We start from the raw sequence: 144,179 nt of genomic DNA on the forward strand, positions 1-144,179 counted from the left end.
GGATACAGATGGGAGTGCTTCACGCACCTGTTGGTGAATAGAACGCAAAGAATTAGTGAGTTCATTTAAATAGTCCATCAAAACAGGATGTTCTAGTTCTCAATACTTGCGAGGTCGAGGGACCCCCCAGACATTTGCTGGCCTTCCCATCACTATCTCATGGGGTGACAACCCTGATCTAGAATGAGGCGTCATCCTGACAGACATTAAAGCCAGGGGCAACGCGTCCGGCCACTGTATACCGCGTTCTGCGCATAATTTTGACATCTTCAATTTAAGTGTGCCATTATATTTTTCCACTAGTCCTGCTGACTGGGGGTGGTTAGCTGCATGAAACTTCTGTCGGAGGCCCGACCCTTCACACACCCTTTTCATCACCTGCCCTACAAAATGACTCCCATTATCTGACCAGACACACATTGGGACCCCAAACCGTGGGAAGAACTCCTTCAGAAGTACCATTGCGGTGGTAAGGGCAGTATTATCTTTAGTAGGGTAGGCTTCTACCCACTTACTAAACATACATACCACAACTAAGACATATTTCAAGTTGTTACACCTTTCCATCTCAATATAATCCATTTGTAGTACTTCAAAGGGATACATTGGTGGTGAAAAATGCCCAGCAGGGACTGAGGCACCCTTCCCTATGTTATGTTGTAAACAAATCATGCAGGATTGGACCAGTTGGTCAGCTACTCTTCTGATATTTTTGTTAGACCAAACCGGATCAAGCAAATCACAGATACTTTTTGCACTAACGTGTGCAGGACCATGGGCCATAGTCACTACTGGCAGAACAAATGCATCGGGTAACATCCAACTTTCCCACTGTGACAGATCTGTCCAGCACAGCGTATTTTCATCTAACTGGGCCTTCCCTTCTTCCCATTCCTTTTTCTCCTGTTCAGTTGCCTCATCCTGTATCTTCCTGACACTCTCTACCGTGTTCCCAAATATTTCATGGGACGAACCTTCTCTGTACTATCTACCACATACATGTGTCCTGTCTTTGCATACGCTGTATCTTTTGCTGTCTGATCAGCTAGGGCGTTGCCCCGTCCAGTTTCATCTGTCACCTTTTTGTGTGCACTACACTTCATGATAGCCATTGTTTTGGGCAATGCCAGGGCAGAAAGTAAGTTAGTTATAAGGGTCCCATGTTGAATACGTGTCCCATGTGAGGTGAGGAATCCTCGTTCTGCTCACAAGCGACCAAAATTGTGTGCTACGCCAAATGCATACTGACTGTCCGTGTAAACATTCACATTAAGTCCTTTACTTAACTCACAGGCTCGTGTTAGAGCTATTAATTCTGCGGCCTGAGCAGAGTTGTGTGGTATTCTAGCTGTTTCAACTACAGTGGTAGCTGTTGTAACTGCATAGGCTGCAGAGGTAGTGCCATCTGGTATCTTGATGCATGAGCCATCTACGTATAATATGCCATCAGGGTCTTTCAGTGGAGTGTCCTGTAAGTCCACTCTCCCTTTCGTTTCATCCTCCGTCCGGAGAATGCAGTCATGTATGTCATCATAGGAATCTTCCGTTTTTTCAGTAATTGGCAATAAAGTGGCAGGATTGAGCGTGTTGCACCTTTTTAATGTTATATGACTAGCTAAAAGTGTAAGTTCATAAGTAGATAATCGTGCATTAGGAAGATGCTGTGTTTTTGTTTTGTTTAATAGTGCGTCAACAGTGTGTGGGACCAACAGGGTGAGGGGTGAATCCATGACTATCCCGGCCGACTGGTGCACTGTGACCGCTGCAGCGGCTACTGCCCGTAGACAGCTCGGGAGTGCACGGGCCACTGGATCCAGTAGGGCCGAAAAATAAGCACAGGGGCGTTGTTTGCCGCCATGCTCTTGGGTTAACACTGATAGTGAACATCCATTTCTCTCGCTCACATATAACTGAAAATCTTTACGATAATCAGGCGTACCCAGTACAGGTGCTGTGCAGAGTGTATTTTTCAATTCATCAAAACCAAACTGAAAATCGTCATTCCATTAAATTTTTTCAGGACAATCTTTGTGGGGTGAGATGCAAAAACGGTTTTATCAAAAGAGAATAATTAGGAATCCATTGACGACAGAAGGAGGTAATACCTATAAAGGCCCTAACCTCTCTCTGTGTCCTTGGAACCGGTATGTCTCGTATAGCTTGTATTCTCTCAGCCGTTGACGTACGTCCCTCCTTAGACAGGAGGTGTCCTAGGTATATAACCTCCTGTCTATAATATTGCAATTTGGAGAGGGAGACCTTATGGTGATGGTGTGCAAGATGTTTCAATAAGGCTACAGTATCTGTTTTACAATTTTGTTTTGAAGTGGATGCTATTAAAAGGTCATCCACATATTGAACCAGCGTCGAGGAGCAAGGAAAAACAAGGGTATCCAATTGGCCCTTGAGGGCCTGGCTAAAAATGCTAGGCGATTCAGTATAGCCTTGTGGAGCGCGACAGAACCGGAAACTGCGACCACCCAGTGAAAACCCAAAGATGTGTCTGCTATCTGGATGAATAGGAATGCTAAAGAATGCATTCTTAAGATCGATAACAGAGAACCAAGTAGCAGAGGCAGGTATCATTGTTAATAATGTCGTAATGTCAGGAACAACAGGGAACTGGGGTATTACAATCTTATTGACCGCCCGTAAATCAATAACAAATCGGAGTCCTGGAGACGCTGTTCCATAATTTTTTATGAACAGGAAGGACAGGACTGTTACAATCATTACCACGTGTTTCTTTAATGACACCCAAATCAATCAACTGGGTCACAATATTTTTGAGTTATTGTTCAATGTGTTGGGATAATTTGTATTGGGGAAGACAAGGTAATTTGGCATTGGCTTTCAGGCGTATGACATACGGTGGTATGTCCAGACATCCAACATCGTCTTTATGTGTGGCCTATAAAATGTCTGGCAAATCTTGAAGTTCGGGTGGTTTTGACAAAAATTGTGACGGGGAAATATTGGGACCTAAAGTGACATGCACTCCATCCGGAGAGCAATAAATGGTGGCGTACAATTTCTTTAATAGGTCCAAACCCAATAAATTCTCACTACAGGCCGAAGTAAGAATGAGAGGGGAGCTAATAGTGTAAGGACCTATAGCAACATGCAGCGGCTGGGAGAGGGGGTTAGCCACCGGAACACCAGAAAAACCCATAGAGACATTAATATTGCCAGACAGAGGGACCCCTTGGACCTCTTCCCGTTTAACAGAACTTTTGGTGGCCCCAGTGTCTACCAAAAAATCATGTGAAGTACCGTCTAATTGTACCTCAACGTGAGGGCCATTCTGCCTAACAGGAATAGAAACTGGTCCCACCCCCCTCTGTCGAAGGCTGTCCTAGTCAAAGGAGGACCCCTAACCTTCATACGCATCATAGTCATCATTAAAATATTGACGCTGGGATGAAGCATCAAAATAATTTGGGCGGGGGGTACTGTGGGACCGTGAAGGGGCCTGCTGGCGGGGTCTATCTGCAGGACCAGACCTACTGCGTGGTCTGTTGTCCTGTTGCGGTGGGGGCATGGGGCGGCCGGTGGAGTTGTCCTTATTGGGGCAGTCATTCTTCCAGTGGCCCTCCTGCTTGTAATAGGCGCACTGATTGTAGGAGAGGGAAGAACGGGGAGGGCGTTGGGACTGCCTTCTGTCATTGGGAGGTCCTTGTGACCTTGATCTGGACTGCTGTTGACGGGGCTGAGGGTAGGCCTGCTGAAATAACACCTTCGTTTTCAACTCCTTCATTTTTTTCTCGTTCTTTTCTTGTTCTTCTATCTCCCTGTTCTCATAATATTGGGCCATTGTCAGTATTCCAGTGGCAGTAGAGACCGGCCACGTGCTTTCACACAATTACAATTTTCCCTTTATGTCTGGCAATAAATTGTCCACGAATTTGTCAACAAAGAGTCTTATCCCCCCTTCAGTAGTCATGTCTTGGCCGCTGTAATCAGAAAAGACACCCTCAAACCTTGTATAAAAGTCCGAACCCTCGTCCTTTTTCTGTTTACAGGCGGCCAATTTATCCCAATTTATCCTGTGTGGTGCAAGTATGGTCTTCATTAAATCCAAAATACGCAGTGGGAGAGCCAATATAAGTGGGTCTGGTTTCGCTCCCCCAACCCTGTCCCTTTCTGCTGCTTGCAATTGGTCCCACGTGCCCCCTAGTTCAGCATGGTCGTGCCTCCGTACTTTTGACCATACTTCCTGCGGGACTATTGCTGCCATTAACATGTCAATATCGGACAACGTCATAGTACAGGATTCAAGAATTTGTTGCAGTTCTTTACAATATCCTGCAGGATTCTTACGGGGGTCAGGTAAGGCGGCTTTTAGGGTATATGTTTCAGATCTTTTCCTTGGGGTGTGTACCCACATTTGTTGAACATGCCCTGCGGTAATAACTTGGCCAGCGGCATCCATCACCGGCTCTCGCCAAACCGGCGGAACCTCTCTCATGGGAAACATGGATGCCTTTACAGAAGGACTACACATCCATAGGCGGTCCCTATATGCGAGGAGAGTAACAACATAATCATGTAGACCAGAACCAAAAGGTAGTCCAGTAGAGGCGCATTTTCGGAGGTCCACCAATCCCGCGGGAGCTGAGGAACCATCATCCTCATATTCTTGTATTATAATGTTGCACATAAGGGTAGCTGCATGTAACTGAACTAAACTATCCCATTGTTTCATAGTGTGGACAATGTCCCTGACCCCATATTCATTGCAATTAGTCATCCACCTCCGAGTCATTTCTCCAATGACATCTTCCTCTTGTAAATTAGAGAACAAGTGTCCGCGGAGGGTGCGCTTTCGCGGGGTCATGGGACGGGGGTATGTGTGGTGTCCGGACAGGAGTCAGACTTGTGGGCCAAACGGGGGCCAGTCAAGGGGTGGGTACAGTTGGGTGGGGTGTATCCTCTATAGGCCTGGTGACAGGAGGGGTGGTGGTGGGTGGCGGAGCACTCGCCTGAGATCCAACCGGGGGTGGCACAATAGTGTCACCTGGTGCAGGTTGAGGATGTAGTGTAGGATATATAGGTGGAGTATATAACTGGGGTTTATCTAACATATCGTTTAAAAGGGGGACTTCCTCTTGTGGCTTATCCACTTCTGTCCTGGAAGGGTAACACTTATCAGTTTGTAAGTGAAGCCTTCGGTCATGTTCTAAACTTTTCTGTTGATGTTCAGCTACGTCAGAGTCATATACCTTTTCAGTCACCATCCTGGTCTTATGTCTCTGTAATTCTTTCTCTGCCTTCCTACGTCTTTGGTCTGCTTCTTTCTGCCAAGTCCGTAGTGAGCCAAACATCCCTGGTCTACTTTTTGTCACAAATAAATGTTCCTGTAAATAGTCTAACTTATCTTTATCAAACATCCAGTGAGTAGGCCATTGCAAATCAATCAATCAATCAATCAATCATGGTATTTATAAAGCGCGCTATGTACCCGTCAGGGTTTCGAGGCGCTGAGGGGGGGGGGGGGGCGCTGCTGGATTAGCGGTCGAAGAGCCAGGTCTTGAGGAGCCTTCTGAATGTGAGGAGGTCCTGGGTCTGGCGAAGAGATGTGGGGAGAGAGTTCCAGGTCTTGGCGGCGAGGAAGGAGAAGGATCTGCCGCCGGATGTCTTGCGCTGGATTCGGGGTACGATGGCGAGGGCGAGGTTGGCGGATCGGAGTTGACGTGTTGGCGTGTAGAAGTTGAGTCTGGTGTTGAGGTAGGAGGGTCCGGTGTTGTGAAGTGCCTTGTGAGCGTGGGTCAGGAGTTTGAAGGTTATCCTCTTGTCTACCGGGAGTCAGTGGAGTTCCTTTAGGTGAGGGGAGATGTGACTTCGGCGAGGTATGTTGAGGATCAGTCGGGCGGAGGCATTTTGGATACGTTGGAGGCATTTGATGTCTTTGGTTGGTATGCCTGTGTAGAGTGCGTTGCCGTAGTCAAGTCTGCTGCTGACGAGGGCCTGGGTCACCGTCTTTCTGGTTTCTGTTGGAATCCACTTGAAGATTCTGCGGAGCATTCGAAGGGTGTTGAAACAGGAGGAGGAGACGGCGCTGACCTGTTTGGACATGGTGAGGGCGGAGTCCAGGATGAAGCCGAGGTTTCTTGCGTGGCTGGCAGGGGTGGGTGGGAGTCCGAGGACGGAGGGCCACCATGAGTCGTTCCAGGCCGAGGGAGTGCGTCCGAGGATGAGGACTTCCGTCTTGTCGGAGTTGAGTTTCAGGCGGCTGTTGTTCATCCAATCGGCGATGGATTTTAGTCCCTCGTGGAGGTTTGTTTTGGCGGTGAGCGGGTCTTTGGTCAGGGAGAGGACGAGCTGGGTATCGTCGGCGTAGGAGATGATGCTGAGGTGGTGTTGGCGGGCCAGTTGAGCGAGGGGGGCCATGTAGACGTTGAACAACGTGGGACTGAGGGAGGATCCTTGGGGGACGCCGCAGATGAGGTTGGTGGCTTTGGAGCGGAAAGGGGAGAGACGGACTCTCTGCGTTCTGTCGGAGAGGAAGGATGAGATCCAGTGGAGGGCTTTATCTTGGATGCCGGCTTCTTGGAGGCGGGTCAGTAGGGTGCGGTGGCAGACGGTGTCAAAAGCGGCTGATAGGTCGAGGAGGATGAGGGCTGAGGTTTCGCCGTTGTCCATTTGATGTCTGATGTCATCTGTGGCGGCGAGGAGGGCAGTCTCAGTGCTGTGGTTTCGTCTGAATCCGGATTGTGAGGGGTCCAGGATGGAATTGTCTTCGAGGAAGTGGGTGAGCTGAGTGTTGACGATCTTCTCGATGACTTTCGCTGGAAAAGGGAGGAGAGAGATCGGACGGATGTTTTTGAGGTCGTTGGGGTCAGCCTTGGGTTTTTTGAGGAGGGGTTGGATTTCTGCGTGTTTCCAGCTGTCCGGGAAGGTGGCAGAAGTGAGGGATAGGTTGATGATCTTGCGGAGTTCGGGGGCGATGGTGGCGTTGGCTGAGTTGAAAACATGGTGGGGGCAGGGGTCCGTGGGGGAGCCTGAGTGGATGGTGTTCATGGTTGCTATGGTTTCTGCCTCGTCCACGTGGGTCCAGGCGGTGAGGCGGCAGTCGCGGGAGGAGACGTCAGGGGTGAGGTCTGGCGGTGGACCGGTGATGAAGCTGTTGTGGATGGTGGTGATTTTCTGGTGGAAGAAGGTGGAGAGATCGTCGCAGAGTTTCTGGGAGGGCGGGATGTCGTTGGAGTTGGCTTTCGGATTGGAGAGTTCCTTCACGATGCCGAAGAGTTCTTTGCAGTCGTGGGCGTTGTTGTTGATGCGTTCGGTGAAGTGGGCGCGCTTGGCGGTGCGGATCCGTTGGTGGTGTTCGCGGTTGGCGTTTTTGAGGGCGGCGAGGTTGTCGGGTGTGCGTTCTTGGATCCATTTCTTTTTGAGCTTCTGGCAGTTGCTTTTGGAGGTGGTGAGATCGTCTGTGAACCAGGCTGGTTTTTTCTTTCCTTGGATGGTGGTGGGTTTCTTGAGAGGGGCAAGGGTGTTGGCGCAGTCGAGGATCCATTGATGGAGGTTGATGGCGGCTGTGCTCGGGTCGATTGCGTCGGGTGGAGGGTTGTTGCTGAGGGTGCTGGTCAGTTGTTCTTGGGTGACTTTGCCCCAGCGGCGGTGGGGAGGTAGCTGGATGCGGTGTTGCTCTGTGGTTTTCTTATAGGTGAAATGGACACAGTGATGGTCAGTCCAGTGGAGTTCGGAGGTGTGGTTGAAGGAAATGTGGTTGCTAGAGGTGAAGAGGGGGTCAAGGGTGTGACCGGCGATGTGGGTAGGTGTGTTGACTAGCTGTCGGAGACCGAGGTTGAGGAGGTTGGAGGTCAGTGACGCGGTGTTGACGTCGTTGGCATTTTCCAGATGGTAGTTCAGATCTCCCAGGAGGATGTAATCCGGGGAAGCGAGGGCGTGGGTGCTTGCAAGGTCGGCGATGGTGTCGTTGAAGGGGGCTCTTGGTCCTGGTGGGCGGTAAATGAGGGTTCCTCTGAGGGTCGTGTTGGGGTCCGTGTGGATCTGGAAGTGGAGGTGTTCTGCTGTCCTGAGGGTGTCGTCCGAGTGGGTGTGGATTTTGAGGGTAGCTTTGTGAGCGATGGCTATTCCGCCGCCGATTCCGTTGGTTCGATCTCTTCTGGTGATTTTGTAGCCGTCCGGTATGGCGATGGCGATGTCCGGAGACGAGGAGTCGTTCCACCAGGTTTCGGTCAGGAAAGCCACGTCAGGAGCAGTGGTGTCGAGCAAATCCCAGAGCTCGATGGCGTGTTTTCGTGCGGAGCTGGTGTTGATGAGGATGCAGTTCAGGTGGTTGGGGTTGGATGTTTTCGTAGTTGGAATGGTCGTTCTGGTGCAGGAGAAGTTGCAGGTACGGCAGGAAAAAGGTCCTTTCGTGTGCTTCGGGGATGCCCGGTAGCATTCAGTGGAGGGGCCGGGGTTGAAGGCGCGGAGTTCGTTGATCGAGTAGCGGATGCGGGGGGCGCGAGGGCCAGGGAGTGTGGCGCTGGGCGCGGTCCAGGCGCGGACGGGCGCAGACGGGCTTGCCTCTGGCGCGCCTCCGGCGCGCCAGCGGCGCGCCCGCTGCGCGGACGCGCAGCGCCAGCCATTAAGAAGGGAGGTGGGAGGGAGGAGCAGCTGGGAGGCGGGAGGCGGGAGGCGGGAGGGAGCGGCAAATGGGGGCGCGAGGGGGGCGGGGCCGCAGGGAGGCAGCGGCAGGGAACGAGGAGCGCACAAGGGGCAGAAACACTGAAAAACGAGCAAAATACGAGCAGATACAATAAGAAAAATCACACAAACAGAAAAACAGTATGGCACAATTTACGATCGTGGAGACGGCAATCAGGGGGGCACAAAGGGGGCAGAAGCGCCGGCGGCGAGGTGCTGAAAAAGCGAGAAAACTGAAAAAACACTTACGGGACGGCGGAAGCGGCACACGGGTCAAGCGAAGCTAGTCAGAGCCCACTAGACCCCAGGGATGAGGCGCAGGAGGATGCCTGCGGGTGGAGGAGGGCCTCGAACACGCAAACAGCAGCGTGGTCAGGGGACAGAGGCAGGAGGCAGCAGGTTGGTGCTGCGGTCGTGGGGGGCGAGCTCAGGACCTGAAACAGGTCAGAGGTCGCTCACTCGCGACGCGCAGCGCCAGCCATTAAGAAGGGAGGGGGGAGGGAGGAGCAGCTGGGAGGCGGGAGGCGGGAGGGAGCGGCAAATGGGGGCGCGAGGGGGGCGGGGCCGCAGGGAGGCAGCGGCAGGGAACGAGGAGCGCACAAGGGGCAGAAACACTGAAAAACGAGCAAAATACGAGCAGATACAATAAGAAAAATCACACAAACAGAAAAACAGTATGGCACAATTTACGATCGGGGAGACGGCAATCAGGGGGGCACAAAGGGGGCAGAAGCGCCGGCGGCGAGGCGCTGAAAAAGCGAGAAAACTGAAAAAACACTTACGGGACGGCGGAAGCGGCACACGGGTCAAGCGAAGCTAGTCAGAGCCCACTAGACCCCAGGGATGAGGCGCAGGAGGATGCCTGCGGGTGGAGGAGGGCCTCGAACACGCAAACAGCAGCGTGGTCAGGGGACAGAGGCAGGAGGCAGCAGGTTGGTGCTGCGGTCGTGGGGGGCGAGCTCAGGACCTGAAACAGGTCAGAGGTCGCTCACTCGCGACGCGCAGCGCCAGCCATTAAGAAGGGAGGGGGGAGGGAGGAGCAGCTGGGAGGCGGGAGGCGGGAGGGAGCGGCAAATGGGGGCGCGAGGGGGGCGGGGCCGCAGGGAGGCAGCGGCAGGGAACGAGGAGCGCACAAGGGGCAGAAACACTGAAAAACGAGCAAAATACGAGCAGATACAATAAGAAAAATCACACAAACAGAAAAACAGTATGGCACAATTTACGATCGGGGAGACGGCAATCAGGGGGGCACAAAGGGGGCAGAAGCGCCGGCGGCGAGGCGCTGAAAAAGCGAGAAAACTGAAAAAACACTTACGGGACGGCGGAAGCGGCACACGGGTCAAGCGAAGCTAGTCAGAGCCCACTAGACCCCAGGGATGAGGCGCAGGAGGATGCCTGCGGGTGGAGGAGGGCCTCGAACACGCAAACAGCAGCGTGGTCAGGGGACAGAGGCAGGAGGCAGCAGGTTGGTGCTGCGGTCGTGGGGGGCGAGCTCAGGACCTGAAACAGGTCAGAGGTCGCTCACTCGCGACGCGCAGCGCCAGCCATTAAGAAGGGAGGGGGGAGGGAGGAGCAGCTGGGAGGCGGGAGGCGGGAGGGAGCGGCAAATGGGGGCGCGAGGGGGGCGGGCCGCAGCGAGGCAGCGGCAGGGAACGAGGAGCGCACAAGGGGCAGAAACACTGAAAAACGAGCAAAATACGAGCAGATACAATAAGAAAAATCACACAAACAGAAAAACAGTATGGCACAATTTACGATCGGGGAGACGGCAATCAGGGGGGCACAAAGGGGGCAGAAGCGCCGGCGGCGAGGCGCTGAAAAAGCGAGAAAACTGAAAAAACACTTACGGGACGGCGGAAGCGGCACACGGGTCAAGCGAAGCTAGTCAGAGCCCACTAGACCCCAGGGATGAGGCGCAGGAGGATGCCTGCGGGTGGAGGAGGGCCTCGAACACGCAAACAGCAGCGTGGTCAGGGGACAGAGGCAGGAGGCAGCAGGTTGGTGCTGCGGTCGTGGGGGGCGAGCTCAGGACCTGAAACAGGTCAGAGGTCGCTCACTCGCGACGCGCAGCGCCAGCCATTAAGAAGGGAGGGGGGAGGGAGGAGCAGCTGGGAGGCGGGAGGCGCGAGGGAGCGGCAAATGGGGGCGCGAGGGGGGCGGGGCCGCAGGGAGGCAGCGGCAGGGAACGAGGAGCGCACAAGGGGCAGAAACACTGAAAAACGAGCAAAATACGAGCAGATACAATAAGAAAAATCACACAAACAGAAAAACAGTATGGCACAATTTACGATCGGGGAGACGGCAATCAGGGGGGCACAAAGGGGGCAGAAGCGCCGGCGGCGAGGCGCTGAAAAAGCGAGAAAACTGAAAAAACACTTACGGGACGGCGGAAGCGGCACACGGGTCAAGCGAAGCTAGTCAGAGCCCACTAGACCCCAGGGATGAGGCGCAGGAGGATGCCTGCGGGTGGAGGAGGGCCTCGAACACGCAAACAGCAGCGTGGTCAGGGGACAGAGGCAGGAGGCAGCAGGTTGGTGCTGCGGTCGTGGGGGGCGAGCTCAGGACCTGAAACAGATCAGAGGTCGCTCACTCGCGACGCGCAGCGCCAGCCATTAAGAAGGGAGGGGGGAGGGAGGAGCAGCTGGGAGGCGGGAGGCGGGAGGGAGCGGCAAATGGTGGCGCGAGGGGGGCGGGGCCGCAGGGAGGCAGCGGCAGGGAACGAGGAGCGCACAAGGGGCAGAAACACTGAAAAACGAGCAAAATACGAGCAGATACAATAAGAAAAATCACACAAACAGAAAAACAGTATGGCACAATTTACGATCGGGGAGACGGCAATCAGGGGGGCACAAAGGGGGCAGAAGCGCCGGCGGCGAGGCGCTGAAAAAGCGAGAAAACTGAAAAAACACTTACGGGACGGCGGAAGCGGCACACGGGTCAAGCGAAGCTAGTCAGAGCCCACTAGACCCCAGGGATGAGGCGCAGGAGGATGCCTGCGGGTGGAGGAGGGCCTCGAACTACCTTTGGTTCTTTTTCTCCATATATCAGACCAAATAATCATGCCTATGCCATATTTAACATATATATCATGATTCGGAGTCCCGGCCGGAGGAGCGGGGCATGTTTCCTCCAGGCGGGAGTCCGTACTGCAAAGACAACAACATAATTTCCTGAAGCAACTGAACGCTGGGATTTTTTTAGTATTAAAATTTTAAAAATACTTACATCAGTGGTTTAAATACACCAAATAAATGGCAAATATGCCTTTTGCTTCCTATATATTTAAATGACAACTAGGGTCAGTCTTACCACTGACGTCGATCTTTGCAAAGAGCGATAGAAATGGTACAATACTCACAGACCGATTTTAGACAGGAATCTTTCAACTCCCGTCCTTACCTGACACTTCTGTTATGGTCCGACAGTTGGGGACTCCAGTAGTTCACAGAAAACAGAGACCCGAATTCAGACAGCGCCAGGAGAAGTCGAGCCGGCTGGAAGACACACAGTGGAGATCCGCAGATCCACGACAGAGAACGGAGCTCAGAATCTGGTGTGGGGCGCCTCCTTTGGAAGTCCAATCGTGAGTCCTCCATCACCGGGCCGGTCCCATGGATGCCTGACTCGGGTCCCTGTTCCTGCGCCAACTGAGGAACCAGGAAAGATTAGACCCCCACCCGGGGTCTCCTTCCCAGCGGTGGAGGGACACCCTTGCCCTCAGGGTCCGTTTAGCAGAGAGTACACAAATCAGGCGGAGTCACAAACTGGAGGAATAAAGAGAAGTTTATTACATGGATTATAGCTCGAGCTAATACAGAGTCCCAGGACAGTCAAGTGACTATCCTACGGAGGCTGCCCCTTCACTCCGGGGCACCCAACCTTATATACACACAAAACTGCTTAGTCAGAGGACAACTCTACCCCTGGCGTATTCAAGGTCCTCTGCGGCCTTCAGAATATTTCAGGGATACACGTGTGGTGGGAGAAGGTACAGATGCAGCTGGCAGGAGGTGGCAACGACCTGTACGAACCTGTTCTGGCAGTTACTGATTAAGCACGACAATTCTGCAAACTTAATGTTCAGTTGCAATAAAAACTGGAGACACAGATAGGGAAGGAAAGTACTTCGCAGCATCTGCTGTTTATCCCAGCTTTAAGCCTGCTCGACCTCCAAAATCTGTAACTTTGCTTATATACATAAATACAAAAAAAGTCCTCCGGGGAGAGTTGATCATCGATTTATAAAAGACACCCTTAGTGGCTTTCATGTTTATGCATTATCGTGGTATTTCTAGGATGTGGCCCAATGTGCCTTTTTATTGTGAATCCAGTATTGATTATCACTCCTGATTACTAATAATAATGCAACTGTAAAAGAAGCACGGTCAGCATATTGTGTCATGATGATTGTTGAGTTGGTGGTTCTGCTGTTATCCCTAGTATCCCTGTACCAGGTATGTACCATGGAGGTATTGATCCTTATGTTGCCTCTCACCTTGACATTACGTCTTTGTGCCACATTCTCATCTTACTACAGGTCCTTGGTGACGAAAGAGGTCCTTGGTGATGAAAGAGGTCCTTGGTGACGAAGTATGACAGATGGGCTCAGCTGCTGCCAGAGTGTGAGAGGGCGGTTTCTCAGCGCTATACCTCTTACGTGTGCCCGGTGGATGGTTGCCCTGCTGTTGTAAAGGTGCTGTCTCAGAGTAGTGTGTCCACCACGTGCTAACTGTCTCTATCCTCCCCCTTCTCAAGCTTGGATGTAATCATAGCCATACTTTTAGATACAGTGTGATGGTTCTGTAGCTCTGACAAAGTCACTTGGGTTAGTTACACCTGTTCATTATTGGTATTCTCAGACTTCTTAATGTGTATTGGCATTTTTTAGTTGATCAATGAAAGTGATCTTTCGTTAAGTTATGTAGCCTCCACACAGAGGCTGTTGCACTGGTACTCTTTACCCTCTGCTCCCTTGACCCGTTCCTGAGTCACGACCTCATAGAGCATGAAACTCATTGAGTTTAGCCCCAAGTGGGTCATATTTGCTAAATGACTCGCATCCCGAGTAAGACCTCTATACACCTGTATCAGATGGCACAGAGTGCATGCTTAAAATTGACAGTATAGGAGGGGACTTAGGCCCTCATCACAACTTTGGTGGTCTTTTCCAAAGACCACCGGTGCCCAAACACCGCCAGGGGTGATGGTCTTAGGACCACCCTAATATGACTGGTCTCTGAAGTCCACCCGAAATTGGGCGGAATTCCGAGACCATCGTGCTGGCAGTCAGCGGCGCAGAGCCACGCCAAAAAGAGACTGCACACCATGTTACAACCTGTAATACAGTGTAGCGCTGTCCAGATGGCGAGGCGCAACCAGCGGTGGAAGCCCCAGGTCCCGTCCCCTCCCAGACAACCTCCTCGACGGATGAGGTAAGTGGATCGTCCGACAGGGAAGGGTGTGTGTACGTGTCTGCGTTTGTGAGTGCGTGTGTGAATTTCGTGAATGCGGGGGAGTGTTTGTGGGTGTGTGTCTGCATGTGTGAGTGATTGTGGATGTGGTTGAGGGTGAGTGAGTGTTTGTGGATGGGGTGGGAGGTGAGTGAGTGCTTGTGGATGGGGTGGGGCTGAGTGAGTGAGTGTGGATGGGGAGGGGAGTGAGTGTTTTTGGAGGGGGGAGAGTGAGTGTTTGTGGATGGGAAGAGGGTGAGTGCCTGTATGCCAGTGTGAGCGATTAAGTGTGATTGAGCGGATTGAAGGGGTGGGTGCGTGTCTGCATGTATGAGTGATTGTGGATGGGGTTGAGGGTGAGTGAGTGTTTGTGGATGGGGAGGGGGGTGAGTGAGTGTTTGTGGACAGTGGAGGGGGGTGAGTGAGTGTTTGTGGATGGGAAGAGGGTGAATCCCTGTATGGGGGTGTGAGTGATTAAGTGCTATTGAGCGGATGGAAGGGGTGCATGCGTGTGCATGTATATGTAAGTGGACAGGGATGGGGGTGAGTGTTTGTGTAAGTGGATGGGGAGAGGGTGTGTGTTTGTGTGAGTGGACGGGGAGGGGGGTGCGTGCTTTTGTGAGTGAACGGGGAGAGCAGGTAAGTGCGTATATGCGGTGCAGGGGGAGTGAATGTATGTTTGCGGTGCAGGGGTGAGTGAATGTATGTATGCGGCGCAGGGGGAGGGGAGTGCGAATGTATGTATGTGCTGGGGGAGGGGGCTATGAATGTATGTATGCGATGCAAGGGGTAGAGGGGTGTGAATGTATGTATGGGCTGGGAGAGGGTGGTGTGAATGTATGTATGCGCTGGGGGAGGGAGTTGGGAGGAGTGAATGCGTGCATGAGTGCGGTGTTTGTGTATGTATGTTAATGTGAACGGGGATGTATGACGCGAGTACGTGGGTGAGTGGGGGGTGTTTGTGTGTGGGAGTATGTGAGTGCATGTGTGTGGGTTTGCGGATGTGTGTGCGAGTGTATCCTGGTGACAGGAATGCTTATTCCTGTCGCCAGGGTGCAAGACCGCCAGCTTTTTCTGGCGGTGCGACTGGCAGATAAAATGCTGGCGTTCTCCAGCCTCGTGATACCACTAGCGGTATCAAGCCTTCTGCCGGGCTGGAGGTGCTCACCTCTATCAGCCTAAGCTGCTAGAACACTACTAATCTACTAATAAGGGATAACTGGACCTGGCATAAGGTGTAAGTACCATCAGGTACCCACTATAAGCCAGGCCAGCCTCCTATATTGGTGGTGCAGTGGTGGGATAAGTACTTGTAACTGCTTTACCACTTTGTCATTGGTGATTTTCATAAGAAAAACATATTCCAAATACTTAAAGATATACACAGTTAACCTAAACAGTTCTTAAAAGTTTTGAAACATTTCTCTTTCCTTTAAAAGTTTCTCAAACTTTTTTCTCTCTATCTTAAAACTCTTTCTTACAACTATGTCTGCAGTAGAGCTCACTCCCACAGTTGTTCAGGCAACCTATGGTAGTTTAAACTTTAAATGTTTGAGGGGTCTCTGCAAAGAAAGAGGTTTAAGCATTGGTAAGAACCCTACCAAAGATCTTCTTCTTAGCCTTCTCCTAGAAAGTGACCAGAACCAGTCTGGCCCATCCCAGGACCAGAAGGTAGAGGAGGGGGTACCCAGCAAGAATGAGGGGAGGGCCCTGAGGACTCTGGGGAGGGTATTTCCAAAGACCTTTCACTTAACAGGCCATCTAGTGAAGCTGGTAGTGGGAGGGGGTCACACAGCAGTAGGACACCTTTCAATCCTAAAGGCCAGGTTACTAGGGTTCAGGTAGTCAGAGAAAGGTCCACTTCTGCACATTCCACATTAACTCTGTACCAGAAACTTCCCAAACCTCCCACCCTGAGGATAACACCCTTGACAGGGAACTCAGAAAGCTGAGGTTGGAAGAGGCCAGACTGAGACTAAAGCAGCAACAGTTGGCCTTAGACAGGAAATCCATAGATGTAGAGAGAGAAAGTCAGAAGTTGGGGTTAGTTCCCCATGGTGGCAGCAACAGCAGCAATCTTGATAGTCATCCTGTTAGAGAAACAGATTCAAGAAACCTGCATAAGATTGTCCCCCTTACAAGGAGGGGGATGACATTAACAAGTGATTTTCTGCACTTGAGAGGGTCTGTATGGTACAGTTGGTCCCTCAAAGGCAGTGGGCTGCTATATTGTGGCTATCTTTCACTGGCAAAGGTAGGGACAGACTCCTTACTGTCAGGGAGAGTGATGCCTACAATTGCAAAGTTTTGAAGGATGCACTCTTAGATGGATTTGGCTTAACAACTGAACAATACAGGATAAAGTTCAGAGATACCTCTCAAGACTGGACAGACTTTGTAGACTGCTCAGTGAAGGCCTTGGAGGGATGGTTACATGGCAGTAAGGTGACTGACTATGAAAGCCTGTATAATCTAATTTTGAGAAAGCATATCTTGAATAATTGTGTGTCAGACTTGTTGCATCAGTACGTGGTGGACTCAGATCTGACCTCCCTCCAAGAATTGGGAAATAAGGCAGACAAATGGGTCAGAACAAGAGTGAGCAGAAAAGCTCATACAGGGGGTGAAAAGGATGGCAAGAAGAAGGATGGTAAGTCTCATGACAAGGGTGGGGACAAAGACAAAAATAATTTTGAGTCTTCATCAGGCCCACAAAAATCCTCTGGGGGAGGTGGGTCCAAATCCTCTTCTCACAATCAAAAGAAGCCATGGTGTTATTTATGTAAAAGTAAAGGCCATTGGGCAAGTGATCCCACTTGTCCAAAGAAAAACACCAAGGCTCCCACCACCACAACCCCAACTGCATCCACTAGTGCCCCTAGTAATAGCAGTGGTGGTAGGAAGAACACTACAAATAGCCAGACAAAGGGTGTAGCTGGGCTCACCATTGGTAATGTAGTGGGGGTTGGTCTAGTTAGGGAGACCACAGAGGCTGTTTTAGTCTCTGGTGGTGGTATTGATTTTGCCACCTTAGTTGCTTGTCCCCTTAATATGGGTAAGCACAAGCAACTTCCCCTAATAAATGGTGTTGAGGTTGAGGCCAACAGGGACACAGGAGCCAGTGCCACCATGGTAATAGAGAAACAGGTTTCCCCTGAATAATACCTACTTGGTCAGCAGTACCAAGTGACTGATGCTCATAACAACACACTTAGCCACCCCTTGGCTGTTGTGAATCTCAACTGGGGGGCGGTTACTGGCCCAAAGAAAGTTGTGGTAGCCACTGATTTACCTGTAGACTGCTTACTATGAAATGATTTGGAAACATTAGCTTGGGCTGAAGTGGAGTTGGAGGCTCATGCAGCAATGCTGGGCATTCCAGGGCATATCCTTGCTCTCACAAGGGCTCAGGCCCAGAAGCAAGGAGGACAGGGAAACTTGGATCCTGGAAAAAATGGACCAAGTGCTCCCAAAAGCTAGGGGTAGAAAGGGTAAATCCTTGCCCACTATCCCTCCCTCTCCAGAAGATTCCCCTTTTGAGGAAGAGGAATCCTCTCCCTGTGCAGAACCTACACCAGAGGAGCTGGCAGCTGTCACTGCTGAGCGTTTGGGTGCAGCGGGCCTGCTAGGGAAGAGCTGAGTGTGGCACAGCAGACCTGTCCCACACTAGAGGGTCTAAGACAGCAAGCTGTCAAACAGCAAAATGGGGATGTCACTGATACCCACAAAGTCTATTGGGAAGACAACCTTCTCTATACTGAGGCAAGGGACCCTAAACCTGGAGCTGCCAGGAGACAGGTCATCCCTTTGCAGTACAGAGAGTTTCTTCTGACTTTGGCTCATGACATTCCTTTGGCTGGGCATTTGGGCCAAAGTAAAACATGGGACAGATTTGTTCCATTGTTTCACTGACCTCATATGTCAGAGGACACCAAGGAGTTCTGTCGCTCCTATGTGACCTGCCAAGCCAGTGGCAAGACTTGTGGCACACCTAAGGCCCTCTTAATTCCACTTCCAGTGGTTGGGGTGCCCTTTGAGAGGGTAGGGGTTGACATTGTTGGCCCCCTTGACCCGCCAACAGCTTCACGGAACAGATTCATCCTAGTGGTGGTGGACCTTGCCACTAGGTATCCTGAAGCTATACCCTTAAGGACCACTACAGCTCCTGCAGTGGCAAAAGCCCTCCTGGGAATCTTTTCCAGCGTGAGTTTCCCTAAGGAAATGGTGTCAGACAGAGGTAGTAACTTCATGTCTGCATATCTCAAAGCAATGTGGAAAGAGTGTGGTGTTACCTACAAGTTCACCACTCCTTATCATCCACAGACAAATGGATTGGTTGAGCGATTTAATAAAACTTTCAAAGGCATGATCATGGGACTCCCTGAAAAACTCAGGAGGAGATGGGATGACCTGTTGCCATGCCTTCTTTTTGCTTTTACGGAGGTACCCCAAAAAGTAGTGGGCTTCAGCCCCTTTGAACTCCTCTTTCGACACACTGTAAGAGGTCCCCTTGCTCTTGTGAAGGAGGGTTGGGAACAGCCTTTAAAAGCTCCCAAACAAGACATTGTGGACTCTGTGCTTGGCCTCAGATCAAGGATGGCTGAGTACATGAAAAAGGCCACTAAAAATCTTCAGGCCAGCCAAGAGCTCCAAAAGCAATGGCATGACAAGAAGGCTGTCCTGACACAGTACCAACCAGGACAGAAGGTGTGGGTATTGGAGCCTGTGGCACCAAGAGCACTCCAGGACAAATGGAGTGGACCCCCATCTCATTGTGGAGAAGAAAGGTGAGGTCACCTATTTGGTGGACCTGGGCACTGCCAGAAGCCCCCTTAGGGTGCTTCATGTCAATCGCCTTAAACCTTACTATGACAGGGCTGACTTAACCCTGCTCATGGCCACAGATGAGGGGCAGGAGGAAGACAGTGACCCTCTTCTCCACCACTGAAGCTGATGGCTTAGTGGAGGGAGTTGTATTAGCAGATTGCCTTTCTGCTGAGCAGAAGGACAACTGCATAAATCTCCTTGGACAACTCTCTGACATCTTCTCACTAGTTCCAGGCACAACTACCTGGTGTGAGCACACAATTGACACTGGAGACAGTTTACCTGTCAAAAGTCAAATTTATAGACAGCCTGACCATGCCAGAGACTGTATTAAACAAGAGGTACAGAAAATGTTGGACCTTGGAGTGAAACTTCAGCTTCACCTGTACTCTGGGTCTACTCTCATCCTGACGAGCGTGGCCCCTGGAACACAGGTGGTGGACCCAGGTGACCCAGACTGTCCAGTGGTCCAACTGTCCGAATTTGGAGGAGGTAAGTCCTTGCCTCCCTTCCCCAGACAGTAATCCTGTGCATTGCGTAATCTGCAGCTACAAGGGCTTCTGTGCACATTTCAAAGAAATCCTGCATGCACAGCCGAGCCTAGGTCCCCAGCACTCCGTCCTGCGATGCACAGCTCCCTGAGTTGATCTCCGGTGTCGTGGGACCTCTCTTTGCAGTGTTGAGACGACCGGCGTGTTCAGTCTTCTTGAACCCGTGTTCAAGGACTTCTGCGGGTGCTTCCTTCCTGACCGAGGACTCTCTACGTTGCTGAGGGCTCCCTCTGTCTCCTCTCCCAAGCGGCGACATCCTGGTCCTTCCTGGGCCCGGGCAGCACCTTTTTTCTCCAACCGTGACACTTGCAGCTAGCAAGGCTTGTTTGTGGTATTTTGCCAAGGAAACAACTCTGCATCCTCCAGCACGCCGTGGGACAACGTCTGCACAAAGGAGAACTTCCTACCTCCTTTCATTGTTGCAAAACTTGCAGCTTCTTCCAACCAGAGGCAGCCATTTTGCACCTTCATCCAGGGTTTAGTGGGCTCCTGCCCCCCGGCCAATTTAGCGACACTTGGACTTGGTCCCCTTCCTTTGCAGGTCTTCAGGTCCAGGAATCCGTCGTCAGTGCTTTGCAGTCTGTTGTGGTCCTTGCAAAATCCTTTATCACGACTTTAGTGTGTTTCTGGGGAAATAGTAGTACTTTACTCCTACTTTCCAGGGTCTTGGGGTGGGGTCTCCTTTACACCCTTAGTTTTTTCTTACACTCCCAGTGACCCTCTACACACTACAGTAGCTTAGGGGTCCATTCGTGGTTCGCATTCCACTTTCTTAGTATATGGTTTGTGTTGCCCCTAGGCCTATTGTATCCTATTGTATTCTACAGTGTTTGCACTATTTTCTGACTGTTTTACTTACCTGATTTGGTTAGTTGTGTATATTTTGTGTATGATACTTACCTCCAAAGAGAGTATATCCTCTGAGCCTAAGGCTGCGAGCACAAGGTCAATCATCAAAGTTCAGGAGGTTTGTCGAGCACATGGCAACATAATAAAGATAAACAGATGCCTAGCAGCTATGGTGTATGATTAAGTTTATGTACATTTTCTCAATCCCTCCTTTTGCCATTGTGAGGCAAGCTTGAACGTCATTCAGTGTCTATGTTAATGGACATAAGGTCTTTTATCTCCTGCTCAAGGGACAGCATAGCCGTGTGTTGAGGAGGGCGAACAGGCCAGGGGGCAAGGGATGCCATACAGCAACCGCACAAAGCAGGTAGGCACTGTACACAAAGACAACAGGTGAGGAATACAACAGCGAGCACAAAAAGGAATATTAGTATCTTCCAGCCCCATTGGGAAATCAAGCCCCAAAACCAGTCGGTCAAGGACCATGTGCCTTCGTCTTGGTGTATTGTGGACGCTATCGTATGCAACCTTTGAATGGCTCTATACACTGTAGGGGCATTGTCCGGTATATAAACGCAGCAGCTCGATCCGATCAAAGTACAAACTCCACCACGGTCCGCCAAGATGATGTCAAGAACCATTCTGTTTTGAAGAGTAACAAGGCGGTCAGCAGCGAGCTCTGCAGTGATGTTACTCAGAGCTCCTGCTGTTTCATTTATTGTTGCTTCCACGACTCGTGTGAGATGTCTGACATCCCTACTGTTCATCATAGGGCCCCAAAATGGAAGGACTCCTTTAAAGTAGTCCTATGCTGCTTGTGCTGAGGTATCTTCTGCAGATATTACCCCTCTCCGAGTCCTGTGGTGTTGAGGGCCAGCTGTGTAAGTTGGTGGTGGTAACCAAGCAATGTAACAGTTGCCGGTCCAGGTGGGTACCAAGGAGGTGTAGGCATTATTACCACAAACAAAATACGAGTTTCGTGATGGTATCATGGTAGGCCAATCAGTTCCATTCAATATTAGTGTAGCATTACAGTTACTGGCACCTACACTTCTATTACCACTTTTTTTAAAACAAAGTGGAGCCTTGACCTGTGTTACAAGAAAACTTTGGTCAATCTGGGGTGTGGTATTAAAAGATAAAAAATATATGTCAGTAGACCTATTTCGTCGGTCAGCATATTCTGACTTTTCTTCCTTTGTTCCATAAACTCTCGTTCCAGTGGGCCAGCATAACCGTTATAGGTGGGTGACCAATAGTCCAGAATTAGTAGCATCCATTGAGGTAGCCCAAATGGCTGATAGTTCATACCAGGCGCTGCAGGAGCCATCAAAAGAAAAAGGGAATGAAATATATGGCAACCCTTTTTGCACAGAACTTGGTAGCCAGCCACATATCCAACAATTTGTTCTATTTACAGCCAGCTGATGTTGATGTAACATAGATATGAAGGTATTGTTTTCATATTCCTTAGGTCGTCCTTCCTCATGGGGTGGTAAGGAAACATGGCTGTGTTCTGAAGGCGGTGGCGTAGTTGGTGAGACCTCTGAATCAGAATCATGTATTACCCACCCAATGCAGGACAGAAGTACCAAAAATAGTATTGTTATGGTGAGACAAGCAATACGTGGACCTAAAAGTCTTTTTAAATTAAATTACTTATTTTCTTCTTTTTCCTCTTGTCTTCTTGTATAACACCCATTTCTCTTTATTGCTTGTCCCACTAGCAGTTCAGTGCGACCTAAGTGCTGCCCGTGACTGGTGGTTGCTTCACTGTAGGGTGATACCAGCAGTCCTATTGACACACTCTGGTCCGCCCCGACAGTCAAAATCACGGCCCTGCAGCTATCGTCAGACTTAGTACAGGGGACAAGCAATCAGTTCATTGTTCATTTTCTTATTTTCGTGGGCGGAAATCGTATCTTGTTGACTGTGGTATGGTATGGTCAGGAAACAATTGTTCAGTGTGACATAAATTTGAGGGAACCTCCTGCAGCACACTGCCGTTCTGTTTTTTATCACTCCGCGTAGTGTTGCTGAAATGGTCCTCAGTCGTCGGGTGGTCACCACTTTTTATTTCATCAGAGGGTACGAGTAGGGGTACTTTCTTACAGTGGGATGCATGTATCCAATTCTTAGCTCCCTCGACTTTAACTGCTGTTCGAGTAGCAAGAAGGACCTGTCGCCGACCTTTCCATCGAGGTTTGATACTCTTTTTCCACTGGAAATTCTTTGTGAGAACCCAGTCGCCAGGTAGTATCTTGTGACCTGGATCAGTGGATACAGATGGGAGTGCTTCACGCACCTGTTGGTGAATAGAACGCAAAGAATTAGTGAGTTCATTTAAATAGTCCATCAAAACAGGATGTTCTAGTTCTGAGTACTTGTGAGGTCGAGGGACCCCCAGACATTTGCTGGCCTTCCCATCACTATCTCATGGGGTGACAACCCTGATATAGAGTGAGGCGTCATCCTGACAGACATTAAAGCCAGGGGCAATGCGCCCGGCCACCATATACCGCGTTCCGCACATATCTTTGACATCTTCAATTTAAGTGTGCCATTATATTTTTCAACTAGTCCTGCTGACTGGGGGTGGTTAGATGCATGAAACTTCTGGTGGAGGCCCAACCCTTCACACACCCTTTTCATCACCTGCCCTACAAAATGACTCCCATTATCTGACCAGACACACCTTGGGACCCCAAACCGTGGGAAGAACTCCTTCAGAAGTACCTTTGCAGTAGTAAGGGCAGTATTATCTTTAGTAGGGTAAGCTTCTACCCACTTACTAAACATACAGACCACAACTAGGACATATTTCAAGTTGTTACACCTTTCCATCTCAATATAATACATTTGTAGTACTTCAAAGGGATACGTTGGTGGTGAAAAATGCCCAGCGGGGACTGAGGCACCCTTCCCTATGTTATATTGTAAACAAATCATGCAGGATTGAACCAGTTGGTCAGCTACTCTTCTGATATTTTTATTAGACCAAACCGGATCAAGCAAATCACAGATGCTTTTCGCACTAACGTGTGCAGGACCATGGGCCATAGTCACTACTGGCAGCACAAATGCATCGGGTAACATCCGTCTTTCCCTCTGTGACAAATCTGTCCAGCACAGCGTATTTTCATCTAACTTGGCCTTCCCTTCTTCCCATTCCTTTTTCTCCTGTTCAGTTGCCTCATCCTGTATCTTCCTGACACTCTCTAACATGTTCCCAAATATTTCATGGGGACGAACCTTCTCTGTACTATCTACCACATACATGTGTCCTGTCTTTGCATACGCTGTATCTTTTGCTGTCTGATCGGCTAGGGCATTGCCCCGTCCAGTTTCATCTGTCACCTTTTTGTGTGCACTACACTTCATGATAGCCATTGTTTTGGGCAATGCCAGGGCAGAAAGTAAGTTAGTTATAAGGGTCCCATGTTGAATACGTGTCCCATGGGAGGAATCCTCGTTCTGCCCACAAGCGACCAAAATTGTGTGCTACGCCAAATGCATACTGACTGTCCGTGTAAACATTCACATTAAGGGGGTCATTCTGACCCTGGCGGCCGGTGACCGCCAGGGTCACCGACCACGGGAGCACCGCCAACAGGCTGGCGGTGCTCCCAAGGGCATTCTGACCGCGGCGGTTCAGCCGCGGCCAGAAAGGGTAAACCGGCGGTCTCCCGCCGGTTTACCACTGCCCTACAGAATCCTCCATGGCGGCGGAGCGCGCTCCGCCGCCATGGGGATTCTGACACCCCCTACCGCCATCCTGTTCCTGGCGGGTCTCCCGCCAGGAACAGGATGGCAGTAGGGGGTGCCGCGGGGCCCCTGGGGGCCCCTGCAGTGCCCATGCCCATGGCATGGGCACTGCAGGGGCCCCCGTAAGAGGGCCCCACATAGTATTTCAGTGTCTGCAATGCAGACACTGAAATACGCGACGGGTGCAAACTGCACCCGTCGCACATACCCACTCCGCCGGCTCCATTCGGAGCCGGCTTCCTCGTGGGGAGGGGTTTCCCGCTGGGCTGGCGGGCGGCCTCCTGGCGGTCGCCCGCCAGCCCAGCGGGAAAGCCTAATTGGCCTACGCGGTCTTTCGACCGCGGAGCGGCCATATGGCGGTTCCCGCCAGGCGGGCGGCGACCGCCGCCCGCCGGCCTCGGAATCAGGCCCTAAGTCCTTTACTTAACTCACAGGCTCGTGTTAGAGCTATTAATTATGCGGCCTGAGCAGAGTTGTGTGGTATTCTAGCTGTTTCAACTACAGTGGTAGCTGTTGTAACTGCATAGGCTGCAGAGGTAGTGCCATCGGGTAGCTTGATGCATGAGCCATCTACGTATAATATGCCATCAGGGTCTTTCAGTGGAGTGTCCTGTAAGTCCACTCTCCCTTTTGTTTCATCCTCCGTCCGGAGAATGCAGTCATGTATGTCATCATAGGAATCTTCTGTTTTTTCAGTAATTGGCAACAAAGTGGCAGGATTGAGCGTGTTGCACCTTTTTAATGTTATATGACTAGCTAAAAGTGTCAGTTCATAAGTAGTTAATCGTGCATTAGTAAGATGCTGTGTTTTTGTTTTGTTTAATAGTGCGTCAACAGTGTGTGGGACCAACAGGGTGAGGGGTGAATCCATGACTATCCCGGCCGACTGGCGCACTGCGACCGCTGCAGCGGCTACTGCCCGTAGACAGCTCGGGAGTGCAAGGGCCACTGGATCCAGTAGGGCCAAAAAATAAGCACAGGGGCGTTGTTTGCCACCATGCTCTTGAGTTAACACTTATAGTGAACATCCATTTCTCTCGCTCACATATAACTGAAGATCTTTACGATAATCAGGTGTACCCAGTACAGGTGCTGTACAGAGTGTATTTTTCAATTCATCAAAACCAAACTGAAAATCGTCATTCCATTCAATTTTTTCAGGACAATCTTTGTGGGTGAGATGCAAAAACGGTTTTATCAAAAGAGAATAATTAGGAATCCATTGACGACAGAAGGAGGTAATACCTATAAAGGCCCTAACCTCTCTCTGTGTCCTTGGAACCGGTATGTCTCGTATAGCTTGTATTCTCTCAGCCGTTAACGTACGTCCCTCCTTAGACAGGAGGTGTCCTAGGTATATAAACTCCTGTCTACAATATTGCAATTTGGAGAGGGAGACCCTATGGTGATGGTGTGCAAGATGTTTCAATAAGGCTACAGTATTTGTTTTACAATTTTGTTCTGAAGTGGATGCTATTAAAAGGTTATCCACATATTGAACCAGCGTCGAGGAGCAAGGAAAAACAAGGGTATCCAATTGGCCCTTGAGGGCCTGGATAAAAATGCTAGGCGATTCAGTAAATCCTTGTGGAGCGTGACAGAACCGGAAACTGCGACCACCCAGTGAAAGCCCAAAGATGTGTCTGCTTTCTGGATGAATGGGAATGCTAAAGAATGCATTTTTAAGATTGATAACAGAGAACCAAGTAGCGGAGGCAGGTATCATTGTTAATAATGTCATAATGTCAGGAACAACAGGGAACTGGGGTATTACAATCTTATTGACCGCCCGTAAATCAATAACAAATCGGAGTCCTGGAGACGCAGTGCCATCAGATAATTTTTTATGACCAGGAAGGACAGGACTGTTACAATCATTACCACGCGTTTCTTTAATGACACCCAAATCAATCAACTGGGTCACAATATTTTTGAGTTGTTGTTCAATGTGTTGGGATAATTTGTATTGGGGAAGACGAGGTAATTTGGCATTGGCTTTCAAGCGTATGACATACGGTGGTATGTCCAGACATCCAACATCATCCTTATGTGTGGCCCATAAAATGTCTGGCAAATCTTGAAGTTCGGGTGGAAGTGGTTTTGACAACAATTGTGACGGGGAAATATTGGGACCTAAAGTGACATGCACTCCATCCGGAGAGCAATAAATGGTGGCGTACAATTTCTTTAATAGGTCCAAACCCAATAAATTCTCACTACAGGCCGAAGTAAGAATGAGAGGGGAGCTAATAGTGTAAGGACCTATAGCAACATGCAGCGGCTGGGAGACGGGGTTAGCCACCGGAACACCAGAAAAACCCATAGAGACATTAATATTGCAGACAGAGGGACCCCTTGGACCTCTTCCCGTTTAACAGAACTTTTGGTGGCCCCAGTATCTACCACATTCATGTGAAGTACCGTCTAATTGTACCTCGACGTGAGGGCCATTCTGCCTAACAGGAATAGAAACTGGTCCCACCGCCCTCTGTCGAAGGCTGTCCTAGTCAAAGGAGGACCCCTGACCTTCATACGCATCATAGTCGTCATTAAAATATTGACGCTGGGATGAAGCATCAAAATAATTCGGGCGGGGGGTACTGTGGGACCGTGAAGGGGCCTGCTGGCGGGGTCTGTCTGCAGGACCAGACCTACAGCGTGGTCTGTTGTCCTGTTGCGGTGGGGGCATGGGGCGGCCTGTGGAGTTGTCCTTATTGGGGCAGTCATTCTTCCAGTGGCCCTCCTGCTTGCAATAGGCACACTATTGTAGGAGAGGGAAGAACGGGGAGGGCGTTGGGACTGCCTTCTGTCATTGGGAGGTCCTTGTGACCTTGATCTGGACTGCTGTTGACGGGGCTGAGGGTAGGCCTGCTGAAATAACACCTTCGTTTTCAACTCCTTCGTTTTTTTCTTGTTCTTTTCTTGTTCTTCTATCTCCCTGTTCTCATAATATTGGGCCATTGTCAGTATTCCAGTGGCAGTAGAGACTGGCCACGTACTTTCACACAATTTCAATTTTCCCTTTATGTCTGGTAATAAATTGTCCACGAATTTGTCAACAAAGAGTCTTATCCCCCCTTCAGTAGTCATGTCTTGGCCGCTGTAATCAGAAAAGACACCCTCAAACCTTTTATAAAAGTCTGAAACACCCTCAACCTTTTTCTGTTTACAGGCAGCCAATTTATCCCAATTTATCCTGTGTGGTGCAAGTATGGTCTTCATTAAATCCAAAATACGCAGTGGGAGAGCCAATATAAGTGGGTCTGGTTTCGCTCCCCCAACCCTGTCCCTTTCTGCTGCTTGCAATTGGTCCCACGTGCCCCCTAGTTCAGCATGGTCGTGCCTCTGTACTTTTGACCATACTTCCTGCGGGACTACTGCTGCCATTAACATGTCAATATCGGACAACGTCATAGTACAGGATTCAAGAATTTGTTGCAGTTCTTTATAATATCCTGCAGGATTCTTACGGAGGTCAGGTAAGGCGGCTTTTAGGGTATATGTTTCAGATCTTTTCCATGGGGTGTGTACCCACATTTGTTGAAAATGCCCTGCGGTAATAACTTGGCCAGCGTTATCCATCACCGGCTCTCGCCAAACCGGCAGAACCTCTCTCATGGGAAACATGGATGCCTTTACAGAAGGGCTACATGTCCACAGGCGGTCCCTATATACGAGAAGAGTAACAACATAATCATGTAGACCAGAACCAAACGGCAGTCCAGTAGAGGTGCGTTTTCGGAGGTCCACCAGTCCCGCGGGAGCTGAGGAACCATCATCCTCATATTCTTGTATTATAATGTTGCACATAAGGGTAGCTGCATGTAACTGAACTAAACTATCCCATTGTTTCATAGTGTGGACAATGTCCCTGACCCGATAGTCATTCCAATTAGTCATCCACCTCCGTGTCATTTCTTCAATGACATCTTCCTCTTGTGAATTAGAGAACAAGTGTCCGCGGAGGGTGCGCTTTCGCGGGGTCATGGGACGGGGGGTATGTGTGGTGTCTAAACAGGAGTCAGGGGTGGGCCAAACGGGGGTCAGTCGAGGGGTGGGTACAGTCGGGCGGGGTGTATCCTCTATAGGTCTGGTGACAGGAGGGGTGGTGGTGGGTGGTGGAGCACTCGCCTGAGGTCCAACCGGGGGTGGCACAATAGGGTCACCTGGTGCAGGTTGAGGATGTAGTGTAGGATATATTGGTGGAGTATATAACGGGGGTTTAACTAACATATCGTTTAAAAGGGGGTCTTCCTCTTGTGGCTTATCCACTACTGTCCTGGAAGGGTAACACTTATCAGTTTGTAAGTGAAGCCTTCTGTCATGTTCTAAAATTTTCTGTTGATGTTCAGCTACGTCAGAGTCATATACCTTTTCAGTCACTGTCCTGGTCTCATGTCTCTGTAATTCTTTCTCTGCCTTCCTACGTCTTTGGTCTGCTTCTGTCTGCCAAGTCCGTAGTGAATCAAACATCCATGGTCTACTTTTTGTCACAAACAAACGTTCCTGTAAGTAGTCTAATTTATCTTTATCAAATGTCCCGTGAATAGGCCATTGTAAATCAGAACTACCTTTGGTTCTTTTTCTCCATATATCAGACCAGATAATCGGACCTACGCAATATTTAACATATATATCATGATTCGGAGTCCCGGCCGGAGGAGCGGGGCATGTTTCCTCCAGGCGGGAGTCCGTACTGCAAAGACAACAACACAATTTCCTAAAACAACTGAACTGTGGCATTCTTTCAGTATTTTTTTTAAAAACAAATTCTTACACCAGTGGTTTGAATACACCAACTGAGTGGCAAATATGCCCTCTGCTTCCTATATACTTAAATGACAAATTAGATCAGTCTTACCACTGACGTCGACCTTTGCAAAGAGCGATAGAAACCGTACAATACTCACAGACCTATTTTTAGACAGGAATCTTTCAACTCCGTCCTTAGCTGACACTTCTGTTATAGTTCACGGAAAACAGAGACCCGAATTCAGACAGCGCCAGGAGAAGTCGAGCTGGCTGGAAGACACACAGTGGAGATCCGCAGGTCCACGACAGAGAACGAAGCTCAGAATCTGGTGTGGGGCGCCTCCCTTGGAAGTCCAATCGTGAGTCCTCCGTCACCTGGTCGGTCCCCTGGATGCCTGACTCGGGTCCCTGTTCGGGCGCCAACTGAGGAACCAGGAAAGATAGAATCCCCACCCGGGGTCTCCTTCCCAGCGGTGGAGGGACACCCTAGTCCTCAGGGTCCGTTTAGCAGAGAGTACACAAATCAAGCGGAGTCACCAACTGGAGGAATAAAGAGAAGTTTATTACATGGATTATAGCTCGAGCTAATACAGAGTCCCAAGACAGTCAAGTGACTATCCTACGGAGGCTGCCCCTTCACTCCGGGGCACCCAACCTTATATACACACAAAACTGCTTAGTCAGAGGACAACTCCACCCCTAGCGTATTCAAGGTCCTCTGCGGCCTTCAGAATATTTCAGGGATACACGTGTCGTGGGAGAAAGTACAGATGCAGCTGGCAGGAGGTGGCAACGACCTGTACGAACCTGTTCTGGCAGTTACTGATTAAGCACAAAAATTCTCGGAACTACGGTTAGAACAAGTAAATTACAGCGATAAGCAGATTGCAGCCCACGGCTGCGAGCACAAGATCAATCATCAAAGTTCAGGAGGTTTGTTAAGCACATGGCAACATAATAAAGATAAACAGATGCCTAGCAGCGATGGTGTATCATTAAGTTTATGTACATTTTCTCAAGTTGGTACTAAGATTAGGAAAATCTCCACTAGCCGGTATTTTTTCCTCTTAGTGTATATTTACAAAAGCACACATAAGAATAAAATACTTTTAGAGTGTGGTCCAGAGCCGCTTTAAGGGTCAGTGGCTGATAAAGTACAGTAAACAAGGGCAGAAAAGCAGTGTTAAAATGAATGCTGACGATTTTACACAAAGTCCTGTTTATCATGTCTGGGGCTTTGTAGAATCTTAAAACGTAATTCTGTGGGAGAGGTGGCACCCTGCTGCATAGCTGCCAAGTTTTCAGATTGTTTATGTGTGACATTTCCATGGTTTCGGTGCACCTATGAGTGACATTGAAATACCAAATGTGTGATACTTAGAGTGACACCTTCCCATGAGTAAAACCAAGCAAGGAAGAGTGTGGAAAGAGATAAATATCAGAAATGGCACACTTAAGCAACGAGGAACTCTAAAAAGATCTAGAAACTGTTCAAAAACACCTACAATGGAAGGTCACTAACAGACTTTCCTTTAATGTTCCAGTTAGTACAAAAATTAGCAAAATTGCCTAAAGCCAGTATTTTTTCTGTAGCTGTACATACTTGTAACAGTAATTATAAGAAGAAGGCACTTTAAGATGTATTCTAGAGCCGATGTAACCATCCATGACTGATCGTTAAAGTTAACAAAGACAAAAAGGCATGTTAAAATAAATACAGATGGGTTTATGTAAAATACTATTTAAGTTTCATGTCCAGGCCTTTGCAGAATCCTGAAACATGAACGTATCACCAGTATTTGTTCCAGGGAATGTTGGCAACCCTAATCTTTGCCCACAGTACAGCACACTAGATAGTCATGCAGCACACTGTTGGACCATGGCTCCGACTACTACTACAGCGATAGCATACCAACATGGAACCCAGTTCAGGATTACTCCAAAAGAGCTCATTACATAACTGGTTTGCAAAAAAACCGCCTACCAACAGGAACAGTACTATATGCTCATCAAATGACGATCAACCACAAGTGCTGGCATACAGACTTACTCGCGAGCGGTGTTCTCGATGGTAGTGCTCACTGCTGGTGGTGTAACAATGTCCAGCTGGCTGCCCAGATGACAGACCTTCACCTCCCTGGAGCAGAGCCGCATCGCTGCCTGAATTGCAATGCGCTGAGTCTTGCAGGCTGCTTTGGTTAGCCCACTTCACAGGTGCTCGCCTGGGACACAAGTGTGTATGTCCTACTCCCTCCCAACACAGGTGGAAAGCAGAGATGAAAATGATTATTTTTATTCTGCCTCAGACCCCTACTTGAGTGTCGGCAATCTGCCTGGAAATGGGACCTTCTGAAGAAGGCAGACCAGGCCCTGTCAGGACTTTACAAAACGCAGTCCTACCACCGTCAGTGCCAGTAAGCGCAACCTCGTCCAATGGCCGCGCATGGTCAGATGAGGTAAATAAAACAAAACTGCCACTCACACTGCCTGTCTCATCCGTCAGCCACTGAGGCCCTGCATGTCTCAGTGGGGCAGGCACCTTACTGCAACTGGCAAAGCAACGACAGGTGCCGCCCCTAGATTTAGGCGAGGGTAAGGCCCAGATTGTTGTTACTTTTCCTCCACAAGCTCCTGCACTTCCCAGAGACCATGTGGTACGCTCACTGTTCGGAGTGGAGGCTCGGTTTCACCTGCCTTGCAAGTGGGTTGTAATTATTTTCCTTGGCCCACTGCACTTTGCATAAATGAATTTTATTTAGTGAAAATTATTAAATTAAGATTGATGCTGCAATTTCTGTGAGAACAGAGCACGCAGCTGGGTAGCACACTGCGTTCACTCCTTTAAATGCATTACAACCTTCTTGGGGTGGTCCCTGTGCGCTATAATGCGTGACTAATCTAGTTTAGTGCGGTTATGCGGACACAATATTAAAATGCATTAGTCTAACACCTGATGCGTGGTACTTGGCAGGGCTGGACTTGCCCACATTTAAGGCAGTGCTGATAGGCTTAGGCCATCCAGTTAGTGTATCCATTCAATAGTATAGAAATGCACACTCGTCAAGCTGCTTGATTTTTAAGCCCAAAACGGATTTGTGTTACTTTTCATCTTTCCTACCTATAAAAGCCCTCCTTAATTCAAGCTCATGAGGAAAATAAATTCCTATTATTATCCCAAACGTTGGCATGCACGGACACTTTTACGAAATTAGGTCTCACCGAAAGAAAAAAACGATACAGGAACAGGCACATACAGGGAATATAATTCATGATTATACACACATATACTGCCTGCATACAGCATTAATTTCATGTATTTGTGAGACACAGCACATTGTGGTGTGTGAGTGAGCTATGTTAAGGCTTGGCTGTGGGTCAACATCTACACCTGAGCATGACTTGAATGGCACATACTATCAAGTGTAGTAAATGCATAGCTCAAGGCACACTGGGGTGAGAAACTATGTTCTGCGCATTCTCCAAGGAAGAGAAACGGAAGTTTACCTTCTGCGCATGCTTCAAGTTACAGCCACTAACTGACATCGGAAGGTAAGGCTCTGCGCATGCTCAACAGTATAGTCTCAGCAAGAGTATCACCAGAGAAGCTGTACGCATGCTCCGAAGTACTTTAAACGAAGCTATGCGCATGCACCGCAGGAGAGTCGCGCTATGGAATGGTGTTTCTGCGCACGCTCTGACCCCCAGTCACTGCCCGTCCCGGTAGCGGGATGGGTTTCCGGGTGAGAGGTCGCTTTCGCTTCCCCGGTTCTTTGTGCAGAGCCGGCCGACGGTCCCCGGCTCCGGCTGTGCGGGGTGTGTCCTTGGGGCCCTCAGGTCAGTGGGGACTCGCAGACCCCCTTGCGATCTAGGGCCCTGGGCGGCGGCCTTGATGTGTCCGCGCTTAGATCTTGTTTTTTGGCAGTGTTACATAGCACTCGAGCCGGAGGCATTGGAGAGCTTTACATGAGCTCCACTTACATTACACAAGGGAGTGGGTGCTGTAAGGTGTGATGGACCCAGGTGTGGGGGGTTCTGTAGGGTGGAGGGCGGTGTAAGGTGTGATGGACCCAGGTGTGGGGGGTTCTGTAGTGTGGAGGGCGGTGTAAGGTGTGGGGGGTTCTGTAGTTTGGAGGGCGGTGTAAGGTGTGGGGGGTTCTGTAGGGTGGAGGGCGTTGTAAGGTGTGATGGACCAGGTGTGTGGAGTTCTGTAGGGTGGAGGGCGTTGTAAGGTGTGATGGACCCAGGCGTGTGGGGTTCTGTAGTGTGGAGGGCGGTGTAAGGTGTGATGGACCCAGGCGTGTGGGGTTCTGTAGTGTGGAGGGCGTTGTAGGGTGTGATGGACCCAGGTGTGTGGAGTTCTGTAGGGTGGAGGGCGTTGTAAGGTGTGATGGACCCAGGCGTGTGGGGTTCTGTAGTGTGGAGGGCGGTGTAAGGTGTGATGGACCCAGGCGTGTGGGGTTCTGTAGTGTGGAGGGCGTTGTAGGGTGTGATGGACCCAGGTGTGTGGAGTTCTGTAGGGTGGAGGGCGGTGTAAGGTGTGATGGACCAGGCGTGTGGGGTTCTGTAGGGTGGAGGGCGGTGTAAGATGTGATGGACCCAGGTGTGTGGAGTTCTGTAGGGTGGAGGGCGTTGTAAGGTGTGATGGACCCAGGCGTGTGGGGTTCTGTAGTGTGGAGGGCGTTGTAGGGTGTGATGGACCCAGGTGTGTGGGGTTCTGTAGTGTGGAGGGCGGTGTAATGTGTGATGGACCCAGGTGTGTGGAGTTCTGTAGGGTGGAGGGCGTTGTAAGGTGTGATGGACCCAGGTGTGGGGGGTTCTGTAGGGTGGAGGGCGGTGTAAGGTGTGATGGACCCAGGTGTGGGGGGTTCTGTAGGGTGGAGGGCGGTGTAAGGTGTGATGGACCCAGGTGTGTGGGGTTCTGATAGGCTTAGGCCATCCAGTTAGTGTATCCATTCAATAGTATAGAAATGCACACTCGTCAAGCTGCTTGATTTTTAAGCCCAAAACGGATTTGTGTTACTTTTCATCTTTCCTACCTATAAAAGCCCTCCTTAATTCAAGCTCATGAGGAAAATAAATTCCTATTATTATCCCAAACGTTGGCATGCACGGACACTTTTACGAAATTAGGTCTCACCGAAAGAAAAAAACGATACAGGAACAGGCACATACAGGGAATATAATTCATGATTATACACACATATACTGCCTGCATACAGCATTAATTTCATGTATTTGTGAGACACAGCACATTGTGGTGTGTGAGTGAGCTATGTTAAGGCTTGGCTGTGGGTCAACATCTACACCTGAGCATGACTTGAATGGCACATACTATCAAGTGTAGTAAATGCATAGCTCAAGGCACACTGGGGTGAGAAACTATGTTCTGCGCATTCTCCAAGGAAGGGCGGTGTAAGGTGTGATGGACCCAGGTGTGTGGAGTTCTGTAGGGTGGAGGGCGTTGTAAGGTGTGATGGACCCAGGCGTGTGGGGTTCTGTAGTGTGGAGGGCGGTGTAAGGTGTGATGGACCCAGGTGTGTGGAGTTCTGTAGGGTGGAGGGCGTTGTAAGGTGTGATGGACCCAGGTGTGTGGGGTTCTGTAGTGTGGAGGGCGGTGTAAGGTGTGATGGACCCAGGTGTGTGGAGTTCTGTAGGGTGGAGGGCGGTGTAAGGTGTGATGGACCCAGGTGTGGGGGGTTCTGTAGTGTGGAGGGCGGTGTAAGGTGTGATGGACCCAGGTGTTTGGAGTTCTGTAGGGTGGAGGGCGTTGTAAGGTGTGATGGACCCAGGCGTGTGGGGTTCTGTAGTGTGGAGGGCGGTGTAAGGTGTGATGGACCCAGGTGTGTGGAGTTCTGTAGGGTGGAGGGCGTTGTAAGGTGTGATGGACCCAGGTGTGTGGGGTTCTGTAGGGTGGAGGGCGGTGTAAGGTGTGATGGACCCAGGTGTGGGGGGGTCTGTAGGGTGGAGGGCGGTGTAAGGTGTGATGGACCCAGGTGTGGGGGGTTCTGTAGGGTGGAGGGCGGTGTAAGGTGTGATGGACCCAGGTGTGTGGGGTTCTGTAGGGTGGAGGGCGGTGTAAGGTGTGATGGACCAGGCGTGTGGGGTTCTGTAGGGTGGAGGGCGGTGTAAGGTGTGATGGACCAGGCGTGTGGGGTTCTGTAGGGTGGAGGGCGGTGTAAGATGTGATGGACCCAGGTGTGTGGGGTTCTGTAGTGTGGAGGGCGGTGTAAGGTGTGGGGGGTTCTGTAGGGTGGAGGGCGTTGTAAGGTGTGATGGACCCAGGTGTGTGGGGTTCTGTAGGGTGGAGGGCGGTGTAAGGTGTGATGGACCCAGGCGTGTGGGGTTCTGTAGTGTGGAGGGCGGTGTAAGGTGTGATGGACCAGGCGTGTGGGGTTCTGTAGGGTGGAGGGTGGTGTAAGGTGTGATGGACCCAGGTGTGTGGGGTTCTGTAGTGTGGAGGGCGGTGTAAGGTGTGTGGGGTTCTGTAGGGTGGAGGGCGGTGTAAGGTGTGATGGACCCAGGTGTGGGGGGTTCTGTAGGGTGGAGGGCGGTGTAAGGTGTGATGGACCCAGGTGTGGGGGGTTCTGTAGGGTGGAGGGCGGTGTAAGGTGTGATGGACCCAGGTGTGTGGGGTTCTGTAGGGTGGAGGGCGGTGTAAGGTGTGATGGACCAGGTGTGTGGAGTTCTGTAGGGTGGAGGGCGTTGTAAGGTGTGATGGACCCAGGTGTGTGTGGTTCTGTAGTGTGGAGGGCGGTGTAAGGTGTGTGGGGTTCTGTAGGGTGGAGGGCGGTGTAAGGTGTGATAGACCCAGGTGTGGGGGGTTCTGTAGGGTGGAGGGCGGTGTAAGGTGTGATGGACCCAGGTGTGGGGGGTTCTGTAGGGTGGAGGGCGGTGTAAGGTGTGATGGACCCAGGTGTGGGGGGTTCTGTAGGGTGGAGGGCGGTGTAAGGTGTGATGGACCCAGGTGTGTGGGGTTCTGTAGGGTGGAGGGCGGTGTAAGGTGTGATGGACCAGGTGTGTGGAGTTCTGTAGGGTGGAGGGCGTTGTAAGGTGTGATGGACCCAGGTGTGGGGGGTTCTGTAGGGTGGAGGGCGGTGTAAGGTGTGATGGACCCAGGTGTGGGGGGTTCTGTAGGGTGGAGGGCGGTGTAAGGTGTGATGGACCCAGGTGTGGGGGGTTCTCTAGGGTGGAGGGCGGTGTAAGGTTTGATGGACCCAGGTGTGTGGGGTTCTGTAGGGTGGAGGGCGGTGTAAGGTGTGATGGACCAGGTGTGTGGGGTTCTGTAGGGTGGAGGGCGGTGTAAGGTGTGATGGACCAGATGTGTGGGGTTCTGTTGGGTGGAGGGCGGTGTAAGGTGTGATGGACCCAGGTGTGTGGGGTTCTGTAGGGTGGGGGGCGGTGTAAGGTGTGATGGACCCAGGTGTGTGGGGTTCTGTAGGGTGGAGTGCGGTGTAAGGTGTGATGGACCCAGGTGTGTGGGGTTCTGTAGGGTGGAGTGCGGTGTAAGGTGTGATGGACCCAGGTGTGTGGGGTTCTGTAGGGTGGGGGGCGGTGTAAGGTGTGATGGACCAGGTGTGTGGGGTTCTGTAGTGTGGAGGGCGGTGTAAGATGTGATGGACCAGGTGTGTGGGGTTCTGTAGTGTGGAGGGCCGTGTAAGGTGTGGGGGGTTCTGTAGGGTGGAGGGCGTTGTAAGGTGTGATGGACCCAGGTGTGTGGGGTTCTGTAGGGTGGAGGGTGGTGTAAGGTGTGATGGACCCAGGTGCGTGAAGTTTGTGGAGTTCTCTAGTGTGGAGGGTGATGTAAAGTGTGATGGACCCAGGTGTGTGGGGCTCTGTAGGGTGGAGGGCGGTGTAAGGTGCGTGGGGTCTGTAGAGTGGAGGGTGGTGTAAGGTGTGATGGACCGAAGTGTGTGGGGTTCTGGAGGGCGGTGTAAGGTGTGTGGGGTTCTGTAGGGTGGAGGGCGCAGTGTAGGGTGTGATGGACCCAGGTGTGGGGGGTTTGTGGGGTTTTGTAGGGTGGAGGGCCAAATCATTCATTGTTATTATTGCCTAATCTACTTAGGAACCCCATTATTAAGACTGTCATGGTTACACATTACAGTCTGATGCAGGGCCAGTTTAAATCATTGCACAGAAATTCCAGTGACCTTATTAACACTGCAAAGTTCTTAATTACAGCTTTCACCTTTAGGCACTTTGCCAGGTTTTTTCCGCTCATACCTGTTGACCTTCTGTAATAGTTGTAATGTGAGTATTGTTTGCTATGAAGGTACTTTTTATAGATTTAGTGAGCCTTCCTCATACTATTTCTAACCTCCAGTGACTGCCTTAACTGCTAAAGTTTCTCCACCTCCTTGCTGAGCCCTTTTTGGCTATTTGGGGTACTTAGCATTTCCGATCTATAACTTTTTTCCACGTAAGGTATCATTGGCAAATTTGTGTCCTTTTTTGCCAAAATCAGGGGGATTCTAAGATAGCCATGGTTTGTAGATTCTCCTAGAGGGGACTGAAAAAACAGCCAAAATATAGCTACCTTTTGGGGTTTTTTGAAAAACAATGGGAAAATAATGCTGCACAAAAAAACCCTAAAATGTTTGGAATTTCTCTGAGGCTGCCCATTTTTTTTCTTAATTTTTGTGCTTTCAACCAACTTGCTGTTTGTGATAGAAACAGGTATGAAACCCATGGGTGATCCTGGAAGGCTGTAGATTGCTGAAAAGTAGACAGAATTCTGAATTCAACAATGGGTCTTCTGTGTAGAACCGTCTGTTTGTTTCTGAAGAAAGTAACTGTTGAAATAAAATGAAAAAATAAAAATGAGGAGGAAATAACAGCCATTTGTTACAAAAGTTTCACCTATAACTTTGTCATGATGGCAGAGTTACAAAAAGTATCTACCGTTGTATCCACTAGACCTTTTTGGTTGCAGCAATTTATCAGGTTTGTAGGTTCCCCAAGGACCCGAGGTACGCATAGCCAGCAACTGAGCTGCACCATACAAAGGATTTTCATTGTATACAGACTTTACAGCAATTCATATGGTTAAATATAAATCGTGAAAAATTAGTATGAAGGAAACCTATGTGCCTATGAAGCTATGTACATCAGATACTGAGTTTAGGGGCAGTGTTTTTTTTGTACATCTCTGAATTTGTGAATACCCATACTAGCATGTGAGTCAGAACATTTTGCAAAAGTCTTCCTTCTTACACATTGGCTTACATTTGCAAGGAACAAATGCAGAGAAATCCAATTCTGTGTTCCCCAATGTCTTCTGTTAAAACTAGCACCCTTCTTGTGTGGCTGCCCTAGTGTCTGAGACACAATACTACCCAAAACGTGACCTGGAGACATCTTATTTCACCCAGCAGCATCCATGCGTAGGGAAACCTGAATCACCCTTGTGGGTCACTCCCAGGTGCCTTCTTAAGCACTCTGGTACTGACCCAGAGGTTTGCCTCCTTTGCACACTTCCTGGAGTCAGTAAGCTTGCCGTCAACCAGGTGTTGGCGGAGCTCTGTTAAACAAGTAATGAGCATGTGCTCTCTCAGAATCAGATTGCACAGCCCATTTTGATCATTAACTTTACTGCACTCAGCACCTTGCTTGTATAATCTATGAAGTCCACCCAAGACTGGTTTGGGAGTTTGTGGCTGTCACTGAACCTAAGACAGTTCCTTTTTTAAGAGTCAGTCCACATTTTGTAAGCAAAATGGCATTCATGGGAGCATACTGCACCTGGTCCCCCCCTCCCCCCCACCTCTAGTGGTAGAAGGATAGCCCTCCTCAGTATGGTCATGTTGATCCCCATTCCTCCTCTGGGACCTGTGCATTCTGAGTGCTATTTCATATGGAGAAAATCATTTATGTATGTCTTCTCCCACCACGTAACCGGGCACCAGATCTTAAGGTATGCGGACTCTTGCCTCTCCAGTAGGCACTGGAGGTTTGTTGCCACAAATACTGCTGGGCTCTGCGACTTTCAGACTTACTTCCTGAGCCTGTAGCACATTACTTTCCGCCAAGGCCCTTTCAGTCTTCTCCTTTGCTAAGGCTCTTTCTGCCTCAGCATTTTCTTTTGCCAGGGCTCTTCCTAACTAAGCTATATTTGCAGCACTCTACTCCTTAGCTGCCTCCAGTTTTAATATAGCCAGCTTTAGCTGGAATGTCCTATCAGCTTTTCTGTCCTCCAGCTTCTCTAGGGATAGATCATTGAAAGACACAATGCTCCCTGTCCTGGCATTGAGATCCTCCTCTGCAGGGTGCTGCAGCACATTACCTGTGCCCAGGAACGCTTTGTGCTCCTCCATAGCCTTCTTCTCCTCCTGATGTGATGCTTTGGTTTGCAACTAGCAGGCCTCTCCCCTAAGACTCTGAGAGCCTTCTGGAGCTCCTTGTTCTTGGAGCTTCTTGTGGCTGGAGCCCTCTTTCTTTGCAGAGTCCCCTGAGCTCAGCTGCAGTGTACCTCTCCAGATTGCTGAGCTCAAATTCAGTGCTTGCAGGAAGGGTTACAGGCACAAGCAGTCAGGTAGAATAGGTGTACATTTGAAAATGAAAAATAGTGCTTAAAAAAATCAAAGGCCAAAGACAGTGGCAAAGTCAAAAGTTAAGGCCGACTGGCGTGGAGTGCAGTTTGGCTACAGGGGGTAGATTGGGCACAATCTGTGCTTACTTTCAGACTTTGAAACATTTATGAAGAATGTTCCTGAGAAGGTAAAGTTCAGCTGGGCATGGCAGCCAGCAGTATCCTAGGAGATGTTATTGTATGGGAGCCCTAGGACGGGATCGCAGTGAAGATTTCCACCTTCAAACTTTAGCACTTTTTTGGAAGTTGAACATCTCCAGCGGGACAAAGCTGCAAGCTGTAGCTGATGATGGCTCCATGAGTCCAGATAACTTAGCTGACGGTGTCGCACTGAATAGGATTTTCTGCTGTGGAGAATAACATAGCGGGAGCTTGCGCGGAGTCAGGCTAACTGCTTGAAGGTAAGTTCCGGTCTTTTGTCAGTTCTCAGTCCACTTTTTGAATAAATAGTTTCTACATCCCAACTTTTAGGATTAGTCAGGAGCATCACCTTCAGCGCCACCACCAAAGGTCTAGGACTGGAGGGCCACCATTTGGGGTGGGTGGTGAGGGGGCAGGACTCAGGGTTCAAGGCCTGTAGAGCTTGTTATGTGCCAGTAGCTCACGCAGGAGGCCAGCCAGCTTGTGATTGGAGTCACTCTGATAATCCTTGGTTCAAGCAACAATACAGGCCTCAACCATGAAGGCGATCCTCTGGGGTACAAGGCGGGCCTTAAGTGCAAGAGCAGTCCTCTGGTAGCTGCAGGGCAGTCTTTATGGGGTCCAAGGCAGTCAGTGTACTGAAGAATGGTCCTGAGGGTCCAATATTTATACATGGTGCCAGCCTTTGAAATGGAGGACATTTCTAGGCCACCCCCACATGGGTCGCCTTCCTTTCCCTGCCAAGGCTCCAAGAAGTCTAGGGTGACAAAAGACTGGTGTTAGATGTCTGTGTGTGCTAGAGGCAGCCCCTTTTGAAATGCAAGTGTGGCAGGGAGCAGCTTGCCCCCCTACCCCCCCAATACTGCCAGGATGGTCCATCCTGCCCACATACAAGACTTATTGTCTCACTGTCTGGGGGAAGTACACAAAGCCTAACAGCAAGGCCATGTGATCCAGGACTCTGGCAGGAGGCACCTAACATTGCACAGCTGCAGTGCATACCCGTCTGCCCTCCAGCACCAGCATTATTTTCTGGCAGAACGACTTGTAGCAGCGCATCGCTCACAGCCCATGGGCATCAGTTGTAGAAGCCTGCCACAAGTGAGGTGCGCAGTCTGCTCTGAGCCCTGTGGGCAGGGGGAGAGGTACAGAGATCCTAGCCCCATTCTTCTTCCTAGAGTGTTTCTAAACCAAAGTGGCCACTCTCCATGCGATTCTTACGGCAAACCCGATGTCGGTGGCAATGTAGCTACTGGAAGGGAACGCCCTTCTCTCAAATAGACAAGGAATGTGAAGACCTGGAGGTCCAGATCCAGAAATACTCAGAACTGTGCCTGTGCATCTAGAAGTGGCATTTTCAGAATTGTGATTTAAAGTCCAACTTTACCATTAAAGAGTAATTCGATTTATAAGTAATTTCAGACCAAACATGACATTTCTACCTGGCTCCAATGAAAAATTTGCAGTTATTTAATGTAATAAGGTAACCCAAAATGGGAGACAGTAGTGAAAAACAAATTTAAGAGTTGTTCACTACTAGGACATGTAAAACTTAAAAATACATGTTCCAATTTTATATACAGTGCACTAGGCCATACAGGCTGTTTTGGGCCTACCTTAGTGGTAACTTGTATGTATTAAAAAGGATGGTTTAGGCCTGGCGAAAGGTTTATTTTGCCAGGTCAAATGGCAGGCCTTATACATGTTATAAAGGGCTACTTTAATGGGTGGCACAAGCAATGGTGCAGGCCCACTAGTAACATTTACTTCACAAGCCCTGTGTACAGGTAGTACCTTATCCTATGTTGTGGTGGATGACATAGGTAGCCCTTAGAATCTACAGGTCCCAGAGGAGTACTGGGGGCCAAGCTTGTGGAAACACATGTCCACAGTGGAAAGAGACACCCTTCTGACATCAGATGTGGAGTATCAGATGAAATTCACTCCCATGAAGTCAGTTTTACCCACCAAGTTTGGGCTGACCCCTGAGAACCATGGCATCAGGGACAACCGTAAACTTCTAAACCATGCTTAGGTGGATTTATTAGACTACTCCAGCAAGGCACTGAATGGTTGGGTGAGTGGAAGCAAAGTGAGTGATTTTAGTGGGCTACTCAATCCGATTTTGAGAGGGCACATGCTCATTATTTGCTTTACAGAGTTGTGCCAACATATTGTTGACAGCAGGCTAATGTACCCCAGGGAGCTTGCAAGGGAGGTGGACCTCGGGTCAGCCCTGGGTGCCCAATAAGGTATTTAGATGGGATCACTCAAAGGGTGGACAGTGTCCCTAATACAACAAACGGGGAGAGAAACGAGAAAATACTAAAAGTAAGAAGTTCTGCAGAGGTCCTAAAATAGTTCACAAGGTAGAGGTAACCAGTACCAATCTAATTAGAAGAAAAAAGTGTTCTTGTACAAGAAGATGAGGAGGTTTGTACTACAAGTATGGGTAAATGAAGGAAGATGCCACTGCCTTGATGGCACAGCCATCCACAGGTGGCCAGACACCAGGACTGGCCAGTTTACGTTTGGGTAGGAGGTGGTCCCAGTTAGGACAGGAGAGAGTAGAGGTTACCTTACTGTCCCTAAGTGATAAAACAGTGGTACCCAATGCTCAAATACATACCAATACTTCTAAGTACTTTCAGGAGTCACCATCAGTCGGCAGAGGGTCGAGGCTCTCAGGAACACAGGAGCCAGCATGACTACTGCCAGGTGTCATCTGATGTTCTCAGAGCAAGTAACACCCAATCCAATCCACCTGGTTGTAGTAGCAGACAACTGTGAGAGTGTCTCCCTGTGGCTCTGGTTCCTTTGTGTAAAGTGGGAGATCTCAGGTTCTCTAAAAGTGACTGTGAGTCCTGCTATGCCTGTCAGACAATGATCTGGAAGTCACTGCCTGGATAGAAGTGGAGCTGAGGTGACAACTCGAGATGTTAGGGTTGCCTGAGTGGATCTTCATGACACCATAGACCATGGCTGCCCAAGAGTGGAGACAAGGAGGCCTGAAACCTGGAAAAATGTCCTAGGCAGCTGAAAAAAATATAGACAGGACAAGGGGTGTGGGAAGTCATCCCCTGAAAGGTACATGTTCTAGGAGGAAGCTGAACTTGAGGTTTCCTCCCTGGAACCAACTGAGGAGGACATTGCCACCCTGTGATACCTACCTGAGCTTGCTGGAGGGCAAGTTAAGGGTAGGCCGACCATGGATTAATTCTGAAAAGCACAGAAAGAGTGCCCAGCTTTAGAGGGCTTCAGACGGCAAGCTGAGGCTAAGGCAGCTGGTGATACGTCTGGAGATGACCCGATCTCTTGGAAGAATGTCCTCCTCTATTTTGGTGCAATGGCTGGGTCCTGAAGTGGATTTTTCCCCCGAGTGGGATTCTCCAAGCAAGTGGTGTCTTACAAGGGCACCAACTTCATGTTTGCATACATGAAGTCCATCTGGGATGTGTGGGGTAATGTTAGAGATTGGGTCTCTAGTTGGCAGAGGTAGGGACCCCAATCTTAGTCAGGGTAGGTCACAACACAATCCAAATTATCCTGTGCCCACCCTCTGGTAGCTTGGCGTGGAGCCGACAGGCTTAATTTAGAAGGCAATGTGTAAAGTAATTGTGCAATAACTCACGGTATCACAGTGAAAACACCACAGAAATACATTACACCAGTTTTGAAAAGTAGATAATCTTTATCTGAATAAAATAAGGTCAATAGACATTTCTGGAGCGGGTGCAGCACCAGTTCCTTGCGCCGACCGGGGAGGTGAGGCGTTGGTTCCATACTGTGAGGCAGGAGAGGCAAGACGTCAGTTCTGTCCGGTTGCGGGGAAGCTGATGTGGCGTTGATGGCGAGGTGTCAGATCCTTGTGACCCGCCGGCGCCGATGAATCTAGTCGGTCAAGTCATGATGTGTTGACTTTGCAGTGTCGCGATCAGTTGTGTACTGTACCACTTGATCATCTCTGGTTTTAAATTGTAAGGGATTTTAATATCTGTACAATAAACATTTTTCACTCACTCATTTACAGTGTCATGATCACACTGCTGGACTACAGCAGCGTCGCAACGACATCGGACTTACGTTGCAGGCAGTGGTCGTTGCGTTCAGCGAGGACCACGGAGTAGGCACAGGCAGCAGTGCGTCGTCGGTTCTGGAGTCGGGCAACTAGCAAGAAGCTAGTAGATGAAGTCTTTTTGGCCCTGAGACTTCAGAACAGGAGGAAAGCCCAATCAAAGCCCTTGGAGACCACTTGTGGAGGAAGGCAGGGTCCTTCCAGCAGAGTCAAGGGTCAGAAGGCAGTAGGGCAACAAGCAGGGCAGCAGTCACTCCAGCAAAGCAGTCCAGATGAGTCCTTTGGGCAGCCAGACAGTCCCTCTGACAGAGTCCAGGAGTAGGTCCAGAAGTGTCTGATTTGGTGGGGTCACTGACCAGTATACTTACCCAAAAATACCTTTAAAGTCGAGGAAATTTAAGAGTGGTTTTGAAGTGCACGAGGTCCCCCTTTAACCCAGTCCTGTCTGCCAGGATCCCTATGAGGGTTTATCAGTCCTTCGTGAGGGGTCAGGAAACTGTCCTTTGAAGTGTAAGTGAGACCCCCTCCACCCTTCCTGCCCAGGAAGACCCATTCAATATGCAGATGAATGTAGATTTGGCTGAGTGTCCTGTGTTTCTAGCTGTCTGGGTGGAATGCACAAGGAGAGCTGTCACCCAGCACATACGTGGATTGAAGGCAGGCTGTAAGGCACAAAAAGTAGTACGTGCAGAGAAATGCCCACTTTCTAAAAGTGGCATTTCTAAAATAGTAATATTAAATCCAACTTCACCAGTAAGCAGGGTTTTCTATTACCATTCTGGCCACATTAAACATGACAGGGCTACTCCTTTCAGATCAGAGTCTACCACTTAAAAGTATATAAGGGCAGTTCTATTGCTGCCTATGAGAGGAGCAGGCCTCACAGCAGATAAAAACAACATATAAAACATATAAGTACATGTTCTGTCTTTTACTTACATAGCATCCTACCCTATGGGTTACCTAGGGCCTATCTTAGGGGTGACGTATATGTAGAAAAATGGGTGTTTAAGGCTTGGCAAGTACTTTGAATGCAATGTCGAAGTGGCAGTGAAACTGCATACACAGACCTAGCAATGGCAGGCCTGAGGCATGGTTAAGGGGCTACTTATGTGGGTGGCACAACCAGTGCTGCAGGCCCAGTAGTAGCATTTAATTTACAGTCCCTGGGCACTTCTAGTGCACTGCACTAGGAGCTTACAGGTAAATTAAATAAATATGCCTTTTGGATAGGAGCCGATGTTACCATGTTTAGGGGAGAGAACATATGCTCTTTAGCACTGGTCAGCAGTGGTAATGAGCACAGAGTCCTAAAACCAGCAAAAACAGAGTCCGAAAAATGGAGGTAGGCAGGCAAAAAGTTTGGGATGACCACCCTAAGACTGTCAGGTTTAACAGGTAACCTACAGGTCCTCTACACCCTATCACCCCCAGACAAATGGTCTTGTTGAGATATTCAACAAGACCCTCAAAGGCATGGTTTTGGGCCTGCTTGAACTCATGAGGAAGTCGGATGTCTTCTCACTAAGCCTGTTGTTTGCCTACAGGGAGGCGCCACAGAAAGGAGTGGGGTCTAACCCCTTTGAGCTCTTTTGTGGCCACCCTTTTAGGAGACCTCTGTCTCTCTGTTAAAGAAGGGGTTGGAGCAAGGCCCCCGAAAGACACCCCCACCCCCCTCAAGCATGTGGTCAGCTACAAGCTGGCTCTTAGGAACCAGATGCAAAAGTTCTGGAAGAAAGCTTCTGAGAACTTAGAGGCTAGCCAGGAAGTAATGAAACTCTGGTACAACCAAAAGGCCATCCTGGTAGAGTTTCAGCCTGTGCAGAATGTGTAGGTACTGGAGCCTGTCAGTCCCAGGACCGCAAAGACAGTTGGTCAGGGCCTTCTGAGATGAAGGAGAAAAAGGAGGAGGTCATCTGCCTGGTGGAACCCAAGACCCCCAGGGACCTCTCAAGGGTAGCCCATGCAAGTCACCTCAAGCCACACTATGAGAGATCTGAAGTCCCTATACAGATGACAGATGATGGGATGGAAGAGGAGAGTGAATCTTCCCCTGACATCCTATCCTCAGAGGAGAAAGCTGGGTCGTTGCAGGGTGTCATCCTTTCCCCCACCCTTAACCCAGAGCAGCAAAGAGACTGTTGCCAGTTGTTGAGTCATTTTGCCTTTTTGTTTTCCCTCATCCCTGGGCTTACACACTTGCGTACCCATGACTTTGATGCTGGAGGCCGTATACCTGTGAAAAATACAATTTACTGATTGTCTTACAAGGTGTGGTGTAGCTTTTAAGGAGTAGGGGATTTAGAGTTTGCCAGAGGGGGTTACTCCATCACAGATGTGACGGATATCCCATCCGCCGTATTACGGTCCTGTTTTAGCTTATGGATATTGTAATACGGCAGACAGGATATCTGTCACGTTTGTGACGGAGTAACCCGTTTTCTAAAGTCTAAATCAGGCCCTAAGTCTCCAAAATGCCTGAATCGGGAGATTGAGCTCTCCAGTAGTCTCTTATCCAGTGGTGCTGGTATCCAAAGCTGCCCCACCAGGCACCACCACAGAACTTAGGTTCTTTGTGGATTAGAGGGGCTCAACTAAGTCACCAAGAATGATGCTCACCCGATTAATTGAGGCCTCCCAGAAATCTGTTGACACCATCAAGGAGGCCATTTGCACAGCACCGGTGCTCATGTCCCCTACACTTCTCCCATAAATTCATTGTGAAGACAGATGCTTCAGAGCATGGCATAGAGGCTGTACTGTCCTTGTTTAATGAGGAGGACCTACACCAACTGGTAGCCTCGAAAAATCATAAAATTTTTACTAGACCTGTAGGTCGAGTAACTTGAATAATCTACTCGACCTAACTGTAATGTACTTGACCCGTAAACGCGTCTCATTGTGTGATCCTAGACAAATATTTTATTTTATAGAGTCACCTTTGTCTTCATTCTCAGGAGTGCACCTACAAATATGTGGTTCAGCATTTCTGCTTTAAAAAAAAAACCTCTTTTGTTTGATTAAATAGACTAAATAAATGTTTGCTCTTTGTATAATAATAATCTATCCCACATATAGGGTATACATGATCCATGACATGTACCTTAGTTTACTACAAGCATTGCCATCTGGGTAGGAGTGTTTCTCAATATATGTTTTAAATACTTCCTTTTAAAAAATATATTACTAAAGCACGATGTGGCAGCACACTGTCATTTACAGTATTTTTTCAAGAAATGTCCAAAAACCTTCCCACTAACTTGCAGCTTTATTGATTAAAACTATATAGTGTATTAACAATCTGTAGATAGTACGGTTTGGTGTATTCTCTGGGATTACGATTAACTGGTCTAAATCTGTGGCAATGCCTCTTTCTGTGGGAACGCCGCGATTTTCTTCCAGATACCCTATTGGGTGGGCTGATGGACTGGTGCGATACCAGGGCATTTGGCTAAGTGGAGAGGTAGAGACACTATGGTCTGCTAACTATGGAAGAGCAATGATGTGGCTGGAGGACAGGGTGGAGGCCTAGCGTTCGTTGATGCTCTCCTTCACGGGACGTATTGCGATTGCTAAAATGATGGTGCTTCTTAAATTTTTATACCTGTTTGTGAATTTACCTCTTATTCTCACGTCTAGTTTTTTGCAGAGACTCCGCTCTGCGTTTATACGGTTGGCCTGGGCGGGCGGAAAGCCCAGAATCTCTTGCGACAAGTTGACACTCCCCTTTGACTTGGGTGGTCAGGGATGTGGAATTTAATAAACTATCTACTTGTCCATGGGGCAGGTTACTTCTTAAATCTACTTGTCCTGTAAAACAACCTACTTGTCCCTTTGGTGCCATGTAGTGTGGCAACAAATTATGGCAGCAATCTCATTATGTAAGAGCTAAATAGCCTCTCTAATCATGTCTGGGCTTCTACTATAGTAGGGCTTACATACTCGCAATTTCAATCCCTACTATAGCAATTGCCTTATTTTGACACCTTTCCACAGATCTACATACTGGGGCTGGAGGAAGCAGTGAGCAATAGTTTCAGGGCTGGAATGCCTTTGAGTCTGCAAACCTACTAACTTGCGTGTTTTAAGGATTTTCACCAGCTCGTCTCTAATCTTTTCCCATAATGAGAAAGGGCAGAAGTAGAAGTTCTTCCAGGGTTGGGGGAAAAAAAAAAGAGGTTGGAGGGAAAGTGAACTTGTAAACGCTCAGTAGATTTTCACATGAACAATCTACACATGCATATTAGTTTGTGCTAAAATACAGTTCACAAATATTTTCTAGGAGTATGATTTCCTGGTCTACTTCTGTAAGTTCTTGTGAATTCATGAAAGCCACTAATTCAAAGACATATACCATCGGTGTACTTTAGTGACTTTCTTTAAGAACCAGGGGCCAGATGTATGAAGAAACCACTTTCCGAATCTCTATTAGCGAATTTTTAAGAAAACGCTATTTCTGATTTGCAAAATGATATGTATCATATTTGCGATTCGGTAATAGTGATTTCTTTAAAATTGCAAATGCTATTACCGAATCGCAAATAGCGATTCTGAGCCCATTCGTGCCCGTAGGCCCATAACTGCAAATTTTTAGCATTTCCCAAATTGCTAATTCCTAACTGGAATTCGCAATTTAGGAAATGCAAAACCCCAGGGTGCTGGGGGCCTAAGGCCCCCTCTGCTGCACCCCAAAAAATATTTGAGGACATGTAAGGTTACATGTCAATTTGGTTACCACCAAGTTTTACTTGGTGGTAATTGCGATTCCTTAATGCCCAATTCGCATTAAGGAAAAGCTTGATACATGTGCTTAAGAAATCGCAAATAAGGATTCCTTATTTGCGATTTCTTATTTAGAGAATTGCAATTTGCGATTCTCTAAATGGCCTCTCAATTTTAAGGAATCGCAATTTTACTGATTCCTCAAAATTGCATAGCAAATGCCTTTCATACATAAGGAAAGGCATTTTTGCATTCGCAGACGGCCATTCGCACCGTTTGCGAATGCAAATTCGCTTGATACATCTGGCCCTTTGTCCCTAATTGTGTCTGGCGTTAACGAAGACATTTTGGCCTAGATTCAAGAAAAGTGGCGCTTCACACTAACGCCACCATGTGCGCGCCGTATTTAAGATACGGCACACCATGGCAGTATTAGGTACAATAGCGACAAACTTTTTGTGGCGCTTTGCTCCACTAGCATCAAAAATTCTGACGCTAGTGCAAGGAGGCCCATTGATTCCAATGGGTGCATCCTTTTAACGCCTGCTTTTAGCAGGTGTTAACAATGATGCCAAAAATGGTGCAATTAAATCTTTTAGATTTCATTGCACAATTTGTGCGAGCCTCCTTGTTCCGGAATGCTCCTTTTGCATACATTATGCATGGCGCATGGATAATGTGACGTAAGGGTCGCAAAGTCACTTTGTAGATATGGTGCGGCGTTTTTGGCAATCTAATGCCACATTAGCGTCAGAAAAACAACGCTAATGTGGCATTAAATGGCACATGGCCATCCTTAAATTTGGGCCTTTGTTTTTATTAAACTTCTATTTCTCTCTCTATTGGCTGGATTTACTGTGAGTGATTGCATTCTTCTCTGAGCACATTGGCACACAAAGTAGTTTTGTTCAGTGCCAGGAACCACTGTGGCAATCTGACGTAACGAAACTGGAGGGGGGCCCCTCCTGCATAGAAGATGGAGGGCCCCTACCTCTAGACTCACTCAGGGCAGGTGCTGTGCTGAAGGGAGCCCCCTGGAGGGTGGCTGCGGGGCCTTTGTTACACCACTGGTGGCAATGTGTGCTTTTTGAGACCAAAAACGTTTTTTTTTTACAGTGTTTGTTATAAATGTAAGGGCCTGGTAGCTCCCACAACAATAAAGTGTTACACAAGCCATGTCAAAACAAGACACGCATTGACAAAACCAAAAGACTCACCAGAAAATGTCGATCGGTTGGCTTTGCCAGTGCTCGTTTATTTTTTATACTTATTATAATCTTGTTGAAAATAGTTACACTGACTTTCCATTACGAATATTTTTGGGAAATACTAGCCTGCATCAACACATTTTACTAAATGACGCTTCAAAGAAATAGCACCTGAAATTAGTAGCAACATTTTTTTTTCCTACTTGCATTTTTTTCTGAACATTGAATTTTGAAAGCAAAGAATCATCATTCTTGCTTACAAGCTGCTGCAAACATTTAATCAGAGAGCATGCTGGGAGCATTATAGTTAGCCTCATATTATTAAACTTTTCAAACAAGTGTTTACATTTTTTTAATTTTTTTTATACTGGAACCACTGTCAGTAGTACAGTGTGACTTAAAAAAGTTTACCTACAATGCTCTACCTAATAATGAAGGCTTTTAAATAATGAACCATAAATACAAGTTCGAACAGCATTAGCTTTTGGACACACACATTACCTCAACTGCAGACAATTCCATTCTCTGCAAACTGGCAGACTAAGGGTTTGTGCTGCAGGGGGTTGGGCCTACTTGTCCCAAGAACAAAATAAACATAAAAACTTGTTGCCCTTGACCCCAAACGATATGTCCTGGGCGTCTGGCGATAGGAATTCCATATCCCTGGGTGGTCTTGCTGCTCTGGACTCCAAGCTTTACTATCACTGTGCGCAGGCTCAGTGTGCACATTTCTGGATACGCCCTATCTGATATTTACCGCATCTTGCGCCTGAGAGTGATGCGGTGTGGCCGGACAGTTTGTCACGGATGATCGGGAACCTTTCATGCCCTATGCCGCGTAGTGTGGATACCGTGGCCTGTACGACTCGGGCCTGGGCTGCTTTGCTGCGCCAGGCTGGTGTGCGTGATCCTTATGCCCCTTTGATGCCGATACCTGATGTTGCAGACGAGCAGATGCAGTGGGGCGCCCAACTGCGTAAATTCCTCAGTGAATCGAATTTAACTCTCCTGGGAGACTGGTTCGTGGAGGGGTGGTTTATCTTGTCGGAGACAGAGCTGGGGGATGGAAAGGACTCTGCGTTGCATTGGTTATATGTGCTGCGCATTGGCGCGATGCTATGTGCCCGCTTCCCGGGCCTTCCTGAGGCCCTGTTGGTGTGTCAGGCGCTGGAGTTGCTGTATTGTGCACAATTCCCTTCGCAGGCTCATTACTAAGTTGTGTAATTGCTTGCAGAGTGAGAGGCAAGGAGTGGTGTTGACTGCTAAGGTGCAGTGGGAAGTGGACATTGGTGAAGATATTTCTGATGAGATGTGGAGGAAATGTTGCACCCATATGCGGGTGCTCTCCCCCAGTTATAGACTACGTCTTTTTCATTTCAAATTCTTGCACCGCTTGTACCATACCCCTGCGGTTTGCGTGACATGGGACTGCGTGTCGACTCTTGTTGTAAACGATGCAGTGGTTCTGACGCAGATTTTATTTACCTTGCGTGGAGTTGTGCAGCGGTGTGTGCTTACTGGAATGAGGTGATGCATATGATAGAAGTGATAACTGGCCTGGTTCTGCCCTAATCCCCTAAGCTTGCGCTGCTTGGATATGTGGACGAGATACCATTTGTCCATAGGAAGCTGGTGGGCCTCCTGCTGCTGTTGGCGAAACGTAGAGTTGCAATGTGCTGGGGGCGTGGGAGATCCCTGCGAGGATCTGAGTGGTTGTGAGATGCTGCTTTTGCCAAGAACAACTAGTGCTTTACTGGGAGTTGATGCCTGAGGGATCCCGACCTTGGGATATCTGGGCCCCATTACACCTCTTCTTGGAGACCAACCTGTGAGATTGTAGATGGGGAACTGTACCCTGCAGCGTGAATTGTGAGTAGAACCCTACATTTGCTCTCCGTGAGCTTTGATTGATTTGCTGGAATGGATGCTGCTCTGCTTCTCTGTCTCTTCTTGTCCCACCTTTTTTCTCTTCTCTCTGAGTATAGGTATGTTATACAGCCCTACAGATGTTTTTTGAGTCTTACTTTCTGTCTCTTTGATTGCCGCTACCTCTGCACGCCTACCGTGGGCGACACCAGACATTTTTGACAGGCTCAATGGGTTAAGTGTTCACGAGATTGATATATGGTGGTGCAGATTTCTGTGAATGTTATCTGTTAATCTGATCAGCATCTATAAGGCACAGTCTTCATTCATTTTATGTGATGGGCTGTTTCTGTTGTTGTTAAACTCAATAAAAAGAATAATAATACAAAATGATATGTGAAAATTGGGTTTCAGAAAACATGTTTATCATTGCATATCACCAAGTAAAGTGTTTTCATTTGTTTTCATCCTATTAAATTATTTTTTCATCACACAGAATTACAAAAAATAGGCATTTACAGCTACTCGCATATATTTTGAAATATTTATACAGTTGACTTAGTTATTTAAATTTTGTGTGTTAGGAAAAACCTGACTACCTACATCCTTTCATTTCACACTTTTTTACAGCAGGTCAGACAGTTCACCTTACAGAATCCCAGAACTCTGCAGTCAGAAGGAAAAAAGACAAACCGACTTTGACCTCTGCCTCGGACCACAGAGAAAATGTGACAAGAACAAGATTTAAAGATGCCCTTATTGCTTCTTCACTTTCTGACTGTTGTTCTTTGTCAACTCACCAGAAGAGGCGAGTAGGACCTAAAAGTAGCTCGACCTGTACTTTCCAGGGAACATAAGTGGAGTGCTACTGAGCGAAAGGCTTTTGCTGTAGTCTGGGCACCAATGACGCTGAGACCATACCTGTTTGGGACTCCCTTACGGATTCACACAGACCACAGGCCCCTCAGATGGCTCATGCTGATGAGGGGTGACAATCCCAAATTGTTGAAGTGGTCCTTCTCCCAACAGGAAATGGATTTTAAGGTGGAACACCGCCCTACAGCTGACTATGCCAGTGCTGATGGTCTTTCCAGGTTCTTTCGCCTTAGTGATGAGAACTCCCATGAGGGGGTGTAGTTCTCCCATCTTTCAGCTGGGGGTAGGCGAAAACGTGACAGGATTGGTGTGGCTTTCCGACACATTTTGTCTTCACCCCTCCTGTTTTGCTGAATTTGTGTTAGTTGGCTTCGGGACTCTGCACACTTTACCACTACTAACCAGTGCTAAAGTGCTTGCACTCACTCCTAAGCATGGTAAAACTAGCTTTCACCCAATTGGCACACAGTATATGGTACTACCAATATCTAGGGCTTGTAAATTAAATGCTACCAGTGGGCCTACAACACTCATTGTGCCACCCACTTAAGTAGCCCTTCAAAACATGTCTCAGGTCTGCGATTGCAGCCTATGTGCATTTTTAAACTCCATTTCAACCTGGCTAAATGAACCTCTTTCCAGGCCTAAACATTCCTTTTTAATACATGTCAAACCCTATGTTGGGCCCTAAATAGCCCATTGGGCAGCGTACAGTGCATAAAAAAAAGTTGGCCAGGTACCTTAAGGTGTATATTTTCTGGTAATAAACACCCCTAAATTCGCTTTTCAGTACTGTAAGCCCTACCTTTCCCGTAGGAAAACATAGGGCTGTCTTATTACATTTAATAAGTGATAACTTTTGATTGGGAACGCGTAAGGATGCCATAATTACACTTGAATTTAATTATAATTTAAAACCCTCTTTTGTGGTAAAGTCAGACTTTAAGTCATAAATCTGAAAATGACACTTTTACAAAGCTGCCATTTTCTTGTCCTAGACATTGGGTGCCTGTATGCTGGGTCACATGACTAGAAGTAGTTGGCTTTTGTGTATTCTTCACCGACTTTGATACAAATAGAGACTAGGTGTTGTCACGATAGTCCATCTTGTCAGATTGGTAGGAGCAAAGCTGTCACCTACCACACTTGCACTTCAAAGGGACTATCTCATCATACTCAAAAAGGGCTTCACACTAATCTATTGTCACCGCAGCCCCCTTGGAGCCACGGCATGTAAAGGGAGGTCAATCCAGAAGCAGATTGAATTGGGAGGGAGCAGTCCAGAAGTTTCTGCCACATTTAAATATCGGACCTTCAGACCAACTCTTCAGTACCCTCCTGGATCTGTGGATACTACAGAAGGACCTCCTGGCTGTCAGAAGACTGTCCTGCTTGAGGGCTTCCCTGCTGTCTGAGAAGGAAGACTGAACCTGCTCCATTCATTCCAGGCTACCTGAGTAACTCCAAGGGTCAAGTTGACTGACCTATGTTCTGAGCTGCAGGGACACAACAGGCTCCTGACCAGCGGCTTGATTGGAACTATTGCAGCATGACCCATCCTGACACAACTCCTCACATTGGGAGCACCCGACTGGTGGCTTTCTCAGAAGCGATGCAGCACAACACATCTCAACGCAAATCCTTGCATCTCCAGCACCCAACTGGTGGCTTAATTGGAACAGATGCAGTGACCCCTCTTCGATGTCAGACTACACATCGCAGTTCCAGGAGGTTTGTGCTAGAAGTATGGGCAAATGGAGGGAAATGCCTCGAGGGCACAGCCATCCATAGCAGCTCCTGATTGATGGCTCCACCAGCACCGGCCCAGCAAGATGCATCTTGAAGCATGTATCCGCAGCGCAGCACCGGACCTGTGACTGCATCGAACCGATGCAGCTCAATGCATCTGGACACCAGCATCGCAGCTCCTGACCAGCGTGTCCGACAGCACCAACTCAGTGCAATGCATCTAAATGAGTACTGTGTATTGTAGCTTCTTTGGTATTTCCCCATAAATACTTTCACCATTGGGGACTAATAAGCATAGTAGAATGCATTATTTTTTTGGGGTGCCATATTAGCCTCATCTAGGTTTGAATCATCATCTCATTTCAGGTTCCCTTGATGACGCCAGAAGTCCTTGTGCAGAATTAATAGTGAAGGCCAGTGCACACATGTTGAATGCAAACATGCATTAGTTCTAAGTACTCGCTTCATCGGAGATTAACTGGACTGGCCCTAAAGCCTTTTTCTCCACACTAGGTACTCAAAAGTTCCATTAAAGTGTCAGAAGAAATGTTTCACTAAAATGATATATTCCAATGTGCACAGAAAACTGCTCTGATCCACTATAAAATGCAATAAATATATTGTGACTTTTATGTGTGTCTGCGGTGCCTAAAAGATGAGTTGCTTATTATTAAACACACTCATAGCTCACTTTGTAAAAAATAAATAAAAAATAAAAATAAAACACTTAACTGACACTAGTTTGTTCTGTAATTTGACATTAAGCAAAAGGTGTGTCTAAATGTGTGCATGGTAATTACGAATTCTTCAGTTGAACGATAATTAACATCGGTCACTTACCTGACACACATGTTTGTGTCTCACGCTTACCTAGAGCACTGTCGGCATTCTATGCGTCATCCTTAATGAGGCATGTTCCAGACTTACTGGGCCTTTGCAATGCGCACCGAAGGCTCAGGCTATGATCTCAGTGTTAGTCAACATTCCCTGGAGATTAGTGTTCTAGGTTAGTTTTAAAATTCTACAGATATGAGAGCTCTTTGTGGCTTGTGTCATGAGTTGTTTGCAATTTCACCCAAACAAACTTCCTCCCTTGATTTGTTATGTACACGTTTAACTAAAGGCTCAATTATGTATAGTGCGTTGTTGCTGGACCACACGGATAAGGCAAAAACTCAAATAATATGCTACTGTTTTTGCAAACAATTGTGCAAATCGTTTCCAGGTCTTGCTTGTGGATCACTCGTTGCCAAAATTTGTAGCGTCAATATAAATTCTCAGGAGTGAACTTGTACTTGAAGGTTTATACCTCACAACCAGGGTGTCATCCTCATAACCATCTGACCTCTAAGATTCCATAGATAATACCTAGAGTCTACATTCTTGAAGGAGACAACTTAAGGTGGAACATAAAGCAAAGCTGAGTGACCTATGGGTTGCTGAGCTAACCATAAAGGGTGAATTTCTGTGATGCAGAAATCTTAGAGTTAAATTAATGGGCAGTAGGTTTATTCAGACAGATGTAGTAATGTGATCCTTTTCAGTTTACTTTTACATTGTATATGAATCATTCTAATGTTCTTAAGTTTCCAGATGACAACAGCATATTAATCGAAATGTTTCTAAACTCCGTACACATTCTTGGTGTTGTTACACAATATTTGTGTTCCAAATGTTCTTTAGTCAAGCCATGAATTAAAAGCTTTTGTCCCAAATCTTATTTAATCTTTTGTTTTCTTTCTTTAAAATTGCTGTCTTGATTTAAGCAAGAGAAGGTCAAATAGTATTTAACAAGATATCTGTTGAAATGCCTATAGGCTTTGATCTTTTAGTTTGCTAAATAAAACCTATCTTCTTGCTCTGATTGATTTTTAGGAGTTTTCAACAAGAACACAGACATCAGATTCCACAAAGATACTGGGCCTGAGTGTGACAACTGGAGTTTCCTGAGTGTCATTGAAATCCACTTGTGTTCAGGTAACTGTTAACTTAGCAAATCAAGAAGTTTCGCAAAATTGCAGCACACTTGACTACCTGGATAAAAATTTTAAAGCTAAGTATATAATTGTAACCATGCCAAGTAGCCACCAAATTTCGCTGGTGTTGTTGAATCCATTGAGATCTCCTTTCATTCTACAACCAATGGAAACCCAAGGTGGAGAAGAGACTCAATCATGGTGTTTGGGTCTGGGCCTGCAAGGAACGTTATGCAATATAAAGCAGGGAATGGAACTGTGGCAGCATCACCTAGTCTGGATAAGGGATGCTTGACATCGGTGTGCTAACAATGCAGGTTCCAGGATGATTACATGCTGTTTGCATGTATCAGCATACTAAGTTTTACATTTTGGCCATGCAAGTGCTTCTTCACTTCAACCTACAAATCTCTGTCAGTGTTAGATTTTTTGTAACTTTTTTCCATGAGGATTGGCCAAGCAGTGAATACAAGGGGGTGTAAAAAATTATGTTACTTGAATTAATTTCTAAAGTCAGACTTTTGTTAGCCAAGATAATTGCTGTATTGAACTGCCTGCTGGCAGTCAACCCATGCAATATCAATCGGGTACAAATCAATAAGGGCAATCAGTAAGTAGCAACACATCAATCAATCAATCAGGGATTTGTAAAGCGCACTACTCACCCGGTGGGTCTCAAGGTGCTGGGGTGGGAGCTACTGGTCGAAAAGCCAAGTCTTGAGGTGTTTCCTGAAAGATGAAAGGTCCTTGGTCAGGCGGAGGTGGAGTGGTAGGGAGTTCCAGGTCTTTGCGGCAAGGTGGGAGAATGATCTTCCTCCGGCAGTCGTGCAGCAGATGCGAGGAATGTAGGCGAGGGCGTGGTTGGCGGAGCGAAGGTTGCGGGTGGGGGTGTGAAAGGTGAGTGTGTCGTTGAGGTATGTGGGACCTGTGTTGTGGAGGGCCTTGGGTGTGTGGATGAGGATTTTGAAGGTGATCTTCTTTGAAACTGGTAGCCAATGTAGGTCTCTGAGGTGGGGTGAGATGTGGTCGCAACGTGGGATGTCCAGAATGAGGCGGGTGGAAGCGTTCTGGATTCTTTACAGTTTTGTTTGGAGTTTGTTTATTATTCCTGCATATAGGGTGTTTCCTTAATACAATCGGCTACTGACCAAGGCGTGGGTGACGGTTTTCCTAGTTCCGATGGGAATCCATTTGAAGATTCTGCGGAGCCTTGCTCTGCCATTCTTGGTATCTCTGTTTGTTGTGACTGTGCCCTCCCACTGTTTCTGATTTTATCCCTCCTGTAGCCTCTTACCTTCTGTTGCTCTTTTGTGCATTATTTCTTGTACTTTCAGCTTTTCCCACTGTTTCCACCTCGCCGGGCCATCTAGACCCTTGTGCGATTCCCCCTGCTCTGTTTACTCCCCGCCCCTCCCGCCCCCATTCACTCTTCCGTTCCCGTCCGCATCCCAGCTGCCCCTCCCTCCCACCTCCCCCTCTTAATGGCGGTCGCTGTGCGGCCGCGCTGCTGGCGCGCCGGAGGCGCACCAGAGGCAAGCCCGTCTGCGCCCGGACCGCGCCCAGCGCCAGTCCCCCTGGCCCTGCCAGCCAAAAGCCCCCCAGACTACACTACCACCCCCACTCTCTCCTCTCCCTCAACCCCGGAGTCCACCCCAACTGCTTCCAAACCACCCTCACACATACACAAGGACCCTTCTCCTGCCGCACCTGCCTATTCTCCTGCTCCACCCCCAACGCACCCCACCCCAACACCAAACACTACAGCCCCCACACAACAACCCCTGCACCTACCAACACACCCCACAACCTACACAAGCCCCACGCCAAGGCCACCTCCACTTTCAACAACACCACAAACATCCATGCAAACACTATCACACACCACAACAACCACACCACCCGCAACCACCTCTACTGCCTACTACTGAACACCCGGTCCCTACACAAACATGCCATAGAACTCTGGGACCTCATCACATCACACTCACCCGACATCGTCTTCCTCACTGAAACATGGACAAACCCCACATCCGAGCCAGACATAGCCATAGCCACCCCGGAAGGCTACAAACTCCAACGCAGAGACCGCCCCAACAAACCAGGAGGCGGCATCGCCATCCTTCACAGAGACACCCTCAAGGTCACCACCAACACTCTCGACACCCTCAACAACGCAGAACACATGCACTTCCTCATCCACGTCAACAACAACACCACCACCCTCAGAGGGACACTCATATACAGACCCCCGGGACCACGCCCCCCATTCTGTGACACCATTGCGGACACCATCAGCACACACGCTCTCACCTCCACAGACTACATACTCCTCGGCAACTTCAACTTCCACCTAGAAAACCCTCACGATCACAACTCCTCTTCCCTCCTAGACAACCTTTCAAACAACTGGTCACAGCCCCCACCCACTCAGCCGGACACACACTTGACGCAATTTTCACCTCAAGCCAACACGTCACCTACACCCACACCACCAAACTCCAATGGACGGATCACCAATGCGTCCACTTCTCCTACAACAAACCCCCCAAACACCACCACCATCACACCACCCCCTACCGCATGTGGGACAAGATCCCCACGGAGCGCCTAATCTACCAACTGACACAAACCCCCCCCCCCCCCAACATAACCGACCCCAACACCGCCGCTCACAACCTCAACGAATGGATCACCACCTGTGCCGACAATCTCGCGCCCCTCAGAAAAAACATCACCACCAGCAATATCAAGAACGCACCATGGTTCACCACTGAACTCCACGAATCCAAACGCAAATGCCGCAAAGCAGAGAAAATCTGGAGACAAGAACCCACCACCACTAACTTAACCACCCTCTAAACCATCACACGCATCCACCACCAACTCATACGCACCGCCAAAAGAGCACACTACAAGGAACGCATTGACAACAACTCCCATAGTAGCAAGGAACTCTTTACCATCATCAAGGAGCTCTCCAAACCCAAGGCCAGCAACCTAGACCCCACGCACACACAAACCCTCTGCGACTCCCTCTCAGATCCCTTCCACCGCAAAATACTAGACATATACAACAGCTTCACACCACACACAACACGCACCCCCCAAACACAAACCCACCACACACACCCCACAACCTACCCACCACCTGGGCCCCCACCACCGATGAAGAAACTGAAACCACTATGAACTCCATTCACTCTGGTAACCCTTCCGACCCATGCCCCCACCGTATATACAACAGAGCCAGCCCCGCCATCGCCCCCATACTCCGAGCCACAATCAACAGCTCTTTCGAAACTGCCACCTTCCCAGACCTTTGGAAACACGCGGAAGTCACGGCGCTCCTAAAAAAAAAAAACTAAAAAAAAAAAAGCCGACCCAGACGACCTCTCCAACTACCGCCCCATCTCCCTCCTCCCATTCCCAGCCAAGGTTACGGAAAAAATAGTCAACTCCCGCCTATCCCACTTCCTCGAGACAAACAACACACTCGACCCTTCCCAATCTGGGTTCCGCAAGAACCACAGCACAGAAACCACTCTCATAGCATGCACCGACGAAATCAGATCCAGACTCGACATGGGCGAAACCATAGCACTCATACTTCTGGATCTCTCCGCAGCCTTTGACACCGTCTGCCACCACACACTCAGCACACGCCTTCACGATGCAGGGATAAGACACAAAGCCCTGGATTGGCTCACCTCCTTCCTCACCAACAGAACCCAAAAAGTCCAAATCCCCCCCCCTCCAATCTCCCGCCACCAAAATCACCTGCGGAGTCCCCCAAGGCTCCTCCCTCAGTCCCACACTATTTAACATCTACATGACCCCACTAGCCAACATCATCAAACCCCACGGAATCACCATCCTCTCATACACTGATACCACTCAACTCATCCTCTCCCTCACCCGCAACCCCAACACCGCCAAATCCAACCTCCACAATGCACTCCTCGACACCGCCACATGGATGCCAGCCAACCACCTAAAACTCAACTCCAACAAAACCGAAATAATCCTCTTTGGCCCACACAAAAACACTTCGGACCCCTCATGGTGGCCCACCACGCTAGGCCCCGCACCCACCCCCGCCCCCGCCAACCACGCACGCAACCTCGGCATCATCCTGGACTCCTCCCTCTCGATGACCCAACAAATCAACGCCCTCACCTCCTGATGCTTCAACACACTCCGTATACTGAAAAAAACATTCAAGTGGATCCCCACAGAGACCAGAAAGACAGTCACTCACGCACTCATCAGCAGCAGACTTGAAACGCCCTCTACGCTGGCACCACACTAAAACTCAAGCGCAAACTACAGCGTAGCCATAACTCAGCGGCACAACTCATCCTCGACCTCCCCCGACACAAACACATCTCACCACACCTCAAATCCCTCCACTGGCTCCCCATAGACAAAAGGATCACCTTTAAGATCCTCATCCAACACCGGCCCTGCCTACCTTAACGAAAGAGTGACCTTCCACACGCCACCTTCGCTCAGCCGACCTCTCTCTCGCCTCTGTCCCCCGCATCAAACACACCACCACCGGAGGCAGATCCTTCTCCTACCTTGCCCCCAAAGCCTGGAACACCCTCCCCAAGACCCAAAACCTACTACTTTTCAGGAAGAGTCTCAAGACCTGGCTTTTCGAACAGTGATCCACCCAGCCCATACCCCTCTCCCACCCCCCAGCGCCTTGAGACCCTCACAGGTGAGTAGCGCGCTTTATAAATCTCTTTGATTGATTGATTGTTGTAGCAGGAAGAGGAGATGGCATTTACCTGCTGAGTCATGCTGAGTGTCGAATCCAAGATGAAGCCCAAGTTGCGTGCGCGTGGGTGGTGGGTGAGGGTGCAGATCCTAGGGAGGTTGGCCACCAGGAGTCGTTCCAGGCTGAGGGTTTGGTGCCGAAGATGAGTAGTTCTGTCTTGTCTGTTTTCAGCCTGAGGTGCCTTGATTCCATCCAGCTGGCTATGGCGTGGAGTCCGTTGTGGAGGTTGTCCTTTGCAGTGGTGGGATTTTTGTGAGGGAGATGATGAGCTGAGTGTCGTCGGCTTAGGAGATTATGTTGATGTGGTGTGTTCGTGCAATGTTGCCGAGGGGGGCCATGTATACGTTGAAAAGTGTGGGCCTGAGTGAAGATCCTTGAGGGACGCCACAGGTGATATTGGAGGCTTTTGATAGGAAAGGCGGGAGGTGAACTCTTTGAGTCCTGTCCGTGAGAAATGACGAGATCCAGTCCAGGGCTTTGTCGCGGATTCCAGCGTTGTGGAGGCGTGTGCGAAGAGTGTGATGGCATACCGTGTCAAAAGCTGCAGATAGATCTAGGAGGTCCACACGTAGCTGATACTGTATGACTTTGATAAAACGCTAGCACAAGCACGTTTATTGGCAATGATGGCTAATCCGTAGCATAACAGTTACATTTATATCTGTAGTGCAGTGCCACGACAACAGCAGCATAAGAAAGAAAGCCTTGAATCACCCACAATGCAGTAAATCAAAATCACAATTATTTTGTAAATCAAGATAGAGCAGGAGAATCTGGCCCTTCTCCCCTGATAACTTAACTTAGTAGCTGTCTCTCTCTCTTGGAATGGTACAACAGGGGTACCGACTCTAGATGCGACAGCAGATCTTCATGACTTTGCCTGTGAGCTTTACCTTGGCATCTGCACCCCTCCTTTTTATACACTAAAAGCTACACGTTCCTTTCCCATACTAGTGGTTCTCATGATGTTACTAGTGTTTTTGTTAACAGAGGATCCTCTCGAGGCACATGCCTCAGCTTGGTAGATAGTTGCATCTCCTAGAATGGCAAAAATAAGTGTCACAAGATCATCTGCTATCTCAGCATGGTACATGAGTTTACTGCATGCTTTTTCACTCATCAACCCTTTTACGTTACGAGTTCTTCTGTACATTATTCTCTATATCATGTACACTCCACCCCGTTTAAAACCGAATCATTTGATTTTATTCACAGGCAGATTACTATGGAGTACAATAAACATTGCATTACATGTTTTCTGTCTAACATACTACTGTCTGGTGAATACATATAGTTTCCATATTTATAATACATGTATGCATGGCTTGTTTGCATTCTATCCTATATCTAGCTACAGAGTAATTGCCCGAGTTGCTAGCTGTGCGCTTCTCGGCTACATAATACATGAACGCAGGCGGTATGGAACCTTGAGCCTCCAATGCCCACTTCTGCATGGTGGCCACCACCATATGCCCTGGCAGAATGATCTCCTCTTTGTAGCACTCATGCTGCTTACAGTGATACGTTAAAGATGGAAAAAACAAAACAAAATATAGAACTTTCATGCCATGTTCATGATATATTTCAGCACCTGCACCCTTGCGGGCATTTCTTTTGGCTCTACTAGTCCAAACGTATGGCAGATTTGTTGTCGCATCACCTTGCAAGTCATCACTTTGACCACCATCCATTTGTGTCCAGGTACCGGCACACTGCAGAGTGAAACCACCCTTTCATTATCTAGGATGTTGGGTGCTCGCAATGCACAAGAGACATGGAGATCATAAGTGATGTTCTCATAAGCACTTGTCTGTACCCATATGGCTCCCACGGTTGCAAACATCAGGGTGAGCTACAACTATATCTGTAGCATAGATTCCCCAACACCCCCTTTCACAATCGCAGAGTGAGTCTCGTTGAAAGTATAAATTCAGGCACATTACAATTTTTCAGTAGCACAGCTTATGTACTTCCTAATTTAGGGCCTTATTATGACTCCAGCGGACGGAAAAGCCCGTCGGTCTAAGTCTCGATGGGTAGGTTTCCGCCAGTGTGGCACCCTCCCTGTCAGGCCCATTATGAGTTTTCCCACTGGGCCATCGGGAAACAGCCTACATCATTGTCTCTAGCTCGTAATAGAGCAAAGCAGACGGTGAACATTGAGATGGGGCTGGCCAGGGGGGCCCTGCACTGCCCATGCCAAGCTCCAGCTCTTTCCTCTATTTGTGGGTTTTGTGCTTTCTCACAGATCATCTGTGCAACTCTGTAATGTGTTTTAAATGATACACAGTATCTCCCTAATTTAGTAGTACCACTTTGACTTCCCCTCTGTAATCTGGATAAGTCATTCCTTCCAAGACTGATATTCCTTTGATGACTAAGCTAGACCTTCGGACAATCCTGCCATGTGTTCCCACTGACACTTTCACATTTACTCCCAAGGGTATCACCTTTGTCTGCCATGTTTCAGTTTCAACTTTTCTGAGTGCAAATGGGTCTAATCCTAAAATGCCAGGACTGGCTTGTAATGGAAGTCTGGCTCGGTGGTTTGTTTTCCAAATAATCATGGTCTAGGCTCAGCGTCCCATCTAGTCATTGGAATAAATGGAGTCTGTTGCCCTACTGGCCTATTGTTTAAACCAAACAATGCCCTGTTTAGGTTGTTACTCCATCCTTTCAAGTTCTGATGTGCTGATAACTTCCTCAACTGCCCCTTCAGCAAACTATTACATCTCTCAATAATTCCTACTACTTGTGGGTAATAACTTATGTGTAACTCCCATCAAGCCCCATATTTCTGAGTCCAAACCAGTACAGCTTTCCCTGAAAAATGTGTACTTCTGTCTGTCTGGATTTCTTAAGGCCTCACATAGTGTCTGATTAGATAATCTAGCCCCTGCAAAGTAGATTTTTGGTCGGCGGCAGACTTACAGGGCAAGCCCAGCAGGAGGCCATAATAAGTGTCCATCATAGTCAATACACAGCTGTTTCCTGCTTCCTGTGACAGGGGTCCAATATGTGGCAGCTGCAGATCCTCTTTTAAAATGGCCGCTTGGTCTCTTGTGCGAGGGCATTTGTCTGATCTGGTTACACATAGGGCACTCCTTCACTGCTTTTTGCACTTGCTCCTTGGAGTCGAGGATTTGTCGTTGTGCCCATGCATTACTGCCATTCTCTCTCAGATGCCCTAAATTGTGTGAGCCCAGCTTGCTAGAGCCACTTCACGTCTCCATTGATTACTACCGGTGGAACTTTGGTCATTTGAACCACTTCATTGTTCAACAGAGATGGAAGGGAGGTGTCTGAGGTAGTGGGCATCAACATGATTTGACACTCTTGCCCTTCCTTCCACATCTCTTCCTACAGCTGCTCACCACCCCAGATAGAGGTGCTTTTGATTTTCCACACATCTCTGTGCCAGGTCGGTGCCCAGCTCACAAGTCCTTGATAAGTGCCATAACTGTCGGTTTATATGAAAGTTTTCTCCAACCAGAGCTTGCTCAACATCTCACTTTGAGTGTAATTCCTCACTGAGCGGGTATTCTGCACTTGGCCCCCCCCCCCCCCCCAGCCCATTTCTTTTGATTTGTTTTGCACCAGTGGGTAAGCATCCAGAGCCTCTTCACTTTCACCTATATCCCCTCCTAATTCTGCCAGACATACCCCAACCTCATCATCCCAGTCCCACTCATCACTGTCACAGACTGACCTATTCCATGTACTGAGATTCCAATCCTACCGTACTAATACCCTTGTGTGCCCCGCTGAGGGTGCCCTGGGCTAATGTGGTGCACCTTGCCTCCATCTTATCTCCTCGGGCTACTGGATTTTCATAATAATTATTATTATTATAATTTTTTATAATAAGCTGTCTCTCCTGCAAGGCAGCTACCTCATACAGCAACTTCCTTATCTCATGAATTAAGTTTTGCTTGTGCACCGTGCGCAACGCAGACAGGAAAAGACAATCCACTTGCCCAGCTGAATTCTGCTCCAGCTCCCACCCTTTTAGCTTCATCCCCTCTGTAGCATCTTCCACTAAAAAAGAAGTCACTTTTTTTTTTCACCACTTTCCCTAAAACCGGCGCCATCTACCTTTTTAGGCTTCAGACAACGAGTCTGTCGACAAACACCCAGTAATTGATCTGGTCACTGCCCCCTCTGACCTTCTCCATCTGCTTCATCTCTTTTGCATCCTCACAGAGGCATTATTGATTTGTACTCCACCTCTGGTATTAATTGCGTTGGGCTCGCTGCTGGCAACAAACCCTAGCATACCATTCAGGTACGTATCAGTAAGGACATTCAGCAAGGAGCAGCACATGTAGCTGGTACAAAATGACTTCAATAATATACTAGCACAAGCACATATCTTGGCAATGATGGCTAACACTAGCAGAACAGTTACATGTACAGGCCTCGAAAAATCATAAAGATGTTACCAGACTTGCATGTCTAGTGACTTAAATAATCTACTCGACCCAACTGTAATGTTCTTGACCCATAAACTGGTTTCAGATGATGTAATCCTAGGCAAATATTTTAATTCACTGAGCCACCATTTTCTTCATTATCAAATACGATGGCACCTTTAAATATGTTACTGCAACATGTCGGCTGTACAAAAAAACTTGTATTTAATAAAATAAATGTTTGCTCCATATAAAATACAAATCTAGCTGCATATAGGATACACATGACCCCTGACTTGACTCTTAGTCAGGGCCACTGGGATTATGCAATTGTGCGTCTGCGGCGATTTTCACATAATTATAATTTTGCCACATAATCCATCATCTGCTGAATAATCTGCAGATTTTAACAGAAAGAAATGTGTTTCTAGTTCAAACGGTTCAAAAGTTACTAAATATGTGATGACATGTTGCAGCGCAGTGAAAGGCCCTTTGGTAAGCTGGACTGGTCATCGTTCTGTTGCTTATTGCTATATTTGGTTGTTGTTAAATTGGTACTAATGAGGTGCTCCCAATGCCCAGAGAGAGTTAGCAAGTTTAAAAATGACAAAATAATGAAGTAATATTATTGCAAGATGTGCTGCATTATGCCGCACTATTTGAGTTTCCTTGCCACATAATTTACTCAACCCAGATGCATAATGTTAACCTCTTCTACTGCATAATTGGCCCTGCTCTTAGTTCTTTAACAGCATTGTCATTGGGTGGGGCAAGAATGTTTCTCTAATGATGGTTCAAACCTAGCACTTTTAATAAATATGTAACTAAAACATGAAGTCGTAGTGTACTGTCATTTCCTTTCAGCACACTTCGGGCCTGATTACAACTTCGGAGGAGGTGTTAATCCGTCCCAAAAGTGACGGTAAAGTGACGGATATACCACCAGCTGTATTACGAGTCCATTATATCCTATGGAACTCGTAATACGGCTAGTGGTATATCCGTCACATTTGGGACGGATTAACACCTTCTCCAAAGTTGTAATCAGGCCCTTAATGTTGAAATAGCCACAAACTTTCCAAGTGACATGCGGTTTGACTGATAAAACTATTCAGTGTACAAACAGTAATGTTTGGAAAATGAGTTTCTGCAAACATGTCATTTGGACGTCACCAAGTAAAGTGTTCTGACTTGGTTTGCTCCTATTTAAATCTTTGCGTCACACTTCTGAATTACAAAAAAGTACATTTTGTAATTTTGGATATATTTTGAAATATTTGTACTATTTATTTAGAAGCTATTTCAATTTTGTTAGAAAAAAACTGACACCTTACACCCCTTTGTTTCACAATAATTGTCGCAGCTCACTTTACAAAATCATCTAACTGTAGTAAGAGGAAAACAAGTAAACACCGGTTGTTGCAGGACAAGCTAAGCATTTAGTAAAAAGATAAATTGACATTTGACCTCTGTCCTTGAACAGACAGCAATTGGCCCTGGCTTAATAGCAACAAGGGGCGAAACACGTGTTGGCTGTAACATCTTTGAACATTGGAAGCCGCTTTGTTCTTTAAATCAAAAGACTCTGTTAATCGGAGTATTACATCACTGAACATTGTAACCTACAGCCTACAATTAAAAACTGCTGAACTGGACTCTTATTTTGTATTGCACATTTAATGCTACAAACTAGAAGAAACTTTTTTGTGGGAGCTTACCATCTTTTCACATAGTGTGTAGAGGGCCCTGGGAGTGTGAGAAAACCCCAAAGTTGTGTAAAGTACCCCATCTCAGAGCCCAGGAAAGTAGAAGTAAAGTACTGCAAGTTTCCTCAGGACACACTACAAGTCGTGATATGAGTTATTGCAAGAACCAAGCAACAAATGGTGGATTCCTGGAACTGAAGACCTGTGAAGAGAGGATACCAAGTCCAGAAGTCGCAGAAGATTCCAGGAAGGACAGGAGCCCCTGCCAACCTAGAAGATGGTGCAAAAGAGGATTCTCCGGTTAGAAGAAGTCTGCAGAAGAGCACCAAAGAAGATGGCTGCGGGTTCCTGCGTTGTGCAGGAAATGTCCCACGTCGAGATGTTGGATGCAGGCTGTTTGCGTCGCTGGATTCGTCCAAGTTTGCGGTTTGCGTCAAAATGGCTCTGCCTGGACCCTGGAGGGACCTGGGGGCTTCAAATCAGACTGAGGAGGCAAAGGGGGCTCCCAACACTGGAGAGAGCCCACAGATGACCAGGCAGCACCCACGGGACGCCCAGGACACGGGGACAAAGAGGATGCAATATGCGGTTGGTACAGCACAACAAAAGAAGGTCCCACGCCGCCTGAGAACAAATCAGCGAGTTGTGCGTCGCAGGATGGAGTGCTGAGGACCTGGGCTACACTGTGCACGAAGGATTCTTGGATCCTTCGCCTCTTTATATAAAAAAGGAAAGTGTATGGTTTGTTTGACCAGAAATGAAACTTTCATAGTCATGAACTCAGTCAACAAAACTGTCAGACAGGGAAGCTCTCGTATTTTAGGAACTAACACCTAGTACTGTGATTAAATTATGCATTGTCTAGCTCAGAAATTCAGGAGGATTAAATATGCCCACACGTGTGCGGGCCAAGGCACAAGGCATAAATAAGTATGGTAATAGGTGTCCTATGAAGAAGGGTGTGCCAGTAACAAACACAAGTGCTTAAGTTCTAGCACACCAGAATCTAGATTTTTTTTTTTTTTTTTTAAAGCTACTCAAAAAATACTCTGAGGAGAATGAAGGCATGCCACCCCAAATACCTGACAGGTGAAAGCTGGGTCACTTTAGGAGCCCAGATCGCTAGACTCTGCAGTGAGTTTTTACAGGGCATTTAAAGGTGTCTGAGAAACCTAAACTAAGAGTAGATTTTCGAATGTAGTTGATGTAAGCTTGTCATTTATAAGCAGTTAATGTTACATGTAAAGTGGTCTATTACTAGCTAGTGAACAGGTGATGTACAGTAACATTAAATTAATATACCCTGCATTTGATGGCCAATGTACGTCTCTGAAAAGAAAAACATTTCTATTCACCTTATGAGGTGGAGAATACCAGTTTGGGTGTGTAGTGCCAACTTCCACCTAACCTGGGGTTGCTTCCAGAGCACGTTGGAGATTCACTTCTGCACTTGGAAGGGGAAATGCAAGTGGGAGGAGGACGGGGCTAGCTGCGAAGTGAGAACATCATCTGTTTCACTGTCAATCTCTACAAAATTCCATTTTAAATCATTGTAAATCATGTTATAAATGTCTGTGCTCATGTATGTTAATATTAGGGCAAGGTTTCTTGTTTTAGCAAACGTTCATGCAATTCTCTGCATCATGGAGTTAGTCAAGATTTTGGTTTAAGCATTAGTGTTTCCTTTAAAATCTTTTAATTATGTTTGCTGTTAACATATACACTGGTGAAGATGTTCCAACGGGGAATCCTCTCATACTTAAGAAGTGCAGCACAGAATATTGAGATGCTGATGTCTGTCACGATTGTTTGCCAGCCAGTGTGATGATCTGTAGCTGCTTTAATAAAAAATAATAATATAGCACTACATCCAACGTGATGCCCTGAGTGTTATCTCAGGTCTCGTAACTACAGTGGCAACAGACCGGCTCAGTCTCAACCCAAGCAACCTGTCCAAACCTTCCTCATATCTTGTGCTCACCTGTCCACCTTCTGCCGTGCCTGCATTTGAAGGTATGTCATCTTGGGAAGGAGAGAAATGTAAAGTGAAAATTGAAGTAGATACGTAAAAGGCCACTGGTATTTGCCCTGCTGCTCTATCTGCACCTGCTTCAGTTGACTCGCGGTCCCTGAGAGTGCCCCCAGTCTTCAGACTCCAATCCCTACAATCAGGAACTCGTATTGTCGGTGCATGAAGGAATTTAAAATATTTGTGGGAGTGTTCAAGACTGAAAGTGAAAAAGTTCTCTCTTTCTGCTCAGGTACCCTGTTAGCCCCAAATTAGATGCCTCATCTTTGAATTTGAAGAGCGTGGGAGGGATTCTTTTGACAAACTAAAATAAAGCCTAGTGCAGGCCTCGGAAAAAATCATTAAAATGTTACTAGACCTGCAGGTTGAGTAGCTTGAATAATCTACTTGACCTAACTGTAATGTTCTTGACTTGGAAACGGGACTCAAATTGTGTGATCCTAGGCAAATATAGTATTTTACAGTTGCCTTTTTCTTCATTCTCACATATGAGTGCACCTTCAAATATGTGAGTTCAGCATTTCTGCTTTAAAAAAAATCCTCTTTTGTCTGATTAAATACACTAAACGTTTTCTCCATGTATAATAAATCTAGCCCATAATATAGGGTACACAAGATCCACGCATGACTTGCATCTTAGTTTACTAATAGCTTTGCCATCAGGCAGGAGTGTTTCTCAGTTTGTGTAAACACTCACTTTTAATAAATACATTACTAAAACATGATGTGGTAGCACACTGTCATTTACAGACAGTAAATTTCCAAGACATGTCCAAAAACCTTCCCACTAACCTCCAGCTTTACTTATAAACCTTATAGTGTATTAACAATTATCTGTAAAAATTGGGTTTCAGAAAACATTTATTATTGGCACATCACCAAGTAAATTGTTGTGACTTTTTTCATCCTCTTAAAATATTTTTTTCAGCACACAGAAGTACACAAAGTGGTCTTTCACAGCTACTGAAATATATTTTGAAATGTTTGTAAAGTTAACTTAGTTATATAAATGTGTGTTAGGAAAATCCTCATACCAACAGCCTTTCATTTCACATAGGTTAGACAGTTCACCTTACAAAATCCTGGAACTCTGTAGTCACAAGGAAAAGTATTTGCATTGCAAGAAGCATACTGACTTTTGACCTCTGGCTCTGAAGACCGAGCAAATGTGACAAGAATAAGAGTTAAAGGCATCTTAATTTCTAATTCAGTTTCTGACTGAACAAACAGCAGTTCTTTGTCTACTCTCCAAAAATAGCTCGACCTGATAAAATAAAACTCGCTATAGCGAATGGTCTAGTAGTTTTTTCGAGCCCTCTAATGTCATATTTTCTATTAAAAGAAAATGCCGAACACTTGAGGTACATAATGTATTCCACCGTACAAAAGTCTGTCACACATCTAAAAGAACTTGTTCATTACTGTAATTTCTGAAACTTCAGCTGCGAAAAAGCCTTTCATTCTCAAACTGTTGTGGTTGTGAATCTATTCTTGCACTCAAAACTACTGCAACATTCTGGCAAGGTGCAAGACGTACTATGTATGGCAAGCACTACACACAGATAAATATGAAGATTAAAGCCAACAAGTCTGTAAAAATGTTGCCATGTAATTGATAAATCATTGAATAAAATCAAAGACCAGCGTCTCAAAGAAATTGAATCTAGAAGTACTTGCTACCCATGCTGTCACTTCCTCTTCAGTAAGGCACCTGCTGTGCTGCCTAAAGCATGTGTCATTTTTGTGGGACATATTTCAGAATTCACATTTTAAAATAAAATGGAAACCCTCTTCAATGAAAACTGAATCATCCCTCGGACAAACTCAAACACACACCTTAGTTTATGCACCATTGAGTCAGGGAAGTAGCTGCCTCCCTCAGTTTGTTTTCTGAATCATTATCACCTACAAGAGAGCTATCAAAAACAGCCAATGTTTTCTTGGGGGAAACATCTTCCTCGCTGATTATGAATACTGTTTAAACTGGTCTTGAACATCTGTATGGAAAGAGCACAAGTTATTTTTCTTGTGGACACAGGCCCCTCGGTGCACTGCCTTTGCCTCTCTGCTTAAGAAACATTTGACACCTGCGATCTTTACATATTTGCATATGGCTCTACAATGACAGTCACATCCTTACCTTGAACATGCGTACATACAGGCAGAGAAAATGTGGCTTTTTTTTTTTAAGGCATGTGAACTTTTTTACTTTGTCTAAGGCACTCACCATTATCAAAACCATCACGAATTGGTAACAATTTTCAGAAATCCAAAGGCAAAAAAACTCACAAGAATTGAAAGGTGAGGTCTCTTAGCTGCACAACTATCTATTTAGAATAATCCATCAACTGGGCAAAAACAGACCATCGGCTGTCTTTGTGTTGAGATTTCCACTTGCTTCTTGTGAGACTAAATCTTCTGTTGCAGAAGAATGTATTTGCTACATTATCAATTAAACATACTTGTGTGCTTCGAGTGAAAGAACTATCATAATATTTGACATAGTATAAACTAGATCTGGAATGTGCACATATGCTCGCCATGGCCTTTAGGCATGTACAGAATGAAATGGCAAAGCTTTGTACCAGGTTCATCCTCTGAGGGACGTGTGTTCATATTTCACTTCCAACAAAGTAAGGCCTGGCTTGGTAGGGCCACAAATGTGTGGTTGCTCCTACGCGCCTGTTATTTAGGCCTGGTTTCCTTCACTCAATGACCTTGTAGAAAAATGTAATGGAGGAATCATGCCTTCTTTTGTAACTGTCTTAATGTGGCTTGTCCCAGTCCTTAACTGAACTTCTGTTCACTTCAGGCGGACACCCTCTGTTCAGTCAGACTGGTGACAAGTTTGACACAGTCATTCTTCTAATTGTCATGCCTATTCCGCATCTGAAGGCACAGAAGTTTTAATTTCAACTGACATCATTGCGCAAGGGTGGCGCCTGTATACAGGTCTGCAGCGCCACTGCTGGAGGCCGCGCGAGGCCCCTGTGGAGTGCAGGTGTGACACCTACAGGCACCAGGGCGCCTGTATACAGGTCTGCAGCGCCACTTCTGGAGGCCGCGCGAGGCCCCTGTGGAGTGCAGGTGTGACACCTACAGGCACCAGGGCGCCTGTATACAGGTCTGCAGCGCCACTTCTGGAGGCCCCTGTGGAGTCTAGGTGTGACACCTGCAGGCACCAGGGGCAATCACTATGGAACAAAATTCCAGATTTAAGGCCTGATTTAGATGTCAGCAGACAGAATACTCTGTCACAAATGTGATGGATATCCCATCCACTGTATTAAAATCCCCATAGGATATACTGAGATCATAATATGGCGGGTGAGATATCCGTCACATTTGTGACAGAGTATTCAATCCGCCGACATCTAAATCAGGCTCTTAGTCTGGCACCTTGAGAAACTCAAAAGGTAAGACATCTGTGGTTAAATAGAGTACCCTCAGAAACAGCTTTACCAACAATAAATAACTTGTTTATCTTGAAAAATATTGAAATGCATATCTCTGGGGAGGTCAAACCCTTTAGTTCTAACAATAAATCTAGCTCGCTTCACCCTGACTTGCCTTGACTACCACCTTCCAGTTCCAGTTCAGTTCCATGCTTCTAAGTGGGGAAAACGTGTCCTCATAGGAGAGTCTTGCTGAAGGTTTTGTATCCTGATCATTGTTGTAGTTGAGAATACTTTTGGCATAGACTTTATGCAACACAAAAGGATGATGGACTGAGTGCTGAACAATGCAAACACTCATACCCAGGCACAGATCTGGGTTTAATCCATTGTTCTTTTGCTCACCATGCCACCCCAGTTTGGGCCCAGCCATATGCAAATCAGTCTTGACCCTGTTCCTCATGGGAACAGTCCAGCCCGAACTGCCAGGCCAGATCCTCTCTGGACCGGAAACAAGCATCTTAGGACCGGTTTCAGGGTATCGCCCTTCATCAGCCAGGCTAGCTTGAATCCAGTGGCACAGTGAGCACGGGACCCACGTCTGGGCATACCCTTCCCACTTAGGGCAACTTTAGCAACACAAAAGGATGATGGACGAAGACTCTATGCATACATGTTATCACCTTGGGTAAAGAGGCGATCATCAAAAATGTCTGTCTGGTTAAAAATTGGGGCAAATGTTTAGGAAGTCTAGTGTCTAGGTTGGAACTGTAAAACTTTTGTCATTTCACACACCATGTCCCATAGAATAATATTATGAGCCATGATGTGCCATATGATCCAAAGAAAAAAGACTGAGGGTTTTGTATTGCTAGAGTTCACATGTACAGATAAACAGCTGTTTCCAGAGCTGCTCTGTGTGGGCTTGAGGGAAAACACATCCAACTCCGATGTGATACATTCCCTAAAGGCACAGTACTCGGAGGTCATAGTTTTTGCTTTTGAGTTTACATTTATTTACTGGGGCAGGTATTTTTCTTTTTTCAGAAGCATTTTCTGTCTACTTTATCTTTTTCTTTTATTAGTGACTTTGTAATCCCTGCCTACACAAGCCTCAGTTAATATGTAGAGATGAGGAACTAAATATCTCAGCGCTTTGTGTAAGCAGTACCATCCCTACAATTGTACTTAACATTCTACTACAAATAAACATGGGGTCACCAACCGTTTCCATTATGAGAGATACTTTTGATCAATGAAAATTAATCTGGACTAGTAGCAGATTTTACCAATGACCACATCCCTTAACGACAAAGTAGTAACCACACAAACATTTCAGATGGACATACTAGCATGAATGTCCTAAAAGAGAAATTAAACATTTTTCTATCAAATACCTCTTCTGTTTTGGGCAAACAAACTTATTTTTCCATATTTCTTTTCTGTAAAAAAAAAAAAATTGTCGGAAAAATACCAGTTTTCATTTTTAGTAAATATATGTTCCCCAGACATCAGCTTGTCATTTTCATCGCACACAAACCCATATAAGTGCTTCCCTAGGAGAGAATCTTCTTAAAATGTCCAGGCTTTACCATTGCATGTCATGTATGCTCATCATAACACCAAGGATGGCTACCATATGTTAATAATGCTCACTATTGCATCAGAGGCACCACTGTGGCTGGACACCATAACAGCAAGGTTGGGAAGCTCACAACTGTCAGTCATGACCATTATTGTGCCAGGGTGGTCACCTGTGCTTTCCTCATAGCGTGTAACCTTCTTCTGTCACAGCACACTCAATACAAGATCTTAAATGGAACCAATCGGAGGAGTGTTCTGATTGCCACCTCCGTCGGGGGCAGCAGCATCGCTTCCCACTCAGTATCCTCCATATCTCCCAGGTCCTCCACCCATTTACTTCACAATCTAATTAAAGTATTGGGCATGTTATTATATGTGGTCTTGTATATCAGTGAAATTGCATCTCTCCCTAGCTCCTCAGTTAGTAACCGCCCTTCTAACGGGCACATTTTGGGATACCCTCCTCTGAGAGACCCTCTGCCCTCCACGCGTGCCATATCCTTGCGTAATGTAAGAATTGATTGGCATTGAAGGCAAACTCGTGCTGAAGAGAGGCAAAGGGCATGATATCACTGCCCTCCAACAAGTTTCCAATCTTAGAAATCCCAGTGCGATCCCCGGCTTCAAATCCAGTAGTTTCCGTATCTCTGGGAACCATTGTTGCCCCACCTCCCCACACACACTGGGCATTCTCCCGCAGGGGTCTGCAGTGCCAACCCAGGATTTTCGTGGCTTTTCGCCAAGCAGATAAGCTCATCTATGTCCTGGGAGGAGCTGCCTCTCTCCTCCATATAGATAGTGTAAACAGGAATCCCCTCCATCTCTCCATTTCTTCACACCATGCCCTCACCACTTCCCCCAAGGTTTCGAGCAAAGCAAAGATCTGTCCTATGTATCACAGGGATGTGGAATTCCTATCGCCCGGGACATCTTGTTTGGGGTCAAGGGCAACAAGTTTTTATGTTTACTTTGTCCTTGGGACAAGTAGGCCCAACCCCCTGCAGCACAAACCCTTTGGCTGCCTGTTTACAGAGAGTGGAACTCTCTGCAGTTGAGGTAATGTGTTTCCAAAAGATAATGCTGTTCGAACTTGTATTTATGGTTCATTATTTGAAAGCCTTCATTATTAGGGTGCGTGCTGTAAATAAATGTTTTAAGGTCACACTTCACTACTGACGTTGGTTCCAGTACAAAAAAAAAAAAAACGTGTACACACGTTTGAAAAGTTTAGGCTAAGAGGCTAAGTATAATGCTCCCAGAATGCTCTCTGATTATATGCAAATGAAGTGTCATTTAGTAAAATGTGTTGATGCATGCTAGTATTTCCCAAAAATATTTCTAATGGAAAATCAGTGTAACCATTTTCAACACGATTATGGGAAGCATGAAAATAAACAAACACTGACAAAGCCAACTGATCTGACATTTTTATAAGTCTTTTAGTTTCATCAATGCGTGTCTTGTTTTGACATGGCTTTTGTAACACTTTATTGTTGTGGGAGCTACCAGGCCCTCAACATTGTAACAAACATTGGCAAAACCCCCCCCAAAAGTTTTTGAACTCTTAAAGCACACGTTGCCACCAGCGGCATAACAAAGGCCCCGCAGCCGCCCTCCAGGAGGCCCCTTCAGCACAGCACCTGCCCTGAGTGAGTCTGGAGAGGGGGCTCCTCCATGTTCTTTGCAAAGGGGCACCCTCCAGTTTCGTTACGTCACTGATTGCCACTTTAGTTCCTGACACTGAACAAAACTACTTTGTGTGGCAATATGCTCCTTGTGGAAGAGCAGAATGCAATCACTCACAGTAAAGCCAGCCGAAAGAGAGAGAAATAGAAGTTTAATAAAAACAAAATGTCTTTGTTAACACCAGACCTAATTAGGGACCAAGACCCACATGTAGGTAGCTTTTTGCATGTCGCAAACAGCGACTTTCGCTGTTTGCGATGTGCAAAAAGCACATTGTGATGCACAAACCCAGTTTTGCGATTCAGTAACCTGGTTACCGAATCACAAAACGGGTTTGCGACTCGCAATTAGTAAGGGGTGTTCCCTTCCTAATTGCAACTCGCAGTGCAATGTAGGATTGTTTTGTGACCGCGAACGCGGGCGCAAACCAATCGCAGTTTGCACCCATTTCAAATGGGTGCTAACACTTTCGCAAAAGGGAAGGGATCCCCATGGGACCCCTTCCCCCATTGTGAATGTCACTGTAAACATTTTTTCAGAGCAGGCAGTGGTCCTGCGGACCACTGCCTGCTCTGAAAAAATTAAACGAAAACGTTTCATTTTTCCTTTTTGTTATGCATCTCGTTTTCCTTTAAGGAAAACGGGCTGCATTACAAAAAAAACAAAACAAACGGCTTTATTGAAAAGCAGTCACAGACATGGTGGTCTGCTGTCTCCAGCAGGCCACCATTCACGAGGGGGTCGCAAATTGCGACCCACCTCATGATTATTCATGATGTGGGCATTTGCGAAGCCCTTGCGAATCACAGATGGTGTCCAGGACACCATCCTACATTCGGATTTGCGACTCACAATTTGCAGGTCACAAATCTGAACCTACCTACTTGTGGCCCCAAATTCTTAAAGAAAGTCACAAAAGTGCACCCATGGTATATGTCGTACCCCTATAAAATATTTGTGAACTGTATTTTAGCATGGGTAAATACGATGTGTAGATTTGCTCATGTGAAAATCTATTGAGCATTTGCAAGTTCATTTTCCCTCCAGCCACTTTCTTCCCAACCCTGGAAGAAGTTCTAATTCTGCCATTGTCAGGAGTAAATGTCCAACCTTTCTTATTATGGGAAAATATTAGAGAGAAGCTGGTAAAAATCTTTAAAACATGCAGGTTAGTAGGTTTGCAGACTCAAAGGCATTCCTGCCCTGGAACTATTGCTTACTGCTTCCTCCAGCCCCAGTATGCAGATCTGCAGAAAGGTGGCAAAATAAGGAAATTGCTACAGTAGGGATTGAAACTCCAAGTATTCAAGCCCTACTATGGTAGTAGCCCTGGCATAATCAGAGAGGCTATTAATTGCTGCCATAATTTGTCGCCACACTACATGGCACCAAAGGGACAAGTAGATCTTTTTACAGGACAAGTAGATTTGAGAAGCAACCTGTCCCCTGGACAAGTAGATATTTTAATAAATTCCACACCCCTGGTATCATAAATATACCCAGATATTTAAAGCCCTCTTGTGTAAGCTGTAGGTGTCGGGGTATAATGGGCATATATGTCTCCTCAGTGGAGTATAGAGAACTCATTTATCCCAGTTAATTTAATAACAAGAATGCTCCGGTATTCCCCAAACAATTGAAAGATAAGGGGGAGGGAAGTTGATGGTTCTGTAACGTACAGGAGTATGTCATCTGCATAAAGTGAAATCCTCCCCCTCTATTTTAAAGCTACGTATTCCGGGATGGGATTGAACCATGCACGAAAGCGACTCTGGTAAGGGCAAAGAGGAGAAGGGATAGGAGACACTCTGCTTTGTACCTCTTCCAGTAGGAAAATTGCAGTAAAGGATGCTGGTAACCCTGACTGTTGCCACTGGGGCCTGGTACAGCAGTTTCATGCACCCTCTGTACCGGGGACCAAACCCAAACTTCACCAGAGTGTGTTCTAAAAAGGGTCAATGCACAGCATCAAACGCATTTTTGGCATCAAGCACCAGAAGGATGTGTGGGTACGAGCGTTTTCTTGCCTCATTCAACCTATTATGCGTTTGCTGTAAATTATAGCACTCGGACCTGCCTGGCATAAAGCCAGACTGGTCCCTATGTATCAGGGGTGTAAAAACCCACTGTAGCCTATTGGCTAGTATTGTAGCCAAGATCTTAACTTCAACATTTAGGAGCAAGATTGGGCGATGGGAGGCACGCTGCTCTTTTGGCCTACCGTCCTTGTGAATTACAACTATGCTGGCCCTTCTTAGGCCAGGTGGGAGAGCATCCTGTTGTCCAGCTTCCAAGAACGTATTCAAAAGATGAGGACCCAGCACACCAATAAAGTGCTTAAAGAGTTCCGTGGGAAGCCTGTTGGGTCCCGGGGCTTTATTGGAGTTCAACTTCCCTGTAGTGGCCTGAAGCTCTGCTTCTAGTTCATCGCAAGCCTCTGTATCTAACACCTGTGACCACTGCTCCAAGATACCTCTCAATAAGGGAGGCCTCCCACAGCAGTCAGGCCCTATAGAAGTCCTCATAATAGAGAGCAAAGGCCCACACTATAGCCTCATCGGTGTCACCTTGATATCCTTGTCCCACTATTCTGTGCACCCTTCTGGCCTCCACTTCTCTCCTGCCTAGCCACACCAGGGGCTTCCTGACTTTGTCCCCAGTGCCATGTAATCTACCTTGGGTAGCCAGCAGTTGGTTCTTTGCCCCTTCCTTCGCCAGCTCTCTGTATTCTGCCCTCCATAATTCCAACTTCCTAAGGGTGGGGTGGGGCAGGCTCTTGCCCCAGGGTACTCTCTAATTCTAGGAGCTGACTCTAAAGACTTTCCAGGGCCCCCCATTTCTCTCCTCTTTTTCCTGGTGATTACAATTGTCCCGGAGTATTGTCTTATACACCTCCCAGATCACCACTTTAGACGCGACGGAGCCTTCTTTTTCTTTAAAAATACATTGTGGAGTCCACCTGGATCCCAGTGGCTACCTCTCGGCACCACAGGTCCCAAGCATTAAGTTTTGCCCTCTGCCCCCCCCATTAGGCGTATGCAGTGTTTATATAACAAATCGTGCAAAGTTCTAAGAACAGGCCTGACATGATATGTCTTCAAAACGGGGGCTGTCTCCGTAACTCCGTAACGCGACCTTCCATGGTGTTCATGCTCCTCTCCGTCACAGGCTTTTCTTCTTGGACCTCAGCCTGCCCTTTAGTTAGGCCCCTTCTACCTTCCTGCCCCCACACCCTGATAACCTAGAATGCACCTCCAGCCACACTCGGGTATCTTCTGGGGTTTTAAAGAAGAACTTTTTCCCCTAGAATGGGACCTTCAGTTTAGCAGGAAATAGGAGCATATACTGCAGCTGGAGGCTCCGCAGTTTAGCGTTCACTAAGTCAAAGGTATGCTGTTGTTTCTGGACCTCATGAGTATAGTCCGGGGAAATGACAATCTCAGAGTTTTTGTGGTACACTTTTCCTATTCTGCGCATTTCAGCAAGAATTGTGTCCCGATCCTGAAAATTCATGAAGTGTGTTATCACTGGTCTTGGGGGACCCCTGGTGGAGATCTGTTCCCCAATGCTTGATGTGCCCGTTCAAGTGATGAAATGGGAGGATAGTTTATCAGGGGCATGATGAGTCGCAGCCAATCTAAAAGTTGGCGCATGTTCGGGTCTTCGGCTCCTCATGGAACCCCACAGACCTCAAGTTGTCCCACTGGGTGCATTTCTCAGCCTCCTCCAGCTGCCACACCACAACCTTGATGGCGGTTCGGGCCTCTGTCATCTCCTTGCATGGGTTATGTACTGAATTTTCCAGTTCTGAGATCCGTGTTTCGGCCAAAGTGACACACTCTGCCACATTACAGAGATCCTGTCGCAGACGGGAGACCTTCGATCATACCTCATCTACTCTTCCCTTTAGGGCCTGTATGGAAAACTGCATTGCCAGGAGAATGATTATATTGTAGACGGGTGAACTTCCGCCTGGGGTACCACAACCTTTGTGTAGCGGTCCATTTTTACCTGACGAGGGGGCTTGGGGTCCTTATCTTTAGCAATTGTGCCACCATTCCTGTGTAGTGTGGTCAGTTTTATGTATCCTTTGCGCATTAGCTTCAGGCTTTAGACCTTTGTGCACTTTGCCCTGGATGTATTTTATTCCTTTGCTCGCAGCTTAGAGCCTCTGTGCACTTTGTCTAAATGCTTTTTATTTGGCTTCATACTGTTATTTTTCAAATAACCAGTTCTACGGTCTTGTTTTATTTTTTTATATCACACTGTTTAGCCTACTTCAGCACTGGAGTTCTCAATAACACATTCCTGTTCACTCTTAGCTTCAGTCAAGGATACAGTCTGGTACATTGCCGATAGACGTGGTAGGAATTTAGTCTTTGGCGTTCTTGCGTAGGAACATTTTGTGATCACGCTGACATGTTAGTTATAAAAACACTTCCTTGTCCCAATACATGCAAGAGGGAGATTCTGACCAGGGAACCACAACTAGACGCTGACTGCCTCGTTGCAGATGCTGAACCAGATCACAGGCCTTTGCTCAGGTATGAGGGTTGATGTCTTCCCAGGGAATCTGAAAGGCAAGTTAGAAGCTTAACATGCTGTGCTCGAAATAGAACTAGCTGAGAGAGAGTAGAAATTGTTAACACCATGATAGCGTTATTCTTATGTTTCACTCTCCTCGTGACTATTTCAATCCTACTGTGTTGTATGGTTCTGGTTATTGCGGCTCACGCCTTAATATCTAAAATGCAGTCGTTTTATTAAAACAATATATAAAACTTAAACTGCCTTTGTCATTTGTATATGAGATCATACTGTAAATGAGAGAGCTGGTTTGGATCTGAGTGACCACGACTTCCCTGAGAAGTTCCAAAGATGTCATGTGCTCGGCTGCCCAACCATCTCTTCCCCTTGGGAGAGATGAGGCACTGCTAGTTAGCCGGAGCAAAACCTGATTTAGGGTGACAGAGGTCCTTCCAAGTGGGTCAGACTCAGTCCCCCACACCGTGAACGATCCTGCTACCTAGAAATCCAGTAGTCTCATTTAGGATAATGAGAGCCCACGCGACACCTGCAGTCCTCTGTATGTTTCGGCTCAACTCAGGCCTCCAGATTGTGGGACAGTGTCCTAGGCAGCATCTCAATGGTGCCAAAAACTCCAGCCGGCCATCTATGGTGTCTCTTAGGGCCTGAGCGAGAGGGGAATCAGGCCTGCAGACCCCACTGTATGTCACCCCACCAGCCCGGCTGCAGTAAGTATCAGGGATACCCACACAAGCAGAGGGAGAGTGGGTGCCAGGCCTGGCCACGGAACCCAAGGCTGTGTGGGTACTTCCCGTTCACTGTATGTTTCTAGCAGTGGGTAGGGAATCACAGGGGCTGCCACCTCAGGCTACATAGGCCGGATAGTGGCTACCTCCTGAAGAGGGGCCTGACCTGGGGGCCACCAGTCTGTTCACTAGTCGAAGGCCCTTCATCTCACAGTAGACTATCAAGAGCCGAGTTCCTGCTCATAGCCTTAGGGTCGTCCCTTCAGCTGCCTGTGCTCCATGAGGTTCTTCTTCCATTTCAATGGAACATCACAGTCTAAGTCCCCACTGAGCTTACCACGGTGAGGTCTTTCTTGCCCCTAAGCCAGGAAAAGTGGAGGGTGTAGCCACACTATCTCCGGGGCGAATTATCTCCTCTGGCGCGAATCTGCCGGCGAACCAGAGAGGTGATTTTGAGCGTAGTCTGAGCAATTGTTTCGGGGCTTGGACCTCTGCTCACCCCCAGGCCTTCAATTTCAGGGCCCCTCTGGGTGGATGCCCACTCCTTTCGTTGCCACCAGCCCAGCCAACACGCACAGTGCTGGCTGCCGGCCTCATCTCCTCAGGGACGACTCAGGCTGTAGCTCTCTGGTCTGTGGTGGCCGGGACCACAGTGCGTCTGTCTCCAGCTGCACTGCAGTCTCTCCTCGTAGTTTAGACCCTTAGCAAACACCCTCTAACCCCCTCCACCCAGGTATACCGACTGCCCGGCCGCCGCAGACCGTGCCCCCACAGGCCTGATGTGAGTCATTGCCCTGCTGTGGAGTGGCAGTGCCACAGTGCGGGTATCACGGGCAGTCTCCCCACATCGCTTCAGTCACTGCATGCAGGGGGTTCGGAAATTGAATTCAGGGCACTGCCCGTGGCTTTAGCAAAGATGTGTCAGGATATAGTAGGGTTTGGTCCCACCCTCTCCGTATTTGTTTTTATCTTCTTCAGTAGCCCTAACTACTCCTCTAGAGACCCAGCATCTGTCCAGCTGTTAAATTTCTCAAGTCAACTGGCCTATTTGACTAAAGCTTGCTTATTTGCATCTCTACCTTTCCATTTTAAAAACTTCTTCACAGCTAATCATTTAAACAGTAAAAATGTACACCTTCAAAACCAACTCCAGTGTATTTACATGAGCACTTCCAGTTCTTCGGAAATCTCCGTCATCTTCCCTGTCATCAACCAGTACCCTCCATTCACTGATAACAGCATGCAAATCCACCAGTACACTCAACAACACAGTAATATACCTGAACTTCTCCACTGCTGAAGACTTGCAGCAACTCAAACGCTCCACACTTAACCAGTACCTGCTGTCCAGCATTTATCTGTAGCTTACTCCCACTAAAACCGAATTCCTGCTATTTGACAATACAACAGGCAGCAAACACTCCAAATTTGTTTCAACGCATGTACCTGGAGATTTTAGAATCTTAACTGATACTCATTGCTAAGTCAGTCAGTCTGATTCATCCTAGACATTGACCACTCCCTCAAGAAACACACTGCAAAAATAACAAGGTTGTCATCAACCATTGCCACTTCAAATATCACTAAAACTCTGCTGATAGACTTTGTAGGAAAAAAAAGCAACAACAACAAAATCACCATACTGAGTTCTCACTATAGATTAAAAATTGTGTGCATTGCAGGCTGGGTGTAGCTTTAGTATAATGGCAACTACCATTATTGACTTGTATAAAAGACTTCAGTACATTGACGTGGCAGGAGATGCTATAAGCTGTAAAATATCACCTTTGTGGCATTTTAACTTTCTGTTAAAAATGCTCTCCAGGCACCTGCTTCACTTCCCTGTGCATGTTGAAAGCATTAATTGAATGCTGTTTTAAAATAGTTTTCTAAGTATGGTCTTAAAGGCATCAGTGACACTAGATTTGGTCTTGTCTTTTTAGCATGTCCGCAAAGACATATGTTGCAGTCAGTATCTAGTCAGCGCCATTATTGTGTTTTGAAAAGTTCATGGACCTACTGGCCCCTTTGGAAATTGCAAAGTACATGGAAACCAATGTCTGGGTGGGGGAACTGCAGATAGTGACAAATTTCCAATTGCCCAGTAATTCCCTATTTCTCAGGGAATTTTCAGGGTTCAATTTGAGTTCACATTAATGCCACCCACCCCACAGCTGACGGACCCCTTGTATCATTAATTCTGAGGATGTATACTCAATATCTCCCATCCCAGAGCACTTTTTATTAGGCTCCAAGTAAGTGTGTTGCCACTGATAGTTGCTAGTCCTCCCTGAGATTACTGCTTTTTTAGGTGTTGCCAGACAGCACATGTGGTGTCTCTGCGAGACATTTTGTTTACATTCAGTGGACTTAGCGCCCACCCAAAGCTTAACATTGATTAGGTTTAGCGTTGCTCTTATTTGCTTCGCTCCTGTTTGCCATGGCATGCGTGCATCATGTCCTTATTTTGTTTGGCCTTCACCTGCAGCATGGAACAAGTACTTGTGTCCTTCCACTGCTTCCCGTTTTTGGGACTACTTATTTTTTTATCTTCAAACACTCCATATGAGTGCTTATGTTTTCAGTCGTCTTTCGTATTCCCGTCCATGTAGCTTCCATTCCCTCCCACTCGCCCCTTCTTCCATGTTGCTGCTTTTCCCTCCAGCCTCATGCCAAACAATGTAAGCAAATGAGCTCTTCTGTGACCGCAATAGGTCTGTCGTTGTGGCCCAGAATCCTCATATATTCTTGTACTGTAAAGTGTAACTGTGATTCTATGTGCCTTCCAAATGAAGAAGGCTGCAACATAATTTCCTATTCCTTTTATGCTGTGTTCTTCTACTTTGTCCAAAGTGCAGTGCTCACCAGTGCAGTGCCTCTGTGAAACATTGACAAAACCCACGAGTGGCTTCTTTTCAGAGATGACCGACGCAGCACTACTCTGCACAACTTTCCACCACTGCACTCCATGACAGTCCATTCTACTCTTCCCCACTCAACTCCACTGCATGCCACTCCACTGTGCGCCACTCAATGCCACGCCACTCCACCTAGTGCCATTCTGCACCACTTTACCCCACTCCACAGTCCACTTTATTCTATGCCACTATTCTGTGTACCAGTTCACCCTACTCTAAGCCACTGAGCTCCACTCTGCTGTACTTCACTCTAAACTACGCAACTCTAGTTCACTCTATGGCACTCTACTCCACACCACTCTACGTCATTCCATTCTGCGTCACTTTACTCAGCTGCTCTCTGTTCTGCTCTAATCTACTCCAATCCACGCCTTTCTACCCCACTGCAATATACTCAACTCTGCTCTACTTTACTCTACGCCACTCCACACCACTCTACATTACTCTGCGCCACTCTGTTTTGTCACTACATTTTACTCTGCCACTCCACTCTATCGCCACTCCACTGTTTCACTTCACTCTATACCACTTCACTATATGCTAGTTCACTCTACGCACCTCTACTCTACGCCACTCTACTCTATCCTACTCTACCCCCTCTTCTCTACTCGACTCCTCTCTGTGCTACTCCACTCTACTTTACCCCACTTTTCTGTAAAACATGGCTTAAAGGCATTGGCATAGCCACACGCTCTTGCACAGGCAAAGCCTGTTGGCTTTGCCAATGGTTGTTTTAGCAGTTTTTTTGGCTGGCTTGTGAAGAGAGTGCACATCATCCCCAGATAAGCAGTTCTCGCAACAGACTGCTTCTTAGCTCCAGGTCTTTCAAACAGAGCTATACCTATTTCAAATTTTCTCACTCTGCTTTTAGCATAATAAATGTTCTTAACATGAATCAGCTACGTTAATTGGAAGTGTAATTCATGATGATCCATTTTTAAAACATTTCTTAAAGCAATCTGCATCATATCATTTGCATTTTTGTTCAAAGTATTTCAGATGGTATATGGTTTGCTACAGTTTGTGCTTATTATTAGTTTGTAAGACAGGATGTCCCTTTCCACACTGCTTCAGAGTTTCTGTACCTGGGGCACTTGCTGCATTCTCTGTCAAATACTGGCAGTCTTTGATCATATGATGTAAGGCATGTTCCACTCCAATCCAAGCAGATGAGGATAAATGAGCCCTTCCTATGGTAATTATCCTGACTCCAGTATTCATCCATTACAGGCACATAGGCCAGTGATGAACATTACACTTTAACACTGCTGACATTCTTTTGGGGTCCAAACCTTTGGGCTGCATTATGTTGATGCGTAATTTGAGCAATCCTTATAATAATATTTAATACATGCATATCTTGAATTATGGTATACAAGGCAGTTCTGGAACCTTTTGTGGAAGTAGCACACACATATAATTAGCATCAAAACCATGTTTTAGACAGGCATTTCTAACAGTAACTTTGTTCAGCTCCACCGCAGAACTCCCTCAAAGTCCCTCTTCTCTCGTCAGGCATGTCAGCTTTTTTTTTTTTATCCATGTACCCACAATGATTTTCAAAGGTGGCTTGTGTTTTTTTCGTTTTGTCATCTCTGTCTCTTTCTCAAGATTATTTTAAGTAAGCCTGATTGAGCAAAGATGAACGGACTGTCTACCCCCCTGTTTAAAACAAAGTTTGGCCCACAAATAACCTACAATATTGCAGCAGCTATATCAATGTTCAGATGCCAATCTTCAAGTTCGTTAGTGCAAGTAGATTATCCAGTACAAAGTGAATGTGACATGGATCCTTCCTCTAATGCCTATGTGACGTGGTCATCAAACTGCTTAATTCTTATGCCTGATGCTACTTTACTTTTTATATTTCAGATTTTGTGAGTCTAAGTTTGTCGCAGAACCACCTTAGCCTTCTTCATGGTCTCCTTCCATTGATTCTCCAAAACCTATTCAGTTACTCCAATCTGGCTGCAAGAGAGGGAAGCAGTAGAAGACTCTCATAACTCCACTTTGTGAATTGGATACTTTTACTCATGGTATCTATTACAACATCTGCATTGGAAGCCTTCTCTGTTCTGCCCCCAGTGGCGAACCTTCTCAGTGCACTGAGAAGCTGCTTTGTAGTTGAGTCATAAAGTGGTAAGGTACTGGCATACTCAAATGTTTAATTGATTGTCCAGTCTCAGTGGGGGCCTAGTAGAGTTTGAATGAATGCAGCATTTATAGAGCGCACTGTCACAAGATCATCCTGGTACTGTTGTGTATACCAACGTGAAGACTGTGCTTGGTACAACGAGGGAAGGGCCTGGGGCTTCAGGCTCTTTTTAAAGTTGACTTCATTGTCTATAAATCAAAAGTGCCCTGGAAGTTGATTTCAGGCTTTAGCGCCTAAGGCTGTGATGGACCTGCCACCCTGGAGTTTGATTCTGAAATTTGGGATTTTTAGAGACTTGGCATGGGAGGATCTTAGCGTACTCTGTATCCTATGGCAGGATAATCAGGCAGTGAGCTATTTAGGATCAGCTGAATTGAAGGCTGTAAGACAAGGGTCTTAAGTAGGACCCTTTTGTGGATTGGTAGCCAGTGCAGTTTCTAAGTGATTCAGATACTGTTTGGGGAGTTTGAGCACCAACCTCCCCATGCTGTATCGTCTGTAGTTTGTGAAGCAGCTGCTTTGAGCTTCCAGCATAAAGACTGTTACAATAGTCAAGTCTGGAAGTGATTAAGGCAAAAGCAGCTGTTTTTCTGGCAGCTAGCGGAAGATAATGGAAGATTTTTTAAGAGATTGAAATGCCTGTGGTTTTAAGGGATGGAAGCGGTGGGGTTGATGAAGTGTCTTGATTAAACTGAGATGGAGGAGGCACGGTGACAACGCCACAGTTGTTTCCTTAAGCGTCACTTATTGTACAACAGACACTTTTTCGTTTGTGGTTCTTCAGCATGTTGCTTTGTAATACTAGAAGGGTTCCGGTACTGCTTCCCTTGCCTGTTAATTAATCTCAGATCTTTTTTCCTCCTGAAAATCCATTAAATGCTTGTCCTGGTTGACAGCCTTATAGGCATTCATTTAGATGTGTTTGTCCTATGGGAAAAGAGTATGGGGAGAGGGAGGTATGGGATACCATAATGAGGAGGGCATGTACTCGGTTAAAGACCCTGGAAAGCTCAGCAGCATTCTAGCACACTCTGTAGTCTCATCCCTTGTTGACACAGACTCTCATTGGTGGGTGGATTATATTTGCCTGTCTTCCATACCCTTGGCCCCACAATTCTTCTTAAAGAGGATTCTAGATATGCCAGTTTGGAGACTACCCCCTCTCTCCTAGGTCACACCATTTAACACCGATGGTGGAAAACAGTTCTCTAAATTGAAGGGAAACACAGAGAGAGAAAAAAACTTGCAGCATGCCTGACGACAAAACATTTTTCACCTCAGTTCGCTGCAGTCTTGCTTTACCTACTTTCATTCCTTATTGATCTGCAGCCTCCCAGTAAACAATCTGTGACATCATGCTGAAAAGTAGTAGCTGCCTGGCACTGGATGGTAGTCACCTCAGGTTTCTGAACCAGAATTGCCTGTGGTTGCTTTCAGAAAGTAGCTGGCTCCTTTTCTCTCCGCTTTCCCTGGTCTTAACTTTTGCTGTGGGTCAGCAGGCAACAAAGCGGGGGAGACCAGCCTCTTGGTCCACAGCCTCATACTGGGCTGGTTTTGTGTCCCCACAGGAAGGGTGTGGATGGGGTAGTCTGGACCACGGCTCTTCTTGACATCAAGTTCTGAGGGGAACTGACCACACCACTAAGCAGTCTTATTCCTTCCTCTATCTAAATTTAAGTTGACTCTTCCCAGATGGGTGGCCTATGTTTTTGGCCTGATGAAGGGATCAATGGTATCTTCCTTTCTCTGTTTATCCATGTCGTGTTTGTAGTGAATGCCTTCTTTGATTTGATATCTATGACAATCTGTTGCCCTGAAATGCATAAAGACATTAATGTCATGTTACCAATGTGTTCTCAGTACATTTAAACTGTCTTACAGGTGTTCTTTAGCTCAGCTTTACAAATGTAATCAGTTTGTTTTGCTTCAATTGTGACAATCTAGATATCTTTGTTTACTCTTATGAATATATAATTTTTGGGTTATTTTCCAATCTAACAGGTGACTGACCTACAGAAAGAAATTAAAGTGTTTTTCCAGAGCAGCTTGTTTCCATGCAGCACAGAGTCAGATTAGACTGTAACAGGAAAATGATATTTAAGAAATGAGGCGTCAAGCTGTGGAACTAGATCTGTCAATGGTACTGATGCAAGAAGACGTCTAAATTAAAGACTCTTATCCTATATATAGCACATAACTCGTCCTAAAAAACAGGAAACATGTATCTTCTCAAAAGGGCAACATTATACCGGTTAACATTACTTTCAGTCAACGGACAGGTTGTGTAAAAGAGACCACACAAATGAACAAAGTTTGACAATACCTATAAAGAAAACTCACTCTTTGGAAATTTCTCATTAGACTATTGGCATTACCTCAGAGAAATCCACACCAATTTGATGAATTTGAAAAGACCTTCACTTAAAAGACACAAAGCCAAAAAAGTCGTACAAGTGACAGTACCCTACAAGTTAGTTAAAGATACTGGAGAAGCACACATGCCAGAAACAAAGTGAGCAATACAATTTTACAAAGTTACATTACAGTTAAATATATGTTACAACATACAAAGGTGCATATAATGAAAAGAGTTAAGAAGTATATTGAATGTGACAAGGCTTTCGTGACTACGGGAAATTTACTAAATCAAAAAAACAATATTGGTGAAAAATCGTATACATGTATTGAATGTGGCAAGGCTTTCAAATCAAAATGCTATCTAATGAAACATTACGGAATCCATAGCATAGTAAAGCCATATCAATGTAGTGAATGTGACAAGGCTTTCAGATCAAGAGGAGATTTGTTGAAACACCATAGAACCCACACTGGTGAAAAACCATATAAATGTACAGAATGTGATAATGCTTTCTCCAGAAAAGATGCACTAACACATCATGTGAGAACACACTCTAATGAAAAACCATACAAATGCACAGAATGTGATAAAGCTTACTATTTGAAGAAAAAGCTAAGAGAACACCAGAGAATTCACACTGGTGAAAAACCATATCAGTGCAGCGAATGTGACAATGCTTATAGAAAAAAGGAAAAACTCACTTTTCATTTGAGAATCCATACTAATGAAAAACCATATAAATGTAGTGAATGTGACAAGGTTTTCAGAATAAAATTTGAGCTAAAACGACATCAGAGAATCCACTCTGGTGAAAGACCATACAAGTGTACTGAATGTGGGAAGGATTTCAGATTAAATGTGCAGCTGTTGGTTCATTTAAGAACCCACACTGGAGAAAAGCCATTTCAGTGCACTGAATGCGACCTGTCTTTCAGTGAGAAGAGCAGGCTAATCTTACACCAAAAAAATCACACTGGAGAAAAACCATATATATGTCCTGAATGTGACAAAGCTTTCAAATCAAAGAGATTACTATTGTCTCATTCCCGAACTCACAGTAGAGAAAGACCATTTGAATGTACTGAATGTTGCAAGACTTTCAAAACAAATGGGGGGCTTAAGATGCATCACACAAGTCACACTGGAGAAAAGCCCTTCAAATGCACTGAATGTGACAAGTTGTTCAGTTTAAAGCGCTTGCTGATCATACACAATAGGAACCATACTGGTGAAAAACCATATATATGTTGTGACTGTGACAAGGCTTTCAAATCCAGTGGAGTGCTAAAGAACCATCTCAGAACACACACAAGGAACACTGAAGAAAAGACATATGAATGTCCTGAATCTGTCGGGGCTTTCACATCAAGTAGATGGTTAAAGCATCATCACAGAATACACAACGGAGAAGCGACAGGCTTTCAGATTAATGAAAATGTTAATATGAAACCAGAGAATTCACACTGATGATAAACCTTAAACAAGCCCAAAATGTGAAAAGGGGTTTGAGCCAAAAGAACAGTGAATGCTTCATCAAGGGACCTGGTGAAAAGCCATATGAATGCACTCCAGGCGACAGGCATTAAAATTATATTTCATTGGACACCAAATCATCCACAGATAATATTGTAATTGCATTTATATAGTTCTTTTAGCCCTGATGAAGCAATATAAAGAGTCCATTCGGGGGAACATCCAAGTCAATGTCCGGAGCGTCACCAGGCTTTTATAATACAGTCTAACTGTACATTGGAGAATCCACTCTGGTAATGTTTCCCCATAGGTCTCAGGCAGACTCTCTCCTGGGTTTACACTTAGCATTGAAGTTGATTATTGGAATCTTATACCTAGTTCACCACAATTGAAGAAATCAGACTGTACTTGAAGACGAAAATGTTTTTTAAAAGGAAATTGGGGACATAAATATGGTGTTTGACATGGCTTCATGTACTCATTTACGCTTTTGGGAAAAGACAAATGTACTCAGTGTGGCAAGGCTTATAAAACAAAAATATTGCTACTGCTCCATCGGAGAGCCCAACCTGATGAGAACTCTCTGAAATGACTGAATATGACAGTAGAAGGAAAGTGGTAAGAAACAATATAAACAAACAGATTGTGACACGGTTTGGTTTCAAGAACAAAGGTAACACAAGGAAACCAATGCCAACATAAGAGAACTCACCCCAGTGACAAACAGTATAAGTGCCCTTAAATGCACTTAATAATGAGAAGACCTATATGCCAATAGCCTTTCATCCATCCTCGCCAGGCACCCTCCCGCTCCTTGGCAGCCATGACTTTTAATGAATAGATATCGTCTGCTTTAGATAGCATCACACCAATGAAGCCTCCTTCCCAATTCCCCAACAAGCCTTCCGCCCCTTTTTACTTGGAAGAGCTGAGAACAGCCAAGCGTAACTGTAAAGCCTGTGGACAGATCTGTTGATCCTCATGCAGCACTGACTTCATATCTGGTTATGGGCAGCCATCAAAAGGTGTCAACACCAAATCTGTATCACTCTTGCACAATATTGCTCCTCATGCAGAGAAAATGTGAAACATACTGCTAGAGAACTACAGGGAGTGCAGAATTATTAGGCAAGTTGTATTTTTGAGGATTAATTTTATTATTGAACAACAACCATGTTCTCAATGAACCCAAAAAACTCATTAATATCAAAACTGAATATTTTTGGAAGTAGTTTTTAGTTTGTTTTTTCAGTTTTAGCTATGTTAGGGGGATATCTGTGTGTGCAGGTGACTATCACTGTGCATAATTATTAGGCAACTTAACAAAAAAAAATATATACCCATTTCAATTATTTTTCATTACCAGTGAAACCAATATAACATCTCAACATTCACAAATATACATTTCTGACATTCAAAAACAAAACAAAAACAAATCAGTGACCAATATAGCCACCTTTCTTTGCAAGGACACTCAAAAGCCTGCCATCCATGGATTCTGTCAGTGTTTTGATCTGTTCACCCATCAACATTGCGTGCAGCAGCAACCACAGCCTCCCAGACACTGTTCAGAGAGGTGTACTGTTTTCCCTCCTTGTAAATCTCACATTTGATGATGGACCACAGGTTCTCAATGGGGTTCAGATCAGGTGAACAAGGAGGCCATGTCATTAGATTTTCTTCTTTTATACCCTTTCTTGCCAGCCACGCTGTGGAGTACTTGGACGCGTGTGATGGAGCATTGTCCTGCATGAAAATCATGTTTTTCTTGAAGGATGCAGACTTCTTCCTGTACCACTGCTTGAAGAAGGTGTCTTCCAGGAACTGGCAGTAGGACTGGGAGTTGAGCTTGACTCCATCCTCAACCCGAAAAGGCCCCACAAGCTAATCTTTGATGATACCAGCTCAAACCAGTACTCCACCTCCACCTTGCTGGCGTCTGAGTCGGACTGGAGCTCTCTGCCCTTTACCAATCCAGCCACGGGCCCATCCATCTGGCCCATCAAGACTCACTCTCATTTCATCAGTCCAGAAAACCTTAGAAAAATCAGTCTTGAGATATTTCTTGGCCCAGTCTTGACGTTTCAGCTTGTGTGTCTTGTTCAGTGGTGGTCGTCTTTCAGCCTTTCTTACCTTGGCCATGTCTCTGAGTATTGCACACCTTGTGCTTTTGGGCACTCCAGTGATGTTGCAGCTCTGAAATATGGCCAAACTGGTGGCAAGTAGCATCGTGGCAGCTGCACGCTTGACTTTTCTCAGTTCATGGGCAGTTATTTTGCGCCTTGGTTTTTCCACACGCTTCTTGCGACCCTGTTGACTATTTTGAATGAAACGCTTGATTGTTCGATGATCACGCTCCAGAAGCTTTGCAATTTTAAGAGTGCTGCATCCCTCTGCAAGATATCTCACTATTTTTGACTTTTCGGAGCCTGTCAAGTCCTTCTTTTGACCCATTTTGCCAAAGGAAAGGAAGTTGCCTAATAATTATGCACACCTGATATAGGGTGTTGATGTCATTAGACCACACCCCTTCTCATTACAGAGATGCACATCACCTAATATGCTTAATTGGTAGTAGGCTTTCGAGCCTATACAGCTTGGAGCAAGACAACATGCATAAAGAGGATGATGTGGTCAAAATACTCATTTGCCTAATAATTCTGCACTCCCTGTATTGTCTACTGATAAAACAGTCTTGCTCTCTAGTTGTCTGTAATAACACAATTATCCCCTCCTAAGAGTTTTCCGCCAACCTCTCAACTTCCAAATTTGAAAATATTTCCAAAGTCCAAGCTGGGTTTGAAGGTCAACCTGCTATAGGATCGATTGATATTTTAAATCTTGCATCTTCTTCAAATGCTGGTTCCTCATCATCTAATCTCATCTTTATCCTTGGATGACCAAAACCTTGCTATTTGCCATTAAATATGTCTCACCAATCAATCCTGGACCCCCTAATGTTCTAAAAACAATTCCCAACTTGTCGTGGTCAGTCATTTCAGAACTCTGCAACCTTTCCCTTACTTCTTCTGTTATTCCTCTCTCTGTAAACATGCCATAGTAGCCCCCCGCCCCCCAACCCCTAACCCCCATCCCCCACAGACGACCACAGTGGACTTAGTCATTGTGCTGCCCCCAACCCAGTTTACTCCTCCCCTTTAAATAGAACATCTTGGAGAAAGAGGTTAATAGGCAGCTCTCTTCACATATCAAAACTATCCCTACGGGATGCTACACAATCTGTGTTCACCCTGCCTTTCAGCATGAAAGCTGCCTTGATTGCCATTGCAGATTAGTATCATTCTCGATAAGGGATGCTCTGCTGCCTGGGTGCCTTTAGACTACTCTCCTTGAGCACAGCATCTCATAGCATTCTGATCAGGTGCTTGTTTGACTGCATTATCTACATAAAGGCTCTATAAACACCGACCACCTTTACTTTGGATCGATCTGTTTCATTAGCCTAATTTCAATCATCTTCTAAACCTATGCTATGTGGGGTCCCTCTAGGCTCCTCACTTAGCCTACTTTTTTTTTTTTTTAACCGTCAGTTTTTAATTGGCGACTGCGTACAGATAGACATCCCATATACTGACAATGTACAAGATAACCAGACAAGGAAAGGATTACAGTATTGCGCTTTGTCAGTGTTGCTATGCCTTTCATATTGGTATGCACACCTATATAACGTAGAATCAACACCGATATTGGATGGTGTCATAGGTTTAACTGTAACCTAAACAGCGAAATAAGTTCCTCATCCAATCATGATGAGAGAATAACAGTTGTAAACTATAACGTCTGTCTTCTCACAGAATGGCTAAATGTGACAGCACGTCGGGCCAACAAAAGAGGCAAATCAAGCAGCTCGGACCGCAGTCTATTTGCCTTAGGGCTTTTAAATAGGCCCTGCAAGCATGACTCAGGGGTATTGAAGCCGGGCGTTCAAATGGCAGTTGTTAGCGTATATGCCACACGCTTCCATTAGTGATTGAGCCCTAAACAAGACCATAGAATGTGATAAAAGCTGGCATTTGGGGACAGACAACTGGGGCAATTTGCAGGACTGTCTGGGAAGATCCTACCCATTCTTGCCAGGGTACAGTATGCTGTGTAAGACATAAAACTATCAGTGGGGACAGGGAATAGCATGACACTTTATGAGAGTATTGTACCATATTTTGCCATTCCTTATCATTAAATGATCTGCTAACATCAGTCTCCCACTGGCCATGGAGCATTGACCGCTCTGTGCCAGTTGGCTGCATCTGAGCATGATACAACTATCGGGCGAGCTTATGGTCCAGTTCAAAACATGCATAGCTTGTAAAAGCTTGTGCGTAGGTGGTTCATGTGAGGCCGTCTGTCAGTGGGGATGCAACGCCAACTTTTTAGACAAACTCTTTTTATTGTGTATATCAGTAGTTCCCCACCTTTTAACTTCGGTGGACCCCCACTTTATCATTACAGGAACCCAGGGACCCTCACTGAATCATTATTGGAATCCAGGGACCCCCCCCCCCCCGCACCTCCCCCCTCCCCCTCACACTGAGTCATTACTGGAAGCCTGGGACTCTGGCCTAAACACTGTTGATGATTTGAAATGCAAAACATTACGCAAAAAATACAGAAACAAGCATTTGTCAGTCACATACACAAGTGATAACACATTGTATGTAATTTGCAAATAAATATAAATAAAAAATATTTAAGAGGAAGGTTGGAGCTTTTCTAAATACATTTGAAGCAACACATTGTCCGTACTGTATTCTGTTTGATGCACCTACACTGCTACCACAAATCCATCTGAGGATACTATTTTAATTTTAAGCCTCCAATTTCAAATTCCTTGACATTTACAATACGTTTTAAAATGTTCAGTTATACATTTAGCCACTTTTTTATATACATGTTATTAATCTGTCCACGAAAACTGGTCTTAAAGCAACGCGCCTTACTGCTGGTGCAACGTTAGGGCAAAAACCAACAGCCCTCGTATTTCCAACACAGAACCAGACGTCGTACTCCTGGAGTCTGCCAAGTTAATTTTCATTTATTTCTCAAGAAAGCATCAGAAATCACAACGCGTTTCGACATTACGTCTTCTTCAAAGTGATATAGGGGGTCATTATGACCCTGGCAGAAGGCGGAGAAGCGGCGGTAAGCCCGCCAACAGGCTGGCAGTCTTTTTTTTTTTGTATTATGACCATGGCGGTTACCGCCATGGTTATCCGCCGGTTCTCCGTTCCGCCCGCCGGGCTGGAGACCAGGGTCTCCAGCCCGGCGGCCGTCACTATCCCGCAGGCGGTATTTGGACCTGGCTGACCGCCATGGATTTCATGCGGTTTGAAACCGCCATGAAATCCATGGTGGTAAGCACTATCAGTGCCAGGGAATTCCTTCCCTGGCACTGATAGGGGTCTCCCCCACCCGACTCCCTCCCCTACACCCCCCACCACCCCTGCCACCCCCCAAAGGTGGCAGGACCCCCCTCCCCACCCTGACCCCCAACATAACTACACTCACACAAACGACACGCACGCAGGCACCACCAACACACATACACACACACCGACATACATGCAAACATCCACACACACAGTCAGACACGCACATCCACATTCAAACATACACGCACACATCCATACAGACATACACGCACCCATTCCCAAACACACATCACCCCCGCAAGCATACACGCACTCACACACCCCCTCTACATACACACACCCCCATGCACGCACACAACACCCCTCCCCTCATGGACGATCGACTTACCTGGTCCGACGATCCTCCGGGAGGGGACGGGAGCTATGGGGGCTGCTCCGCCGACACTACACCGCCAACAGAACACCGCCACGCCGAATCACAGGACGTGATTCGCTGGGCGGGGTACTGTTGGCGTGGCGTTGGAGGTGGAGCAACCTATGCTTCCCCGCCGCCCGCCAGTATGGCTGTTGGCGGCTCGGACGGAGAGCTTCCAACGGTCATAATAGGCTGAGCAGCAAACCGCCACCACTGGCGGTCTTCCACACGGCGGTCCCTCGGCGGTCTTGGAAAAAGACCGCCGAGGTCAAAATGACCCCCATAGTCTGTGACACAGATTTCCTCCTCTCGTCCTGATTTATAGACGGCGTTTTGAGATAAGCAATGCAAAGTCTCAACAGCTGGTGATAAAACCTTCCCTATTCATTCATGCACGTGATAAAACCTTAATCACTGTTCACGATCACCAGTGCCAAACCCCTAATCAGCAATTCAAAGCACTTGCTGTAATTCAATTAAATCATTCAACACAAGCATATTCCACTGCTGTTAATTACCACCTTAATCACGAACTATGCCAGTCAATATCCTCAAAGTCACTGCATATGTATGCCAGGAACACGTAAAAGAGGTTTGATCCATATAACTTACATGGTAATCCATGTGCTGCATTATGGGTTTGGAAGTCCTTTGTCAAATTGCAACAAATCGCACCTCTCAAACATGTTTATTTCACCTCTAAAATTGTAATATATTCTTGTCCATGGATATTAGTAAAACGCTCTGCTGAATCATAACTTTTTACTTCCTCCGATGACATTCACCAAGTCTTTAACTTCAGGCACTCTCATTACATACTAGATTGCAAAAACCGTGCTGGAAAATGTTCAAATTTCAAATGGTTTACACTTAATTCAAACCTCCGTCCATTGCTTCCTCAAACGCTTTCCCCAATCTACATTCAAATTAATGTTTCCAGACCCCAGACCCTCTTAATTCAGGGCCGCATCGTCCCAATCAAGCTGCGCGGGCCTCCTCACGAATTCAGTATGAGAAGTGCCCTTCATTCCATGGTGGGGCAAGGCGTATTAGATGTCAGAAATCCAAATCTTCCAGTGTACTGTACACACGCAGGAGATCAGTATCTTCTCGCTTACTATTGAAACCACAGTTCCAATGCAGGGTGCTGTCGCTTTTAACAAATACCATCCACGACAACCGGTCTTAAAGCAATGCCCTTACTGCAGGTGCAACGTTAGGACAAAAACCAGCAGCTATCGTATTTCCAACACAGAGCCGGACGTCACACTCCTGGAGTCTGCCAAGTTAATTTTCATTTATTTCTCAAGAAAGCATCAGATATCACGACGCGTCTCGACATTACGTCTTCTTCAAAATGATATAGTCTGTGACACAGATTTCCTCCATTCGTCCTGATTTATGGACAGCGTTTCAAGATAAGCAATGCAAAGTCTCAACAGCTGGTGATAAAACCTTTCCTCTTCCCTCTGTTAATATTATTTAATTTTCTAAGCAGTCACAAACCCACTGAGGAGGCTTTGTGGTCCCCCAGGGGTCCCTAGACTACAGGTTGGGAATCACTGGTCTATATCACACTCCCCTCCCCCTCCTCTGACCCATCCCAGCAGCTATCATTTGATATTTTGGGTTTGACATAATATGTTGCGCGGATGACCTTTAAATTATCAGTTCTCTATCACATAACGCTATGGACACTCAAGAGCATAACTCAACCTGTAAGTCAGAAGTGCCTGCCTGTGTTGTGGGGCCTGCGTTTATCTTCCATTGTAGCTTTCCTTTTTAACTTGGCATCTTTTAATAATGGTGGTTTGCTCATGTTTTCTCCTAACACAAGAATGTGCTGTTATGAGGCCTTCTTGGTCCCACTTTGGTTCTCCATTTTAATTTTACATTTTACATGTTTTAGGCTGACATTGTTTTAGCAATATTATTTTACATGTTTTATGTGTGCACAATATTATTCTGAGAAGACTCTGTGCCTGCTGCTTGTTTTTAGAAAGCCTTTCTTGCTTATTTAATTTGTATAATCTGTTCAAGGCTAGGAACACTGAAGAAGCTACCGTAGTGCTTGTGCTGCCCGTTTGGAGACAGCGTCTAAAATCTAGACCAGGGGTCTCCAACTACAGCCTGCAGACCACATCGGGCCCTCTACAAGATTTTATCCGGCCCTCTGTTTTTAGGTCGAGCGTACAAGCTTCCGACCTGTTGTCATCTATTCTGTGGGCTTTAATCCCACCCATCACTTTCATTCATTCATGGGCTTGCCTTTCAAAATTCCTTTGATTTCATTTGTCCAAGACGTGCATACGTCATGCCTTTTCCGGTGTTTAGCCCTCCGAGGGTACTAGCCAAGTACTGTTTTGTTACGCTTTGTATAGGTATCTGTTGACCTGGGAGACTATTTTTTCTGTTCCTGCCACGCACCTAACTTGTATCTGCACGGAGGCTGTGCCTACTTTCTTGTTATTTAATTGCACACCTGTAGCTGCTTGCATTTCATTTATTTTTGACTGAGCTCGTGGTGCCGTCCCATCCCCCCCACCTCCTGCCCTTCCTGCTTGTGTCAGCGCATGTTGCTGCTTATAATTCAACTAATCTCTTAAAGAGCTGACAGCGTATGCAGCATATTTGAATTCTGCTTGTTATTTGTATGCCTTGGGAAGCTGCACGGCTTTTATTTTATCAGCAATTTCGGCCGTTATAGCCTATAGAACACGTCCTCTCCTGAAATCAGCATTCAAAATGGCTGCTTCTCCAATGAAACGCACAATTAATATGCACCAGCTATCTTGTTTTTAAATGCTGCAACCCAGTTTAATAGTGTGGCGTGTTGGGTTTGTGTGCCACAGATATGCTTCCAAGGGAGGAGACGCGCATATCTTAACTTTGGCAGCAGCTACTTTAAAAGGATGCTTTACGTTCACAAGCTGTTTATAATTTCCGGCGATCTAGCTTTTCAGTCTTAAACTAGAACATGGAAGCTTTTCTACGGCTAATTTGTAGGACCAGATGTTTTCATGCTATTCACAGGAAAATTATTTTTAAGTATTAAGGTCTGTTCTGCAGATTTAGTTATTGTGGTATTCAGTTCCTGCATGAATGGAGGATGGTTGTGAAATCTTACAACTGTTGTCTTAATCATCTCACATTTCCTGAACAGCATTAGATGACACAGGTAGGAGGGGGCAGCTACATGTGGTACCTTCAGTATTCTCTTGTTAAAATAAATCCTATCCGTATACGTCTTGGCACGTCTGTTCTTGCTCATTTCACGAACCATGTGTGCACTGACTTGAACATTTTGTTGCGCTTTGTGGTGTTATATCATATTGGCAGTCATTCTGCGGCGGCTTTGATCTGCAATTCTGGCAATAACTAAGATTTACACATATCTTGTGTTATCATGTTCAACATATTCCAGTCCAGTATTTTCTTTTGTATACCATGGTAAGCCAGAACTTTAGTCCTATTGCAAAGAGCCAGGACCACAACTCCCAGAAAACCCCCAGTTGTAAAGTAAAAATCCAATGTCGAACTATAGTGTCACGGAAACCTGGTGCAAGATTCACAACAATCTTTTGAATGTTTCCCAATGTTTGCTTCTATGAACTGATAACTCCCTGTACCTCCTCATGGGATGCACTGGTGCCCCTCCCACTCGTCCTCCCTCGTACCATCTCTTACCCTTTTCTCTCGCTCTCTCACACACTCTTCCCACCTCTCTCATGTGGTTCACTTCACGTCTTCGAGCACAATTTCTTTTCCATGCCTTTTCAAGGTTTCCCAATCTCAAACCCACCCTCTCCTCCTCTTCTTGGGGTGTCTGCTGCGTACACAAGTGCTCCCTCTTTATGCATCTGTGACCTGCTATCCCATTCTTTCGCACTTTCTCACACACTTTCTGCTCCTTTATCTGGAGCTCATTCACCTTTTTTATGCACAAACTATCTATACCTCTCCATCTTCTTTTCTAACTATTCTGTGCAGCTCTCACCCCTTTCTATCCACCATGCCGTATAATTATAATGCACAAATAAACTACACACCACACAAGTCCACCACACACAATTCCACAACAGTTCCAATCCAACACACGTAATTCCACTCCACACCACATACATCCACTCCAAAGCAAAACACTTGGGTAAAAGACATTGTAATTTCCAACACCAATAGCTCTGACTCACAAATGCGAGACCTATTGCATTGCAAATGCTTGTTTTCCAAAGCCTCGTATTCCGATGATCAAAGGGAAATATATGTCCAGTTCCTTTGGCAGCCTGCAGGTGGCAGCAGAGCAGAGCGCCTTGAATATTCTCGATTATAAGTTTCACAATTTAAAATGAATTAAAAAAATAAATATCCTGCTTTTCTTAGCTTCAGTTGCGTAATTGATTATTTTGTCAGACCGTTTTGCTAATGTTTGACATTTTTATTCATTGTATGTTATTTCTCAGGTTAAGCACAACATTGTTTCTTTGCAATTGTTTCATTTCTCTTTTGTTTCTGTATCATATATATTCATTAATTTACATTTTTTTTCATTCGTTTATAACTGACATTTTACGGGCTGCGAATATTTGTAAAATATATGATGTGGCCCTTGAACTGAAAAGTTTGGAGACCCCCTGAGGTAGACATATCAGAACTACCCTCAAATACAATGTGGTTTTGAATATATAAACAGTGAACTGAGGAGCACACAAGCCGCAACTGTCTTGTGTTCGATGTACAGCTCTGCTGATGCTGACCTTTCATCTTGCAGACAAGGATTGCCAGCTCCACCTCGGAACACTCTCTGGCTCATGTAGGTATAGGGGCTCAGGCTATCCTTCGAGATCTGGCAGAGGGTACACCCACTATGCTGTCAAGATTAGGGATAGTGATAGGTAGGAATATATAGAGATATAATCCTGTAAGGTTGCCATGTTTTATTGTTCATTCTTTTTACTGTGTTAGTAATGCTGGTTACAATGCTTTGTTTCATCTGCCTACAAATCACAACTCATTCGCTCTGTGCAAGAAAATGATTGTTTCAATAAATGTTTTGAAAACCTTTACTTGTATCTTTCTTGTGTTTACCTTGGGCATGCATATGTACACAATGAAAGGGTAAGATCATTTCCCACAATTTCCTTGGGAATCAGAGTGGGCGTGTTCGAGGTTGCTGAAATCATGTGTCACCCCACTAGGGTTAGGGTTCTGGTGAGTCACTGTGAGTTAGCTAGGAATTGGGCCGGCATTTTCTGATGGTGTGGATGGGCTCAGTCCTCACATCATGAGGTTCTGTCGTTCTGATACGCAGTCCTTACCTTTGTAGTGTGAACCGTATAACGGTGGCTTTTACGCATTTATTCCTGGCACCCATTGTTGCCTTGTAGTCTGAACATTCAGTTCCAGGGCCACACAATTAAAATGTGATGCCCTTATTATAATTTTATGTTCATAGGAGACAACTCTTTCTCCCCAGACTAACTAATGACACTGTTCTGCACCTCTGGCACAGTACGATAAGCATAGTGTTTTATGATATAACTGCATCCTTACTAGGTTCAATGAGAGTCACTTCATGCTGAAGTTATCATGGAGCAGCTGTGCTGGGATGTAGCCCTGCTGGCCCGACCTTCATCCTGAGAAAGAAGATAGCTGTGCATGACATGCACGTTTAGACAGGTACATTCATTAATGCACTGAGGCCAGCTTTCTGACACATAATACCAAGGTATGAGTGTTAGATCATTCCCACAGGTCCGGCAGAAGGGTACTCCCGCTATGCTCTTGTTAGTGTAGTGGTACTAGTGCTACATAGGAGTAAGATTATGAACAGTTAACATGGTTAAATTGTTTTCATTTTTCACCATTCTAATAATTCTTATTCCAGTGATGTCTCATCTGTTTAATAATTGCTGCTTATGTTTTATTTACAAGGATAGGATCTTTTCAATAAATATTTGAAAATCTATTTTTGTATCTTTTCTTTGTGATACCTTGGGCATGCAAAAATAATGATCAAAATGATTAAATCTGTTTCCACTAGTTCCTTGGGAATCGGAGTGGTCATGTTTGAGGTTACCAACAGCATATGTTCGGGGTTTAAATGTGATACTGTGAGCTAGCCTAAAAAACTACATTTACTGATGATATAAGTAGACTAAGCTTCTATTTTGTGAAGTTTTTGTTGACCTAACACACAGTCCTACTAAATTTGTTGGATGCATATAACACTTGGATGTGCATTATTGCCCCAGTGGCAATAAAACAGAGCCTAGTTTTTGGCAGCCACTCCTCTCTACGGTCTCCTCATGGCAGTCCTCAGACTTCGGTTTTCCATCCGTACTCTGTAAGACTGCCAAAAACATCATCTTTTTCTTTGACTCCAATGTATCTTTTGAGACTCAAGTGAATTGAATGACTTTATCTTACTTCTTGATTCTGTCAATGTCCAGGAAAATTGTCCCTTTTCTTCTGGTGTCATCTCGTGAATCTATTGTTCAGGCACTTGTATCTTCCAGATTTGATAACCACAACTCGTTGGATTAGCGCTTGACGGTGTATTTACTGCAACAGTCTGAAATCATCCAGAATGTTGGTGCTTGCCTCATCCTAAGTGTACCTCCACTTTAATCGGTCTGCCCTTTCTTGCAAGAACTCCACTGGCTTCTTCTCTGGAAACACTGTCTAACTTACAGGTCCCTTCATTGAATTGGCCTGTACATCCTTAGTCTATTTTCAACTGTTGACCCCACCTCACCCCCCTAAGATCTTCAACTGCTTTACTTTATCAGACCCTCGATATTAAAAGAAGAGGATCCAGGGGCTGATGATGCTCTCACCTCGGTGCTAATGCTTGGAATGCTTGGAATTCATGCTGCTTTCCATTCGCTCTGCGCCAGTTTAGCCTGTCCTGCAGATATCGGCGCTCGTAGGTTTGAGTGGGCAGACCTATGCCCTGTGGCACCAAGCTAAAGTGAAAGTATCAGAAATACAATATATCTGAGCACACAAAGAATAAGAACAGTCATGAATTAAATCAGCACAATAGTCTGTAAAGGTGAATATTTATTTGTGGTTTAATTGATCGTTAGATCCTGGTACAGCAAAACAGCCATGGAGAAAGAAGTCTAACATGTTTTGTCCAATGGACTTTGTCAGGGCTTGCACGGAACAATAGTTTTGGACTGCACATAAACCAACACATTTAGGTTAAATGGACTACCAATTAGAAAAAAACAAAAAAAAATGTTTTTCAGTTGTTTTTCTTTACTCTGTTCCTGAAAGCTGGGAATATGGTGATGCCAAGACAGCAAACCTTTCTTGGATGCTGTTTTTAGAGAATAAAAATATGCTTTCTTGCACAGACTTTTTTTTTTTTCACACTGCCTCAAACATTAACAAGTATTGGCAGAGCCAGTAGGTCTCACTCACACGAGGCACTGGCTTTGTCTGTGTTTTTAGCTGTATTGTACAGCAGCAGGTAAAGCAACGACACAGACAATGGAAGGAGGAAGGACGGATGGTATTGCAAGCAACAACATAGACAACTGAAGGACAGAGAGCTGTTGGGGGAAGCAATAACACTGAGAAAGGAGGGAGGGAGGAAGGAAAGCAGTGAGGGAGGGACAGCTGGTGGGGGCAACCATCGTCATGGACAAAGGAGGGAGGAAGGAAGAGAGGTTGGTAGGGGTAAGCTGCAACATTCACAACAAACATCTTTGATCACACTTAACTTGGGCTCAGAGGGCAAGGGGTATGGGTGGGGACTGTACTATGGTAATCCTAGTCTACTCACACATCTAACACCAAAATCCAGCTTGAAGCAGCCACTGTACCCCCAATAAAGTAAGAGACAGACATCTGGTAGAACCAAAGGAGGGTTTTTCAGCAACCAGACAGAAGATGCACAGGAATGGTCTTGACATCCCAGTGTTATATGTAAACCCAGCAGATTTATTAAGCAGGATCTGACACTGCAGTGCAAAACCGATGCCCACAGCCCCTACCCTTCATATTCCTTGAGATTCAGAGGAGTCTTCCATGCCCGTTCAGGTCAGCCTATTGTTTGCTCCTGGGAGGCATTTTACTCTGTTCAAAGATCTTCAAGTGCTAATTACTGGCTGGTAGCTGTGGGGGAGCAAAGCAAATTTAGCTTCCATGGAACTTCAGGCAGGGAAATGTAAGTTTCTTAGTTACACTACCTTAATATTTATGAAAACTCCAGTTTCACCATTGAATTGTAGTTTAATGGCTATTAAAGTAGTTGTGTGGTTACGTTTCTAGCTGGTCCCATTTCTGAAATACAGTATTAGGATTTTAATCTGTTTCTCGTTTTCAACTTTGGGCAGCTAGGCCTGGCATAGTGAAAAATAGCTTTTGGATGCTAGTCACTGTAAATACATATTTAAAATACCATGCACCCTGCCTTGTGAGTTACAAGGCCTACATAGGGGTGACATCTGTCAAAATTGTTTATTTTGACATATGTTATTTCAGTTTTTACACTGCTGCAGTCAGGCGACACTGGTAGGCCTGAAGCCATGTTTTACACTGTCACTCTGGTGGATGGCACAATAGGTGCTGCACTACATTGGTGGCATTTAACTTGCAGGTCATGGGTACACTTTGTATTATATACTAGACAAAAAGAAACAAACAAATGAGGGGATGATTGCTGTTTGCTGAACTCGGAAATACATTCCAACCACAAATGGACACTCACCATCTTCACTGGTAAGGGGCTGGGTTAAATATCAACATTTCATTCTCTTCAGACGTTTACCAGTACCGCCATTAGGACTGTGTAAGCTAAACACCTATCGACAAAACTGCTGTCACACCAAAGTCAAATAAGAAGGGTCAGGTTGTTGCAGTGTAGAGGAGATATTGCAGAAGCTCAACAGCACTTCCAGCTTTTATAGTATTGTATCTAAAGACAAAGGCATTGACTATAATCAACTTTTGGCCACGAGATGAATAAATAGTTGGTGCAATTTTGATCTTGCAAAATTCAAATAATGTAAGTTCCAAGCTGGTTAATACTAACTGACTGGGGAATTCACAGAAAAATGAACCTCCCTTATTCGCAGACCAAAAAGGTTTTACACTGTTGCATTTGTCTGACTGAAGGGACCGAAACATGCACATTTTCACCACTGTTTAGGCTAAAACTTTTTTCCAAATCTGTTGTTCCTCACCCTTTTCTCACTCACATAGGAAGCTGTCATATTGCCGACAAGAGTTGCTTAATCTTTAAAATTAGATTTGTGTGATTAATTAAAATATTTTCTGACACCTTTCTGTGGGTTTTTGATTATATATTTGTCTACAAAAATGTTTGAACTAAAATTTGTGTTGCTGGTACATTATTTGTGCCCCTTCTTTTTTGTTTACTTGTTGTTTAGTTTCATGTGATTTGTTTTTGTTTTAATATTTGAGTTCTCTTGCAAGAGTTAACCTTGTTGATTATTTGTACCATATCTAACGCCCGTGGGTATTTTTGGGGTAACCCTCTTTCTAATATTATTGGGCGCCTGTTTGTGGCTGAGAAGTGCCAATACTGACTCATAAAAACTCTTACACCTCTACTGAGTAGTAAGTATTATTACTCTCACTATCAGATTAATGAACTGCCGATAATCTATGCCTGATAGCACCTGCCATTTAATGTACTGCCTGATGAAAGGTGTACCATCTGCAAAAAGATGCTTGTGGTCTGTAGATAATTTGGTGCAGAAGTGCCTAAGATTCTAATTTCCATTTATATATTGCTTATTACCACTGACGAGGTGCTGGAATAGATGCACTTAGTCATCCCATGTCAGATTTTCAGCACATCCTAATAAAAATGTAAATTGATGTCTTTAAATTGTCTGTGATTAGCATGAAAACATAGGCCCATATTTATGGGCCTTGCTTCAAAAGGAAAGGGCAGGAATGTGCCATATCTACAGCATAAGGTGCATTCCTGTCCTTACCTCTGCACTGGGGCTCAATGGACTGTCTAGAGGTAACGCAGGCACCCTTGTACCATGGTGCAAGGGTATCTGCGTTGCATGCACAATTGTTTTTTTGCAGGAAGGGGCACCTTCCTGCACATAAACAATCCTGGAAAGCTTTTCCCTCTTTCTGTGTGCCCTGCAGAATGCAGCACACACAGAAAGAGAGAAGAAAGAGGAGAAATAAATATATTTCTCTTTGGTATGCTTCCCCTGGGGAGGTGTTGGGTTTTGGTGCATTCTCTGATTTACTAGTCCTTGTAAATCTGGAGATGCGTCAAAATCCATGGGTGTTGCATGGGAACACCCACCAGAACACCCATGGAACACCTCCCTTGCGCAGAGTAAGGTAATGCAGCAATTTGTACTGCCTTGCTTTACTCCATATCTATGAGGCCATTCAAAGCCACTCAAAGTGGCTTTGCGTGGCCTCATAGATATAATTGGAAATTTTGCGCCGCCATTGCAACACAAAATGTGATGCAATGGCATTGCAAGGGGCTTATAAATATGCTCGTTGGTATGGTCTGTGCTCTTCTGTACATCGGTTGGACAACGTCAGTCCCGGGTGTAGGAAGTGACAGCCCTGTTTGAATATTTCCACCCTGTATGCAGATCATGTTACTGCCAATAGCACTGCAGTGAAAGGATAAGAGGACATTGTAGGAAAGTACCATCTTGCCTAGCATGTTACCCCCATTTTTCACTGTATATATGTTGTTTCAGTTGTATGTGTCACTGGGACCCTGTCACCCAGTGCACCAGTGCTCATAAGTGTGCCTGAATGTGTTACCTGTGTAGTGACTAACTGTCTCACTGAGGCTCTGCTAATCAGAACCTCAGTGGTTATGCTCTCTCATTTCTTTCCAAATTGTCACTAACAGGCTAGTGACCAATTTCACCAATTTACATTGGCTTACTGAAACACCCTTATAATTCCCTAGTATATGGTACTGAGGTACCCAGGGTATTGGGGTTCCAGGAGATCCCTATGGGCTGCAGCATTTGTTTTGCCACCCATAGGGAGCTCTGACAATCCTTACACAGGCCTGCCACTGCAGCCTGAGTGAAATAACGTCCACGTTATTTCACAGCCATTTTACACTGCACTTAAGTAACTTATAAGTCACCTATATGTCTAACCTTTACCTGGTAAAGGTTAGGTGCAAAGTTACTTAGTGTGAGGGCACCCTGGCACTAGCCAAGGTGCCCCCACATTGTTCAGGGCCAATTCCCCAGACTTTGTGAGTGCGGGGACACCATTACACGCGTGCACTACATATAGGTCACTACCTATATGTAGCTTCACAATGGTAACTCCGAATATGGCCATGTAACATGTCTATGATCATGGAATTGCCCCCTCTATGCCACCCTGACATAGTTGGCACAATCCCATGATCCCAGTGGTCTGTAGCACAGACCCTGGTACTGCCAAACTGCCTTTCCTGGGGTTTCACTGCAGCTGCTGCTGCTGCCAACCCCTCAGACAGGCATCTGCCCTCCTGATGTCCAGCCAGGCCTGGCCCAGGATGGCAGAACAAAGAACTTCCTCTGAGAGAGGGTGTTACACCCTCTCCCTTTGGAAAATGGTGTGAAGGCAGGGGAGGAGTAGCCTCCCCCAGCCTCTGGAAATGCTTTCTTGGGCACAGATGTGCCCAATTCTGCATAAGCCGGTCTACACCGGTTCAGGGGACCCCTTAGCCCTGCTCTGGCGCGAAACTGGACAAAGGAAAGGGGAGTGACCACTCCCCTGACCTGTACCTCCCCTGGGAGGTGCCCAGAGCTCCTCCAGTGTGCTCCAGACCTCTGCCATCTTGGAAACAGAGGTGCTGCTGGCACACTGGACTGCTCTGAGTGGCCAGTGCCACCAGGTGACGTCAGAGACTCCTTCTGATAGGCTCCTTCATGTGTTGCTAGCCTATCCTCTCTCCTAGGTAGCCAAACCCTCTTTTCTGGCTATTTAGGGTCTCTGTCTCTGGGGAAACTTTAGATAACGAATGCAAGAGCTCATCCGAGTTCCTCTGCATCTCTCTCTCTTCACCTTCTGCCAAGGAATCGACTGCTGACTGCGCTGGAAGCCTGCAAAACTGCAACATAGTAGCTAAGACGACTACTGCAACTCTGTAACACTGATCCTGCCGCCTTCTCGACTGTTTTCCTGGTGGTGCATGCTGTGGGGGTAGTCTGCCTCCTCTCTGCACTAGAAGCTCCGAAGAAATCTCCCGTGGGTCGACGGAATCTTCCCCCTGCAACCGCAGGCACCAAAAAGCTGCATTACCGGTCCCTTGGGTCTCCTCTCAGCACGACGAGCGAGGTCCCTCGAATCCAGCAACTCTGTCCAAGTGACTCCCACAGTCCAGTGACTCTTCTGTCCAAGTTGGGTGGAGGGAAGTCCTTGCCTCACCTCGCTAGACTGCATTGCTGGGAACCGCAACTTTTGCAGCTACTCCGGCCCCTGTGCACTTCCGGCGGAAATCCTTTGTGCACAGCCAAGCCTGGGTCCACGGCACTCTAACCTGCATTGCACGACTTTCTAAGTTGGTCTCCGGCGACGTGGGACTCCTTTGTGTAACTTCGGGTGAGCACCGTTTCACGCATCCTCATAGTGCCTGTTTCTGGCACTTCTCCGGGTGCTACCTGCTGCTGAGAGGGCTCCTTGTCTTGCTCGACGTCCCCTCTACCTCCTGGCGCAATTTGTGACATCCTGGTCCTTCCTGGGCCACAGCAGTGTCCAAAAACGCTAACCGCACGATTTGCAGCTAGCAAGGCTTGTTGGCGTTCTTTCGGCGGGAAAACACTTCTGCACGACTCTCCAAGGCAAGAGGGATCCGTCCACCAAAGGGGAAGTCTCTAGCCCTTTTCGTTCCTGCAGAAACCTCAGCTTCTTCTGTCCAGTAGAAGCTTCTTTGCACCCACAGCTGGCATTTCCTGGGCATATGCCCATCTCCGACTTGCTTGTGACTTTTGGACTTGGTCCCCTTGTTCCACAGGTACCCTAGATTGGAAATCCATTGTTGTTGCATTATTGGTTTGTGTCTTTCCTGCATTATTCCTCTATCACGACTTCTTTGTCCTTGGGGGAACTTTAGTGCACTTTGCACTCACTTTTCAGGGTCTTGGGGTGGGCTATTTTTCTAACCCTTACTATTTTCTAATAGTCCCAGCGACCCTCTACAAGGTCACAGAGGTTTGGGGTCCATTCGTGGTTCGCATTCCACTTTTGGAGTATATGGTTTGTGTTGCCCCTATCCCTATGTGTCCCCATTGCATCCTATTGTAACTATACATTGTTTGCACTGTTTTCTAAGACTATACTGCATATTTTTGGTATTGTGTATATATGTCTTGTGTATATTTCCTATCCTCTCACTGAGTGTACACTCTGAGATACTTTGGCATATTGTCATAAAAAATAAAGTACCTTTATTTTTAGTATAACTGTGTATTGTGTTTTCTTATGATATTGTGCATATGACACTAAGTGGTACTGTAGGAGCTTCACTCGTCTCCTAGTTCAGCCTAAGCTGCTCTGCTAAGCTACCATTATCTATCAGCCTATGCTGCTAGACACCCTATACACTAATAAGGGATAACTGGGCCTGGTGCAAGGTGCAAGTACCCCAAGGTACTCACTACAAGCCAGTCCAGCCTCCTACAGACATCCGCAGGCCGCCGAGCTGCTATAAAAGTGCACACACTAGAGGGTAATTGGGCTTGTGGTGCACTTTTGGGAGTCTATCTATTATGACTGCTGGATTCATGGAAATATTCCTGCCAGGCCGAACACAACCTGCATGCTCCACCCATGAGAGTACAGCTGTGCCTAGATGTTTACTGCTGGTCTGGTCCCTGAGAAGGAAATAAACTTATGATTTAATAGATGCAAAGTATCTTCACCAGGATATAGGCCATTTCATATGGTGCCTGAAACAGGCTGAAATAAAAATGCCAGACTTTTCTCTAGTCAGCAGAGGCTGATGGATTCACAAACTTGAAAAGTGACGGGGTCAAACGAACCCCAGAGTACTACCTGGTTGGTTCACACCTTGCCTCTCCCCTGACAGGTGTGCTATGGCATTGTTTCACCCAAGAATTAGACTGGCACAACTGTGACACGTTCTGTCAATAGCACTCCTGTAATCATTATGAACCCATCCTACCTGGGCTACACTCTATCTGCCATACAGGGAGGCATGGGGAGAGGGCGCTGTTCAAGGTTACTAGTGGGCAAGACAAGTTCTGTTATACAGTACAAACCCAGGCAAGTAGTTTGTTGCACTGTTTTGTTCAGAAAAATAATTTGGGGATCAGACAAGCTCTAAATAAAGCATCAATGCCCTGGACTTGCTAGTGTTGTGTTCCTTAAATTGATTTCAAACCAATATTTTCTTTCCAATGCTCATAGCCCTGTAGGGACAACCAGGAAATATATCAGTTAGAATAAATTAATTTCATTTGGGTCAGCATATTTTTCTTCATTGGGAAAGGGGTAAGCTTATAATAATACAGCAACAACCTGAACCTAATTCTCTAGCTGTGAAGGACTGCTTTAAGTCATGGTTCTTCATTTCCACTATCGAATTTCCCTCAGGATGATACGGGGAAGAATAATGCACATTAACACCCAGGGTTCACATGGTGTTCTAGTAACCCTTAGAAGCAAACACTGGTTGCAGGTCTAAGTGGAATGCTGCTACTGCGTATGTCCAGATAAAGACCTGCAAATCTTCTACAACAGTTTGCGTGTCAGCTGATCACTGTGGCCACACCCATACAAATCTAGAACATGAATGACCGGCCAATAAAATAAATTTAAACGAACCATCTGAGTGCAGAGGGGTGCAGATATCCAAATAAACACATTGTAGAGGTTTGTTTGAAACTAGCAGCGGTGTCTGCAGTGGGCGAGCTGCAGTGGAGCTACTAATTTTCTGAAAAATGTCTGTTTGTACAAACCTGTAATAAAGAAACTGTGGCTGCCACACATGCATTGGCAGATGCTAATCCCTTATGAGCAGCAATTATTAATCCTAGCCTGCAATCCTTGTTGGGTATCACTTAATCACCCAATCCGGGAATGTGAGCAAAAGGATTGTTTTGGGTACTCAACAGACAGGAGTATTTTTCTGAATATTTTTTTAGGTAATGGAGTTCCACTACTTGAAGTGCCAGCAGCCCTAATGTCACCATCCAACTTTGTATCTGAATGAGTAATTGCAGCTACAACAGCAGTCTGAACTGCCGTTTTGGTAGCTTCATCTGCCAGAAAATTGCTTGCAACGTTTTCTCCAGCAAGCTGATGACGCAAGTATATGATTTACATGAGCCCATGGTAAGCAATCTTTCAGACGCACCACGTTTTGCCAAAGCAATTCATGCTTGATAGTGTTCCTTTAGAATCTCTGAATCCATTCAGGTGCCAATAATGTAAATTTTCATTAAAGAATGCACACAGCAATATGAATCAGACACTATTAGTGGAAGGCATTCAGGATCCGTATTCTCCAGTGCCAAAATCAAAGCTTTAAATTCAGCCAGCTGAGTTGTACAATCCTCTAAGAACTGAGTCAATTGTTTTTGTGTATGAAATTCTCTATCCTTTATGACAACCGCGTACTGCAGCACATGCAGCCAAGTATTGTTGTTTTGTGCCAACCATGGGCTTAGCTGAACCATCAGTATGTATTATGTAATATTACTGATCAAGACTCAAAATGTCACTGGGCACAGGGTATTTTTGTTCATGCTTGAGGAATCAGCACCTCCTTAAAACAAAACTGAAATGCATTAAAGAAAAAAGTGGTTAGATACTTGCTTTCAGGTTCTGGGTTTTGACCAAAAAGCTCATTGGACATGTCCAGGATCGTTTTATGTTTTTTCTGCACCAGATTCGTCATGAGTCCTGTGCTATGAGCAGATGTGCATTTTTGTGAACTTAAATTTCTGTAATCTAAGACTATTCTAGACGATTCTTTGAGTTTTAAAACCAGGAAAAGGGGGTGTTCATTGTAGAACTACAAGACACTATGATGCCTTAATATTTCAGCTTATCTAAGATAGCTTTTATGTTGCTTTTTGCATCTGTCTTCAGATGAGTTTGAACCTGGTTTGAGGCTCACTCCATAGAGGAATGACGTGGAATATATTCTTAATCCCATCCTGTTTGATATCTATACAGCATTGTAGCTTGCTTTTAAGACCACTCACGTGTATATTTGTTCTTAAGGATGTCAGGTATATACAAGGAAAATGCTAACATTAACTCCTGTCCTTGGGGAGCACATCCCTGATAAAGGCTGGGGGCCAGTCATGATCTGCAAGAATGATATTGTGGACATTCGATTTAATTGTTTTAATTTTCCATACTAAATCCCCCTCAATTTGTATTTTTACATGATAGACCCTGTATGGAGTGTTTACATGTCCATCTGGAGTTTCAACTGTACATATTCTTCAGTCTGATTCATCACCAGGGACTCTCATATAGTCTGGCACACTATTGTCACTTCTGTTGTGCTGCCCAGTAGCACTGACCCCCAAGTCCCACCCCGCAGACATATCCGGAGTTTGTGGGGCATGTTTTTTTTTTATTTTTATTTTTTACCAAAACCCCCAGTCTCATTTTTAGTGTCGAGCCCGCGTCGCTTGCGCATGCGTATCGCTTGCGAGACACTTTAGTAGTTAGAAAAGGGCTCCGAGCCCCGTCCATGTCACATGAGTGTCTTTCATTGGTTTGTGGACTTGCATTTTAAAATCTGCGTGCTTTCATTAGTGGAAGGCATGCATACGTCATGCCTTTTCCGGTGATTAGCCCTCCTCGAGCGCAGCGACCAAGTACTGAAAACATGCAAGGCTCGCTGTTTTCCATCCGGTTTGTGGACTACTTTTTATCTTTTTTTGCAGCGGGATCTCGCTTGGCAGAAGTCGAGTGCTTTGCATGACATTGACCCTGTTACATAGTTAATTGCACTTTTGCCGGTTACGTAGATAATTGCACTTTTGCCGATAGGTTTCACTACGAGTGAACTGTAGCAGCGTGATCGCGCTCTTTTCCCATTCAATGTGGCTAGAAAAGTCAGGTTGGGAGTTTACAACTGCTACTAGCTCTAACTCGGAGAAATGCGAGACCCGTTGCATTGCAAATGCTTGTTTGTTTTGGGATGCTGTTTGACAGCCTGTGATCTCAAGGTGTCACCCCCCTCAGATGTGTTTCTGAATTTATTTTATGTAATTACTGTTCGCATTCTTTAATGGTAGTCACCACAAATCTCTGGCATGTTGCTGAAGATGCTGCTTCTCTGCAGATGTTGCTCAGTATGATAGAGGGAACTGTTGCAGAATTTCCATTATTTCATTCCTAGATCTAGAGATAATGCATCTCCGGCTCATTTTGTACTTCTCGTAGTACATCAGGTAGTAGAGTTAATGAGTATTAGTGTATATTTACGCAAAGATACTGCCCAGGTATTGCACTCCTCACCATTACAAGGGGAAGACACATAGGCCCAGATTACGAGTACGGCTATCCTGGGATCACTCGACCCGCGATGGTGGTCCAACTGCCACATCCTCAGTGGTCCGACCGCCTTCCTTATAACCTGCCCGAAGACCACTGCAACTGCCAGGATCTTCGAACCTGTGGTGTCTGCGGTGGGGATAGCCGTGGTCAGTCGTGGCGGTGCCGACGCTGGCACCGTCATGCTGATCACAACCTGCCTTTCTGCTGAGCTTTTCATAGCCGGGACCCAGTCATGAAAAGCTTGGTAGAAAGGCAGGGATGGGGTCCCAAACAGGGCCCCAGGGTGGTTTTGCCCATTGGGCAGTGTGGCTGTGGCCACATGTTGTGCTTCTTTATGCCTGCACTATTGGTGCACACCGATGCTATGCACAACCTTGTGCGCAAGGTGCATCTCGCGTTGCTCTGCATGTGCTTAAGGCATGCAGCTGCAGTGACACCCCTGCAGGCACTACTGCCAGCCCGGCGGTAGTGTTAAAATATGATGGTGGGGAGGCCAGCGGCTTGGCTGTGTCCTCCCGATCGCCGTATTGGTGGTCCGGAGGTCTGACAGCTTATCTTTGGGTGCTTTGTGAGGAAAGACCGCTTCCAGCTGGTTCGTCTTGCCAGCAATCCAGAAGGCAATTCCATTGCATTTTAATGGTGCTTTGCCCATAATAGTGTTTATATTGTGTTGACTAATTGCCTGAATGGCAACTTGCGATTGTGGTGCAGGTCCTACTGGGCCTGCCCTGCCTGCTGTGCTCTTCGAGACATAGGGCCTGATTAAGAGTCTTGCGGTCTCAAGACTGCTGGAATTGCGGTGGCGGTCGCACTGCCGCGGCTGTGGTTGTCCGATCGCCACATTACTAGTTTGACGGGCGGACCTGCCAAAAGACCTCCGTCTCCACCAAGATCTTAGATCCCGACAGGCTGATGGCAGTCTTGGTTGTAATCAGCCATGGCGACGCTGAACCCTCTGCTGTGCTGATTACAACCTTGTTCTCCGCAATGAAAAGGCTGGCGGACAACAAGTGCGGGGGTCCCCCTACCCAGCACCCTCGGACAGTGCGCATTCCGAGGTGCTGGATGGCCACCCTGTGTGACGGCATTGACCTAGGCTTCATGTGGAGAAGAGACTAATGCTGCCACACAGTTTCCAGTGAGCAGACCGGCAGAAACCAAGCCCAGTGAAAACCTTGAAATAGAGCTGGTGGTCGTGTTTTCTGACTGCCAGACTCTTAATCAGGCCCATACTGTCTAAGTTGCCTATACAGGGCTACTATCTGGTTAAAATTACTACCTCCATAGGCTGTAATTGCTGTGGATTAAGAAAAGGGGTATACTCACCAATATTTGCAGGTGGCCCATTAATTATTGAGGGAACCCAGTATGACATTTTGAGATGTGTGGTAGATGACCATCAAACCCAGTTTTCTAGGTATAATTAGTCCCTTTAGATAAGTTCAGGGATGACCTGGGGCTCCCAAACTACTTTTTTTTATTGGATAACACATTCAAAATAGTGCATAAAATATGAATGGTAACCACACGAATGAGATAACAGAGTACTATACTAAAATCTAGCAGAAGCAAAAAATAGCAAGCCTATCAATAGAGTTTCTTAAGATGGATCACAGCAAACCTTTTCTCAGCGAGAAATAGCTGTTTAGCTATCTCAATCACAGTCTTTGCCCTTGGTTGGAGCCCTGATGTGACACCCAGTTGGAGATGGTTTGCAGTAAACCAGCATTACCTCTGGTCTGACAATTCCATCGCCAGGCCTCTCCAAATTATGGCCAAATACAAGGGGTTTTATAGCACCTGATTGCTGATTTTCTTCTTATGTTTATAGGTGTGGCAATGCAATAGTCCCAATAAAACAAAATAAGTTTGGTGTTGAAGATGTCATTTCAATTTGCATGTTAACATTTTAGCCTCTGCTGAAAGCGTCCATATTATTAAGGTAGCGACCATAAGATAAACAACAAAAATATGTTAGCCTAAATCCTAACACTTCTGATATGTAAACACAAATGTTTACTACTCAGTAATAAATGTGGAACAGACATACTTAATAATTAATGGGAGGGTTTAGGGAGGATTAAGGAGGGGATTTAGAGCTTGCTAGAAAGGGGATTAAGAAGAGACGTTCTCCCACCAGCCAATAAGCCCATTGCTATTCACAAACTGCACTTCTAAAGTTACTATTGCTAAAAAGGGATCTAAAGCAGTAGTAAATTACTCCAGCTAAGAGCTGAAGTAAATTCAGCACCACGCATGGCCAACCAGTGCTACTACAACACCTTCCGATAGGAAATATTGCCGGCAGGGGATTAAAATAAAACCCCATAAGGGAAAATGTTAAATTACATTTTTTTAAATAGTTAAAAATATACATATAATTTAACGTTAAAAAAATTGAAAAATAAAACTATTGTACTAATCAATTATAAGATGTTTTAATAAACTCTTTTTGAATTTATACATTATTGTAACACTACTTTTATTAAAATATAATTTAATTACTTTTAATTATTTCATTCATTCTATACACAATTTTTAATAACTATTAATGTATAATAAAATAATCCTTCAGGTGGGAATACAATTTTTAATTTAAACTTCACATTTTTAATTTAAACTTTTGTACTATTTTTTAGTTAAATAAAAGTTTTTTAGTTTTTCCTATGTTTTAGGGAAACTCCACAGTTGGGGTGGAGAGCTCTATGTCGTAAAGTATTAGGAACATTTTAAAATGTTTAATAAAGTTTATAATAAATTAATAAAACTATGTCTATGTTAAATATTAATGAAAGCTAAAGGTAGATATTTCTTCTAAATAAAGAACATAAAATAAATGGTACAATTAACTTAATTTTGAACTAAATCTTTAATTTATTAAATATATTAAATTTAAATACATTTATTTTTTAGGTTTAAATTAAAAAATAAATTCCCACCAATAATAAAAGATATTTTGTATATAAGCCATTAATAATTATTAAAATAGAAGTATAGAATTATTTAAGGGTAACAACTCAAATATATTATAACAAAAAATGAATGCTACATTAATTTAGCACTTCAAAAATGAGTGTTTAAATATTTTATAAATAAATAATGAATATGTTTTTTTAGATGTATTTATTGATATTTTAGCTAAGTTAATTTAATTTAAAATTTCCTTTGTGGTTTTATTTTAGGTCCCTACCTCCACTATTTTCAATGAGATGGTTTTGCAGTATCAGTGGTTGCCCATATGTTGTGCTGGACTTACTACTGGTGCATTTTTAGCGGAGTAACTTACACTCAAAAAATTGGGTCCACCCTTTTTTTTGGGTGGTAGAGACCTACATTTTGAGTAACTTTACACTCTGATTTTATGATAAGCCAAAAGAAGTAAAGTTAATCTAAGGTGTAAGAGTAATTTATAGGCTAGATTAATTAACTCAATTTTGTAATACTTTTGTAGTACATTTGTATTACTACTAATGTATTACAAAATGCTATAAACAAACTGTACTTCTAAAGTGCTACTGCAAAACAGTAGAAAGTCTGGCACAACACTTGGCCAACCACAGGTAGTGCCACATCCTCCCATTTAACATAATAGAGGTAGGGACTTTAAATAAAACCCCATGGGAAATAATATTAAATTAAATTATATTAAATAATTGAGAATAGTTAAACATATTGTAGGAGGCTGACCTGGCTTGTAGTGCAACCTTGTGGTACTTACACCTTGTGCCAGGTCCAGTTATCCCTTATTAGTAGAATAGAAGTGTTTCTAGCAGCTTAGGCTGATAGAAGGTAGCTATGGAAAAGCAGCGTAGGCTGAACGAGGAGACATGCAAAGCTCCTACTATACAACTTATATCATATAGCACAATACCATAAGAAAACACAATGCTCAGAGTTCCTAAAAATAAAGGTACTTTATTTTATTGACAATATGCCAAAAGTATCTCAGAGAATACCCTCACTTAGGAGGTAAGTAATATACACAAATTATATGTACACAAACCCCAAACAGGTAAGTAACAGTAAGAAAAGTAGTGCAAACAATGTAGAATCACAATAGGATGCAATAGGTAGACATAGGCCTAGGGGCAACACAAACCATATACTCCAAAAGTGGAATGCGAATCACAAATGGACCCCAGGCCTATGGGAAGTTGTAGAGAGTCGCTGGGTCTGTAAGAAAACAGTAAGGGTGTCCAAAATACCCCACCCCAAGACCCTAGAAAGTAGGAGTAAAGTTACCCTACTACCCCAGAATGACACAATAGTTGTGATAGGGGATTCTGCAAGGACCACAAGCACCAGCAAAACACTGAAGACGGATTCCTGGACCTGAGGACCTGTAAAGCAAGGGGACCAAGTTCAAGAGTCACAAAAGGGGGGCAGGAGCCCAGAAAACCCCGGATGAGTGTGCAAAAGGGCTGCCTCCGATGGAAGAAGCCGAAGATTCTGCAACAACGAAAAGGGGCTAGGAACTTCTCCTTTGGATGGAAGATGTCGCATGGCGTGCTGGATGTTGCAGAAGTGTTTCCATGCAGATTACCGCAAACAAGCCTTGCCAGCTGCAAGAGTCGCGGTAGAGGTTTTTGGGTGCTGCTGGGGACCAGGAAGGACCAGGATGTCGCCCCTTGGAGGAGGAGACAGAGGGGGCACTCAACAACTCAGAGAGCCCCCGCAGAAGCAGGCAGCACCTGCAGAAGTACCGGACCAGGCACTTAGAAGATCTGAGTATAGCGGTCGACTCAGAGTCACAAAGGAGGGTCCCACGATGTCGGATTTCAACTCAGCGAGTTGGGCAGTGCAGGACGGAGTGCTGGGGACCCAGGCTAGGCTGTGCACAAAGGAATCCTTGGAAAAGTGCACAGAAGCCGGAGCAGCTGCAGATCACGCAGTACACAGGATTACTGTCTGGCGTGGGGAGGCAAGGACTTACCTCCACCAAATTTGGACAGAAGGGCCACTGGAATGTGGGAGACACTTGGACCCAGGTCCTGTGTTCCAGGGACCACGCTCGTCAGGATGAGAGGGGACCCAGAGGACCGGTGATGCAGTACTTTGGTGCCTGCGTTAGCAGGGGGAAGATTCCGTCGACCCACAGGAGATTTCTTCTTGGCTTCCAGTGCAGGGTGAAGGCAGACAGCCCTCAGAGCATGCACCACCAGGAAACAGTCGAGAAAGACGGCAGGATGAGGCGCTACAATGTTGCTGGTAGTCGTCTTGCTACTTTGTTGCGGTTTTGCAGGCGTCCTGGAGCAGTCAGCGGATGGCCCTTGGCAGATGTCGAAGAGGGAAGTGCAGAGGAACTCTGGTGAGCTCTTGCATTTGTTATCTGAGGAATAGCCCAGAGGAGAGACCCTAAATAGCCAGAAAAGGAGGTTTGGCTACCAAGAGAGGTAAGCACCTATCAGAAGGGGTCTCTGACGTCACCTGCTGGCACTGGCCACTCAGAGCAGTCCATTGTGCCCTAACACCTCTGAATCCAAGATGGCAGAGGTCTGGGACACACTGGAGGAGCTCTGGGCACCTCCCCTGGGAGGTACTGGTCAGGGGAGTGGTCACTCCCCTTTCCTTTGTCCAGTTTCGTGCCAGAGCAGGGCTGGGGGATCCCTGAACCAGTGTAGACTAGTTTATGCAGAGATGGGCACCATCTGTGCCCATCAAAGCATTTCCAGAGGCTGGGGGAGGCTACTCCTCCCCAGCCCTTCACACCTATTTCCAAAGGGAGAAGGTGTTAACACCCTCCATCAGAGGAAATCCTTCGTTCTGCCTTCCTGGGACTGGGCTGCCCAGACCCCAGGAGGGCAGAAACCTGTCTGAGGGGTTGGCAGCAGCAGCTGCAGTGGAAACCCCGGAAAGGCAGTTTGTCAGTACGCGGGTTCTGTGCTAGAGACCTGGGGGATCATGGAATTGTCCCCCCAATACCAAAATGGTATTGGGTGACAATTCCATGATCTTAGACATTTTACATGGCCATGTTCGGAGTTACCATTGTGATGCTACATATAGGTAGTGACCTATGTGCAGTGCACGCGTGTAATGGTGTCCCCGCACTCACAAAGTTCAGGGAATTTGCCCTGAACAATGTGGGGGCACCTTAACTAGTGCCAAGGTGCCCACACACTAAGTAACGTGGCACCTAACCTTCACCAAGTGAGGATTAGACATATAAGTGACTTGTAAGTTACTTATGTGCAGTGAAAAATGGCTGTGAAATAGCATGGACGTTATTTCACTTAGGCTGCAGCGGCAGTCCTGTGAAAGAATTGTCTGAGCTCCCTATGGGTGGCAAAAGAAATGCTGCAGCCCATAGGGATCTCCTGGAACCCCAATACCCTGGGTACCTAGGTACCATATACAAGGGAATTATATGGGTGTCCCAGTATGCCAATGTAAATTGGTGAAATTGGTCACTAGCCTGCAGTGATAATTTTAGAAAGCAGAGAGAGCATAAACACTGAGGTTCTGGTTAGCAAAGCCTCAGTGATACAGTTAGGCACCACACAGGGAACAAATACAGGGCATACATTATGAGCACTGGGGTCCTGCCTAGCAGACTGATTTGCATATGGCTGGGTCCAAACTGGGGTGACGTGGCGATCAAAATAACGATGGATTAAACCCAGATCTGTGACTGGGGGTGAGTGTTTGAAAAGTTTCAACACTCCGTCCATCATTTTATTTTGTGTTGTGATGTTTCATATTTAATATCTACATATAAAATATTTTAACACCTTTTTTAATGTAAACATTAATGTAATATTTTGTTTTATTAAAATATAATTAAATTACTTTTCTTTCTGTACATCACTTTTAATAATTATTCAAGCATATTATATTTCTTTAGATGGGAATTTATAATTGAATTTAAACTTCATAATTTTAATTTAATATGTTTAAATTAAAGAATACATTTGAAATAAAGTTGAGTGGTGTAGTATTTTTTTCTTTAGTTCTATATTAAAAATCTTAGGGCCAAATTACTAGTTTGGCGGACCACGGACCGCAAAACATGCAGTGGCAGTCAGACTGCTTCAAACCTAGTGGTCTGACTGCTGGATTATGATCCTGGCAGTTGCACTGCCAGAAGACCCCTGTCTCCGTGGGGATCAGGGATCCTGATGGGTAGGTGGCGGTCAAAGTTGTGGTCAGCCATGGCGGTGCACCACAATGCTAATCATGACTTTGCTTCCTGTCAGCCTTTTTATGTTGGGGTCAGCGCCATGAAAAGGCTGGTGGAAAGACAGTGCTGGGGGCCTCCTTGCCAGGCACCCTTGGAATGCGCACTGCCTGCTATGGCAGGCAGTGCGCATTCCGAAGGTGCTGTGTGCAACAGCAATGGCCTCATCTCCCTAAGGGAGCTGAGACCAATAGCGCTGCACTGTTTCCACTGGGATGACTGGCAGGAACGTTGTTATATGCATGTCCACTAGTCAGCCTTGTGGAAACATGTAATATGGCGATGGTATGGCCGCCGGCTTGACAGCTGCCTCACCACTGCCATATTGGAGTTGTGGTGGTTCAACCCCCCAACTTCTAATCAGGCCCTAAATACTTTACTGTAGATCACCGTATAAAAAAGTATAGGGAAAGTAAAATTGTATTTAACTCTAAAGATTACTTAAATATTTTATGCTAAATATTCCAAAATCTTCCCTTGTGAGCTCTAATGTAGTCAACCAATCAAAGGTCCTCTGTGCTTCATCACCTAAACAAAGAAATAGTACTCCACATTCCTTCTTGGAGTGAGCGTACTCTGTCATCAATAGCTACCAATTATTTCTCAAAGTCACTGTGCCATTGCTTCCATTGCTGTAAGGGTTTACTAGGATTTTAAAGAAAATAGGGTGGCTAATGTATATGAGCACATCTAGCAAATGACTTTGAAATTCTAATAGTTAGCCACACTTGGTAACAATGAAACAAGACTTGCATGGCTGGCCCCCCGCACCTGTGGTCCTAAGCCCTTTTTTTGACCTTTGGAGTAGTTTGTGCTTAAATCTTCATAACCTTTTTCCACAAAAGCTATGCATACCAAATTTGCATTCTTTATTCCTTATACCCAAGAGATTCAAAAGGTACCCAGGATTTGTGAATTTGCCTAGACATTCAGCTCATTTTTTTTTGGGGTGGAAAGTTAGGAAAAAGTGCAAGAAAGCATACTTTGTTTCTGAAAATTGCATCAATGAAAGGTTTGCTATGCTAGGGTCACCCCCATCCTAGCTTTCAGGAGCAAGCAGAGTTGTGTCACAAACCATTTTTTTTCCATACCTTTTGCATTTTCAAAGAGGTAGTCCATTTTTGTAATTATTGTGGTTTTAACCTACTAGCAGTTTGTGGAGAAAACACTTAGGGGTGATCTCAGAAAGCTATACATTTCTGAAAAGATGACAAAGTGCTGAATTCAGTAAGAGGTTCCTCAAGGTTTTCCCAAATATGTTATTGAAATAAAGAAATAATTAAAATGAGTAGAAACAAAAATCCCCATTTGTGACAGTGTTTTCATCTGAAAGTTGCTTGTGAAAGCCGATTAACAAAAAGCAGTGCGCCTTTATGTCTGACAGGTTTTCTGGTCATGGAAACATATAGGGCCTCATTACAAGTTTGGAATTTTTTTGGCAAGATCGCCGTGGTGGCGGCTGCCAAAAGACCGCCATGTTGACAGCAATATGACCGCTGTATTACGACTCACAAAGCAAAGTCTGCCAAAATCCAGCCAAATTTCCAAAACCGCAAGGACACTGGAGGGTGGGAAAGTGGCGGTCCAACCACTGGTACCGCCAGCCCATCAAAAAACCTCTGAATCTATTATGGCCCACGAATCACGATTGTTACATGGCAGAAAACCAATGGTGGTGCGAACCGCGGCAGTCGGCAGTCACCACTGTAATACACCACACCACATTGGATAGTTTGAAAACCCCCACACCTGGCACACATCTACACACCCGACAAACCTACAGACCCCTTCATACCCCACAATCCTTTGCATCTACAACGACTCTCCCACCTCCATAGAGGCTGCACAAAAAAACTCGATTTATAGAATAGGCATCCCTACACATGTCACAGAGCACTCACCCCACACCTGCCTAACACATCCCACACATACATTACTACCCCACACATTACACACCACTTCTCAACCACTCATATCACAGCACCCACACCTCATCACCAATTAAAATAAAAAGATTTCCTTCCTCCCCGTCTCATCCACAATTACCATGTCCCGACAAAAACATCCCTGTTTCACAGATCATGAATTGAGGGTCATGGTGGATGAAATCAGAGTAACTATTGGAGCCCAAGTCCAGCAAACATCTATTGCAAGGAAAATGGAGATGTGGCAAAGAAATGGTTGACAGGGTGAATGCACAAGGGAGGACATCAGGAAGTGGTGAAACGACCGCTTGGAGAAGGTCAGTTCCATGGCCGCCAGGCACCAGTTGGTGGTCTTCAAGACTGGTGGTGGCCCCTCTCTCCCTCTCCCTACTTTCACATCATTGGAGGAGAAGGTCTTGGACATCTTGCATCCTGAGAGTTTGAGAGGAATACCTGGGGGAGTGGATTCTGGTAAGTCATTAAGCCAACATCTGTCACCAAACTGCACTGTTCTGCATGCTCACCGATCACCTTTTGCCACCTTAACAGCCAACCCACTAATCACCCCAGTGTCCAACTGTCTAAATACCCATCTCTGGCATCCCACATGTCAACTAAACTCATCTGGGTCCACAGTGTCTGTGTATGGCATGGGTAGTACAGGAATTCCCAACAGGCACTGTTCCACCTGTAAGAAAACCAGAACAGTGTACTACAATTTCAATTGCCTTGCATGTTAATCTAACAATCAAGTCAACCCACCTGATTTCTCTACAATTGCACAGTCTATGGCAATGACATCAACGCTATGGCCATCTGCCAGTACTATAACAACCAACACACAGCTACAGCGTTCCCTGCTAAACTGGCATTTAGATCTCCATCCAATCAATGTAACGTACTTGCCTGGGTGTCACACCAATATAGGAAGCTGGATGTACTTGCAGTACACCCATACAGAGGCCCAGGTATAATGGTTACTCCTATACTGTTGGCCATCTCTGTTTCCATAGTACAGTGTGCAGCTGTTAGTTGACTCAATGATGCTATACACCGAACTGGGAGATAACTTTAAAATGTCAAGTCATTAGTCAGACAATATTTGAGTCTAGGAACAGTCATCTAACCACCAAGATACTCCAACACCTTGTAGCAAGGTGTATGCTATTGGAAAGTTCAGTTTTTCATATAGCTCTAAGCCAGATTTGGAAGCAGTTGTCATTGTCATATCAGGAGATCATGGAAAGGCTTTGTGTACATGTCCCATAGCATGTCTACTGGTCAAAGTTTGAAATCAATTGTTGCATTACTTTCAGTAACTGTATGTTCCACTTCTCATACAGGTTACCTAGCCATTGTCACCATGCAAAGGACACCAGAGACTGCCACTTCCCCTCTGGATGAAGCCCTCAGTGAGGAAAACACCCTTGGATGTGTGTGGACATTGAGGACGAAGCTGGCCCATCTGGGACACCTGGTCTGTCAACAACTGTGAGCCTCACCCTGCCTACACCAACTCCTCCGGCCCTGCTTCAACATCACAGGCAATCATTTGCCCCCAAAGCTGTGTTCCAAGGACAGTGTCAAACATCGTGTGCCTCCCGCTACAGGTAACTGAGTCACCAGTCGTAAACCCAGACAATGATGGACCTGGCACCAGTGGGAGTGGGCAAACTGTGCCAGGGGCACGGGCACGTGGGGCGTAGGGTGCGTGAGAGGGATGGTGTGGGCCAGAGGATGGAGGCTCCTAGGGATACAACTGGCCAGGACACCATCTCCCAAGTCTTGGGAGCTTACCATCAAACCCAAGGCGTGATGGGCCAGGTACTCACCATGATGGGGGAGATCAAGCAGCTGCAGAGGGACAACCACCAGGAAGACATGCAGCAGTGGCAGGCCCAAAATGCCCACTTGGCTTCCATTGCAGGGGTGCTGAGAAACATGAATACCACCCTGGATAGGTTTTGTACACAACAGCTAGCCCCTTTTACTCGGAATGTGACATCTGCCCCTTCTACATCTGTAGCTGGTAGTGGAATGGAGGCCCTGCCAGGGGAAGAACATGCCTCAGACACTCCAGCCTCTGGAGCTGACCAACCCCCCTGCAAACGTGGACGTCCCCCAAAACATCCAGGAGGAGCAGATGCCAAGACCAAAACTACTGCCAGGAAGTGAAGCTCTCCTGATTTGTCCCTTGTGTGTCACTGATGCACCCTGCTGACTGTTCTTCAACTAATCTCCATTTCCCAATGGTACAAGGACGCTGGACCTGAGTCTCCAAATGCAGCAGCTGCCCTGATGATTGCACCCACCACGGCCGCACCCGCCACTGTTTACTTTGTTATGTTTTATCCAATCCCCCATTTTGATGTGCACTCCTTAATAAACATTACTAAACCACAGATCATGAGAGTCATTTTTCAACTATATTTCACTGTTATCTGCAATACCTCTTGCACCGAAAAGTTTATCACATATGTTACACATTAGTAATGTCCCATCTCACATGTACTGTTTAATCAGAGTAGATTTAGCATCTCCTAATAATGATACACACAACTCTATTCACATTCTGTGAACTTTCCCACATTTAGGTTGGGAAAAAAACCATTCATCACACAGTAAAGTACTGCCGCTCACTCCAGTGAATCAGCATAGGTGTCAATCACTACCACCCCACAGACTACTGAAGTTAGGGACATGTCAGTCTTTCACTATCCAAATAGGCAAACACATTGGTTCAATGTATCGTCAGCTAAAGCCTTATTACATACCCATCCCATAGCTCCCAAATGACCACACCCCATGATGCAGACAGAGGTCAGTACAAATGCCCCCAGGCATGGAACCTTCCACTTACCATGGTCAGGTATCAGTAGTCGTGCCACTCACCTATGACAGTCTTGATACTCGTGCACAGTGGCCTGCAAAGAGGAAACACAGTGGAAGCTACATACCAATAAGTTATTACCAACACAAACCATTCAGAAGGTTGAGGGTATGGATAGTACAGGATGACGTGTGAGAGAGACATGAACACACACATGGCACCATTGGACCAATGTCATATGCCAAACAGGTCTGTAGTGTGGAATAGGACACTGCCATCCCACTGTCCTGACTGTCTGGGCATAGAACTCACTCACCACAAATTGGATGCCTGACAGTACCTGGTTCAATCCATGTCACTTGTCAGTCTGCAAATCCCACCTGCCTGTGACTCTGTCTGATATTGCCAAATGAGGATGACCTTGTGAAGTAATCTGCAAAATATTAATGTCAAACATAAGTTATAGGCCGCATTAAATCTAAAACATTATATAGCCAATTCCTATATACAGTGGTAACTCTGACTGTGCATTGTGACAGACTTCTACTATGGTGATTAAAAAGCTACACACTACCCCATGTAATATTCTGCATGCACATCTGAGTAGTGGGCTTCGAAGCTACTTATGACCTGCCAGATGGTCATACTAAGACCCTTATCAAGCATCCCTAACACCCCCGCCCCCAATACCTCACTGGGTTAATTAAATGACAAGATATCACAAACATACAGTTAGATGAAGTGTACTGATGGATGAGATTTGCCCGGATGTGTCCAGCTTTATCCTCATCACAATCATCCTCACTTCGGAAATCTGCATTGTCACCCATTGGAACTGCTGGCTCCCCCTCATCTGGTATAAATGGGCTTTGATGTGTCAGGATGAGGTTGTGGAGCATGCAACAGGCCAGAATGATCTGACACACTTTGGTGGATGAGTAGAGGAGGGCTCCACCAGACTTATCGATGCAACAGAATCTTACCTTCAGGAGCCCAAAAGTCTGCTCCACGACGTGGCTTGTCCTTCCGTGGGCCTCACTGCAGCAGACTTTACCCTGGTGTGGTTGGGTACCTCACTGGTGTCAACAATCAAGGTCGGTTTGGATAGCCAGAGTCCCCAGTAAGGAAGAGTTTAAAAAGATATAATTAACAGACGTTCACACAGACGTTAGGAGATAAAAGTTTACGACACAAATGGCATACATGACTTACAAACCAGCCAGGCCCTCTCTGTGAATTGTTGTGTCATCAGTAGTGGGATATTGCTGTTCCGCATGATGAAGGCATCATGGACTGACCCCAGGACCTTGCACAAACTTGTGAAATGTAGAAGTCTGCCAAACAGACTACTTGGACATCAATGGAGTGGATGTTTTTTCCTGGTCCTATACACTTGTTCATTGGCATTGGCATTGGCAAATCTTCACTTTGAGGAAATCTGATGTAGCTGTCCCGGTGTTTCAACAATGCAGACAGTACAGCCTTCAAAACCAGACTGAACATGGGCTGAGACATCCCTGCAGTTAGGGTCGCAGTATTTTGAAAGGAGCCTGTGTCCAGGAAGTGCAGCACTGACGTGACTTGTACTGTATGCTATAGGGATTACGAATGGCAGGCATCAGATATGGCTCCAACTGACGACGTAGATCCATGATTGTCTGCCTATCCAGGCGGCAGATTTGTATGATATGTCGATTCTCCATGGTCTGCAGGTCTAATAGTGGATGGTACACTAGAGGTTGTCTCACTCTTCTCATGCCAGGGTAACAGTGTGAGAGAAAACCAGGATGTATGTGTATCACTCATTCTGTCCATTGTAAGTATGATCATACGTATGTCACATATAATGCTCGAACATGCCACATGTTGTTGTGTGTGAGTAAATGCTCTGAGCTTATCAGGCCCTTGTATGAGTGATATACTTTGTTTTCTGGAGGACAATGACTTAGACATGGTCCACAAAGTATGTATAATCCTTTCCTATATCACTATTGGTACAGGTGTAGGTGACATGTATTCTGACTCTTACATCTTCTACACTTTGAGGAGTTGCATTATTGCATATATCCATTGCGAAGGCTGTGAACTATGTGACATGAAGTGGTTATGGCTTGTGTACAACAGGCTGTCTTGTCCTTACTATACAATATGCTTCCTTGCCTGACATGACATTAGGCTTAGTTGTTAGTATGTGTTGAGTCAGTGTTACATTTCTAAACTTTAGCTTGGTTGTCGGTTGACTGTATCGCTGTGGCTAGGGACCCAACATCATGTGGCCAAATCACCTTGTCATGGAATGGTTAGTGTGATAGGTCTACTGATATCATGGTATTGTAGGTGTCAGATAGGTAGCTTAGCTGGTATGTGACAATATTTTTATTGAGGGATGTACATTGTATCTTGTGACATGATGTTGGCACTTAACTGGTACTAGCTGGGGGTGTTGTTCAACTCTAATGGTACTGATGTGTATAGTGTGATAGAAGTGGTATGTAAAGAAGGTGATGGCACTACCTCACTTTCTGTTTTTCAGCATCGGCAGGCAAAGGAGACAGGGTATAGCTGAGTGGGGAAGCTTTAGGCCACGGGACCTCCAGTCAAGAGAGCACTGACAGTGAGGGACCCAGAGGCCTGGAGGGCGAGGAGAGTGCCACGGGGGAGACTAGATCCAGTTATCATCATCAGAATCGTTCACCAGTCGACATTCCCTGGCAGTGGCAGACCCATCTGGGACCACCCCAGCACCACCTCTGTCTGCCACCCCCCTTACTAACACTGCCCTCCCTGTAACTCCCCACGCAGTTGGCAGTGCCCGCCCATCCAAGAGGGTGGGCGTCTCCTTTGTTACAAGCACCTCTGGCCCAGCGCCTTTTAGACCTGCTGGCCTCAGTGAGGAGGCTATTGACCTCCTGAGGTTGATCTGTGAGTCAGTCGACCATCGTGAATGCCAGCCAGGGACTGACAACTGAGATACAACAGAGTAATGCGTTCCTGGAGGGCATTCGCAGTGCACTGGATGGCCTACAGAAACCATTTCAGGCTCTGGCCTCCACACTGATGGCAGCCAGTCACCCTTTGTCTACCGTTCCCCCTCCACCTTCCTCTTCCCAATCTGAATCTCCCATTCCCCGACCCAGCCAAAGCACATAAAGAGAGAGGCATGCATCCACATAACCATCCAAGGGTAGCGCAGAGAAACATAAGCACCACAAGACATACCACTGGCAAACAGACAAGCAACATCCACCTGCATACACAGCAACAGTCACTGCCTGCTTTGACACCCCCACCACCACAGCATCACAGACACATCACCTGACACACCTGCAGACACCACACCAACATTCAGTGATCCAGCCACCACACATATCCTATGCACAAACACCACCACAGCAGACCCACAGACATCCACCCCAATCACCACACCCACAGACACCACAACCAGAACCACAGACACGCCTACATGCAGCACATCCGCCATACCTGCAGTCACCACCCCAACAGACAGCCAGGCACCCACCCAGCATCGCCCAGCACCTCCACCCCCTTCAGCCCAAGACACATAAATGCCCTCACTTACCCACCCAACAGACACCCACCACCCTCAAGGATACCTCCCACAAACACGCACCCGAGACATCCACACAAACACCTCATACAACCACTCCCTCTCCCTCCACACCCAAACCTTTTTGTTATGACCGTCCTCGTGGGTGCAAAAAAGCTGTTCTCTCGGAGTTTAACCTTTTCCCTACCCTTCCACCCCGTGACACCCTTAAGAGATCTGTTTCCCTCCACAAGGCCATCCCTTCAACCTCCAAAGCCTCCCCTACACGCCCTGCCAGTACCCACGCCCCTCCCCCTGCCAAGAAGTTGACCCCTCCCAAGAAGACCCAACCCTCCCCTAAGCCAAAACCTCCCCCAAGCCTAAACCCAAACCTCCCTCCCCAGCCTAAGCCCAAACTCCCCCTCCACCACACACCCCCAGATCATCCCTGAGGTGCCTGCCTGCCCCCTTGATGCCCCTACCTGTGGACGTTACATGGTAGTCAGGAGTCAAGTTGGGGCACAATATAGTGCCTTTGGCGCAGCACCTTTTTAAAAAAATATGGACTGGCCAATGGCCTTGTACTTTTCTATTTGTTGTATGAAAAATATATTCAGACCAACCAGTTGTTTGTTTTCTTGTTATGGCTTTGTTCTGCTTTTCCTTTCATAAGTTTAAGTTGTTCCTGGCTGACATTGGTTGTGTGCGAGTATTTGTGTGTGTGTGTGTGTGTGTGGTGCTTGTGCTTCCTGTATTGTTTGGGCAGTATGTGAGGGTGTGTGCAGTGCTTTTGTCCCCCAGGGATAGGGTACCTGTTGTGTGATGGGCATGTGTATGTTGCTGACATGTTGTTGTAATGGTATTGTTTAGTGTTTGTGTTGACATGTGTTTGTTGTGTGTGGCTTTGTGTGCTTTGACTGTGTGAGTGTGAGTGTATTGTGCATGATATGATAGGTACGACGTGCTGTGTGTTTCAATTGCTAAGTTGTATGAGTATGTAATTGTATGTGTTTGTTTCCTGTTGGTTGTACATTCTATTGTATGTGTGATGAGGCGTTGGGCAGTGTCGGCTGTAAGTGCTTGACAATGTGTTTATGATGGTGCAGTTGTGGTGTTGTTGTGACGTGTTAGTATGTTGTATGGGATTGTGTGAGGTGGGCCTGTGCTGTGTTGCCGTGCGTAACTATGCGTTATTGACGTGTGGACTGTGAGGCCTGACAGCAACCCAAATGTCAATAGGTCCCCTCCAGATCAGGTATCTCGCCTCGCATATATAAAAGCATATCATCTGTGTATAATGAGATATGCAGGTTGCAGATCTGCATCCCCTAATGGTGCCTCCTCCGTCATACAGTTAAGGCAAAGGGCTCAGTAGCCAAGTCAAATAACAGTAGGGAAAGCGAGCAGCCTTGCCTGGTGCCCCATTCAACCGGGTAGGAATCCGATATGACCGACCCTGTTTTGATCCTCGCCACTGGCTTGGTCCATTTAACAAATCGTAGCCTAAAGCCAATCCCAAGTAGGGTGGTATAGGCAAATTCCTAGCGGAGGGAGTCAAACTCCCTCTTCGTGTCCAAGGACAGCACTAGAGAGTCCGGTGGGAAGCATTATTGCATGTCCAAAACTTGGATCAATTGGCGTATATTGGGCATGGTGCTACGAGTAGGGACAACTCCTGTCTGGTCAGGATGTATTAGTTTACCAACATTAGGCATGATCCAATTCGCCACGATCTTGCTCAGAATTTTGTAATCTGCAAAGAGAGGGGCGATAGGACTTAACCAGTCCCGGGTCCTTGTCTTTCTTAGGCAAAGACACAATCGTGGCTTCTTGCAATGAAAGTGGGAGTACACCCTGCACCAACGCCCCTTTTAAGACATCCACAGCATAAGTAGCATATAACTTGAATCTGTAGTTTTGTGTGTTCCATGGTCCCCTCCTGGAGGAGCCTAGCCAGCATTCTCCGCGACTTATCTCTATCCGCAAGGGCCACACAATATAGTATAACATTAGTACCTCCTCCTGTAATTTGGTGCCAGAATGCAGGTGAGTGTGAATGCCCAGCTTATTGGAGATAGAGAGTCCCTGCACTACTACCTTGAGCGCCTCCTACTCAGCCCTGAGTGACGATGCGGTTCCTGCATTCTCCAGCCATTAATTACGATTCACCTCTCCGAGCAAGGCCCAAAACACTGGGAGTGGGATTAAGTTGCCAGCTTGGGACACAGGACCTCTGTGGTGACCATAGAAAAGAATGGAGTTATAGTCCGAATACATACTCGCCAAATACTCTGCATCTACCACTCGCTCAAACATCACGTCACCGCAGAGTATTGCATCCAAGCGAACATTGAATCCGTACAGGCCTGAGTGGAAGGAGTAGGTCTTGGCCCCAGGACTGCGATCCCTCCAACAATCTATGAGCTCCCATTGCCTTATCCAAATGCGGAAAGACTCCGCTAATTTATGCGCAGGGGACACTGGTAATGGGGGGGATAAGACCTGTCGAAATGAAGGTCCACCACATAGTTCAAATACTCTCCAATTTTCTTCGAGTAAGGCAATGCTGTTGTCAGCAGTAGCGTCAGACTAGCCCAGGGGTCTCCAACCTTTTCACTAACAAGAGCTACTTATGTTCAATGAAAATCATACCGAGCTACTAATAATATTAGTGTTGTACACATCAGACAAGATTACATTAGTGATCACATTATGAAAGGTTACCAGCCGTATTCACCTCAGTGCAGGATTGCCACCAGTATTGTAAATAAAAAAGGCTTAGCCAAATTGGAATGTCTCTATAAGGGCAATACATAACAGCCACAGGTTCAATGCCCACTGGCACCAAGGTAGTAATATTAGCCAAACTCCTGATGAGGAGACCACCACAGTGCTGGCTGTCTCCCCACCGGCCCCATTACGCCCCCTCCCCCTGCCCTCATACAGGCACACTGCTCACCCTGCACTCATACAGGCATGCCACTCACTCTGCACTCATACAGGCACACCGCTCACCCTGCACTCATACAGGCACACCGCTCACCCTGCACTCATACAGGCACATCATTCACCCTGCACTCGCCTAGGCACACCTTTCACCCTACACTCACCCAGGCACACACAGCACTCACCCAGGCACAGCACTCACCCTACACTCACTTAGGCACATAGTTCACTCTACACTCACCCAAGCACACCATTCACCCTTCTCTCACCCCCGCACACCCTTCACCTGCACTCACCCAGGCACACCCTTCACCTGCACTCACCCAGGCACACCCTTCACCTGCACTCACCCAGGCACACCCTTCACCTGCACTCGCCCAGGTACACCATTCACCCTGAACTCGCCCAGGCACACCATTCACTCTGCACGCACTCAGGCACACCATTCACTCTGCACTCACCCAGGCACATCATTCACTCTGCACTCACCCAGGCACATCATTCACTCTGCACTCACCCAGACACACCATTCACCCTACACTCACCCAGCAACATCATTCACACAAAACGTACCCAGGCACATCATTCACCCAGGCACATCATTCACCCTTAACTCACCCAGGCACATGATTCACCCTGCACTCCCCCAGGCATTCCATTCACCCTGCACTCACCCAGGCACATTGTTCACCTAGCACTCACAGAGGCACATCATTCACCAGCATGCACCCAGACACACCATTCACCCTGCACTAACCCAGGCACACCTTTCACCCTGCACTCACCCAGGCACACCTTTCACCCTGCACTCACCCTGCTCTCACTCAGGCACACCATTCACCCAACACTCGCTGTCACACCATTCACCCAGACACACCATTCACCCTACACTCACGCAGGCACACCACCCTGCATTCACCCAGGCACACCATTCACCCTACACTCACCCTGGAACATCACCCTACACTCACCCAGGCACACCATTCACACTGCACTCACCCAGACACACCATTCACCCTGCACTCACCCAGGCACACCATTCACCCTGCACTCACCCAGGCACACCATTCACCCTGCACTCACCCAGGTACACCAGTCACCCTGCACTCACCCAGGCACACCCTTCACCTACACTCACCCAGGCACACCATTCATACTGCATTCACACAGGCATATAATTCACCCTGCTCTCATTCAGGCACACCGCTCACCCTGCACTCACCCAGGCACACCATTCACCCTGCACTCACCCAGGCACACCATTCACCCTGCACTCACCCAGACACACCATTCACCCTACACTCACCCAGCAACATCATTCACACAAAACTTTCTCAGGCACATCATTCACCCTAAATTCACCCAGGCACATCATTCACCCTTAACTCACCCAGGCACATGATTCACCTGCACTCCCCCAGGCATTCCATTCACCCTGCACTCACCCAGGCACATTGTTCACCTAGCACTCACAGAGTCACATCATTCACCAGCATGCACCCAGACACACCATTCACCCTGCACTAACCCAGGCACACCTTTCACCCTGCACTCACCCAGGCACACCTTTCACCCTGCACTCACCCTGCTCTCACTCAGGCACACCATTCACCCAACACTCACTGTCACACCATTCACCCAGACACACCATTCACCCAGACACACCATTCACCCTACACTCACGCAGGCACACCACCCTGCATTCACCCAGGCACACCATTCACCCTACACTCACCCTGGCACATCACCCTACACTCACCCAGGCACACCATTCACCCTGCACTCACACAGGCACACCATTCACCCTGCATTAACCCAGGCAAACCATTCACCCTACACTCACCCTGGCACATCACCCTACACTCACCCAGGCACACCATTCACCCTGCACTCACACAGGCACACCATTCACCCTGCACTCACCCTGCACTCACCCAGGCACACCATTCACCCTGCACTCACCCAGGCACACCAGTCCCCCTGCACTCACCCAGGCACACCCTTCACCCTACACTCACCCTGGCACATCACCCTACACTCACCCAGGCACACCATTCACCCTGCACTCACACAGGCACACCATTCACCCTGCACTCACCCAGGCACACCAGTCACCCTGCACTCACCCAGGCACACCCTTCACCCTGCACTAATATAGGCACACTGCTCACTTTGCACTCATACAAGCACACTGCTCACTTTGCACTCATACAAGCACACTGCTCACCCTGCACTCATACAGGCTCACTGCTCACCCTGCACTCACCCAGGCACACCATTCATCCTGCACTTACCCAGGCACACCATTCACTCTACTGTAGTGTGGTTAGTTTTACGTATCCTTTGTGCATTAGCTTCAGGCTTTAGGCCTTTGTGCACTTTGCCCTAAATGTATTTTATTTATTTGCTGACAGCTTAGAGCCTCTGTGCACTTTGCTCTAAATGCTTTTTATTAGGCTTCGTACTGTTATTTTTCAAATAGCCAGTTCTACTGTGTTGTTTTTTATTCATATCACACTGTTTTGCCTACTTCAGCACTGGAGTTCTCCATAACATATTCACTCTGTGCTTCAGTCAAGGATACAGTCTGGTACATTGCCGATAGACGTGGTAGGAGTTTAGATTTGGCATTCCTGCGTAGGGACATTTTGTGATCACGATGACATGTTCGTTATAAAATCACTTCCTTGTCCCAATACACGCAAGAGGGAGATTCCGACCAGGGAACCACAACTAGACGCTGACTGCCTCGTTGCAGATGCTGAACCAGATCACAGGCCTTTGCTCAGGTATGAGGGCTGATGTCTCCCCAGTGATTCGGAAAGGCAAGCTAGAAGCTTAACATGCTGTGCTCTAAATAGAACAAGCAGAGGGAGAGTAGAAACTGTTAGGCACTATGATAGCTTTGTTCTTATGTTTTACTCTCCTGGTGACTATTTCAATCCTACTATGTTGTATTGTTCTGGTTATTGCGGCTCACGCCTTATTATCTAAAATACAGTCGTTTTATAAAAACATTATATAAAACTTATACTGTCTTTGTCATTTGTATATGAGATCATATTGTAAATGAGAGAGTTGGTTTGGATCTGAGTGACCACGACTTCCCTGAGAAGTTCCAAAGATGTCATGCGCTTGGCTGCCTAATCATTTCTTCCCCGTGGGAGAAATGAGGCACTGCTAGTTAGCCGGAGCAAAAACCGGATTTAGGGTAACAGAGTTCTTTACAAGTGGGTCAGACTCAGTCCCCCACACTGTTATCGATCCTGCTGCCTAGAAATCCAGTAGTCTCATTTAGGATAATGAGAGCCCACGCGACATGGCGCCGCCAACGATTGGTCTGGCTCTAATATTTAGGTCCGACTGACTCTCTCGGTCTCATATATATTTTGACTCCTCGGTTCCGTACGCGGAGACGTCCATGGGGCTGAGGGTTTCCGCCACCACGGGATAGGTACATCCTATTGCTTAGTGGTTGGTTGTTCAAGCTTGAACTTTGAAAGGAAAAACCCCAATATTGGTGTGCCTTCTCTGACCTAGAGCTTTTTTTTTTTTTAACAAATGGCGAATCCTAATGTAGTGAATATAGCAATCAATATGCGTCACCCGCTCACAGGACATCTGATAGCACATGGACTGACAGTCCAGGGGGGTCCGGTCACTTTTGTGGTTGACGCCCATGCAGCCTATAGGACAGAACTTTTTTATTCTTGGGTCGTATTTCCAGCAGTTGATGGGGGAACAAATACTTTTCACGAATACACTGTTGCGAATGCCCCTGGACAATACAGGGCTTACGCATACTTGGAGATACCTTTATCTTATCAAGAAAACCATCATTGGCTTGATGGCGCCCTCCCACACACAGTAGCACAAGTAAGGTTAGGTCCACTGAGTAATGATGGTCCGACCTGGCCTTTATTGGCTACTTATACACCATATCCTGCGGTTGCAAATTTGGCAGTGGCTGACGTGCGTTCTTTATATATAGACTTACCAACTACATACAGAAGACTGGTTCAGTTTGTAATGCAAGCATTAAATACTAATGCAGCGCGTGCTGCTCCGGCTCACCCACAAGCAGTGGTTCCAGGTATCAATCCAGCCACTGTACACTCAGTTATGGGTAAGGTACCGGCTAAACGTGAGGAGGCTCCATTTTGGCTGGCGCAGAAAATTAATACGCTGGAAGCAGTGTTTCCCCATACGGGACCTCAGGATAAACATAGAATATTGACGATGTGTTTGCCGTTTGGTATGGTTCCTCCGGTGGACCTTTGTAATACCTGGGGCACGGTGTTTGCTGCGCTCTACACTACAGCACATGTTACACCGACATTAGCTAATTTACCGGACGTGCTTAAACAAATTCAAGATGAATATGGGGCTGCCCCTGCCTTAGATTTGGGCATGCAGTTAATGGGCAATTTTGCCGCAGTTTCTTATATTATTTTGAGTAATCTCAAGGGAGAGGCAGTAGCACTAGCAGTGCGAATGCGTCTCCGGGATGTTCCGCAGATTGATCAGGAGCGGGAACTTCCGAGGATAATAGCAGAGACCTATTCCAGTATTGGTCGCGATAGCCTAGGGGCTAGACCGCAAAAACCCCAATTGCAGGGTAAAAATAATAAAGATAATGCTAAACAACAGCAACCTGAGGGTACTAAAAAGCGCTGGGAAAAGAAACAGCAAACACCTAAAAAAGATGGGGACAATCTCTGCAACCGGAGACCCCACAGAATAGGTATAATCTCAGGAATAGGGATAATTTGAAGACGCCTGATAGATATCAATATACTGATACACGCCAATCTCGTTCCTTTCAGGACTCCTCAGAGAAGAGAAGTGAGAGAGGTGGGCGGTCAGAGCGGAGGACGGAGTACGTGAAACCAAGACAGGATTCACAACGCTCGGCGGAGGTTTCTGTTAAACAAGAAGAGAAACCGCTGCAACAAAAACAGCAATTTAAAAAGAAGAAAATGGCAGCAGTCTCAGTTCGACATGCCGCTCAAGAAGAGAGTTCTCTTGACGAACAAGACATGGGCGTTAGCACTGTTAGACAGTGCGGCAGAGGTCACAATAGTTCACCGGAGTCTTCTAGAGCATCTGGAGGTGAAAGCAACTGATGACTTCATACAAGTCGAAAAGGCGGATATGCGAGTCTCTGATCCTGATAGAGTATATCAAGTGACTCTGCGATTAGAAGGGGACATTGACCACATTGTACACGCCATCTTTTGGGACCATGTGGTAAAATCATATGATGTTTTGCTGGCCGAACAGGATTGGCCACCTGACTTTGTTCGCGACTGTCCGGTTGGGGAGGAGGTTATTGCACCTTCCTTCTCACCACTTGTTCCGAGAGAACTAGCGGAGTCCTATAGTAAAACATGAGCTCTAGCACAGGCTCCCACCCTACATAGAAATAACGTGGGGTGGGATAGACAATCACCTTATCATGTAATTCCAATAAAGGGCGAACCTCAGCCACAGCCGCAGTATCCTATCAAATTTGAGGCAAGGGCATTGGTTAGGAAAATTCTTACACAATTGGAGTACCAGGGTGTAATTGAGCCCTGTGTCTCGCCGATGAATAATCCCTTATTTCCGGTTGCTAAACCGGACCATTCATATAGGATAGTGGTGGATTACAGACATTTGAATAGTCATACACGTACATATGCAATACAGAATTTACAAAGCGCAGCGCTTATGAATAATATAGTGCGTAAGAAATACAAAACAACGTTAGATATCTCGAATGGATTTTTCTGCCAAAATATAGCGCCCGAAAGTCGGGACTATACCAGTTTCAGTGCGTTTGGCTCTCAGAAAAAATGTTGTCGTTTGCCTCAGGGGTATAAGAATAGCCCAGGACTGTTTTTGGCTCGTGTGACTGAAATGCTACACGAGTTGGACCCTGAAGAGTTATCATATGTTGATGACATATATCTGACAGACGATGAGATTCTGCAACATCTAAAGCGTGTATCGCGCATTGTTGTGGGGTTTGCTGATATTGGCTATAAGTTTAATTTTAAGAAATCAAAGATTGCCTTCCTCAGCGTCATTTTCCTGGGATATGAGTTGTCGAGTGAGGGCAAGAGCTTAGCGCCACATTTTTTGGAGAAATGTGCTTTATTGCAGCCTCCTAATACGGTTCGGAAGCTCCAGTCATTGTTGGGGTTTCTGAATTTTGGCAGAACTTACATTCCTGATTATGCTACGCGTATAAAACCCTTATACGAACTGATTTGCCTGAATTTTTCGAGTAGATTTGGGACGATTGAGCATACACACATACTACGAGAGTTACAGACTGATCTCTTAGCAGTTAAACACTTACACACACGGGACAATAAGACACATTTAGTCATCAGGGTAATACCTTGGGCTGTTGGGTTTAAAGGCTGTCACCTTTAATGAGGGTGAGACAGTCCCGATTGCATACAAGTCCCACTTGTTTTCTGCTGCAGAACAACGATTTGCACAGACTGAGAAAATACTCACTGCAGTACAGATGGCTGTGATTAAAGAAAGACCGCTTGCCCAGGGCCAACGCATCATTGTAGTTTCCCCGATTCCGGCCTTAGAGGCTGTTACAAAAGCGAGTGTTCCTAATTCGAAAGCTTTACACCCGCGATGGATACAATGGGCTACGTCTTTGACAGCCACTGATGTAGATTACATATTTGACCCTAAACTGCAGACTCAAGAATTTCTTCAATATGAAATGGAGTACCCAGTCCCTGATGGCACATTGCCTATTGACCAATATCAGGTGGTCATGTATACCGATGGCTCTGCGCAGCCAGCGGTTGGGACTAAACAACAGTATTCTGCTGCATGTGCGGTAGTGAGCGGCACTATGGAGGGGGAAGTGTTCTGCCCCCGACATACTTATACTAAAACTTTGGGAGATTGCACGGCACAGCTGGCTGAGCTCAAAGCTCTATTGTTGGCGTTGGAACACGCGGATCCGGCGACTTTGACCTTGCTGGTCTGTGACTCCTACTACTGTGTTCAGTCTTTCAATGAATATCTGCACTATTGGAAGTTGAATGGGTTCAGAGATTCTAAAGGCAACACCATTAAACATAAATTGTTGTGGGGTAAGGTTGCGGATCTGAAAGAAACGCTTCCTAAGGTCCATGTTGTGCATACACTTGGACACCAGCGCGTTGGAATACATGTTGCTGGGAATACTTTGGCTGATGAAGCCGCAAAGTCGGCAGTGGCTGTCGCCACTGTGGCCGCAGTGACTCGTTCGAGTTCCAAACCAGACACAGAGATTTCGGCTGCCATAAAAGCTACGGCTGATGGCACGCCATTTCCTAAAGGATTTCCTTCTAAATGTAGTTACTGCTTGAATAGTGCGCTGAATGCTGTTGTTCATATTCCAGGCATTGGTGTGCGTGAACTACCAAATAAGATTGAGAGACCTCGATTAATTTCTGCAGCACATGAGGGGGTGGCGTCTGCACATGCTGGTGTGGCTGCCACGATTTCACTTTTACAGGCTCGTTACTGGTGGCCTGGTCTCTATAAAGAGACAAAGCAATATGTCCTTTGTTGTGATGTTTGTCAACAAATTAAAGCTTCGTCGGCTAGACGCCCGCAGCAGACGCCCCTTCTGATTTCAAACAAACCTTTACAGTGTGTGTACTTGGATCATTGTGGTCCGCTGACGCCAGATAGTGCATACAAATAGATATTGGTTGCTGTAGATTCGTGCTCCAGATTTGTGTGGGTATGGCCACAACGCTCGGCTGACGCTCGAACTGTTATTAAAGATTTGCGCATCTTTGTCGATACATTTGCAGTTGCGGCTTTTCATTCGGACCAGGGCCCTGCTTTTGCCTCTAAGGCATTAAGGGACACCATGGCTTCGTTGGGGGGTCCAACTCCAGTTCTCGTCTCCATTTCATCCAGAGGGAAATTCTGTTGTGGAGCGTTTAAATCGTGATTTAAAGCAATCCTTAACGGCCAGAGTTATAGGTACGGGTCGTGGTTGGCTAGCCCACCTGTATGGAGTACAGAGAGCACTTAATAACTTGCCTAGAAGGTCACTGGGGGGTCATACTTCATATGAGTGCCTGTTTGGAACGCAAATGTATGTTCCTGATCTAGATGGTCCTGGTATGGAGGCGGCAGTTACACCCTTTGACATAAATGATCGTGTCACTGTTTTGCAGGATTTACAACAATTCCGTGAAGATAACTCTTCTGCAAGTGCTGCCTCCTCAGGAATTAAGGATGAGCCAGTAACACCTACTGGTTGGATACCCAGGATTGGGGATCTAGTGCATGAAAAGGTCGCAGTAAAGAAAGAATTTGGTCCTTCTTATCGAGCACCTGTCCCGGTGTTAGGGGTGAGCGGCACGAGAACTGTGATTTTACCGCCGCTGCAAGGGGCCAAAGGAAATCGCTTTGTTTCCATTGATAATGTCAAGTTACAACATGTGGCCGATTCTGCACAGCAGACCAAGAGGGACACCCAGTAGTTCCGGAATCCCTCTCGCTACTGGGGAAGAAGTCCCGCTGCAGGTGATTTACACCGACGCTGTTTCCTCTCCGAGCTTGGGGAGGGTGGAAGATGATCTTGCGATTGTTCCACAGACGACGATTAATATGGAATCTTTTGATCAAGTTGTTGTACGTTCTACTGATGTTTCGGAACATGTGGTTTATAGCGTGCCCAGCCGAGAGCCTCCGTCTGCTTCTTTGTTCACAGTTGCTCCTTTTGCAAGAACTGCCTCTGGCTGCTTCAACGACACTGATGATGCAGTGTCCAGCTCCTCGTCCTCGATGTCTTCTGTCCGAGGTCCACGTAAGCTGCTGGGTTGGCTTAAACGCACATATTTTGTTTTTCCTTGGAACTATTTGTGGCTTTTTATGGCTGTAATGACTCTTTTTTTTATGGTTGGGATTTGTGGTTACTTTTTTTCTGGTAATACATGGTCATTTTCTTCCTGATCGATCTGACATTGAGCACGTGGAGACTGTGTTAAAACCACATTTTTCGTCTCATATGGTTCAAAGAGACTTGTCCAATGTAAACATTTCTGCAATACCGATTCCGGATGGGATTGTGTGGGATAAAGTAATGTTTGATATATATGGTCCCACTGAATTGATTCAAATACGGTATGTCCTCAAGTTATCAATGAATGATATTGTTATACCAGGCATTGTTTCTGATGATTGGGATGTGAAGACAGTAGATTCTATGCTAACAGATTTGCAATATTATACTGTCTATGACGATGAAGATGCTTACCAATTTAGAGATAATCATGGTGACATGTTTTGCTACAACTATTATGGACACCACTTTATTCATAAAGCTAGTAGCCCTAAGTCCATATTTAATTATGTGCAATGGGAACATTGCTCGACTCCTCCACAAGGGAGTTCGAAAACGTATTATGATAAATTTGCATATTTTTCTGGGCATGATCAGCGGAATGCTAAGTCTTACTATTTTAAAGTTGCACTGTATTCTAATAAGCAAATTTTATTGACCGATACTAAATTACTGTATTCAAATTTGTTTGTATCTAAACTTTCGGTCGAGGGGTATGAATACTGGTTTAAGACTGTTGACTTGAAAAGTGTTTGGGGTACGAAAAATTGGCAGATGCAAGGCAGGGATACATTATTTAGAGCATGTATTATTCCTGTGCAGATGATTTTCCTCAATGACACAGTACAACAGACTAGCTGTTTGGGCTTGGTGACAATTAGAGAGTTGAATTTGCCTAGTATACCTGTCCCTTCCAAATTAAACAACTGGCAGCACTATGTGAATGCTACTTTTAGTGAATTTACACATTGGGTCCAGAATGGTACGCTTAACACTTCATCGTTACATCCGGGCGGGTGGTTATTATGGCCTGTAGACACTAATAAGTGTCATCAACGTTTTGTCACCTCTTCAGGGGGGTTCAGGACTAGTAGGGCAGACCCTCGTTACATTTCACCAGAACATGCAGATATTATAACTACATACAGCGTGGGGAAGCTTTGTCAACAATGGTTGAAGTCATCTACGCTGGATGCAGTTAAGTCACATCTCACGTTACTGTCTAATGGTACTGATTTACAAGATTTTTTGTCAGGTCCCAAGGTACCACGGAAGAAAAGATTTTTATACGAAGTTTATAATGAGATTTGGAAGCTTTCACAACAGGAGGCTGCAGCCCGGTTAAGGCAGATTGATCAGGAAAATCTGCTGCAGACTTTGGCCCTCATTACGACCCTGGCGGTTTGTAACCGCCAGGGCCGCTGGACGCGGAGGCACCGCCGACAGGCCGGCGGTGCCCCGCGGGGCATTCTGACCGCGGCGGCGGTCAGAGAAGGGAAACCGGCGGTCTCCCGCCGGTTTCCCGCCGGTTTCCCGCCGGTTTCCTGCTGCCCCCAAGGAATCCTCCAAGCCGGCGCAGCTTGCTGCGCCGGCTTGGGGATTCCAACTCCCCCTCCCGCCATCCAGTTCCTGGCGGTTCTCCCGCCGGGAACCGGATGGCGGGAGGGGGAGTCGCGGGGCCCCTGGGGGCCCCAAAATGTATTTCACTGTCTGCCTTGCAGACAGTGAAATACGCGACGGGTGCAACAGCACCCGTCGCACCTTCCCACTCCGCCGGCTCTATTACGAGCCGGCATCCTCGTGGGAAGGGAGTTTTTCCCTGGGCTGGCGGGCGGTCTTTTGGAGACCGCCCGCCAGCCCAGGGAAAAACTCATAATACCCTCTGCGGTCTTCTGACCGCGGAGCGGTATTACGGAGGGCGGAATTCTGGCGGGCGGCCTCTGCCGCCCGCCGGAGTCATAATGAGGGCCTTTGTCTGTTGTTGATAATGGCATGCATACCCTTTCTGACCATGTTTACACGATTGACAGCATTGTTTCCTCTGCTATTGACATTATTAAATCGGACATGTCTTTATATCATGGGCAGAGTCAGATGCGGTCCATCATGCAGCTGGGTTGGACTCTTCAGACCTTAAAGGCGGGTCGCGTTCCATGGCAGCACATTCGTGGCAGAGAGATCTTTATCTCCTTTAATTTGACTCGTCAACAACAGCTGATGGCTAAAAAGGAAGCGACGTATGTCATGTTGAATATTGAGAAATTGGAGAAACTGCCTTTCACGGTTGCTGAGATTCCGTCAGCTGAGTGGTTGATTCATGGGGTTATTAATTTGCCTATCTCCACTCTGCAATTTACTTCTTGTTTGAAGCACATTCCGGTGGGTAGATATGAACTATTGGGAGACAGTTACATACACGAGGTGTGGGAGCTTCCCTTTCAATACAGATGTATTAATGGTTTGAGGGAGGTTTTTCTTAGCGGTAGTGAATGCGAAACTTCTGTCAGCCATTCTATGGTTTGTAAACAGCTGTCCTTGCACGGAGCGTGTAATGCTTTGATTGCTAACTTATCTTGTTATCTGAAGGGAGTTCCAGTCCCGGTTATTAAAAACACTTTCCAGGTGCTTTCTAACGGCAGTTACATTGTTCTTGACAGCGAACGCTGCTGTGGCAGGCGTGCCGGAATAGTTTACGTTGTCGTTGCCAACAAGGCCGTTACGTGCTGCGGGAAAGTGTTGTTTCCCCCCACTCAAATTAGGGAGGTAGCGGACATCTGGCCTCATAATGCTACTTCCAAGGTTAATTTCGACAAGTTGAGTCGGCTGAAAGCTTTATTGTTTCAAAAGCATGTGGCCCTTACATCTGCTAGCGAGACCTACGCACTTCATGTGGCAAGGTCATCGGCGGAGATACAGTCCCTTTTGAATACTAACTTTCCAAGTCACTTCGGTGAACTTGTGGGACGTATATTTAATGCATCCAGCACTGCTGGTATTGCTCATTTTTTCAAAGCCGTTGGTGTTGGTTTTGCTCACACCTTCTCTTCCATATTCGGTTTGATACCTTCGGCTATACACTCTATTTTCAGAAGCATTTTTGGGGGTTTCCCGATTACTTTGGCTTTGTTGGCTGGAGTCTTGCTATTGTTGCTATTTTTTCGCAATGGCTGTCCCGCCACAACGAGATCCTATATTGCTGCTCCCATCAGCGCAGCTGTGTCGTGAACGCATGATTCAGCATTTTGGAGCAACACTCCTGGGACATTTGGAGTGTGACTGGTCTCTATCATTCTGACCAGTTTTGGATTGTGTGCAACCCGTGTTTCGGTGCCTTTGGTGCTCGTTTGAACATGCACTGGCTTTCTGTCTCTCACTGCAGCGCCCTCCAGTGGTCGATCCTGATCTGTTGATGTTCCCGATTAGGGCTCAATCCCAGACTTGTGCACTACAGTTGCGTTTGCTTCGTGAGGCGGTTTATGAGATTCCCTTCCTGGAGGAAGATGGTATTGTCTCTTTCATAGGCCCTGCACGGGGTGCCGCCCTGAATGGTTTTGGGGCTTTGGAACACACCTGCTCCATGGTACTTTGTGGCGTGGATCTTCCGATATTAACATATATCGAAGTGGAGGAGCTCCTACGTTCTATTGCTTCTGTCTGACAATTGGATTTTTTTTTTCCTCTCCTGCAAAATTGACACTATATTGAATTTTGCTTTATCGTCACATGTTTCCTAAATTTATGACTTT

The 144,179-nt window shown here is 46.4% G+C and overlaps 1 protein-coding gene across 2 annotated transcripts; it reads left to right on the plus strand.

The window, feature by feature from the left end:
* The first annotated feature begins 32,531 nt into the window (after positions 1-32,531).
* Positions 32,532-100,685, plus strand: LOC138296869 (zinc finger protein 502-like). 2 transcript variants are annotated; one of them, XM_069236357.1, is made up of 4 exons: positions 32,532-32,683; positions 55,947-56,048; positions 85,706-85,972; positions 87,990-100,685. In XM_069236357.1, the coding sequence occupies exon 4, from the start codon at positions 88,543-88,545 to the stop codon at positions 89,812-89,814; it is 1,272 nt and encodes a 423-aa protein (XP_069092458.1). In that variant the 5' UTR covers positions 32,532-32,683; positions 55,947-56,048; positions 85,706-85,972; positions 87,990-88,542; the 3' UTR covers positions 89,815-100,685. The 2 variants fall into 2 exon arrangements, with proteins under 2 accessions (XP_069092458.1, XP_069092459.1); XM_069236358.1 differs by lacking the exon at positions 85,706-85,972.
* The last annotated feature ends 43,494 nt before the right edge of the window (positions 100,686-144,179 follow it).

This window comes from Pleurodeles waltl, chromosome 5 (genome assembly GCF_031143425.1).
Source record: "Pleurodeles waltl isolate 20211129_DDA chromosome 5, aPleWal1.hap1.20221129, whole genome shotgun sequence".
NCBI classification, from domain to species: domain Eukaryota; kingdom Metazoa; phylum Chordata; class Amphibia; order Caudata; family Salamandridae; genus Pleurodeles; species Pleurodeles waltl.

Bases quoted from the DNA above. Each gene is read 5' to 3' on its own strand.
- LOC138296869 (XM_069236357.1), top strand. From the start codon at position 88,543: ATGTTACAACATACAAAGGTGCATATAATGAAAAGAGTTAAGAAGTAT.